Source organism: Phyllostomus discolor, chromosome 7, assembly GCF_004126475.2.
Source record: "Phyllostomus discolor isolate MPI-MPIP mPhyDis1 chromosome 7, mPhyDis1.pri.v3, whole genome shotgun sequence".
NCBI lineage: Eukaryota > Metazoa > Chordata > Mammalia > Chiroptera > Phyllostomidae > Phyllostomus > Phyllostomus discolor.
Genome location: NC_040909.2, coordinates 90,698,628 through 90,842,806, shown reverse-complemented (window position 1 = coordinate 90,842,806; position 144,179 = coordinate 90,698,628). Strand labels below are relative to the sequence as shown.

The following is a 144,179-nucleotide window of genomic DNA, read 5'->3' as shown; positions in this document are numbered from 1 at the left end:
ATTTTCTATGTAAACTTTCATGTCGTCTGCAAATAATGAGTTTTACTTCCTCCTTTCCAACTTTGATGTCTTTCATCTCTTTGTCTTGCCTGGTTGCTGTGTACAAAAATTCCAATACTAGTTGAATAGAAGTGGTGAAAGCCAAAACCCTTGCCTTGTACCCAATTTAGTAGGAAAGGTTTTCATTTTTCCCATTGAGTATGATGTTTGCTGTAGGTTTCCCATTTATGGCCTTTATTCTGTTGAGATATGGTTCCTCTGCTCCCACTTCACTGAGTGTTTTTTATCATAAATAAACAGGATGTTGTCCTGTATGAAATGCTTTTTCTCCATCTATTGGTACAATCATGTGATTTGTGTCTTTCCTTTTGTTTATGTGATATGTTTCTTGATTTCCAAATATTGTACCATCCTTGCCTTTCTGGGACCAAACGAGTTTATCAATTCAAGATTATTTAAGCACACATTGAAAACCTGTGCCTGTTCATGTTTTTGAAAGATCCTGTTGGTCCTAACTATCTTGCATCCTACTAGGAAATACAAATCTGATCAGCTGGAAAGGCAGCATCACCTGAGATTTGGAGGAGGTAGGACCCAGCTGCAGACAAAGTAGGCCAGAGTGGCTGGGCATCATGCTAACATCTCTCTTTTAAGATTATCAGGAAGCCACAGGCCAGTCTAATGTAGCATTCCCTCCTCCTTTACTGACGCCCACCATTAAATCCAGAATTCCCTAAAGATTATTCCCAATCATGAGCAAAAGGAAAGATAATTTTTAGTTATGGGTGCAATAAAGCATCCAAAAAGTGATCTCTTGGTTTCTTTAAAAGTTTATTTTCTGGCCCATTAATCAAACAGGTGTGGTGTTGCACACCTTTGATTCATAATGGTCAATAGAAAGTAAAGACCAGTTTGAATTTAATTTGAAACACATGGAAAAACGAAATTCATTGTGCAGATGAAGAGAGTGATGCTTTTTACGAAATGCCTCCAGCCTTTTGTCATGAAGGTGTAATAGTGCCTGTGCACCACAACATGGAGCACTTACTTTTCCAGTGTTTTCATTCCATTTCCTTCACTTTTTGGAAAGTGCAGTTTGGGTTTGTGCTTGGGGAGTTGAGACAGAGTAATGTGGAGACACGCTAGACCATTGTTATTGTCATTGTTATTTTGAATACTCATCAGCCCTTAGCTCTATCCTAATTAGCCTTGTATCAACATTTTCTATGAAAACACAGAAGACATGCTCAGTAGGTATGAGGGTGACACAAGGCCAGGGAGGTAATAGGTGCATTTGGATGGTACTCTGTATTCTAGGTCTCCATTTCACAAGACCACAGATTGTGTGGAAGGTTACTGACAACTCCAGGCTCGGTACCTGGCTCTGTCTTTGAAGAGCTCCAACGATGACATCCTTGACAAACTGGTACATGAGTTTCATTGCAAAATCTACTCAGCCAAAGTGCAGGTGCACCAGATGGACACATATCAAGCAATGGTCTCAGATGAGACCTGGGCCTGATATTCTCCACACCTGGGAACTCAAGGTGTCCTGAGAGAGTCAAGAATCTAGTCTCATCACACTGTGCCTCCTCACACAACCAAAACAAGGACAACAATCTAAAAAACAAAACAAAAAAACAGCCAGAACTGACAGAAAATTGAACTGCATGGAAGTCTGACAACCAAAGAGTTAAAGAAGGCACATTCATCCAGACCGGATAGAGGGGTGGATCTGGGCGAGTATGCAGCATCTGGTGGAACCAGCGAGGTGGCAGACTGTGGATTGGGGTGTGGTGTCCCAGGTGGCTGGCAGACCAGTCAGATCCACCTTGTCATGCAGATAAACCAAGCAAGACTTCAGTAGCGGGAAAGACCACTCCACACAGGGACCCAGAGCGGGGAAATAAAGCATCAGACCATTGATTGAAAACACCTGCGGGGGTTTAGGTGCTGGGAGAAACTCCCAGCCTCACTGGAGAGTTCATTGGAGAGATCCACAGGCTCCTAGAATGTACACAAGCCAACCCATACAGGAATCAGCACCAGAATGACCCAATTTGCTTGTGGGAAGTGGGGCAAGTTACTGTAATCTGGCAGAATGCTGAGCAAGCACAATTGTTCCCACTTGGACTCCTGCCCCACACATAGCATCACAAACCAGCAACATGAATTACCCAGGCTGGGTGAATACCTAAGACTCCACCCCTCATATGTAACAAGTGCATCAAGACAAAAAAAAAATGGCCCAAATGAAAGAACAGATCAAAGCTCCAGAAAAAAATACAACTAAGCAATTAAGAGGTAGCCAACCTATCAGATGCACAGTTCAAAACACTGGTAATCAGGATGCTCACAGAATTGGTTAAATTTGGCCACAAATTAGATGAAAAAATGAAAGCTATGCTAAGTGAAATAAAGGAAAAACACATAGGGACCCAACAGTGATGGGAAGAAAACTGGGACTCAAATCAACTATGTGAACCAGAAGGAAGAAAGAAACACCCAATCAGAATAGTATGAAGAAACAAGTATTCAAAAAATGAGAAGAGGCTTGGGAACCTCAAGGACATCTCTAAACATTCCAACATCCAAGTTATAAAGGTACTAGAAGGAGAAGAGGAAGAGCAACAACTGGAAAAGTTATTTGAACAAATAATGAAGAACATCCCTGATCTGGCAAAGGAAATAGACTTCCAGGAAGTCCAGGAAACTCAGAGAGTTCCAAAGAAGTTGGACCCAAGGAGGAACACACCAAGGCACATCATAATTACATTAGCCAAGATAAAAATTAAGCAGAAAATCCTAGAATCAGCAAGAGAAAAGGAGGCAGTTACCTACAAAGGAGTTCCACTCAGACTGTCAGTTGATTTCCCAAAAGAGACCTTACAGGACAAAAGGGGCTGGAAGGAAGTATTCCAAGTCATGAAAGGCAAGGACCTACATCTAACATTGCTCTATCCAGCAAAGCTTTCATTTAGAATGGAAGGGCAGATAAAGTGCTTCTCAGATAAGGTCAAGCTAAAGGAGTTCATCATTACCAAGCCATTACTATATGAAATGTTTAAGGGATTTTTCTAAGAAAAAGAAGATAAAAAATATGTACAATAAAATGACAGCAAACTCACAATTATTAACAACCACATCTAAAACAAAAACAAACTAAGCAAACTAGAACAGAAACAGAATCACAGAAATGGAGATTACATGGGGGGTTAGTAAAAGGGGAATGGGAGGAGGAGAGAGGGGGAAAAGGAATAGAGAATAAGTAGTATAGATGGTAGGTACAAAACAGACAGGGGGAGTGTCAGAATAGTATAGAAATGTAGAAGCCAAAGAACTTATATGTATGACACATGGACTTCATGTGTCATAAAGAGGGCAATGTGTGTGAGAGAGGGTGTGCAGGGCAGAGGGGAGTTAAGAGGGGAAAATGGGACAACTGTGACACCATAATTGATAAAATATATTTAAAAAAAGAAGAAAAGAATCTAGTCTCATATATGGGGATGGCTTCCTCATGGCCCTCCCAGTGCTCTTTCTAAAGTGTCCCACTATCCCATGCACATAGGAATCTGGACCTCCACTTCTCCCACCATGTATATAGGACAGGGAAAAGACATTCCTCACACATTTGTGGGAATATTAGAGAAAAAATATGTTACACTTCACAATAGAGCTCGTGAACATTAGCATTTTTCTGTTTTTGTTCATATTCGTGCCAGACCCATGTTTCTGGTGGAGTAGTCAGCTCCACTCTCCTTGCAGACCTCCTAGTCTTACCCATCATCATACTGAATCAGGGGTCATTGTACAAAATATTAGGAGAAAGTCAAATATAGGATGATTTCTCTGCACCTTTTCCCTTCGCAGACCAGGGCATACCATTGTAATCAGGCCAAATATAGGAAATGTGACCTTACTCATATCTATACTATCTCATAAAGGAAGTAGTTTCCACAGTGTTCAGCCATTCACTGATTTTGGACTTTGGCATTATTCAGTTCTGCATCTACTTCAGCAAGGTTGACACAAACATTCCCACTGTGTCAGGATAGACTGTATCATTTTGCCAGAGCAGCCTAAAGATGGAACCACAGGTTGATTGGAAGGTTCCTGATGCTTACTGTCTGGTTACTGGATTTGTCTTTGTAGAGTTTCAATGAAGGCATTCTGGAGGAGCTGGTGAATGGATTTAACTACAACTACAGTAATGTGCTAGACAAAAGGAAGGTGCTTCAGTCCACTGACACCAGAGCATGTTGCATTGAGGGGAGAGCTACCTCAGAAGAGTCTCCCACCCATGACCCTAAATTACATTCTAGTGCCCAGGAACACATTCAGATTGGGGATTCCCCCAGCAACCTCCATTTACATTTCCTACACTGTCTCACAGTGCCATATACACATGAATCTGGACCTCATTTTCTCCCTCCAGCTACAAATGACAGTAGAAAGAAAATACTCATTGTAATAGGAATATTTGGAAACATATTTTTTGCCATAGCATACCACAAGCATATTTGTATTTATCTTATTCTATTTTAATTGTTTTGTAACTACCTGACACACTTATTCTGCAGAGCAGTGAGTTCAACAGTCATTGAAGACCATCTCCAATAATGCAGGTTATTTGACACAGCTATGCAGCCTCTCAGTGCTGGTACACATGGTGTCATTCACCTCAGGTGCCATGTCAGCAGTCCTGCCAGATCACTTAAGTTTGTCCCATGGAACTGCGTATATTTTCAGCACAGCTCTGATTCTGACCACTGCAAGCAGTATGAGATAAAAATGTCACCATATCTCCCTGTGCATCAGAGAGTTCCTTGAAATGTGGAATTACAGAGGACAAACCATATAATATTCTTGCAGGGATTACTATGGGGATAATCCAGGCAGCTCTTTACTGGCATCTGGCTCTGTGGACAGGGCTGCTGGATGTGCTGTGGGAGTTCACGGCATTTATTTTATTTTTCTGTCCACTATGGAAATTCTCCTGGCTCACCCATTATGGCCTGTGGCATCTCTGAGTTTGGAAAAGCAATTGGAAAAGAACCAGTCAAGAAGTGGGGGAAAGCACTTCACTGATCTTGGTACTTGTCTTTGCATTGTCACATTAGGAATCTCTGGGGATAGCAAGGATTCCCAGGCCCAGTCAGATATCTGGGATGATTCTGGTTGGACTTCATTTATTCGACCATTTGTATGAAGCACGTACCACAAGTGGGCCCTACTTGAGGCACTCAGCATAACTCAGTGAATGAAGCAGACACAATCCCAGGGCCTCAGTACTACTCAATAAATCAGTCAGTCACAGTAGATATCATTCACAGGTCCTGTCCTCTATTCATTACATCAGAGACAATCAAGGTCTTCTCAACACCTGAAGGCCATGGACACTCAGCATGGATTCAAATAAAAAGGTGGGTGGTCTTTGGATCCCAAAGGAATACATCTTGTGTCGAGAGCACACTGAATATGGGAGGGAGGGTGTGGCACCAATGAGATCTTATAGATCTGATTCCTAAAGGAGGCCTGATCTCTGGTGGCTTCTATGTCAACAGGAAAGAATAGAGAGGACTGTGTATGGGTCCCCTGGCCTCCTACAACTGGATAGGAGATGGGCTGAAATTTGTGCTAGGGTCCCCAACCCACCACAGTCTACTCCCATTTAGCCTGCCTCTCTCCAGAGTCAGCTCTCCTCACCACCATCCCCAGGCTTCAAACAGGAGATGTTGTCACAGCCTGCTCACCAATCTAACTCAAAAATCAGTGTAGATGACCGGGTGTATGGAGGGATGGGTGGAAAGTGTACATGAGCCTGAGAAGAAACGTCATTGGGAAAAAAAAAAAAAAGACTTACTGGGTCTCCATGTTAAACCTGCTGCAATGCCAGGCCTGCTACTCACAGGTCAGCCACACAGGGGTCAGGGTTGACACTGGGCTTCCCCCTGGTTGTGCATGGGCATGGAGAGTGGCCCTGTCCCAAACACAGTTCTCTGGGAGGGCAAATAGGAGAATTTCAGACTGTGACTCTGCTGCCCAACTGCCTCTCCCCAGGGCCATTGCTTCTGGCTTATCCAGAGCCCCAGAATGCAACACCAGAAGTTGAGAGAACTTCAGCCTAGGAAGATGATCTGGGAAGAGGTTGTTCATGAGCAGGACATACCTTAAAGGTACTGGCAACATTCCTGTCTCTGGAAAGGCAAGCAAAAATCAGGTATATGTTTAAATCTGTTTCTTTCTGATACTCTAGATTTACCTAGAGAGCTCAGATGCACTGCGCAATTATAGGACGGACCTGCTCAAGGGCTAGTGCGTTTTTCATCTAGAGGCCTCACTCTGTCTAGTCCTGGCATGAAGCAGTACCAGAAACCAGGATGCAGGCATCTTTTCAAGGAGCACATCCTGAGATACCTGTTGAATGAGTTCAATTACTCTACCTCTCTCGACAAGCGGAATATGAATGAGGTCAATGACACCAGACAGGGCCATGCTGAGGTGAGAGCTAGCCCAGATGGGTCTCCACACCCGTGACCATGAGTTTATCTCCAATGTCCCAGAATAGACTCAGTCTGGGAGATCCCAGAGGGACCTACAATTCTTTTCCTTACAGTTTCCTACAGGCCCAAGTAAAAAGGTCACTGGACCTCCACTTCTTCCTACCATTTCAAATGTTGTAGAAAGAAATACTGTGTTAATAACAATATTAGGAAACCTATGTTGTTTTATTTCAAAGTACACAATGAGCATATTTGTATTTTTCTTGACCTTTTTTGTTTGTTTTTGTTTTTTAAGCTTCCTGTCCCAGATATTCTTCAGAGCAGTCAGGTGGACTGTTGTTGTAGATTTTCTCCAACAATGGAGGTTGTTCACCAGAATGATGTAGGCTCTCACTGAGGTGGACATGGTGTCATTCACATCATCTGCCATGTCAGCAGTGCTGCCAGGATCACATAAGAGTGCCTGAGTGATGTAAAAGTTTGCTGGGACTACCATAACATAGGACACCACTGGGTGGTGTATAGAACAGACACTTAATTTTTGACAATTTCAGAAGCTTGTAGTTAGAAGTAAGGATGTCAGCAGGGCTGGTTCCTTTTGAGGGGTTTCTTCCTCGTTTGTGGCCATCTTCTCAATGTATAACACTAAATCCCTTTGAGAGAGCTTTGCCTGCAGAACCTAAGCCCGCCACGTATGAAAATAAGTCTACCAAGACATGATCTGCTTGGGAAGGACAGGTGGCCAATCTCTCAAAAGAGAAGGGCCAACAGCCTATTCCTCAATGGGTTTTTATTGGGTTTATTTGCATATAGGAATACAGGGCATATATGGACAGCTCATCAATCATTGTCAGGCAGTAATAATCAAACAACAGGTAACATTCAAAGAACTATGAGGGCCCATTTTGAGTCAGGGTCAGATAGTTAAAGGGCCATAAAACTTTGGGGAAACAAACTCATTTCAGGCTTGGACCCTTATCATTTAAATTGAGGGTATTAGCTAAGCAGATTTCACAGGATTTTATGCATTCTTTCCTCGGCCTGATCACCCAGGGGATCTCATCCTTTCCTGCACAGGGTCACACCCACCTCCAGCCTTGTTTCAGGCTTAAGTTGGGTGTGGGAAGGAAGGCAGCCAAGAGACTAGGAGATTTTTTGCAAACAGAATGAACTCCGGCTTTGTCAAAGCCAAGTGTCCAAGGTCCATCACCTCCTTTTTCTATAGCCCCCCAAGTCCTTCCCTGAGGGCCCCTCGTGACTGTGCCTGTGTTAAGTTGCCCCCCAAACCCCTTGAAGAATCTTACCTATCATTGGCTAACCTGTCATGCACTGGGGCCAAGCAGGTTGAAGTAAAGGGGGCAGAAGTGGTGCCCCTGTCAGAGAGATAAGCTTTGTCTCCTTAGTGTCTTAGGGTCCTAACGTTTCTCATCCAGCCTTAGCCATGGGAGGTTACAGCTTCTGAATCCAGGCAGAGTGGTTCCCAACAAATCCCTTCTGTGATTCCATATGTCGTCCCGATCCCTTCTAAGGACACTGGTTATATGGGTGTAAGACCCACATCACTGAATTCACGTAACCATAGCTACTTAAGAACAGCCTGATGTGGGGAGCAGAATTTGTGTTAGAAATCAACCCCAATGGCAATGCCCAGACAGCCCGCCAATGACACCTAGCATGGTATTTGGCCCAGTCTTTGCAGAAGTCCAAGGAGAACTTCATACTGCAGCTGGGTTATGGGTTCACTTATGCCGTCAGCCACTACAAGGGACAAGTGTACCAGGCCAGGGACACTATCCAGTATCGGCCTCAGCTGAGAGACAGACACACCCAGAGCCCTGAGATGACTAAGGTGGAATCATAACCCAGACTCAAATCTGGGTCCTCAAGGTTTTCACATGCCTGCTCCCAAATTGATCTGTACTTCTAATCCTACTAACCAGGTTTCTGATACTGTAGAAATCCAAGCCTCACATAGGTTAGAAGGGTAAGGAAAATAATTCTTCCTTTTTCCATTTTGCTCATTTCCATTGTTTAACTACCTGTAACATGTATCCTGCTGAGCAGACAACTCAACTGGCCTTGAACCACTTCAACTCATATCACACACAGAGGGTCCTTTTTCTAACAAATAAACATGGACTAGAGTAACATACTTGACATATTTGTGTGTATCTTGGCATCTCACACAGCATACAAATCATTTTAAGCCAGAAGGTCAGCAGCTGTGGCCTTATTCATCTCCACATTCTCCTATAATATGGTAAATACCCTGAGTGATTGAGCCTTTTAATATTGTTAGACATTGACATGATGCTATTCTGCTGCATTTTAGCAGGGTGACTGGATACTTCCTCACTGTGTCCTAATAGACTGTGTAAAAGTTTCCTACGTCTCCCATGATATGGGACAACAGAATGGGTGGAAAGTTCCTCATGCCCTCTGTCTCAGTACCCAGCTGTAGTTTTGCAGACTCCTAATGGTGACATCAACCACCAGCTGGTCAAGGAGTCCCACTCCAACATTCACAGGGACAGAGTACAGGTGCGCAAGACCTACACAATAGTCCAGTGCTGGTCTAAGGTGAGAGCTGGGCTGGGGCATGCTCCACACTCAGGAACACAAGATGACCAGAAAGGGCCAAGCGTCCAGCCTCAAATATGGGTGGGGATGGGTACTTCAGTGACCTCCTAGAGATTGTTATAAAGTGTCCCACAACCCCATACTCATAGGAATCTGGACCTCCACTTCTCCTACCACCTACATTGGATAGGAAAAAGACACTCTTAACATATTTGAAAGAATACTAGTGAAAAAAATGTTATACTTCACAGTAGAACTCGTGAGCATTTACATTTTACTTTTTTGTTGTTTTTCTACCACCCCAAGTTTCTGGTGGATTAGTCAGCTCCAATTTCCTTGCAGGCCTCTGAGTCTTACACATTACCACAATGGAATGTGGAGGGGAACATTGTACACAGAAATGAAGAGAACCTAAAATGTTGGATTATTTCTGTGCAAGTTTTCAATTCACAGACCAGGGAAAGCCATTGTAACATAGCCAGGTAGGAGATGTCAACTTATTCATCTCTATATTATCTCTTAAAAGATGTAGTTTCCACAGTGTTCAACCATTCATTGAGGTTAGACCTTGAGGTTATTCAGTTCTGCTTCTACTTCACCATGGCTGCAAAGAACATCCTCATTGTGCCCCATTAGTGTACCAGTTTGCCAAGGATGCCATAAGGATGAAAAGGAGATCATTTTGAGCGTTTCTGATGCCCACTGGCCTGGTACAGGGTTTGTCTCTGTACAGTTTCAAAGAGGACATCTTGGAGGAGCTTGTCAATGGGTTGAAGTACTTACTCTACCTGACTAGACAAGGGTTAGGTGCATCAGGCCACTGACACCAGCACATGTTACACTGAGGTGAGAGATGTCTCCAAAGGGTCTCCACACCTGTGACCCAGAGTTACATTCTAGTGCCCATAACCACACTCAATCTATCATCTCCCCCAGGAATCTCCAATGGCTTTCCCTACCCTGTCCCACAGTGCCATATACAGAGGAATCTGGACCTCAAATTCTCCCTCCAGCTACAGGTGAGCATCAATAGAAAATACTTTTTCTAATAGTAATATTAGGAAACTTGGTTTTTGGTCATAGTACACACAAGCATTTTTGTATTTTTCTTGGTCTGTTTTGATAGTTTTTGATCTTTTTATTTTTATTAATTTTATTTTGATGTTCAAATACAGTTTTCTACATTTCCCAACCACCACTTTCCCTCACCCCACCCTCCCTGACTACCTACCCTCAATCCCTTCCCCCTTTCACTTTGTCCATATGTCCTTTATGCATGCTCATTTATGACCCTTTCCCTTCTTTCCCATGTAATTTTCCTCTCCTCTCCCCTCTGGTTACTGTCAATTGTTTTTAATATTGGTGCCTCTGGTTATATTTCGCTTGCATGTTGTTTTGTTAGTTAGATTCCATTTATAGGAGAGATTACATGGTATTAGTTTTTCACCACCTCACTTCCTTCACTGAGCAAAATGCCCTCTAGTTTCATCTATATTGTTGCAAAGGGTAGGAGGTACTTCGGTTTTTTTCTGCTGCATAGTGCTTCATTGTGTAAATGTACCAAAATTATTGATCTACTCATTTACTGATGGGCACCTAGGCTACTTCCAGTACTTGGCTATTGTGAAGTGTGCTGCTGTGAACATTAGGATGCATAGGTTCTTCTGATTTAGTGTTTCAGGATTCTTATGGTATAATCCCAGAAGTGCAATTGCTGCGTTAAAAGGGAATCTCATTTTCAGATTTTTGTGGAAATTCCATACTGGTTTCCACAGAGGTTTCACCAGTTTTCATTCCCACCAACAGTGCACTAGGGTTCCCTTTTCCACACAAGCCTGCCAGCACTTGTTGTTTGTTGATTTGTTTATGATGGCCATTCTGATGGGTGTGAAGTGGTGTCTCATTGTGCTTTTGATTAGCATCTCTCTGAGGGCTAGTGATGTTGAGCATCCTTTCATATGTCTTTGGGTCCTCATTATGTCCTCCTTGGGGAACTGTCTGTTCAGGTCCTTTGCCCATCTTTTAATTGGATTGTTGGTCTTTCTGGTGTGGAGTCATTTGAGTTGTTTATATATTTTGGAGATCAAAACTTTGTCTGATATATCATTTGCAAATAAATTTCCTATATTTTACCATACAGTTGGTTCCCTTTTCATTTTCCTAATGTTTTCCTTAGCCATGAAGAAGCTTTTTATTTTGATGATATCTCATTTGTTTATTCTTTCTTTTATGCCCCTTGCTTTAGGGACATAACAGTGGTGAAATTGCTCCATAGGCTATCTGAGATTTCCCTCCCTATTTATCCTCTAGGACTTTTGTGGTATCATGACCAATATGTAAGTTTTTTATCTATCTTGAGTTTATTTTTGTGTATGGTGTAAGGTGGTGGTTGAGTTATGTTTTTTGAATGGAGCTTTCCAGGCCTCCCAACACCATTTGTTGATAGGGCTATTTTTATTCCATTTATGCTTCTGCCCACTTTGTCAAATATTACTGGACCATAGAGATGTGGGTTTATTTCTGAGCTATCTATTCTTCTCCATTGATCTATGTGTCTGTTCTCAGATCAGGCCCAAAATCTATTCATTACTGTGGAGTTGTAATGTAGTCTGATGTTAGGTATGGTGATCCCATCTACTTTTTCTTCTTTCTCAAAATTTCTGCAACTCTCCTGTGTCATATATGGTTCCATATAAATTTTGAAATGTTTGTTCTATAACTGTGAAATAAATCATTGGTAATTACATATGGATTGCGTTGACTCTATAAATTGTTTTGGGTAATATGGACATTTCAATGCTGTAAATTCTTCCAATCCATGAACATTGTTTATGCTTCCATTTATTTGTGTCTTCCTTAATTTCTTTCTTCAGTGTTGTGTAGTTTCCTGAGTCCAGGTTATTTACCTCTTTGGGTAGGTTTATTCCTAGGTACTTTATTTTTCTTGTTGCCATACCAAATGTGATTTTTTTTTCCTGATTTCTGTCTGATATTTCATTGTTGGTGTGTACAAAAGTGCTTTTGAATTCTGAATATTGACTATCCCATCTTTTCACCAAATTGACATATTAGGTCAAACAGTTTTTCAGTGGAATCTGTAGGGTTTTCCATTTACATTATCACATCATCTACAAACAATGACAGTTATACTCCCTCTTTTCTGATCTGTATGCCTTTTATTTCTTCTTCTTGTCTGACTGCTGTGGCTAGGACTTCCAATACTATGTTGAATAGGAGTGGTGAAAGCAGACATACTTGTGTTGTTGCTGATCTTAGGGGGAAAGCTTTTAGTTTTCCCCCATTGAGTATGATGTTAGGTGTAGGTCTCTCATATATGGCCTTTATTATGTTCAGGAATGCTCCCTCTATTCCCACTTCCCTGAGTGTTTTTTGTATAAATGGGAGCTTCAACTTATCAAATGCTTTTCCACATCCACTGGTATGATCATGTGATTTTTGCCTTTCCTTTTGTCCATGTGATGTGACCTTTATTGACCTGTGAATGTTGTACCATCCTTGCATCTCTGGGATGAATCCCACTTCATCATGCTGTATGGCTTTTTAAGGCATTACTGGATGCAGTTTGCCAATACTGTGTTGTGGATTTTAGCATCTATGTTCATCAGCCATATTGACCCGTAGTTTTCTTTCTTTGTTGTGTCATTATCTGGTTTGGGGATTAGGAGGATGATGATTTCATAAAACAGTTTAGGAGTTTTCTAACTTCTTGGATATTTTTCAATAATCTGTAAAGGATGGAGGTTAGCTCTTCCTTAAATATTTTGGAAGATTCTCCTGTGAAACCAACTGGTCTAGGGCTTTTATGTGCTGGGAGTTTGTTGATTACTGCTCTGATTTGATCACCTGCTATTGGTCTTTTCAGTTGTTCTGCTTCTTCTTCATTCAGTTTTGGAAGATTATGTTTTTATAGAAATTTGTCCATTTCACCTAGGTTTTCAAATTTCTTTGCAGATACTTCTTCATAGTAATTTCTTATAATCCTTTATATTTCTGTGGTATGAGTTGTAATCTCTCTTCTTTCTTTTCTGATTGTGTTTCTTTGGGTCCTTTCTTTTTTTTCTTGATGAGTCTGCTGAAAGGCTTCTTGATTTTATTTATTTTTTCAAACAATCAGCTCCTAAATTTATTGATCCTTAGAATTTTTCCTTTAGTCTGTATGTTGTTTAATTTTCCTCTAATCTTCTTTATTCCCTTCCTTCTACTTACTCTGGGCTGTCTTTGTTATTGTTCCTCCTGTTCTGGTACATGTAGGATTAGGTTGTTTATTTTAAATATTTCTATCTTTTATACATAGGCCTGTATTGCTATGAACTTCTCTCTGAGGACTTCGTGTCTCTTGAATTTTGAACCATTTTGAGTCCATTTTTATTTGTTTCCAGAAATTTTTTGATTTTTTTCTCATTCTTAACCCATTCACTGTTTAATAGCATACTCTTCAATCTTCATGAGTTTGAGTGTTTTTAGTTTTTTCCTTAGGGTTGGTTTCTACTTTCAGTCCCTTGTGGTCTGAGATGATGCGTAATATGATTTCAATTTTCTTGAATTTGTTGAGGCTTGTTTTGTGTCCTTTCTCAGAGTCTATCTTTGAAAATGACCCATGTACATTTGAAAAGAATGTGCCTTTTGCTCCTTTAGGTTGAAAGATTTACTCTTTATATATATCAGTGAAGTCCATTTGACCTAGGGCATTGTTCAAAGCCTCAGTGTCCTTGTTGATATTTCATTTGGAAGATCTATTGTTGACAGTGGGGTGCTAAAATCCCATAGTAGAGCCATACTGCTGTCTATATCTCTCTTGAAATCCTCCAAAATTTTCCTTATGTGTTTCAGTGCTCCCATGTTGGATGCATGTTTATGATGTTTATGCCTTTTTGATGGATTCTTCCCTTGAGTATGATGAAGCATCCTTCTGGGTCTCTTTGTATGGCCTTTGTTTCAAAGTCTATTTTGTCACATATAAGTATTGCTACACTGGCTTTTTTTTTCCCCTATCCATTTGCACAAAATATTTTTTCCAGCCCTTCACTTTCAGACTCTGTAGGTATTTTGTTCTGAGGTTGGTCTCTTGTAAGCAGCATATGTGTGGGTCATGATTTCTTATCCATTCAGCTACCCTATGTGTTTTGATTGGAGCATTTGATCCATTTACATTTAAGGTTATTATTGATAGGTTATTATTCATTGCCATTTTACTCTCTGTGTTCCTTTGTTCCTTTGTTCCTTTCCCTTTCACTGGTTTTCTTTCTCTTCTTAAAACAGGCCCTTTGGTGTATCTTGCAATGCTGGTTTGGTGGAGGTATTCTTTTATCCTTCTTTTGTCTGGGAAGCTCCTTATTCAGCCTCACATTTTTTTTAATAATTTGGCAATTTCTTTTTCTTTTTTTTTAAGATTTTATTTATTTATTTTTAGAGAGTGAAGGGAGGGAGGGAGGGGGAGAGAGAGAGAGAGAGAGAGTGGCATCACTGTGCAGTTGCTGGGAGTTATGGCCTACAACCCAGGAATGTACCCTGGCTGGGAATCAAACCTGGGACACTTTGGTTCCCAGTCCGCGCTCAATCCACTGAGCTATGCCAGCCAGGGCTCAGCCTCACATTTTAATTGAAAGCCTTACTAGATAAAGTAGTCTCAGTTACAGGCCTTTGTTTTTCATTACTCAGGATATTTCTTGTCATTCCCTTCTGGCCTGTAATGTTTCTGTTGAGAAGTCAGCTGCTGGCCTTATCAGGGCTCCCTTGTAATTGACTTCCTGTTTTTCCCTTGCTACCTTTAAGATCCTCCCTTGTCTTTAAATTTTGCCATTTTAACTATGATATGTCTTGAAGTGGTCCTTTTTGCATTCCTTTTGATTGGGACCCCCTCTGCTTCCTGGATTTTGTGGCTTTTCCCTCACTAAATTAGGGAACTTTTCCTTCATTACTTTTTCAAACAGGTTTTCTATCCTTAGCTCTTCTTCTTTTCCTTATGGTAACCCAATTATATGGATATTGTTCCATTTCATGTTGTCCTGCATTTCCATTAACCCCTCCTCATTCACATTATTCTTTTTTCCCTCTTTTTGCTCTTTTGAAGGGTGTTTTTCTACTTTGTATTCCAGCTCACTGACTAGATCCTCTGCTTTATCAAGTCTACTTTTGAATCCTTCTACTGTGTTCTTTAATTCAGAAATTGTATTTTTCATTTTTTCTTCTCCCCTGGTGATTTTTTCTATGTCCTTTTTTATGAGGATTTGCTTTGAAGTAAGTTCCTCATAATTTCCCTGTAGTTTTTGGTAATTTGTTCTGAGTTCATTGATCTTCCTTGTAACCATTGTTCTGAACTCAGTATCTGATTTTTGACTTGCCTCCATTTCATTTAGCATTCTTCTGAGGACTCCTACTTTCCTTTTGATTGGGGGTTGTTTCTTTGTCTTCCCATTATTAGTGGGACTCTACTTTTTTGCTTCTGTTACTTAAATTGATCTGTTTTGTCTTTCTGACTTTCAAGTATAAACTTCTATGGTTTATACTATGGAGGCCTGTGAGATTCAGTGGTGCAGTCACCTTGATCAGCAGAACTTAATATTCTTGTGATACACTTTATGCCTTTCATGCTGGTTTGCTGGATGTAATTAGGTATTTATTGTCATTGGTTCATTCTTTCATGGATTGTTCCCTGCTGCTGGTTGACTGAGGGTCACTCTGCTTACCTTGTGTGCTGTTGTGCAGGTACTGCTTGAACAAAACCACAAACCCCAAGAAACAAACCTACACCTGCAAATACAGATCCTCCCAACAATCCCACTATAAGTAGCAAATGAACCAGTATAAATAGGGGCATAGCAAGATTAAGGCTCTTATATGAAAGGATAGTGGGTATAAGATGACCTACTAAAAAAGAAATCTGTTTGAGAGGGTAGAGGGAGAAGCCCTAATAAGAGTTGGGAGTTGGAGCAATGGAAGGAGACAAGGCAAAGTTTACCTCATGATTAAAGAGTGGGACTAAGGAGAGTGGAATGGAGTATGAGAAGGGAAGCATATAATATCAGGTTTAAACAGATGTTAATATAAAATAAAATAATTGAGGCAAAGAAAAAAGAAGGAAAAATATTAAATAATTAATGAAAATATAAGAGTCAAATTGGAGAGAAAGACCCACTGGAGTACTACCAATAACATACAAGCTAAAATTAATATAGGTGGTATGAGAATAAGAGGGAATAAAGAAACAAAGATAAGTCTAAGAGATATTTAAGAATATGGTAAGTGATTTTGTAATGATAGAGGGGGAGGGAATACTAAGTGTAAGGAACAAAACACAGGCTAAATAAGGGAAAATTAAAACTTGGGGATGTAAAATAAAGGAGAATAAAGAAAAATAAGGGCAGGATGAAATAGAAAGGGAAGAAATACAAAAAGAAAAAGAAAATAAAAACTGGCTAAGATGGCAGAATTAAAATTTATATAAAAAAAGTAGAAGAGGGGTCTAGTAAAATTTGTTATTTGAAATGCAGAACTAATGAAGCTCTAGAGATAACCTGGAAAAAACAGTTGAACAACAACTACCCAACTAGCAAAGATTTTTAAGGGTGTAGGAACAATGCAGGTGTTTTAAGTGTTTGGCAAAAGGATGTGAGATGACTCTTGAGAAGAGAATTCATTTTGAGTGTCTGTATGGGGAAGAAACAGTAAGAGTGTGGAATGGGAACAATTTTCAGCTAGGGAGAAAACCAAATTTGAAATGAAAATATCGCAAGGAAAGAGGAAGGTAAAATGGGGTAAGAGAAGGAAGGCACAATATATGTGAATTAAAATACACCAGAGTGTAAACAATCAAGTGGCTTTTTGTATACAAACTGGCTGGACAAGAAATAAATGTTATAAAGCTATGTAGGAAAGAAAATATTGCAAATCATGAAGAAGACCACAGTGGCTTTGTTCTCAGTAGCCTCTTGTATTTACCACTGTTTTTTCTTTATGGATCTGCCTCTGGTGATATCAAATGTTGACCTCATGTGGCCTTAGGCAGCTTGTTCAATGAATGCTTCCAGTGATCTGTTGCTGGCTATCTCCTGCAATTGTTAATCTTGACACTCTGCATTCAACAGTCCTGTTTGAGCATCTTAGGGTGAAGCCAAACTGCTTTTGGAATGACCTCTATTATTTCCCCTCAGGCTATTGTTGTTAAGTGGGGAGTGGTCTGCCTGAGCAGTATGGTTGCTATATATGAGGATTGACACAGCACTGGACCCTGGCGGCTACTTTCTCAGTTCTCTCCCCAAAGCCTCTCTCCCCAGTCTCTCCTCAAGTCTCTCCAGTCCAATCTGCCCCACTTTTGCCAGTGATCCACTGTCTCTGGCTATATACTTCAGTTGTTCATCTGGTCTCTAGGACTCAGTAGTCAGGCTTAAGCACCAAAGGACCAGGGCAGAAACCCTGCTGGGGTTGTGGCTATTGTTTCCCCTCAGACTGCTGCCTCTCAGAGAGCAGTGGTTTGCCTGAGCACAAAGGCTGCTGCCTTCTACGGCATAAGTGGCAAACACAAGGCCTGAGGGCCAAATCCGGCTGTCCACTTTGTTTTATCCTGCCTGGCACCTTGATTCTATCTGGCAGCAGCACTGAGCTTCTTGCCCCTACTTAAGGAGTGGTTACATTTATACAGTCCTAAAATTATATTCAGCCCTTTGAAGGTAACCACAAGTCTGATATAGCCTCCAGTGAAAATGAGTTTGACAGCCCTGGTCTAGGGGATGACTCAGCACTGGGATCCCTGAAGCTATTCTCTCTGTTCTCTCCCCAAAACTTCAGTCTTTTGTCTCTTCTCAGGTGTTTCTAGCACACTCTGTCTCTGCCTTTGCTGGAGCCCCTGGTAAATGGCTGCAAATGAAAATTTGTGTGTTGGCCTTTTAAACTCTCCTTGTGTCTCCAGCAGTCTGTCTCTGGCAGAGAGCAACCCTGCCACTTTTCATCATTGGTTGTTATCTCTGTACTTTTTTTTGGGCTATCCTTTTCTAGGCTGGGTATCCTAGCTTAGGGTTTAGACCCCAGTTTCTGTGGGGGATCCAATAAGCTGCCTAATTATCCCACCAGCCCTGCCACATAAGGAAGCCCAGATAGCCCTCTCGAGTCTGTATCACACTCCTTACCAAACAGGTTGTGCTGAAGTTTGTTTTGTCAAAGTTATATGCTTCTCTCTGGCTATTATTGCTCAGTAGTTTGTTGTGGTCAGTATTTCCAGAATTACGTTGTCACTCCAGACTTGTCCTGGGAGGTGGTCAGTGTGACTTCCATTCACTCCTCCACCATCACCCTTCTCAGTTTTTGTTCTTTTTAAACAACCTGCATATCTGCAGGTTTATGTTTAAGAACAACCTGCAGATATCTGCAGATATCTGGGTTTAAACAACCCAGATATCTGCAGATATCTGGGTTTAAACAACCCAGATATCTGCAGAGCAGTGAGGTCACCAATCTTGTAGACCTTCTTTAATAATGGAGGTTGTTTGTCACAGTGACACAACCTCTCAGTGCTAGTAGAAATGGTGCCATTCACTTTTGGTGTCATGTCAGGAGCACTGTGTGGATCACTTAAGTGTGTCCAAGAAACTGAATAAGTATGCAGGGGATACCGTAACATAGGGCCCCACTGGATGGCAGGTAGAGCAGACACTTAATTTTTCACAATTCCAGAGAAGAGGAGTAAGTAGTGAGAGTGTCAGCAGGTCTGGTTGCTTTTGATGGGGTTTCTGCTTTGCTCAGACATAGCATCTTCTCACTCTTTGTCACATGGAATCTCTTCTGTGCTTCCATGTGACCTCCTGTCCTCTTCTAAGTCACTGGTCATATTGTATTAAGGCCTATATCACTGAATTCACTTAACATTAATAACTTGCTTTAGAACATACTCATACAGGCACATTTTGAAGTTCTCAGATTACACAATGGAATTTGGTTGACACACAAAGATGACAATGTTTACCTGCACTATACTCAGCTGGGAGGACATGCACAGGGAAAATTTTAATAGCCCTAGCTAGATTCTAAAGGGAAAAGTCTGTAGCATGGCAGTGTCAACAGAACTTTTGTAATGATGGCTGTTGCCTTGCACACAGCATGGCCAGAAGGTGTCTCATTCATTTATATTTAGAGCAATGTGGGGAAAATAAGGACAATGCTTAATGTACAACAACATATAAAAGAGAGAAAAACCAACCAATCTGATTTCAACATGTCCAAGGCAATCCCAGTGTACCTTGATCTTCATTTCCCCCAGCATCCTTTGACTCACCTGCCAGTTTTTTCCATTTACACGTTTCGGGCCTTCCTGAATCATCTGCTCAGACTCCTGCCTAGGGACAAGCTTTATACAGTCAGGAATGACAAGGCATTTGCCCCTGTGCATTTTCTGCATCTCAAAATTACCTTTCATATCAAAGAAAGGGAAAGAAGTGTCGTTTTGGAAGTCACTGTTTTTCATAGGCTGTGTTTCTCCCTCTTGTACACACTTCCCAAGCGGAGAGGGACAATGTTCCCCAAACCATTTTTATCCATGTGAGGAGTAGGTAAGGCTCAGGTAGAAAAAATGCCATTCATCTCCAGCTTTGGGCTCTGTTCTAACCTGTGTGACCTTGAACAGTCATTAGACATGCCCAAACATGTGTGATTTCATCTCTATAAAGAGGGTGCTCTTTGAGGTCTTGTGGGTACAAAGCTCTTCATAGGCTATTAGTAAGAAAAGTCTATTATGCCTCATCTTAAATAAAATGTCTAGAAATATGCCGTGGGTGGTGTTGCTCAGTGGTTGAGTGCCAGCCTGCAAACTAAAGGGTAGCATGTTCGATTCCAAGTGTAGGACACACCCCTGGGTTGCCTGCCAGGTCTCCAATGGGGGCACATGAGGGGCAGCCAGACATTGCTGTTTCTCTTCCTCTCTTTCCCTCTCCCTTCCACTCTCTAAAAAATAAATAAAATCTTTTTTAAAAATGCCTAGAAATTAAGAATTGTATCAAGAGCCCCATCCACCAAACTTAGATGGTACTTTTAAAATCTATTGATAAAACCCTATTCAGTGTGGGCACTCCTCACCCTTCCCTTGCACAGCTGTTTGAGGGACTAGGAGTTTTGGATGAACTCCAAATCTCAGTACACTTGTTGATTCACAGTGATGCCACTGACAGGATGTCTATACTGGTCCCACCCAGGGTGCAGCTGAGTTCATGTTTAACTTACATGAATCCTTCAAAGGTCAGGCCCTCAAAGAGGGCACACTGAAGAAGATGGCAGATTCTGTGGCTCCAGCTTTCCTCAGTGGAAACATCTCCCACCTCACCACCTTCAGGTGCTTGTAGCAGGCCTTCTTCAGAGCCCAAATGTTCTTGGACAATCTGCTTTCTCAGTGAGCATGTGTCTGTCCCCTTTTCAGCACAGCTGTATTTCTGTCCTCTGCTAGCCGTATGTCATAAAAATGTTACCACATATCACTGAGCCTCAGTTCATTCCTTTGAAATGTGGGGTGATACAGGAAAAACCTCATCATGTTCTAGCAGGGACTACTGTGGGGACAATCCAGGCAGGTCTCAACTGGCACCTGGCTCTGCAGATAGGGATTCTGGACATCCAGTGGCTCTCATGGCAACTATTATATTTCTGTCCACCATGGAAATTCACCTACCTCACCCATTGTGCCAGTGGCATTTCTGAGCTTGAAAAAGCAAGTGGAAAACAATCCCTCAAGAAGTTAGGAAAAGCACTTAGGTGATCTCTGCCCTTGCCTTCAGCATTGCCACGTTTGGATACTCTGGGGACAGCAGTGTTCCCTAATTCCACTCAGATATCGAGGATCATTCTGGTTAGACTTCATTTACTTGACAATGTGTATGAATCACCTACCACCAGTAGGCCCTACTAGAGGCTCTCAGCATAACTCAGTGAATGAAACAGACATAATTCCAGGGCCTCTTTTCTACTCAATGAATCAGTCAGTCAAAATAGATATCTTTTTCATGTCAGGTCCTCTATCCATTAGATCAGAGACAATCATGGTCTCGATACCCGAAGGTCTACCTGCTTTCAATGAAAATGGATACTCACCAATGTATGATATAAAAAGTTCATTTTTTTTGGTTCCAGAAGAAAGACCTCCTGTGTTGAGAGCACACTGGCTGTGGCAGGGATGGTCTGGCACCAACAAGATCTTATAGGTGAGATTACCAGGGGAGGCCTGAGCTCTGGTGGCTTCTAAACCAAAAAGACAGAACAGAGAGAACTGGAGATAGGGCCGCTGACCTTATCAAACCAGACAGAGGCTGGGCTGTGTTTTGCCCTAGTGTCTCTAACCCACCACACTCCACTCCTGCTCAGCCTGCCCCTCTTCAGAGTCAGCTCTCCTCACCACCACCCCCAGGATTGAAACAGAAGATGTGGTCAGAGCCTACTCAGCAATATCCCTGAAACCTTAGTGTAGATGAGCTGGTAGGTGCATGAAGAGTTGGCTTAGGCAGAGTATAGACCTTGAGAAGAAATGTCATTGGAAAGAAAAGACTCACAGGGTCTCCATGTTTAACCTGCTTCACTGCCTGGCCTGCTCCTCCCAGGAAAGCCACACAGAAGTCAGGGTTGACATTAGCTGTCCTCTGGTTGGCCATGGACATGCTCAGGGACCCTGTCCCAAACATGATTGCCCTGGGAGGGCAGTGTAGAAGAAGAAGGCCAGACTCTGACTCTGCTGCCCAACTGCCTCTCCCCAGGGCCATTGCTTCTACAAGGGAACCTGGCTGGACTAGGTGCAGGGATTCAGCCAGCCCCTGTATTTCCCCTTGTTCCATGTGAAGCAGACCTTGGTGCAGGTCAACCTTCCTATTTCACAAAAGTTGTGAGAGGACAACTTCTTTGAGTCAATCTGGAATATCCAGAGCCAAAGAATGCAACACCGGAAGGTGAGGGAACTTCAGTCTGGAAAGATGATCTGGGAAGGGTTGGCTCATCATCAGGAGTTCCCTTAAATGCAGAGGCACCTTTCCTGTCTCTGAAAAGGCAAGGAAAAATCAGATGTTTGTGTGGATCTGTTTTTATCTCCTGCTCCTCTAGATCCACTTCCAGAGTTTGAGAGCAATGCACATCCACAGAAAGTACATGATCACTAGATAATGACTTGTCCAGCTAGAGTCATCCCCTGGCCTGACCTGGCCTGATGCAGTGCCTGAAATCATGATGGAGACATCTGTTGTGCTTTTTTTCTTTGCCCTCTTAGATGTTCTAAGCTTTATACTAAATTAATAAGAGGAATGTACCCCAACAATAGATTTATAATAGGTAAAATGATAATTTTCAACAATACCAGTTTGTTTATATAAAATATATTTCATGAAATAAAATAGTATAAAGGAAATAGAAATACAGTTGTTAATTTTAAGGATGTGTGGACAATATGTACTCATATAAATAGTATAATTTTTATATATATCTACATATATATAGTGGATTGTAAAATATATTCACTATACCATATATTCTTAAAATATCTTCTAAAAGATTTAAATTATATACTTCAACAAATACAAAGTGATATAATCATGAAATTGAATTGGAAATGTATGTAACAATATGTTACCAGTAGTAACTGTACCAAATGAAACTAATAGAAGTGACTGCTCCTTCTCGTTTTGCTAAGCAACTTCTCTGGTTTTTGGACAAAGATCATATATTTACAATAGCACATTTTAATACTAAATATTTTTATATATTACACTTAAATGTCTTTACTTTCAATAATATGACCATTATGAATACTATCTTTCTGAAATTTCCCTAGCATCATTTTATAGCTTGAAACAGTCATATTAGATGCTAAATTACTTAATAGGCTATATTTTACTTCACTCAACATTTAGTTGAATTTGTTATTTGAGCAGCAATAACTATTCTAGTTAGCTCTTACCATCACTGGGGAGAGAGACTGCATTTGTCTGGTTGTAACTAAACCCATTGAGAAGAAGTCACTCCATCGAACACTCATTCTCCTTCTTTTCTCAGCCTAGAATTTAACATAACAGTTCAGTTCAACTTAGGAATAGGCAATGGTTGTTTTATGGAACTGGCCTGGGAATAGAGCAAGGATGACTCAGTACAGACTGCAGTGTGTGGGTTCCTGCCTTTGTATAAAAATGATTTCACAACAAGTCCAGGTGACTTTGAGAGTGTGTTCATTAAAGCTGAGAAGAGTGAAACAAAGGAAGTACTTAGGGTAGAGGAAGCAACAGGAGAGAGCATATGCAGTGCTCTGCTTTGGTTCCCTCAAAACATTATAAAAAATGAGTGAGTCAAGGCAGGGCTGCCTTTAGCTCACTGGCAAGTCACAGACAGGATCAGGGGTAGGTCCAAGAGGAGCTGCCACTGTCAGATGCTCCCCTGGTTGCAAGTCTCATGGGGATCCTTACAGTATAGGAGGAAGTAAAACGTTCAGGCCCACTATGAGGCATGGCAACATGGCAGTGCTCAGAGCGAGTCCACAGCAGCTCTTTGTCTTGAGGATTTTTATCAGTCTTCTGCCAGTGAAAATTTTGTGGGAGGGTTTCAGCAGAATAAAGCCTTCAGGTATGTTTCTCATAATCTGATGGATGAAAATGAGCTTATAGGGGAGTTTGGGATTATTCTTTGGTCTGTTTTATGGTTTTACTATTATCTTGGGTCTGTCTGACTTTAATCAATGTTTGTTATTTGTTCCCCTGACTTTATTTTTCCTTGGGTTTAGGTGGTACAAATGACATAAATTGCATCTCTCTTCTCTCTCTCTTTGCCTAGGGTGATTTACGCTATGTATTCTATGTTTACAGAGGAGGTATAAACCATTTTCTCTCAAGCATCCTTAGTTAGGGAAGATGAGGTCTCGTGATTAAGTAGCTGGCTGTAAGTTTTTGAAATAGTTTGGCCTTGTTTAATTTTCTTCTCTCAGTTTCCCCATTCCACTTTCCCAGGAATTTTCCTAGCTTCTCACTATACTGTCTCAGTTCCCCAAAACCAATTTGTACTAAAGCAACGTATTCATTTCTCGTCCTCTGTGTAGAGCCACAGTTCACTAACACAACTGGAACAATATGTAATTAAATTGAAGCCCAACACATCAAAAATATAAGCTAATAAAATATATGGGAATGCAATCTGTACACAAATATTTGAAAACAAATTGTGCTGTGGAAAATGAAGTCACATCACATAAAAGCATAAAGTCGTGGCTGAAACACAAGGGCACTCACTCTCACATCTGTACTCTTGCTCTGAGGGGAGACTTATTTTCTATCTTCTGATTCTTATCTTCTTTGAATGAAAACCAGCTAGCTTGTGTATAAACCAAACCAATACTTCCCAGGTATCAAGATGGAAACCTAATTATCTACATGAACTTAATTTTAAATTTTACTTAATTTTTATTAGTAAAAGCAATTTTAAGTTGTATGTGGCTAATAGTTATCTTATTGGACAAAGTAGTTCCAGATATTAGCCACTAGATTTGAAATCTTCATCCCTGAATTTCAGGATATCTCTCCTAATATAGTTCCATATAGAAGAAATCACAGGGCCATCAGTGTTCACAATACCAACAGGAAGATCCTGATCCGACTCTTTCCACCTGCCATTCCCTGACCTCCACCTTGTGGGCAGAGGCATCCTCTTTCAGTGGCTGTTTCAGCTAAACAACTTCCTTTCCTTGGCAGTTAGGACAGTTCAGGCCAATGGCTCATGAAAGAGAGTCTTAAAGTAATTTCTGAGGCAATATTTTCTTCTCTCATAAAAAGAGCAGTAGTGAAGAAAAGACATTTTTCTCTTGTTATGCTGGGAATTATTGTCACCTTCTGGTTGCTGGCAGTTATCTTGTGACCATGAGGGAATAGTGAAGAAGAAAAAGCTTACCTTAACATCATTGAATAGCTGAATTTCATTCTGGAACTACCTTCCTGTGGATTTGTTATTTTGTGAGGAAACAAATGCCTATTGTTTAAGCCATGTTTCATCAGCATTCTGTTGCTTGTAATCCTCAGCACCCATGATAAATGAGATACTTAAACTTCTGAGGGTGGGCAAGGTTGTATCATTTCATAGTATTTCAAGAAATGTGTAAATGTGGGAGCAGAGATGAGGACAGAAGAAGATGCGAGTTGCTTGAAAGAAGTATCACCTCTCTTCCAACTGTTCCTGTGGGGACCTGTGGGACACAAGGCATGACATAGCTCTCAGCTGAGATGAAAGGGTAGGAAGCCAATGAGGATCTCCAAGTGTGAGCAGACAAAAGCATTGAAGGAAGGATAAGACAGGAAAAATAAGCCAGTCAGATCATGGAGGGCCTGAAGGGACATACTAAGGGTTTTGGACTTGTTTCTAAAAGCCTTAAGAAACCATTGTAAGTTTTAAGTAAATGACAGGATCATATTTACATTTTCAAAAGATCAATCAGGCTTTAAGTAGGGTAGAAAATGGTACAAAATGGGGCAAAACTAGAGGTTGAGAGATCAGAGAGACCACATCCTATCAAGAGGCCATGATGTCAACATGGCTTAGTACTCTGAGTGCTAACCTTGATCAGTTGAAATTGCATTCATTTGGTCAGGATGTGAATGTTGAATATATATGATATCAAGGCGTCTTTGTGGAACTTACCAGGCTAATTTGAGCAGTTATAAGATAGTAGCAAAATATGCCATATTTTTGCTCAGCCCATCCCCCTCCCAGGAGACCCTAGAAACCAAAAAGAACTTGTGAAATATCAAGAGTTACTAAAATGTTAAGGATAAGAGTGTGAAGTCAGCTTAGAGATAGAAAAAATAGATCAATTGCATAACAAGTACCAGAAATGAACTCACCCATATCTAGAAAGTTGGTGTATAACGTAAGGAGAAGAAAAGTGTAAATCAATAAGGGGAGTTGGCACAACCTGTAAGACATAGGAAAAAGAGTGAAATCCAATTCAAATCTCACAACAATTATGAAAATCAGTGCCCTGTGGATCAAGGATTAAATGTGTAAAGCAAATATGTTACTGTTTTGGAAGAGCCTATACCATAGTGTTCTCAAAATAATGTAGGAGTTATTTAAACAAAACCCAAAACAACTGATAAATTTTATCAATTCAAAACGTAAACTTCTCCTGTTGAAAGAACATTGTGAAGATGTGAAAGGAAGCTCTTTCTGGCACACAGATCTAGAGTAGATTTAGTATGTCACACTTTTTTTGTACGCATATTTCTTTCTTTCTGTTATATTCTTAAATGTTCTTAATTTTTTATATTTATACCATAAAAATGATCACCTAATACCTGCATGAGATAAATCCTATAACTGTCATTGGTACATATGACTGATTTTCTAATCAACATATTTCCATTGACCCTTATCATTTTCTGAAATTTTCATCAGCCTAATCTCTGTGACACATTTAAATTATGCCCTCTAAATTTATATGTGTTAAATCCAGTTTTTTTAATGTCAATGCTATTGCAGCCTTCCCAATTTTTCCCACCTTTCCCCTTCTACCCCACAACTCCCCACCTCCATAGTCATTCCCCACACTGTTGCTTAAGTTTATGGATTCTTCATATATGTTCTTTGACTAACTTTCACCTTCTTTCAAACAATTCCCACTTGCTTCCTCCTGTCTTAAAGCTGTCAATCCATTTCATGATTCTATGCCTCTGGTCCTATTTTCCTCATTAGTTTATTCTGTTCATTAGATAACACTTTTAAGTGAGATCATCTGGTATTTTTCTTTCACCAACTGGCTTATTTCACTCAGCATAATAGTCTCCATTTCCATCCACATGCTGTTGCAAAAGGTAGGGATTTTTTCTTTTTGCTTCATCATATTCCATTGTGTAAATGTACCACAATTTGTTTTAATCCACTCATCTACTGATGTGACTAAGAAGCTGTTACCACAATCTTGATGATTGTAAAGAGCACTGCTATGAGCATAAGGGTGCATAAGTTCTTTTGAATAGATGGTTCCAAATTCTTAGGGTAGATTCCCGAAAATGAAATATCTGGGTCAAAAAGCAGTTGCATCTGTAGTTTTTTGAGGAAAGACCATGCAGTTTTCCACACTGACTGCACCAGTCTGCATTCCTACCAAGAGTACACTAGGGTTCCCTTTTCTCCACATCCTCACCAGCACTTGTTGTCTGTTTATTTACTAATTATAAACATTTTGGTAGGTATAAGGTGATATCTCATTGTAGCTTTAATTTGCAACTCTCTGATTGCTGGTGATATTGGGCATTTTATCCTATTTCTATGGGTCATCAGTATGTCCCTCCCACAGTGAAAATGTCTTAGTATTTCCTTCCAAAGCAGGAAAAATCCACACTACAAGGATCTCCAATGCTTTTTACCAGGAACCAAATGAGAAAAGGGGAATGTGTCAGCAGAGATAAACTCTGATATGCTGAGGAATTTAAAACATGATTGTGAAGGGCAATTGGATTTGTTAGAACTCTCAACCCGATAGTCCATCCTGGCAAGTGGTTTAATGAGGGTTGTTAGTTCATGTCCCAAACATGTGAGAGCTTAAGTAGCTCCTTTGGGTAATGCAGGAACCCAGAAAACTTTTGTAACAATTTTGTTCTGGAAAAAATACATTCCATTTTTTATTATTTTGTTATTTTTTAAACATTGGCTCAGTCTTATCATCTACAGTAGGCAATATTGAAGTACCAATCAAACCAAGAAAGCAGGGGGTACCCAAGGGCCAATAAAGTCAATTAGGCCCCCAAATATGGCAGTGACCTTTGTAAAAATCAAGATCCTAGGAAAGAATTTACTGCCAAGGACAGCGCACCCTTGTGGCCTCAACTCCCTTTTTCAAACTAAGGCTTAGCAAAAAAGAAGGTCACATGTGCTGCATGGTCTACACTGATGTGGACAGCTGGTTGAGCAAGGAGGTGGTGGAACTCTGCAGGAGACCAGTCTTCAGCAGTTAATCAAATAACCAGGTCCCTACTAGTGACTGACAGCTGCTTAAGCAAGTTCCCGCTAGTGGGTTCAGCATCTGGTGCTGGGTACTAAAAAGTGACCTGCACATCCATGTAGGAAACAAAAACACCGTGAGGGTGAACCACAGAAATGGCTTCCGCTGGACTTTGCTGGAGGCTGGGGCTTCTTCAGCTTACACTGAGTCTACCGATGCTGCCTGGACCAGGGAATGGGGGCTCCCACAGCTGCAGTGTTCTCCCCCAAGGTGCTTTCCCTCTAACTTCCAGGTTTCAGGGGTTGTGTCATAGACCACTGTTTGATGTGGCACACCCTACCTTTCTGCTGCCCCTTGAAAACTCCACCATACTTTCTGATGACCACTGGCTGACCAGGGCTCTGCCCCAAAGCCCCAATATGTTCTTATTTCTAATCAGTACTTACTAACCTGTAGTAAGTGCACAAGCCTGTCTCTACATTCATAGCACCTTGTAACCCTTTTCCCACAGAGTATGAACCTAAAAATATTTATGAATGAACACATGATCAGAACAGTGATTTGTGTAATGCAATATTTACCAAAGTGGATTTTGTAGGGTATTGAATTTATACCCTGGTTATAACCTCACTGTTGGGACTTACTGATATCTAGTCTGTTACATGATTTTTCAAATGCTTACATATTTAATGATTTTTTTATATGTGCATCTGTTGATGAAGGTGATAGCTCTTCTGTCATTTCACCTTTGATCATTATTTTATAATATGAAGGTATTTTTAAAGTAAGCTGGTCAATCAAGTGCTGTTACATTGCTAAAATTCTGATAGAAGAAATTCAGAGTATTTAAAGACCTGCTTAGACTTATTAACATATGACAAGTGGGTGACAATAAGCATGCATCTCAGAATTGCCAGGGTGGAGGTCATGTCACTGCTCCATGCTGTCTCTCCATCTGGAAGCACCAGCTACTCATCACACCCCACCAAAAGCCCATGTGTCCCTTCCAAAGAATGAAGATCATGGTTAGGTTGCAGTAAATTGTTGAGGTACCCACACAACAAGAAGATCAAGTTCTGAAAGAAGGCATGTAACCTGCACTGAAATTGCCAAAATAAGGCCAGAACCATTTGTACACATTGAAAAATCACACACACACTCACACCCCAGGCCAATGTTTAGCCACTAAAGTTTTACCATCAAGGAATTTTCCATTAGCAGAAGCCTCACATTTGAGCAACTTAACATTTTTCCTCTGCATATCCTTGAAAGTAGTTACAACAGTAGGACCAAGCACAAGGAGCATCAGGCCCATTAGACAGTTCCATGGAGAGTTTTGAAAACAGGTGACAGAGTCATCAGCACGTTTACTCCAGCAGGAGTGGCACCCAGACCCATTCACCACTGGGCAAGTCACTGAAATTCAGCAGCTATCACAGTCTCCTTCCCAATCTCTCAACTGCTCTTTGAACCTGTGGGCAGATTCCATGCCCAAAAGACAAAAACATGGCCTGGAGGGAGCAGGGTCAGACCTGGTGTGAGCAACTCAGTGTGAAAATGGGTATGAGGAACTGGTGCCATAGAATAGAGACATGGGCAAAATTGTGTCTTACTTCTTCAAGTCAGTTATAATACTTGTCAACTTCTTTTAAAAATGTGGTTAGTATCATGATTAGGATTTTATTGAACTTACAGGTCTATTTTGGGGAAATTACGAAGGTTAGGATATTGAGTTTTCTGCCCATCAATATTATATTTTCTTGTTAACTCATCCATAATAGCTTTCAAAAATAATAATTTTGTCAATACAGATATGACACATCTTTTGTTAGATATATTTCCAGGTACCTTGTAGTTCGGTTGTACTTTGAATAAGATATTTAGGAGATAACAGTCCTTATAGGCTTTTGTAGATAAACAATGTAATTTATTATCTTTTTTCTGACTATGTTGAAGAACCTATTTGTTACAGTAGTTTGTCTATATATTCTCTTGGAGGTTTTATGAAGATAATTTATATCACCTGTTAATAAAAATAATTTTGTTTCTTCTTTGGCACCAGAATTTCTTTCCTCTCCTTGTTTTGTACTATTGGTTAGTATTTTTATCTTGTTGCCGTTATGCATGCTGTGCCCCAGAGGTTTTGGGTTCTTGTGTGTTCATTTTCATTTGTTTCCAGATAGTTTTTTTATTTCTTACTTGATCTCATTATTAACCCATTCATTATTTAATAACATTATTCAGTCTCCATGTACTTGAATGTTTTTGAGTTCTTCCCTTGAGGTTGATCCAAGAAGCTACTTGGTATGATTTCAAATTTCTAGAATTTGTTGAGGTTTATTTTATGTCCTACTGTGTGGTCTACCTTTGAAAATGTGCCACACACATTTGGAAAGAATGTACTTTTTGCTTCCTTGGGGTGAAACTTTGTATGTATATATAATCAACTAAGTCCATTTCATCTAGAGTATGGTTCAACACCACAATCTTTGTTGATTCTGTGTTTGGAAGGTCTATCCATTGTTCACAGTGGAGTGTTAAAAGCTCTATAATTACTCTATTGCTGTCTATATCTTGCTTGAACTCCTCCAAGGTTGTGTTTATATATTGAGCTGCTTCTATGTTGGGTGCATATATGTTTACAAGGATTATATCGTCTTGATATAGTAGTCCCTTAAGTGTTATATACTGACCTTGTTTCTCTCTTGTTATGGCCTTTGTTTGAAACCTACTTTTTCTGATATAAGTATTGCTGCCTCAGGTTTTTGGTGGGGGGGGTTATGTCTATTTGCTTGGAATATTTCTTCTATCCCTTCACTTTCATCCTGTGTACATCTTTTGTTTTGAGGTGGGTCTCTTGTAGATAGCACATATGTGGGTGGAGTTTTCTTATCCATTCTGTGCCCCTATGCCTTTTGAGGCAATTAATCCATTTCGCTTGGAGGATATTATACATAGGCACTTGTTTATTGCCATTTTCCCTTTGTACCTGTGTTCTTCTCTGTATGTGTGTCTGTCTCTCTCCATCTCTCTCTCTCTCTCTCTCTCTCTCTCTCTCTCTCTCTCTCTCTCTCTCTTCTCTCTCTTTCTCTTTGTCTTCTTCTTAAAGCAGACCCTTTAGCATATCTTGCAATGCTGGTTTGGTGGAGGTATACACTTTTAGCCTTTCTTTTTTGTCTGGGATGCACCTTATTTTGCCTTCCTTTTTAAGTGAGTAGTCTTTGTTGCCCATCTTTGCTTCCCATTGCTAGCAATATTTTCTGCCATTCCCTTCTGGTTTGTGGTGTCTCTCTTGAAAAATCAGCTCAGAGCCTTATCAGAGCTCCCTTGTGTGTTACTAGTTGTTTCTCCTTTGCTGCCTTGAAGATTCTCCCTTTGTCTTTAAATTTCACCATTTTGATTATGATGTGTCTGGAGGGGGCCTCTGTGGGTTCATGTTGACTGGGACCCTTTGTCCTTCCTGGACTTGTGTGGCATGTTCCATCACCAAGTTAGGGAAGTTTTCTGTTATTCCTTTTTCAAACAGGTTTTCTCTCCCTTTTCTTTTTCTTTTCCTTTTGGTATCCATATGATACAAATATGTTTCATATTGTTCTGTAGCTCTCTTAAACTACTCGCATGTTTTGTTTTGTTTTATGACTGCATGCTTGTTTCTTCCTCGTACTTCAACTCACCATTTCTATCCTCTACTTCATCTTGCCTATTTGAATTCCTTCTAGTGTATTATCCACTTCCAATATTTCATTCTTCATTTTCTCCTTGCCCATATTCATAGATTCTATGTCTTTTTATTTCATGTTGATGTAGTTTCCAGTAAATCCTTGTAGCTTCCATAGAATTCTTGTAGTTCTCACTGAGCACTTTGAGAATCTTCATAACCACTATTTTGAACTCTGTGTCTGATAGATTGCTTGCCTCAATTTCATTTAGCACTTTTTTCTGGGGACTCCTCCTTTCCTTTCAGGTTGGAGTTGTTTCTTTTACTCCCCAGTTTAGGTGACTGTTTTTGTTCTTTTCTGTGTATTAGATAAAAATTCTTTGACTCCCCATCTTCACAGGTGAATTTCTGTGGTAGGAGATGTGGGACTCAGTGGTGCTGTCCCCTTGATCTCCTGAATTGGATACTCTTGGGATAGCCTTTATGCCCTTTATGTGGGCTCTCTTGTTGTAATTCAGTTTTGGTTATTGTTAGATCACTTTTGGAGGACTCTTCCCTATGGCTGCTTGGCTGGGAGTCACATTACCCTGCATGTCTTGCATGCTGTTGTACAAATGCTGCCAGAACAAAACAAAACAACCCAGGAAACATAACCCACACTTGCAAAAATAACCCCCGCAGATAACCATACTATCAACAACAAATGAGCAACTATTAATAAAGGTGGAAATATAGTAACACTATTATAAAAAAAGAAAAGTGAATATGAGATGACTAATAGAAATAAAAATGATTATGAGAGGGTAGAAGAAGGAGATAAAAGAGTAGAGAATAGAAACAAGGTAAACAAACTAAAGAAGTTTTACACCATTTATAAAAATTGGAGGGAAGAAAGCAACATGGAATAAAAAAAGAGAAGAGTATAATGTGAGGTTAAAAAAATAGAAAATAGTGAAAAATAGGAACAAAATTAAGAAAACATCTACAATAATAGTATCAACAACAAATAAGCAAAGATTAGTCCTGGTGGAAGGGGTAAGAAGGAAAAAAGAAAGAAAAAAATGATTATGGTCTGTCTAAAGAAGGAAAATTGATTATGAGAGAAGAGAGAGAGAGGAAATATTAAGAGTGAGTAATAACCAGGCTAAAAGAGGAGAAAATTAATTTAAAATGAGGGGAAAAAAAAACAAAGGGCAGGAGCAAGGCAAAATGGAATAAGAGAGGGGAACAGCAAAATTTAAGATTTGAAATACAAAAATAGTGAACTTCTCAGAATAAAATTGAAGAAAGGCAACCACCACCACCATATCAACAAAGCATGAGCAAAGATTAATGAAGGTATAGAGAGAATAAGGATATTTTAGTCAATGAGAAAAGAATCTGAGATGAGTAATGTCATGAAAAATGGTTTTGAGGGGCTGGAGGGAGGAGAAATAGTAAGAGTGTGGAACAGAAACAAGTGATTGAAAGAGGAAAAAATAAAATTTAAAACAAGAACAAAAAAAGGAACAAAGAAGGTAAGGTGGAATACGAGAAAGGAAGAGTTAAATATGAGCTCTGAAATAAACTATAATAAAAACATAGTAAACTAAAGGAACAAACTTGAAGAAAAAGAAAAAAGTTAAAAATGATGAAGGAGAAAAAAGTAAATCAAATAATGAAGACCGTGGGGAATTTGTCTCAGCAGAGCCTAGTGTTTGCCACTGTCATGTATACTAGTCTAGCCTTAGCCACAGTTCCTTCAGCATGACTCTTTGTGATCTTCGGATGCAGCTGATGACCTCAGTGGAAGCAAACTGCACTTTCTGGTTTCTTTGTTGGCAGAATTGCTGTGTGTGCACACATGCTATATAGGGTCCCTGCCCAGTCTCACCTCAGCTCCTCTTTTAAAAGAGTCTCTGTGTTCCCCAACCTGCCCCCCGACCCCACCACAGCACCTGGGCAGGTTCTTTGCCCATTCTACCTTTCTGAACAGCACAAAATCTCTCTTGGTCAGGGCTGTCCACAAGCTGCCAGTGGCTGTGACAGTTTTAGGAAGTAGAGTTTCTCTCTGTAACTCTCCTGGTTGGCACTGCAGCTATGGACGTGCTGCTCACTGCATGTGTGTAGCCTAAATCTCCCAGACTGTGTCTGTTTTTTCAAGTGTCTCCCAGTTAGGGTAGGTGGTTTTCCTGTGTGGGACCAGAGTCCCACTCTGGGAAGGGAGAGATCCACTAAGCTGCATTTTCTGTCTGTTCTGTCCTGTGTTTCAGGTGCCTGGCATACAGCATTTCCCCCTCAACTTACAAAAATCTCTTACCAGTGGTGCAAAGCATCCTCTGTGCCCATTGGCTTCAAAAATTCATATCAGCTGAGATTCCATTGGTTGCTCAGGTCACTTGTCAGAACATCAGCTGAAAAATTCATGCTGGGGGCACAAGCAAGTAGGCTCAGCTTCTACCTAGTGAACCACCATCTTCTGAACCCCTTGAGTGTTCTCTATTTTATTTGTAATTTTGATTTGGTTGTGGGAGGAAACGAGCTGTGTTTACTTATGCTGTTATCTTGACTGGAAATATTCATGATCGTGCAACAGTAAACTCTGTTTATTAATAAATAACACTGTTATTTATTAAACAAATGAGTGTATAATTTCCAAACATAATAAGTGCTAAAGAGAAAACAGTATGATAGAATGAAGAGCAATGGGGGTAGCTACTCGTGTTATTCTTGAGAGCAGTTATTGAAGGGCCCTCTCCATAAATGATCACACAGAAGTTGTTCAGATCCCTACAGAAGTTCATACAGAGCTCCTTCAGCTAAGCGTGAGACCTGGGGTCTGGAGCCTGCATCCTGGGCTAGTGGATGTTGGCCTGTGGGAGGGAAGGTCAATGGTCTCTCTTACAGGCCTTAAACATAGGACCAATTTGGAAACACACACACACAATTTTGTATGACTGGAATGTCTTGAATTAGTCATGAGATCCCAGGAACAGATAGGGGTAAGATCCTGAAGTGATCTAATTATGAAATGACCAGTTTTTATTTTATTTTAATTACAGTTGGCAACTTTTGAAAGGTTTTAAGGACTGCAATGCCAATTTGTGTGGCATTGCCAAATTGAAGTCATATGCTTTTATTTCAAAAGACCAATTTTAATGTTTAGAGATAAAAGGAATCATGCGTGCAGCTCACTGTCAAAATTTGATGAGAAATGACATGTTTACATAGTCCTAGACTATCTCCCCACAAGAAACTTAAAATCATGGAGGGAAAAATAGTAATTTAAAATTAAGAAGCCTGATAGATGCCACTTTACACAGGTGATCGAGGTTAATCTCGTCAGTAAAGGATCATGTTTACTGATCCTCCTTTGATGCACAGAGGACACAGCAGCACTGTGTTCCTGCCAAAAATGGATATCCAGAACCTAATCATAAAGCCATCAGACAAATCCAAATGGAGGGACATGTCACAAAAGAACTGACTGGCCTGTGCTCTTTAAAAATGTTAAGGTCATGAAAAGATGAGAAAAGGCTGAGGAATGTGTCTCTGGCCTCCTCCAGACTGAAGAAAACTAGAGACACATATCTCAATGCAATTTGTTTTCTAGAAATGCAGATGTGTGTATGTGGGTGTATACACAAACACACATTTTTTGGTATGAGGAATATTATTGAGACAATTGATGAGACTTGAATGTCTGTCAATTAGGAAGTCTGAGATCAAAAGGAAGGACAGAAAGAAAAAAAAGCAGAGGGGAAAAAAGGGAGAAAAGGTGGGAGGATCATTACCACCAGGAAGAAAATACTGGTTTGGGCATTTTCTCAAAAGGATGGTGTTGCTGAGGATGAAGCTGTTTAGTCCTCAGTTTCCTCATCTCTTCCATGGGGATTATCACAGGAAACCTGAATTAAATGTAATTTCTTTGTTTACAAATATATATTGAATCACGTATTAATGTCAATGTACTTTAGAAAACATACTGAGCCCTTTTTGATGTGACTTGGTTGGGCACTGTTCCACAAAAGGAAAGGTCACTGGTTAGATCCACACAAGGCACATGCCTGGGTTGCAGGTTTGGTCCCTTTGGAGCACATGCAATTGATGTTTCTCTGTCACATAAATGATGATTTTCTCTCTCTCTTCTCCTTTCTCTAAAATTAAAATATATAAAATCTTTTTAAAAATTGATATGTACATGAAACACTTTTGTAATTATTATGATCAAGACAGCTTATTTGCTTCTGTTTTCAATTTTTCCTTACTCAACCCTTCATTTAATTTTGGGGTGAAAAAGAAGAATACTCAAAAAACTAAAATTCTCATCTTCTCCAGAAGTCATTGAAACCAGTGACTAATCTTTTTTTCTTTAGCAAAATATTCCAAATATTACAAAGCTCCCCCAAATGCAAAACATTTGTTATTATAGTGACACCTTCATACAAAAACACTTTCCAAATGGCACTCATCCAAAATCTCTACGTACACTAATCTTCAAGGCTTAAAAATGTTTTATTGGCTTGCAAACATTCAGACCTTCTGTTTACCATGAGCATGAGGCTGCTACACCTTATGATTATCTGTTACCTGCAGAAGTTTACTTACATGGAACTTCATTTTGTTAGGTCCCTTACATATTAGCCAGTTCTCAATCACAGAGCAGGTGCTCATCCCCTTTGGGTCTTTTCTCTTCCTGAGAGTTTCAGCTACAAACAGTAAAGCCACATCAGAAGAGAGACAGCGCTGGGGGCGGCACTCCCTGGATCTATGAAGGAATACAGGTGTTCAATGGAATCTATCTTTAGAGTTAAATGTAGCTTTTTGGGGCTTATCACTTTTTTTCATCCACATCTCTATTCTATTCCTGTTGGGGACCACTCTGTGTGGTTTTGGAGATTGTGGCCCTGTGAGAGCAAGCTCTGAAAAAGGCTGGTAAATCTCCCTGGAAAATCAGGTCATAACACAGATGGTAGGCATGACTCAATTCTAACACTGAGGGTCCCATGGGAATTAGGCCTAAAATGTACATTTTTGTCTTTTGAAGCTGGCTCTGCTCAGTGATAAGCCCTGTCAGTATAACCCAGATGGCTGAGTTCAAGGAATAAGGAGTGAAACTTCCTAATTCATGATATATACCTTTCCAGCCATCTGGCATCAGCATGACTCAAGACTCCAACCTGAAAAGATTTCTGTGTTTCTTCAATTGCTATCTATAGATAGTGATAGATTTTTATAAGTATAGCCTTGTTGGATATTGACTGATAAGTTATGCACTTGTGCTGTATCCCCCCTACACTTCCCAATCCTAATAAAGGCCATGTAGGAAAAGGGCTCAAAGTATTCTCCACTAGAGGGAATTGCCACCCTTTTTCCTACCAAAGCAACAAGATTGGGTCCAGGATGACTCTTTATTCTCATCTGCAGTGGCCTGGGGAACATTGCTGGCTGAAGTTCCCCTCATGCTACCTCAGCTTGGATAATGGAGATTCAGTTCCATTTTAAATTCTACCCCATCCATTCTAACCAGAATTCTACCCACATCACTTCAGTGAAACTTCTCTCAGGTGCCCAAGTCAACCGGCATTTCAGATTCTTGGAAAATGGAGATAAACAACCAGCCCCTGACCCTGAAGATCTTGTTGACCCCCAGGAAAAAGAAAGGTAAACAAATAGTGTAGCAGACATAGGAAAGGCTTCAGTGGGTGTTTTGGGGAGCACAAAGTGCACCTACTGAGCCATCTGCAGTGTTTGAGATCTTGACATTGGAGTCTGATTTGTATCCCCCATAAGTGTCTTGCATTTCTCATCCCATCAGGCTGTCTGCTTCTTAGAGGACACAGATGGTGCAGACTGACACAGGGTCATCACCCTGCTCTCTGGCATTTGCTTTTAAAAAGATTTCATAGAGGCAGTAGGTGTCGACCAAGTAAGTGAATGTCAACGAGTAGAGCTGCAAGATTGGTGTATGCCATTTGGGAGCTTTCATGTGCTATGGGACTGTTAATGGTTTCCAAGGCTGCCCAGGTCAATGCAGTTCTCTCAGCAGACGTGCTCATGTTCTACTTGGGTTAATATCTGGCAAGTGCCGCAGCAGGCTGTGGTAAGGGCCAGGGTTTTGGAGTCAGATGGATTGGGTTCAGATCCTGCATCTGCCATTTATTAGCTACGTAACCTTAGCTCCTGAATAAAGGGATAGTAAAACTCACTGAGAAGGTAAATATAAGATATGTAGCATACAGTAAGTGTCCCAAAGTTGCAGATAATAGTAGCATTATTCTTCTGCCTAAATGAAAGAACTATACCAAAGATATCTTTCAAATATACTAATATGAGAGGAGTATGAAAATACTAAGCCTTCCTTACTACAAAAAAGCCAAGATGTGAGGTTGTTGAGAGCTTGCAGCCAAGACGGGAGCATAGGTAGATACACTTCACTTCCTCACACAACCAAGAGAAAGATAACAACCAATTTAAAAACAGAAGACAACCAGGAACTTCCAGAAAAGCAAACTGTATAGAGGTCCAACAACTGAAGAGTTAGAGAAACATTCATCCATACTGGTAGGGGAGGCTGAGACAGGCAGCCAGGACAGAGAGTATGTGTGGCAAGGCTAGGAATGACATACCAGGATATTACACATTCAGGTGTGCATAAGCTGGGAGGCACCATTGGGGAGTGAGACAGATCGCACAACCCAGGGTTCCAGTGCAGGGAAATACAGCCTCAAAATCTCTGGCTTTAAAAACCTGTGAGGTTTGGAACAATGGGAAAAACCCCTAGCCTCACAGAATAGCCTGTTGGAAGGGCCCACAGAATCTTGGAATATGCACAAGCACGCCGACCCAAGAATCAGCACCTGAAAGGGTATAATCCTCTGGTGGGAACTGAGGGAAGTGACTGAAAGTGGTGCCAAGTGGAGCAAGCAGCACTGTTCCCTCCCTTACCCCTCCCTCATATACCATTCCACAATGAAGTGAAGTGCGTTGCTGCACTCTGGCAAGTAATGAAGGCCCAGCCCATTATAATATAACAAGTGTGCCAAGACAAAAAAAAAAAAAATATGGTGCAAAAAAAAGGACAGATCAGAACTCCAGAAAAAGAACTGAGTGAGGAGGAGATAGCCAACCTATCAGATGCAGAGTTCAAAACACTGGTGGTAATCTGAATTATCACACTGATGATTGAGTACAACTGCAAAATAAAAGAACAAGTGAAGACTATTTAAAGTGAAATAAAGGAAATATACAGGAAACCAACAGTGAAGGGAATGAAACAAGGACTCAAATCAATGATCTGGAATAGAAGGAAGAAATAAACATTCAACCAAAACAGAATGAAGAAAGAAATATTTTTAAAAAGAGAGATTTTAGGAACCTCTGGGACAACTTTAAATATTCCAACATCAAAATCATAGGGGAGTGAAAAGGAGGGAGAGAAAGAAATAAAAAACTTATTTGAAAAATAACAAAAGAAAACTTCCCCAGTTGGGTGAAAAAATAGACATCCAAGCCCAGGAAGCTCAAAGAGCTCCAATAAATGGACCCAAAGAGGAACACACCAAGACACATCATAATTACATTACCCAAGATGAAAGAGAAGGAGAGAACCTTAAAAGAAACAAGAGAAAAGAGAGTTGCTTACAGATTAGTTTCCATAAGACTATCAGCTGATTTCTCAAAAGAAACCTTGCAGGCAAGAAGGGGCTAGAAAGAAGTATTCAAAGTCATAAAAAGCAAGGACCTACAACCTAGATTACTCTATCCAGGAAAGCTTTCATTTTGAATGGGGATGGCAGATAAAGTGCTTCCCAGCTATGGTCAAATTATAGGAGTCCATCATCACTGAGCCCTTATTATATGAAATGTTAAAGGGACTTATCTAAGAATAAAAGAAGATCTAAACTATGAACAGTATAATTACAACAAACTCACAACTGTCAATGACTGAACCTAAAACAAAAACAAACACAAACTGGACTGCTGGCCAAGATAGAGGCATAGGTGGATGCACCGTACCTCCATGCACAACCAAGATATGGACAACAACAATTTAGAAACAGAATAACATCGAGAACTGACAGAAAATTGATCTGAATGGAAGTCGGACAACCAAGAATTTGAAATAGACCCATGCATCCAGACTGGTAGGAGGGGCAGAGATGAGCAGCCAGGTGTGGGTCGTGGAGCAGAGAGCAGAGAGAGTTGCGACTGGGCGCATAAGGTATCTAGGGGCATGTAAGGTATCCCAGGTGTGCAAGACCACAGTGGAAGGACCCTGAGTGTGCAAGCAGCGGCTGGCAGACCCCAGCCGAGGGGTGGCAACCCGCAGACCCAGTGAGGTGGTGATTGTAAAGCAAGGCAGTGCACCCAACCCAGGATCCCAGCACTGGGAAATAGAGCCTTGGGACACTGATTGAGGACACCTGAGGGAGTTGAGGCTCACAGAGAAATACCCAGCCTCACAGGAGAGGTCCTTGGAGGGTCCCACGGTGTGCACAAACCCACCCACACAGGAATTGGCACCAGAGGGGCCCAGTTTGCTTGGGGGAAGCAGCAGAAGGGACTGAGGTCCCACAGAGAATGGAGCAACTGCCATGGTCCCCTCTCGACCCCACCCCCACATACAACATCACAACCCAATGACTGGGGTGCCCCACCCTGGTGAACACCTAAGGCTCCGCCCTGTACTCTAACAGGTGCGACAAGACCAAAAAAAAAAAAAAAAAAGAGAGAAAGAGAGAGAGAGAGAGATGGCTCAAACAGAAGAACAAATCAAAGCCCCAGAACCCATCCTTTTAAGCAATCGAGAGATAGCCAACCTATCAGATGCACAGTTCAAAACACTGGTGATCAGGAAGCTCACAGAATTGGTTGATTTTGGTCACAAATTAGATGAACAAATGCAGGCTACAATAAGAGAAATGAAGGAAAATGCACAGGAACCCAATAGGGATGGGAAGGAAACTGGGACTCAAAACAACAGAGTGGACCAGAAAGAAGAAAGAAACAACTAAACAGGAAAGAATGGAGAAATAAGAATTCAAAAAAGCAAGGAGAAGCTTAGGAACCTCCAGTACTTCTTTAAACATTCCAACATCCGAAGTATAGGGGTACCAGAAGGAAAAGAGGAAGAGCAACAAGTGGAAAAGTTATTTGAACAAATAATAAAGGAGAACTTCCCCATTCTGGCAAAGGAAATTGACTTCCAGAAAGTCCAGGAAGCTCAGAGGGTCCCAAAGAAGTTGGGTGCAAGAAGGAACACACCAAGGCACATCATAATTACATTAGCCAAGGTAAAAATGAAGGAGAGAATCCTAGAAGCAGCAAGAGATAAGGCAACAGTCACCTACAAAGGAGTTCCCATCAGACTGTCAGCTGATTTCTCAAAAGAGACCTTACAGGCAAGAAGGGGCTGGAAGGAAGTATTCCAAGTCATGAAAGACAAGGACCTACATCCCAGATTGCTCTATCCAGCAAAAATTTCATTTAGAATAGAAGGACAGATAAAGTGCTTCTCAGATAAGGTCAAGTTAAAGGAGTTCGTCATCACCAAGCCCTTATTTTATGAAATGTTAAAGGGACTTATCTAATAAAAGAAGATAAAAAAACATGTATAGTAAAATGACAGCAAACTCACAATTATTAACAACCACACCTAAAACAAAACCAAAAGAAACTAAGCAAACAACTAGAACAGGAACAGAAACATAGAAATGGAGATCACATGGAGGATTAGCAACAGGGGAGTGAGAGGAGGAGAGAGGGGAAAAAGGTGTAAGTAGCATAGATGGTAGGTAGAAAATAGACAGGGGGAGGGCAAGAATAGTATGGGAAATGTAGAAGCTAAAGAACTTATGACACATGGACATGAACTAAAGGGGGGAATGTGTGTGGGAGAGGGTGTACAGGGTGGAGGGGAGTGAAGGGGGAAATGGGACAACTGTAATAGCATAATCAATAAAATATATTTTAAAAAACAAACAAACACAAACTAAGCAAACAATGAGAACAAGAATAGAATTGCACAAATCGAGATCACATGGAGGGTTATCAATGGGGAGATGGAGGAGGATAATGGGGGAAATTGTGTAGGGAATAAGAAGGATAATTGGTAGACACAGAATAGACAGGGGGAGGTTAAGAACAGTGTAAAAAATGGAGTAGCCAAAGAACTCATATGTATGATCTGTGGGCATGAAGTAATGGGTGCAGGGCCAGGGGGAATAAAAGGGAGGGAAAAATGGGACAATAGTAAGAGCATAATCCATAACATATACTTAAAAATATGTTGATTTATAGCCTTTTAGAATTCTATCTATTCAATAAAATAAAATTTTATTGTATTAAAAGTAGAGAAAGAAAGGTTATAATAAAAGCAATGTTTAAGTCCTGGCCAGGTAGCTCAGTTGGGTAGAACATCCTTCCAGTTCCCCAAGGTTGTGAGTTTGATCCTGGAGCACACACAAAAAGCAACCAATGAATGCATCCATAAATGGGACAACAAATTGATGTTTCTCTCTCTCAAAAAATCAACAAATAAAGAGTTTTTTAAAAAGCAATTTTTAAGAAACATTGACATTCAGGATAGGTTACATCAGAGGCTATTGCAATCTAGTAATAAAGAAATTGAGGAGATAAACTTGGGGAAAGTATAATTAATAATGTGATCATTTCTTATATTGGTAAGAAATTTTATTTAGGTTATTATGTCAGGCTCTTCTGTCACATATTGGTTGCTTGTTGTAAGGGTAATTTATTAGTTTTCTATTGCTCTACAATTAATGATCACAAACTTAGTGGCTGAAATAGCACACATTTATTTTTTACAGTGTCTGTGGGTGAAGAGTCTGGGCAGGTGTCAATTTAGAGTTTGTGATGTCATTGCAAGGCTCAACTGGGGAGGGAGCTGCTTCCAGCTTATGTGGTTGTTGGCAGCATTCAGCTCCTTGCAGGCTGTCAGACTGAGGACCTCAGTCTATCACTGGTTGTTAGCCAGAGACCACCCACAGTTTCTGTTGTCACGGCCCTCTCCAAAATGAAGATTGCAACATGACTACTTGCTTCTGAAATCCAGGAAAAAAAGTAAAACATCAAAAAGGCTTTCTTGCATGATGGGAATTAAAATAGTTTCATAATTCCACAAGTGCCATCCCACCACTTTGTCATATTCTATAGTTTAAAGGCAAGTCACAGTACAGTCATTCTAAATGATAATGTAGAGATTCTTCAGAAAATTAAAAACAGAACTGCCTGTTCTGAGTACTTGCCAATGAGAATAAAAATCACTATATTTTAAAATATCTATTTTTAAAATAATTTTTATTTCAGTTACAGCTGACATGCAATATTATACGAGTTTCAGGTGTACAACATAGTGATTAGATATTCACATGACTTATGAAGTGACACTCTGATTAGTCTACCAGCCATCTGATGCCATATATAGGCATATAGTTATTTGAATACTGACTGCATTTCCTATGATGTACTTTACCTCCCTCTGACTAATTTTATAACTAGCAATTTGTACTTCTTGATCCTTTCTCATTTTTTTTACCCATCTCCCCAAACCTCATCTCATGACAACCATAAATTTGTTCTCTGTATTATGAGTTTGTTTCTCTTTGGTATTTTATTGATTGATTGATTGACCGATTGATTCAATTTCACATAAAATAAAATTATATGGTACTTGTCTTTCTCCACCTGACTTATTTCATTTTGCATAATAACTTTTAGGTCCGTCCATGTTGGTGCAGATGGTTAATTCTTTCTCCTGGCTAAGTCATACTCCATTGTATATACGCACAACTTTTTCTTTTTCCATTCATCTGTCAGTTGACACTTAGGCGGTTGTTTCCATATCTTGCCCATTGTAAATAATGCTGCAAAGAACACAGGAAGTGTTTTATATGTTACAGCTTGACCACACTTTGTTCAAGAAAAAGATTAGGGTGCTTCCACTAGAACATATGATAGGACAATTTTTGCATAGGATGGGAGTAAGAAATGACACATACCAGGAATCAGTAATGTAGTGATTACGGAGATATAAAAAAAAACTATAAGTAGGTTTTTAAAAATTTATTAACACTATTTTCTAAAGAAGAAAATTTATGTTATTTTACATAATTTACAGAGATATATTAAATGCCGTAGTAAGGAAGCAGATAATTATGAAATACAAGGGAGAAATAGGAAACAAAGGAACTGAGAGCTGAATTCAGTACTTACATTATATACCATATTTACTAGAGATTCGGCTTTTCATTTCCTAGAGGCCAGAGCCAAGAGGAAAAGACAAAATTCCTATAAAAATTAGTTGCCTGAATAAAAAATTTAGCTTTTTCCTAGGTTTTAGTCATAATAATAATTGCAACCATTTATTTGCTTTTTTATTTTATTGATTTGGGAGAGAGGCAGACAGATAGCCATTGATGTGTTGTTCTACCCATTCATACATTCATTGGTTGATTCTCACATGTGCCCTTACCGGGGACCAAACCTGCAGCTTTGGCACATCAGGATGATGCTCCAGCCAAATGAGCCACCCAGCCAGGGCTGAAGGCAACCATGAAGGTGCACACTTGCTGTGCCAGACTATGTTAAGTGTGTTAAGTATAGATCTTAAGGTTACCTCCATTTCACTGGTGATAAAATAGAGATTAAATGCCTTTTGTAAGGTCACAGGTAAAGAAATTGTTGAACTTAGGCTCTCTGGTTCCCAGTCTATCATCTTTCTTCATTGTATTCTCATGACTTGAGTAAATCATGCTGGGGAAACAATATTGAGATCTATACTCCTTGATCACCTTGGCCTTTACTGCTTCTACTGCATTCTTGAGGTTTTCTCACTGCCCCTTGCCTTGTGCTGTTAACCCACAGATATGAGGTTTGGCTTCCACAGTTGTTCCTTGATGGCTTCTGTCTTTCACTCTAGATATCTTTTGAACCACTTCTTTCAGCAATCACATTCCCATACTGATCAAAGTTGTATTAGTGTGGGAATTTTTTATTTCTGTGATTTTCTTCCTATTTCATCTATTTTTTTCTGGTTACTACTGTTTCTTGTTTGTCTCCCAAGATGTTTAAAGCAATTTTCAAACCTACTTTTTCCTGGTTGGCACTGAGGTTTGTTGGTTTACATAATATTGAAAATAAGCAAAAATTGAACACTTAGTTCTTCATGTTTCACAAAATCTGACTTCCTCTCATTTATTGTAACTTACTCTTCAAAGAACAATACGTACAAAGATGATAGGATCACTAACAACTTGGCAAACATTTTTTACAAAATGTAAAGAAAATATTTATGTAGTTTGTTATTAAAATTTAAGCATGTCCTTAGAAAATGTTTACAGTTTGTAAAGTAGAAATTAATCTGGAGAATGGTTTGCCAGTTGTTAATTTTGATTTTGTGTGGGGGGTGGAGTGATAATATTTACACTTGCCATTGTCCATCACTCTGCCCTAATAAAAATAATGAATATATAGTAATAGAGGTTCATCAAGAGCCAGGGGTAATTGGGTTGGACATTTATGAAAAGTGTATACTAATGATTACTAAAACAGTATTTGTATGATTAGCCAGTGTTCAATAACAGTAAATTTAGAGAGTATATTAGAATCTTATTGCTGCACAAATAATTTTTCCAAACTCACTTGACTGAAACAGCAAACGTTTGTTATCTCATTATTCTTGAGTCAGGTCTGGGCATGTGTTAGCTGGGTTCCTCAGCCTGAAGCTCTCCAGCAGAGTGGCACCCAAAGTGTGGGCCAGGACTGCAATGTTATCTGAAAACTTGACTGGTTGGGGGAGGATCTTTTTTCAAGCCCAGTCCTATGATTGCTGACAGGATTTGTTTCTCCATGGCTGTTGAACTGAGGACCTCACTTTCTGGAAGGTTGTTGGCCAGAAGATAATCTCAGTTCCTCGTCATATGGAATTGTCTATAGGGCATCTCTCAGTATAGCAGCTGCCTTCTCTCAGAGGGATCAAAAGAGCAAGAAAGCCCTGCAGATGGAATTCAGTCTTAAAACATAATCTTAGACATGATATTTCAGTACTTGTGTTTACAAACAGGGGACCTGGTCCTGAGTGGGTCTGCCTAGGGCCAGCAGGTAGTGTGTGGGTTCTTGACTTTATGTAGGAAAGATTTCACAACAGAAGTTCAGGTGACTAAAAGGTTTATTTAAGCTGGGGACAATGAAAGAAGGAAGAAGTCAGTACAGAAGAAGCAACATGAGAGCTCAGGCTGGCTGCCTTAACTAACTGAAAAGCTAGAGAAAATGCGGCCATGCAGACAGGTTCAGGGATTACCTGGGATGAGCTGCCATGCCCATTACTCCCCAAATTGCTAGCCTTGTCAGAACCCCTAAAGTTTAGAAGATGTGTGTCTGTGGAGGCAGGAGAGAAGGAAATAGAGCAAGAAGCAAATGGAGCAGGTGGCTCCCCACAGGGAGAATGTGCTGGGTTGTTTGTCTTGAGGATTTTGTCTCCTTCTTACAGGTGAGAATTTTAGGGGAGGTTCAAGGGATTGTTTTGGCAGAATATTCATCAGTTTTCTAGGTGTGCTCTTTCAGGGTCATGGTGTCCACTGATTGGTCAGCACCGGCATAACTGAACAAAAAACAGTGGAGGTTCATCTGCCTGTTGTCACAAAGCCAAACTTGTGAGGCACATGCCGGGACAACAGGAAAGCAGTTTTATTCAGGTGTTGTGTGATCTGGGAGAATGGCATATTCTCACCTCAAAGCCTGTCTCCTCAGCAGGACAAAGACAAATGCCAGTGTGTCCAGAGTTCCTCCTCCAATTTAGAGTATGGTGCTTGGGAGCCCACAAGTGGTTGCTATGCAGTCATAGTCCCCACCTGGGTAGCTCAGTTTGTTCCTGGCTGCTGTTCATTTCAGGCTTCCTCCTGGAACCTGCATGTGGATCTTGCATGGCCATGGGCCATGTGGCTGCTAGGGCTGCAAGTTTATTACTGTCAGGAGAGTACGTGAAAGTATTGGCGAGTGCATCAGCGGGTGGGCAAGAGTGAGTGAGAGGTTCCCCTCTGGGGGCCATAGGCCATGTGGCCTTAGCAGGTGAGTGTACTGCGTGAGTTCAGGTAATGAGCAAGAGGGAATCACAAACCAGACAGCCTCTTTGTTTCTTTGGGATTGGATTAGTTTGGGTATGGGGTAGACCAGGCACTTTCTCAAAATGCCCAATCAACTTCTCACACTTTCATGGGCTTCCCGTGGGTCCACCTCCCAACCAATCCTCCTTTCACCCCAGGCCGGACCAACAGGCCTTTTTGATCCAACACTACCCCTGAGCCAATTTGACTTCTGTGATGCATTAACTTGCCTTCCCTTGGGCCCACCACCGATCTGGTATGGGGGAGAAGGGTGTTTTTTTCTATTCAATTATCTTCCTAGCTTTTCATGGGCTCAGGCCCAGCTCATTGATATTTCCAGCTTTCTGAGCACTCATTCTAAGAACCTCCCCTTCCTGCCATCTTGGCCAATGGGGGAGACCGCTCTTTGCTCCTCCTGACTGTTTTACAGCAATACCAAAGCAGGAGCTCATTTGTCATTGTGATGGGGGACTCAAGACTTGGAAAATTTTAGCTTAAGGTAAATAGCCATAAATCTAACAAGTAATGTGTATATTAAGCTTTTTGTTTCGGAAACTACAGATAAAGCCCATCTGGCACCTGAGAAAAAGCGGCTGACCTCCTGGGGTGCTGGCTAGAGATTACTGTCTGGAGACATCCCTATCGGGAAGAAGCAGGCGACTACCCCTCCCACTTGGAGACAGCTAATTGCCCAGGATAGAAGTGCTGCAGCTGTGAACTTCAAAGACTCTCACTGACTCAGGTTTGTCTTCCCCAACCCCCTTGTAAAAGATCTGGCCAGGAAAGGAAGGAGAAGATGGTTTGTTAGGGTATGAACCTGTCATCTTCTCGGATCACCAGCCATCTGAATAAAGCGCCCATGAAAGATTCAATTGTTGTCATTCCTTATTGGATTTGGTAGTGACAGGCAGCTGGAACGCTGGTGTCTTTTCCGGGTACATATTTTGGCAAATCCGCCCGGACAGACTTTGGGACTCTCTAGTAAGTCTGGGTGTTTGGCGTGGAGTCCCATTGGCTGCCTGGACTGAGGCCCCTGGGGGCTTGGAGTCAGAGAATCCTGAGCAGCTGCGAAGTAATTTCACTTGGGGATTCTCACCCCTTGCTCCCAGCACCTCTTGTTGCGCATCACACTGGATTGAATCGTTGCGCTTTCTGCTTCAGGTTGAAATCCCGGGTCACAGCTTAGGTCATCTGTTCTGTTTGGGTACCTTCTGTTGGAGCTCTGTCTGGTCTGAAAGAACATCTGTTCTGGTCTCAAAAGGGCGTCTGTTTGGAGCTCCGTCTGGTCCAAAAGGGCATCTGTCTGGTAATTTGGGGGGGGGAGGTGACCCTCTGTCTGAAAAACAGCCCACTGGGGCAGGTTCTGGCAAATTGATCGACATATGAGCGTATATCGAAAGCGTATGTTGTTTTGTTGTAGTACTGTTCTGTTTGTGTCTTGTATAACTTAGACTCAGGAGAGTGCTGGTCGCTGAATGGTTCTTTAAATTACTGTATTATACTGTAACTAGAGTTGTTTGTCAAAAACTGGGGAAGTGGGACAAATTGCCTTATCTAGAGGTTTTTGGGTTTACATGATAAAAATTCATGCAGAGTTAAAAAAAAAGGAAAAGGAAAAAGAGGAAAGTCAGTTAATGGCTCAGAGAAAAGAGAATTTACATGTGAAAGATAGAAGGTCAGAGGAGAGGGGCCAGGAAGATCTAGGTATTATGACCGCTGCAGGCTGGTCAGAGTGCCTGCAGCCCTAGGGGGTCCACTCGGATGAGTGAAATGGTAAAAGTGCGCCTGAACTGGCATCGCTGTCTTGAATTGGTCAAAGAACCAGATTCAGTGGAGGAAAAGCCCCTACTGGGGCAAGGCAGTATTCTTTTTTGGAGACTTTCAGTGGGAGTAAGGCCAGAAGGCCAGTCTGCTAGATGTTATTGGGCATACTCTGTTTTCTACATTGGAGCTGTTAAACTGGAAAAGCTCACACCCTTCTTATGGACATAACCCTGCTAAAATGACTGATTTGATTGCGTCAGTTTTTGCCACTTATCATCTCAATTGGGCAGACATAGGAGCCTTATTGAATTCTTTGCTTCAGTAAGGGGGATGAGCAGAGAGGCTGGTGTTGGATAAGGCAAATGAAAAGGCTTGGAGGTTATGCCAAGAAAATCCAGATGGGGCTCTGGGCCTTTTCAGGGCAATATCTGTAACTGAGCCCAACTGGGACCCTAAAGGGAATGGCCTTTGTCTCTTAGGGCATTATAAGAGATGCCTCCTTGAGGGAATGGGAAAGACACCCCTGAGCAGAAAAGTCTGAGTATGGAGCAGGCGTGAAACAAAAGTCCACAGAGGACCCCTCCCAACACTAGGAAACAGTTAAGGAGATTCCTGAGGATGGCAAGTGACTGCTGCATTTTGAATTCCAAGCTTTGGGCTTACTGCTAATCCACTGTATGAGGCTCTGAAGGGACTGGACTATAGCCCTTTAGAATGGAAAAAAGAGTGCACTCAGGCTTTTGAATCCCTGAAAGTGCACCTGGCTTCAGCACCAGCCTTGGGCTTTCAAAACTACTGAAGCCCTTTCAATGATGTGTATGTGAGAAACAGGGCATTGCCCTAGAATTCCTCACCCAAATGCTTAGTGACATTTGCATAATTGTCAAGGAAATTAAATCACACCGTCCAGGGGTGGCCAGCCTGCTTGAGAGTGGGAGCCACCTGCGAGCTCTTGGAGGAAGCTGAAAAAGTTTGCCTTGGGGCAGCCTATGCCAGTTATGTGTCACAGCAAGTGTTGAGCCTGCTGGAGCAAAAGGGAAACATGTGGCTGACTGCTGAAAGAATTGGCAGGTACCAAGCCCTTTCTTCTTGACAATCCCAACGTTTCCCTCAAAACTGTAAGTAAAGTAATTCCTGCCTTTCTTCTCCCAGACCCAGACTCGGCTGCACGAATACATAACTGTGCTGAAATAACTGATGAAGTGTATTCTAGTAGAATTGATTTACCGGACCATCCTTTAGAAGAAGCAGACTGGACGCTCTGTACAGACGGAAGCAGTTATATGGACAAAGGAAGCAGAGAGGTTGGATATGCAGTTGTGACTCTTCAAGGAATAGTGGAGGCCAAGGCCTTGCTGCCAGGAACCTCTGGCCAGAAGGCTGAACTGACTGCATTGACAAGGGTGCTGGAATTGTCTCACGGAAAGAGAGTGAATGTGTGTATCAACGCAAGGTAAGCTTTTTGATTTTGCATGCACATGATTCCATCTGGGAAGACAAAGGCCTGTTAACCTCCAATAAAAAGAAAATTAAGCATGCAGCCAAAATTTTAAAGTTATTAGAGGCTGTCCAGGCACCCTTACAGGTGGCAGTCATGCACTGCCCAGGGCATCAAAGAGAGGGAACTGAAGCAGCTAGAGGAAACAATATGGCTGATAAAACAGCTAAGGAAGCTGCAAAAGGAACGCCTTTAATGCCTTTGATACCCGTTCTGGACTTGTCACAATTTGACCCTGAATATTCAACTGCAGACTTAGAAAAGGCTAAGGTCTGGGGTTTTGATGAAGAAAGTCCTGACAGTCTATGGAAAAAGAATAAGAAAGGAGCTATACTGTTTTCCTGAACATTTAGTAGAGCCAGTCATAAAGCATTTTCAAGAAGCCACACACTGTGGAAAAGACTCCTTAACCACCTATGTCAAACTGTGGCTCACAGGTTCTGGAATTTCCAAAGCAATAAGAAAAGTAACTGCTAGATGTGTTGTATGCCAGAAGAACAACCCCAAAACAGAACCCCACCAAAAGAAAGAAGGAAAGCAATATTAAGGACAGTGCACATTCGAGGACTGGCAAATAGACTTTACCCAGATGCCAAAGCTCCGAGGGTGGAAATATTTGTTAACCTTTGTGGACACCTTTTCAGGATGGGTAGAAGCCTATCCCACTAGAACAGAGAAATCTTCAGAAGTAGTAAAAGCATTATTGAAGGAAATAATCCCTCACTTTGGCCTCCCTGGCAGCATTCAGAGTGATAATGGACCTGCTTTCGTTTCAGAAATCACACAGAAGGTTAGTAAAATCTTAGGAATTAAGTGGAGACTCCGCATGGCATGGAGACCCCAGGCTTCTGGGAAAATAGAGAAAATGAACCACACCTTGAAGAAAAATATAACCAAAGTGTCAAGAAGCTCAACTTCATTGGGATCAAGTTTTACTTATTGCCCTGCTCAGGATAAAGGTGCCTCCTTGAAGTGGGATTCAGTTGAGTCTCCACAAAATTGTGTACAGGTAGCCATTTCAGGTCACAACTGGGGTGAAAGATATGTACATAGACAAAAATCTGAAGGTAAAAAATATATGTGCAGCATTTAAATCAGACCTTAGCTGTGATGAATGACCTTGCCTGTATTAGATAGAGACTTTTCTCCCACAGGTTTGCTGCATTCCTTTGAGCCTGCAGAAAAAAACGCTACTCAAGATTTGGATGACAGCATCTCCAAAAACCCAACTAGGAGGAAAGTGGACTGGACCTTGGGACATATTCCTCACCACCCCACCATGGTGAAACTGACGGGGAAAACAAAAACAAAAACAAAAAACCTTGGACTCATCACACCAGAATAAAGAAAGCCCTGGAAGAAGATCTGAAAGTCATCTTTGAGAAACAATGACTTATGTTCTTCTCTTTACCTCCTGTTTAAAGCCTTGTTATAGACAACTTATTCCATTCAAACGGGATGAAAATATTTGGGTATATTTAGCAAGAATTGTTCTGAATATTTTTAACTTTTACTTTGCAGGAGGAACTTGTTGAAAAAAAGTTTCATTTCATGTCTTATAAGTGTCTGTACTCCTTTAGAAAGCCTTATAAGTTATACTGTGTTTGATGATATTGCAAAAAAAATTACCTACTCTGATATTTATAATTGGGGACCAATGGTAACTATAAAGGACAGGGAAATGTTTTCCTTAAAGGTCACTAATGTACTCCAGCTAGAGAGTGTGCAACTTGTGTCAACTGCACTAAAAACTGTCTTGTGCTCTCAGCAGGTATAAAAATGAATTGTACCACTGCCACTGATGTATCTTATGCTTATGCCCATGTTAAGCTGCCAACAGGATAGTTCCTGATTTGTGGAATGACAGTCTATTCTTATGTTCCAGAAAACAGCTCTGGGGGACCATGCTCTCTGGGAAGACTGATGGTGTTTATGCCTCAGAAGCCCCACTTAACCCGGGTTTGACGGGATGTCTCCCTGACACATGATTGCACCAGTGACTTACACCTTTTTAGCCCTGCTGAATATGTGGTCCTTAATTATATTTGTAATGCCAACCATGGTAACTCATTTAAATATAGAAATAAGCAGGTTAGCCTGTGCTATGGTGAAAGCCTTAATTGCTACCTCTCAAGCTATTAGTGCCATTAGTCAAGAATTAGGACAAGTCAGAGAAGCAGTACTGGAAAATTGTGCAGCTATAAACTGCCTTCTTGTAAGCATAATCATGGATGTAAAAAATTTATAAGGACTCTGCTGTTTTAACTAATAGTTCACAGCTCATAGAAGAAAAGGTAAAGCAAGTACATAATGTAATGTCTAATGTAAAACAGAGAGAAAGATTCTTTAGTATTGACTTGTCTAAGCTAACCTCCTGGCTTCCCAGTATACCTGGTCTTTGAGAAGCTTTTATTGTTTTTATCCTTGTCATTTTCTTCAGTGTCATAGCTTGTTGCATACAATGTGCCTCCTTATGTAAATCTGCAATTAGGTATATTCCCCTCCCCACTGGATGGTCCAGTGCTAAGTTCTGATTTCATAGAAATGAGATAGTTTAATATTAACAGTGGGGAATGATAGTGAACTCAAGACTTGGAAAATTTTAGCTTAAGGTAAATAGCCATAAATCTAACAAATAATGTGTATATTAAGCTTTTTGTTTCGGAAACTACAGATAAGGCCCATCTGGCGCCTGGGAAAAAGCGGCTGACCTCCTGGGGTGCTGGCTAGAGATTACTGTCTGGAGACATCCCTATCGGGAAGAAGCAGGCGACTACCCCTCCCACTTGGAGACAGCTAATTGCCCAGGATAGAAGTGCTGCAGCTGTGAACTTCAAAGACTCTCACTGACTCAGGTTTGTCTTCCCCAACCCCCTTATAAAAGATCTGGCCAGGAAAGGAAGGAGAAGATGGTTTGTTAGGGTATGAACCTGTCATCTTCTCGGATCGCCAGCCATCTGAATAAAGCGCCCATAAAAGATTCAATTGCTGTTATTGCCTATTGGATTTGGTAGTGACAGGCAGCCGGAACGCTGATGTCTTTTCCAGTTACAATTGCAGCTGGTCCTGGCATTGCCCACCTGATTTTGCTGCTTTCCTGGGCCTGGAGCTGAAATATAACCGCGGCCTGGATATTATGTCTAGGGAGGTGACCTTTGTATGTGGCTGTAAATTGCTCAGTCATTTTTTCATCTATCTATCTCAGTTTCCTTATTATACTTGTCCTGTCTTATTGGCCGATCTCAACTCTAATTTTAAATGCAACCGAAAATTCTATATAGGTTCAAATGTTTCACACGAAGGATGTAAAATCTTTGCATTTTGAACACATAATTCCTCCTAGTTGCTTAGAAATTTTGTTTTATATTGTTTGTAAACACTTTTCAGTCTTATGTGTGGATTTTAATTGTTTCATTAGTATGCATATATCAAAAGTAAAATAGAAATTAAATAATTTGGATTAATTCTTAGGGCCACTTGAAATTTTTGTTCAACTCTTTTGAATCATTTTTCAACGCAGAATTGTCAATGCCCATATCTTGCTTGGGCTTTTATTTTAATAATGTACCCTAATTCAACATATCAAAACTATTTTAATCTCAATACTTAATTTATATAAAACATGTTTTGTTTCCCTTTAAAATTTATTTTTTAAATTTTTATGAACTTACTGGGGTGACATTGGTTAATGAAATTACATATGGCCTTGGCCTATGTGGCTCATTTGGTTGGTGCATTGTCCCGTAACTGAAAGGTTGTGAGCTCGATTCCTAGTCAGGGCATATACCTAGGTTGAGGATTTGATCCCAGATCAGGCATCAAGGATCCCTGGTCCAAACACGTGCAAGAGGCAACCAATCAACGTTTCTCTTTCTCATTGATGAATCTCTCTCCCTCCCTCTGTCTCTTCTCCCTCTCTAAAAATCAATGCAAAAATATCCTCAGTCGAGGATAAAAAGATTAAAATTTCAAAAATAGTTACTGGTTTTATAAGTTTCAAGGGCACAGTTATATAATACATCACCTGTATATTGTATTATGTGTTCACTATCCAAAATCAAGTCTCTGTCCATCACAATTTATTTCTGCTTTATCTACTTTCCTCACCCCCCCAACCCCTTCCCTCTGGCAATCACTATACTGTTGTCTGTGTCTACAGTTTTTTTTTTTTTTTTGCTTAACCTCTTTGCCTTTTTCATCCAGCCCCCAAACTCCCCTCCCCTGTGACAGCTGTCATTCTGTTCTCTGTATGTAAGAGTCTGTTTTTATTTTGTTCATTACATTCCACATGAGTGAAATCCTATGGTATTTGCCTTTTCTCTGATTTAATGAACTAATAATGCTTCCCAGGTCCATCCATGCTGTGGTAAAATGGTAAGATTTCCTTCTTTTTTCACTTTCTTAACAAGATGTTTTATATGTACCATTATTTTGCTGTGTATAATGTGCACCCACCATTTAGGCCAAGTGTTGGGGGGGGGGATCTTTCTTTATATTTAGATACCTGTTTTTTTGTATTATAAAGGAATTTTAGCATTTATTTTTGAACATATTATGGTACAAGTAATTTTATGAGATGAGTAATACAAAACACAAGAACAAATACAAGGTATTTCAGGTACTACCCATGTATAATGCCCAGCCTTGTTTTCCCCTGAAAAACGTGGACAAAAAAGTGTGCATCATACATGGCAAAACACTGGGCACATAAAACCTTAAACCAAGAGTTTGAAAATCTGTGCACATTCTCCCTTCCAGCACTTCTCATGACAGGTTGTCATGACTTATGCAGCCCCATTACACATGGTTTTAAAAAGTATTTTTTCTTTGTCTTTGCTTTACATTATGGTGATTGACTCAGCTTTGTCTTGCAAAAAAAAACTCTTTGTTTAACGTTTTATTTTGAATTAATATCAGAATCTAGGAAAGCTGCCAACAAGGCAGCAAAGATCCGTTATCTTCTTCCCACCTAGCTAACGCACAGGCGCAGAGGGCGGGGTCTCCAGTTACGCGAGAACAGAAGCTGCGCCAAAAGGGACGTACAACGTCGCCGTGCGTGAAGACGGCTGCGTGTCCGGGTGCAGGAGAAGATGGCGGTCTCCACAGGTCGGTTCCTGGGCCGGGCTAAATGATTTCCTACTTCGACCAGGCTCTGCCCCTCCGTCTGCTGCTGGCAGCTGGGCGCTGACCATGTGGGTGAAGCCATAGTGCGCCTTCTCAGATGGCGTGGTCCTTGCGGAGAGTAGCTTGGGACTGGGGAGGGTCCAGCGCCAAGGTCCCTGGGCGGCCGTCGGTGGCGACCGGCTGTGCTTGCGCTGGGGCCGCGAGCTCGCGAACCTGGGGCGGGGTGACGCCGTCGTACGCGCAGGGTCCCGCGGTTGCCCCTGTGAATCTTAGGTGGAAGGTGGTGTGGGAAGAAAGTGGGAAGGCCGAAGGTGGGCGGGTCTGAACCTGAGGCTCTGGCGGCGGTGTCTGGTTACGGAGCATCCTTGGTCTAGTGGAGATCCATTTCCCCTGGACTCGACAGGGTTAGAGGAGGAGAGGACTAAGGAGATGATTGTTGCACTTTGTAATAATGCAAAGATGACCATTCTTACCTGATTTAATAGTTTAATTGCCTTTTTTTCATTAAGTGAAAAACTGCAGTGCAAACAAAATAAAAGCTCAGAAGAAAACGAAACTAACTGAATAAAAGTGGTTTCTTAGATAAGCTGCTCAACTCCTGTGTACAATGTTTAGTTTCTTATGAGCACGGACTTGGGGAGCAAGTTTTAACGATGAGGTTTTAGAAATGTGACCATTTAAAAATGTTAGAAATGTTTTAATCCTTAAAAATGTTAATGCGTATGACCTTTGGGAACCAGATTATAGAACAGTGTGATTTAATATTTCATGCTCTCACTGCATAATAAAAAAAATTTTCAAATTATGTGCTTAAATGAAAGGCTTCAATGTATTGTGATTGGTGTTTTCAAGGTAATACCTAAGGGTACAGTCTACATACACCATAATGAAAAATTGTTTTAAATCTCATCTTTATTATTTTACAGGTGTCAAAGGGGATAAGATTTTCAACGATGTTAACTTTGGGGAAATATTTCAGTATATTTCGGGTCAGAGCAACTAATAATGTAAGGATTATTTTAAAACGTGACATTTCATTGTTTCTTGGCTTTTTGGCTGAGATCAAGTGTAGTTATCTGTTCTTACCAGTTTACTATCTGATACGTCCTCTCTCCGAGGACATTATGTTAAATGGAATTTTGGAGCTGGGAGATGGAATAGGAGCTTGCTTGGTCCACTCTGCGCTTCCAGCAGGTATTGCAGTACTCCTGGGAAGGGTGCACCCCCTGGGGAGGGGGACAAAAAAAAGTGAGCTTTTCCTGTTACGACTTCAGTTACTGTACTTGATGTTTGAAATCGAATAGTGCTTGTGATGGAGCCATAACATTTTAAGAATTGTACTTTTACTACCTGTAGGTTCTTGAAAATTTAGTAATAAAATGGTGCCTTTTAATTTGATAGTTTTCATTTTATGGATTGCATTGTTCATTTAAACATGATTTTTGTCTAATATTAAACATACGAGAGAACGTGAAAATATTTTGAAAAGACCAAATATTAGATGATATTAATGCAGATACTTTTTGTTAACCATATTAGTCATTTTTGGACATCAAATGTAAATTCTGAGGAAGTTGCTAGATTATTACCATATTTTACATAGGAAGTTTGCATTTTCCAGTTTATATTTAGTCTTATTGTTGCAGTTTAATTCTGTCTTTGGATTTATGAAATTCAAAACTTAGAGTAATTAAAAAGAAGACATTTGGTGCAGGTAATTGAGCTTTCTTAAAGAACTTGAAACTGTTGCTAAAAATTTGCCTTGGTGAGTTGAAAATAATTACATTTGTCCATTTTCCGTGCTTTAATTCATTGACAGTGTTATTGAATTGGTAGAGAGATGAGTGCAGAAAAAACTTTAGACCATGTTTTGAGACTGTTTTTAAATTATATTTTTTATTAGCTCCATTTTGTATTGTTTGCTTTTTGATAGTAAGAGAGGTACACAGTACCTGTATATTTGTGAAGTAAATGATATAGCTTGAAATGTAAAATTAGATGAGTTAGATTTTAGGTCAAAATACTCGATAAAAATACAGTAGTTGTTTGATCATAGGCCAAAAAGAGAAAAAAACTGACAGATTTTGATCCTTATTAAAGCATTGTATTTTAATGTCATTATCTAAATCTTATAGTTTACTTTTAGTAGAAGGAACGTTTTAGGAAAAAGTTCTAGTTGGACTGAGACCTTTAAGCTGAAACATACTTGGTTGCTCTTATTTTGCAGATGAGAAAACTGAGGCTTAAAGAGATACAATGTTTTACATAGTTGGTTACTAACTTAGTATTAGAATGCAGGTTTTGTTTTACCTTCAGTCTAGTGCTCTCTCTGTTTTGAGGAACTATGAATTGGAATATTCCTCAAATCATTATTCTTACTGTCCTTTAGACTAGAGAGTGGCTTTCACACTTTCCTTCCTGGCAGATTCTACAGGGTGTAGCTTAAAGAACACTACTCTAGAGAATAGAAAATAGTACATACAGTACCTGTGATTCAAAAATTTCATTATATACCAGCACTAATAAAAAATTAGTGTTAATAACTCTTTAAAGAAATCTTTCTTCTACAGTGGTTTTAGATTTACAGGAAAGTTGTGAATTCCCTTCTACCTTGTACTCAATTTCCTGTACTCTTACATTAGTGTGGGACATTGGCACTAATAATGAACCAATAGTGTCCCATTATTAACTGAAGTCTGTAGTGTACTCACATTTTCTTAGTTTTTATCTAATGTCCATTTTGCATACCAGTATCCCATCCAGGATATGTTGAAGCATGAAATGTCTGAAAATTCTTACTAAGTTCTACTGATGTTACAAGAGAGCTCTGAATGCAGATGATTTAAAATGTCTAAGTAATGAGAGGCTCAGAAAATGTGGAATATTTTTTCTCTGCTAGTAGGTCTGTGTATTCATATGGGTGGAAAATAAAACCTAATTAACCTCTTCAGAAGTAGGCATCATTGTGTATACTGGAACCAGAACTGTGTTTCAGTGCCCCTGTTGCTCCTGATTGATTAAGTGTGCCTTGCTAGGCATGCCACTCAGTCTCATAAGCCTGATTTTCCCCAGCCCTTTTATGGAAAGGTTGGACAACATGATTTTGTTTTCCCACCTCCGAGATGAAGACACTTGGATATGGGCACAACTTTGGAGTAGCCATGGAAGAGATTTACACGTGTAGATCATAACATAGAGCCTGGGAAGTAAATAATAGAAGAGCTGAAGTGCAGCAGGCCAGAGTATGTTTGTCTTGCATCTTCGATAACAGGCCTAGTGGATTTTTCTAGGTTAGTTGGGAACTGGGGTGCTCTTGATAAACGTTTGCAGTTGGTATCATTAAATAATACCTTACTATACAGGCAGTCCTCCCTTGACACAGCAGTATGAGGTGGCAAAAATGACCACTCAAACTGAAACTTCAAATGAGTCCTACTAAGTGAGATAAATTATGATCATTCTGTGACATTTGAAAATGTTTGCTAAATGCTTAAAAACTCTTCTTGTGGTTAAAGTGTATAGGAAATAAAATAGTAAACTTACATTTGTTTAGTATACTGTACTTTAAACACTAGAGACATTAAGAATTAGGGTTTTATTTCTGTATAATTTTTCAAGTGCAATTTGAACAATGCTTGCCTTTTTCTTCTGATTATACAGCTTGTGATGCAGCACAAGTATATCTCCCATGCTTTGATGAATTCTTATACTCCTCAGTTAGAATCAGCTTCCAATGTTTATCCTTTGTGCTTTCACTGTTAGGAAATCTCTCTTGAGAGTTTATTCTGAAGCTTTCCACTTCCTCTGGAACATTGTCATCCTTTCTTCACAGTTACTGCCCTCATTTCCATACATAAACTCACTTTTACCAAGTTCTTCCAGCTGCTCCTCTGGAGTCTCAGACATTCGGGTGGAGGGGTATTTCTTCTGTAACTATTTCCATTTGATTTATATTTCACTTTCAGAATTACCAGTTTTTGTTTCTTTCCTGCACATTATCTTTGTGGACTGATTTTCCTTTTTGACTGTTTTTATAGAATGTTGCATGGCTTCACTTACCACTGTTAGACAAGGAGGCAACACTACTACACGCTTTGCTATCTAAGTGAACTGAGTGACAAACATGCAGTGACTCATCAGACAGACTTGGAAGGATGTGAAGCGATTGGTCAGTGGTAGTATGCTCAGCTCTTATTTACATAGTGATTTCTGGACTGAAGAAATAGCAGCAAAGTTGGTACTTTGTGCAGTTACTCATCATTAATATATGGTGGTACTGCAGTCTGAACTGTGTTGGGAAACTGGTGTTATTTAACGAAACCATGGTTACTGGAATCATGCACAATGAAAACTGTGGAAAGCAAGGATTGTCCAGATGTGAAAACTTCTACATAGCAATTGTTTGACACAAAACTTCAGAGAAGCAGCTTTGAGGCATGTAGATTGGAGTAAATAGAATAAAATTGTATGTTCAAAAGCTTGTTTTAGAAGGAGTTGCCTTTTTCAAGAATAAATGTATTTGTAAGGAATAATTTGAGATCTATATAAGATGGGACTTCAGGACTGGGTTTGGGAATGATTTAGTCTTGTTTTCTAAGTCTTAGTGGATTTGTGTAAAAGCAGATGCTATTTACAGTTTAAGTTGAAACGCAGAGAAGTTTCAAACCACTGAAGGAGAGAAACCCTTATGGCCTTATATTAGGTCTCTATGTATATTGAAATAAAACTTCTAATGGAAAATACATTATGGATCAGCTAAGCTATAGGCAGTTTATTTTATATATGGGCAGTGGAAATACAAATATGAAGTGACTTTCACAAGGTGTAGCTTGATGTTGAGTCCAGAGATAGTCTTCATTTTAATCTCAAAATTTTTTTTTGGCATTTTTCTGTTACCTTTTATTCCCCTTATGACCCTCTTTCTCCCATAATCACCATACTATTGTCAATTTCCTTAAGTCCTTTTTCCTTGATACCCTCACTTGCAACCCCCACCCCGTGGCTGTCATCCAGCTCTCTCATCTACAAGTCTGACTCTGTTTTGCATGCTTGTTCAGTTTGTTCATTAGATTGCACATATGAGTGAAACCATATGGTATTCTTCTCTGACTGGCTTATTTATTTCACTCAGCATAATGTTCTTCAGGTACATCTATGCTGTAGCAAAGGTAAAATTTTCTACCTTTTTGTGGCCAAAGAGTATTCCATTGGTAAATGTCCCATAGTTGTTTTATCCACTCATGTACTGGTGGACACTTGGCTGCTTCATAACTTTTTTTAATTTATTTTTTTTAATCATTGTTCAAGTACAGTTTTCTCCCTTTTACTCCCATTCCAGCCCACCCACCCAACCCTCTCCACTTCCCTCCCATTACCACCCTCCCCCTAGTTTTTGTCCATGTGTTCTTTAAATTTGTTCCTGTAAACCCTCCCCATTCTCCCCTGAAATTCCCTTTCCCCTCTGTTCACTGTCAGCCTGTCCTCTATTTCAGTGTCTTTGGTTATATTTTGCTTGTTTCTTTGTTTTGTTGTTTAGGTTCCTGTTAAAGGTGAGATCATATGGTATTTGTCTTTCACTGCCTGGCTTATTTTGCTTAGCAAAATGCTTTCCAGTTGCATCCATGCTATTGCAAAGGGTAGGAGCTCCTTCTTTCTTTCTGCTGCATAGAATTCCATTGTGTAAATGTACCATAGTTTTTTGATCCATTCATTTACTGATGGGCATCTTGGTTGCTTCCAGCATCTAGCTATTATAAATTGTGTTGCTGTGAACATTGGGGTGCAAAGGTTTTTTTGTATTGGTGTTTTAGTGTTCATATCTTGACAATTGTAAATAATGCTGCACTGAACATAGGTGTGCATATGTTCTTTCAAATTAGTGTTTTAGGTTCCTTCTGATACATTCCCAGAAGTGGGATTGCTGAGTCACAAGGCAGGTCCATTTTTAATTTTTTGAGATATCACCTTAGTGCTTTCCACCAGTCTGCATTCCTACCAACAGTGCACAAGGGTTCCCCTTTCTCCACATCCTCATCAGCACTTGTTTGATTTATTGATGATAGCCACTCAAACTGGTGTGAGATGCTATCACACAGTTTGGATTTGTATTTCTTTGATGATTAGTCTTGTTGAGCATATTTTTGTTAAGTGTTTTGGCAATCTATATGTCCTCTTTGGAGAAGTGTCTATTGTGGTCCTCTGCCCATTTTTAAATTGGATTTTTTTAGTGTTTTATAACTTTTTAAAAATAAGTTTTGAATATTAAGCTGTTATCAGATGTATCAGCATACAAGCTCTTCCATTCTGTGGGTTGTCTTTTTATTTTTTGATGGTTTTCTTCTCTTTGCAAAAACTTTTTAGTTTGATATAGTCCCATTTGTTTATTTTTTCTTTTTTTATTGCCTGAGGATGTACAGATTCCAGCAGAAGTAAAACCTGCGTGAGTATGGTTGGTAGGGTGATAATATGGATGTAATAATTTATAGTTTTAATTTGAACATTTCACCTAAAACATCATAGGATGTGCTTGAGTGTGATACTGTTATGTTACAGAATTACATGCTGATGATTTTGTAATAAAAGATTTTGTAATAACAAAGGGGTATTATTTGTGCTGGACCCTGTATATCAGGTAAAGTAATGCGATGAGCAGTGTGTAAGATTTTACTGCCTATGTTTTCTTCTAGGATTTTTGTCCATTTTGAATTTATTCTTGTGTGTGGTGTAAGGAGGTCTTGTAGCATCATCTTTCTGCACATATCTGTCCTTTTTTCCTATACCATTTGTTCAATGAGCTGTCTTTAGCCCATTGTATGTGGTTGCTTCCTCTGTCAAATATTAATAGATTACAAAGTTATAGTTTCATTTCTGGGATCTCGACTCTGTTCCATTGAACTCAGTTTCTGTTTTTTATGCCAGTACCATGCTGTTTTGATTACTATAGCCTTCCTTATATTATAGTTTGATAATAAGTAGCATGCTTCCTTCAACTTTGTTCTTCTTTCTCAGGACCACTGTTGCTACAAGTGGTCCTGAGAGAGGATCATTGGAATCTTGCCATTGGAATCTTGATAGGAATTGCGTTGAGTCTGTTGATTGCTTTGGGTAGCATGGACTTTTAACAGTGTTAATTCTTCCTATCCTTGTACATGGTATGTGCTTCCACTAAGTTGTATCTTGATCAGTTTCTTTCTTCAGTGTCTTATAATTTTCCAAGTACAGGTCTTTTACATTCTTTGTTAGATTTATTCCTAGGTATTCTATTCATTTTAAAGCAGTTGTGAAATGGGATTGTGTTCTTAATTTCCCTTTCTGATAGTTCATTTTGGGCACATAAAAATGCAACTGTTTTTTGGATGTTAAGTTTGTACCCTGCTACTTTAATGACTTCATTTATCTGTTCTAGTAGTTTCTTTGTGGAATCTTTAGGGTTCTCTATGTAGAATATGATGTCATCTGCAAATAAGACAGTTTGACTTCTTTTCTTCCTTTCAAATGTAGATGCCTTTCATTTCTCTTTGTTGTCTGATTGCTGTGGTTAGGACTTCCAGTATTGTGTTGAATGAGGGAAGTGAAAGTGGACATCCTTGTCTTGTCCAGATCTTAAGGGGAACACTGAGTTTTTGCTCACTGAGTTTGATGTTGGCATTATGTTTGTCATTTATGATCTTAGATTTAGGTATGTTCCCTCTATTCCCACTTGGCCTGGAGTTTTTAGCATAAATCAGTGCTGGATTTTATCCAATGCTTTTTCTGCAATGGTTGATGGAATCATGTGGTTTTTATCCTTCATTTTGTTTATCTGGTGTATCATGTTGATTTGTGAATATTGTACCAACCTCGCATTTCATGGAATAAATAGCACTTGATTATGGTGTATAATCTATTTGATGCATTGCTGTATTTGGTTTGCTAATATTTTGTTGAGGATTTCAACATCTATATGCATCAGGGATAATGGCCTGCAATTTTCTTTTTTTTTTTCTATTTTTTTTAATCTCATTTTGGAATTAGAGTACTACTGGCCTCATAAAATGATCTTGGCAGTCTTCTCTCTTGAATTTTTGGGAATAGTTTGAGAAGGAGAGGTGTTTAGTTCTTTTAGAATGTTTGGAAACATCCTCATGTAAAGCCATCTAGTCCAGAGCTTTTGTTTATTGGGAGTTTTTTTGATTACTTCTTCAATTATATTTGGTGTAATCTATCCAGATTCTCTGATTCTTCTGATTTTATTTGGAAAATTGTATGTTTCTGGGAATTTACTCATTTTATCCAGGTTGTCCAATTTTGGGGGATGTAGTTGTTCATAATATTTTCTTAACAATCCTTTGTATTTTTTTGGTGTCAGTTGTTATTTCTGCTCTTGCATTTCTGATTTTATTTAGTGGGTCCTTTCACTTTTTCTTTTTTTTTGTGAGACTAGTTAAAGGTTTTCTGTGACGGGGGCTCTGCCTGCAGAGCTCCCCTGACTGTCTCAGATGAGAATAAGTCCACCAAGACATGATCTGCTTGGGGAGGAAAGGCTGACCAGTCTCAGAGGAGAAAGGCCTTGAGCCTTTTTCTTAGTGAGCTTTTTATTGGGTTTAGTTTGCATAGAAGTATAAAGGCTTATTCTGAGTCAAGGTCAGATAGATAGAGTGACTGTTAAAGGACCATAAAACTTTGGGAAACAACCTCATTTTGTGCTTGCACCCTTAACATTTAAATTGAGGGCATTCTTTGCAAAGCAGGTTTCACAGGATTTTATACATTCTTTCTTAGGCCCAATTGCCCTGGGGGAACTGCCTCCAGCATTGTTCCAGGCTCAAGTAAGGCTGGAGAAGTAAGGCAGCCAAGAGATTAGGAGATTTCTTACAGATAGAATGAGGACTCGGCTATAACAAAGCTGAGGAGTGAAAGTCCATCACCCCTTTTCTCTAGCCCCCTATGTCCTCCCCTGATGGCCCCTTCATGACTGTGCCTGTTTTAGGTTGTTCCTCCCTTGAGGAATCTTACCTGTTACTGACTATCCAGCCATGCTCCAGGGGCCAAGCAGGGTGAAGTAAAGGGGGCAGAGGCTGTGCCCCTCCTGGGAGGGTACGTTTTGTGTCCTTAGTGGCTTATGGTCCCAAGGTCTTTTTATACAGCCTTAGCCATGGGCAGTTACAGCTTCTGAAACCAGGCAGGGCAGTTCCCAACAGTTACCAATCTTGTTTATCTTTTCAGAGAACCAGGTCTTGGGTTCTTTGATCTTTGGTGTAATTTTTTTAAATCTCTAGTTTGTTTATTTCTACTCTGTTCTTTATTATTTCCCTCCTTCTACTCACTTTGGGCTTTGTTTGTTTTTCTTTTTCAAGTTCCTTTAAGTGTCAAGTTAGATTGTATCTTTGAGATGTTATTTTTTGATATAGGCGGGTAATGCTATAAATTTCACTCTCAGGATTGCTTTCCCTTGTGTCCCACGTATTTTGGATTCTTGTATTCTCATGTTTATTTGTTTCATGGTATCATTTGATTCGTTCTTGATCTCAGTTGTTGACTTATTCATTGCTTAATAACATTATTTGCCTTCCATGTCTTTGCTTGTTTCTTAGTGTTCTTCTTGATTGCTTTCTAGTTTTATAGCATTGTGGTCTGAGAAGATGCTTGATATGATTTCAGTCTTCTTAAATTTATTGAGACCTGTTTTGTGTCCTGACATGTAATCTTATACTAGAAAACATTCCATGTGCACTTGAAAAGTATGTATATTCTGCTGCTATGGGTTGAAGTGCTCAGAAGATAGCAATTAAATCCATTTTTTTAGTGTGTCATTTAAGGCTGCTCTCTCCATGTTGGTTTTCTGCCTGCAAGGTCTATCCATTGAAGTAAGTGGGGTGTTAAAATCCCTGACTGACTGTATGTCTGTACCCTTTATGTACCATCAAGATTTGCCTTACAGCCCTGGTTGGCGTAGCTCAGTGGATTGAGCGCGGGCTGCGAACCAAAGTATCACAGGTTCGATTCCCAGTCAGGGCACATGCCTGGGTTGCAGGCCATGGCCTCCAGCAACCGCACATTGATGTCTCTGTCTCTGTCTCTGTCTCTCTCTCTCTCTCTCTCTCTCTCTCTTCCCTCTCTAAAAAGATAAAAATAAATAAATAAAATCTTAAAAAAAAAAGTGCCCATTGTTAGCCTCAGGCACCCTTTAAAAAAAAAGATTTGCCTTACATACTTAGGTACTCCTCTGTTGGATGTGTAAATGTTTACTAGGGCCCTGGCAGGTGTGGCTCAGAGGATTGAGTGCCAGCCTGTGTTCCAAAAGGTTGCTGGTTTGATTCCCACTCTGGGCACATGCTTGGGTTGTGGGCCAGGTCCCTAAGTGGATACCTCTGAGATGTAGATGGCAACCAATCGATGTATCTCTCTCACATTGATGTTTCCCTCCCTCTCTCCTCCCTCCCCTCTCTCTAAAAGCAAATGAATAAAATCCTTTTAAAAGTCTTTACTGGGGTTTTATTCTCTTGTTGGATTGTTCCCAATACCACTAAATAGTGTCCTATTCTGTCCCTTAGTATATATAGCCTTGGTTTTAAAGTCTGTTTTGTTGGGTATAAGTACTGCTACCCCAGCTTTATTTTGTTTTCTGTTTGGAGGAAATATTTTTTTCCATCCTTTCATTGTTAATCTGTGTGTATCTTTTGATCTGAGGTGTGTCTCTTGGAGAGAGCATATATATGGGTCTTCTTTCTTATCCTTTCAGCTACCCTGTCTTTTGGTTAGAACATTCAAGCCACTTACATTTAAGGTGATAATTGACAGGTACAGATTTGTTGCCATTTTATTTTTTAACTATTTTTCTCATTTTCCTCTTTTTATGCATGCCCTTTTTTTAAAAAAGAAATGGAATCAGTAGGGGTTTTTTTAAAGATTTTATTTATTTATTTTTAGAGAGGGAAGGGAGGAAGGGAGGGAGAGAGAGAGAGAGAGAGAGAAACATCAATGTGCGGTTGCTGGGGGTCATGGCCTGCAACCCAGGCATGTACCCTGACTGGGAATCGAACCTGCGACACTTTGGTTCACAGCCCGCGCTCAATCCACTGAGCTATGCCAGCCAGGGCCTATGCATGCCCTGCAACATTTGTTGCAGTACTGGTTTGGTGTTAACAATCTCCTTTAACTTTTTCTTGTCAGGGAAGTCCTTATTTCCCCTTGAATTTTAAATGATAGCCTTGCTGGGTAAAATAGTCTCAGTTTTAGGTCCTTACTTTTCATCACCTTGAATATTTCATGCTAGTCCCTTCTAGCCTGAAATGTTTCTGTTTAGAAATCAGGTAACAGTCTAATTGGAGCTTCCTTGTAGGTAACTATCTGCTTTTTCTCTTGCAGCTTCAGGATTCTCTCCTTGTCTATAAGCTCTGCCATTTTAATCATGATATGTCTGGGTGTAGGTCTCTTTGGGTCCAGCTTGTTCAGGACTCTGAGCTTCCTGCATTTGCATATCTTTTTTCCTTCAACAGATTAGGGAAGTTTTTTATCCTTAATTCTTCAAATAGGTTCTCAATCTGTTGCTCGCTCTCTTTGCCTTCTGGTATTCCCATGGTGCAGATGTTGTTACACTTTGTGTTGTCCAGAATAGTTCTTAAGCAGTCCTCATTTTTTAAATTTTTTTTACTTTTTGCTGCTCTGCCTGGGTGCTTTTTCTACCTACTCTTCCAAATCACTGATTTGATCCTCTGCTTCATGTAACCTACTGTTTATTCCTTCCAGTGTATTATTTATTTCAAATATTGCATTCTTTATTTCTGACTAGTCCTTTTTTATGGTTTCTATGCCTTTTGAGTAACCTTGTAATCATTACTGTAAACTGTCTATCTGATAAGTGCCTGCTTTCATTTTATGTAGCTCTTCTCTTGGAGAATCCTCTCTTTTTTTCATTTGGGATCTGTTTTTGTGTTTCCATTTTGGCTGTTTCTTCGAATTTGTTTATGTATTAAGTGGGTCTGCAAAGACTAGTGCAGACCCATGCCAGGCGCTCCCTGTCACTGGACCTGGGCTTTCTGTTTGGAGTGTCAGCGATCTGCAGTATGTGGCCCCCTCTACTGGGCCTGTGTATGTGCAGGAAGAGCCAGGCTGTGCACCAAGGTGGGATTTGAACAGCACCAGGCCTGGGAGATGGTCAGCTAAAGTCTCAGAGCTTCCACCCATCTGCCTTAGCTGCTAGACTTGATCACTGAATAGCCTCCAGCTGTAGCTTCCCAGGGTGGGGCAGTAGGGCTTCCTGTTGGTGGGTTTGTTGCTTCTCCCCAGGCTGATGCCATTTGGAAGGGTGTGTTGTGTCCTAGAGAGATGGTCTCTGCATTATGGGGAATGAGTCGGCATAGAGTTCCTGGTGGCTGACCATTTCATTCTCTCCCAGAGCCACAGACCCCAGACTCTTACATCTCTAGTCCACTCTGCCGTCCCTTTGCTGGTGTCCAGGGTATGTGGCTGTAAATGCAATTTGGTCCATTGGCCCTTTAAGAGGCTCATTGTGTCTCTAGTTATTTCTCCTTGGTGGACAGAAAACCCTCTGCTTTTCACAGTTATATCAGTTATATGTTATTTGGGTTCCTTTTCCAGTCCTGGTGCTCTAGTCTGGGGAGCCCAGCTAGGGGTTTAGACCCCACACTTCCCAGGGGGAACCTTCCTGACTGCTGGGGTATCCCTCCAGCAAGTTAGCTGCTGCTCCTGGGAGCCTAGCCAGTCCTCTAGCACCACCCCCCCCACTCCCTACCAGTCATGTTTTGGTGGGGTGGTTTCTTTCTTCCTGTCCTTGGTTGTAAGGCTTCTCTCCAGCTAGTGTTGAGGTTTCTTTTTTTTTTTTTTCTTCCCCTTTCCCTTTTCCTTTTTCTTTTTCAGGATGATTTTTCTTTAATTTAGTTGGAATTCCAGTTTGGCCCTGAGAGGAATTTAGTGTAACTTCCAATTAGTTTTCTGCCATGTTGGCTCCATCTCAGAGAAGGTTTCTTAATTTCAAGTTTTGATGTTCTTTCTGTATCTGATTGTATTCTATAAACTTTCTGGTTGCTTTCATTTAGTGGGAACCCAATAATGTTATTTCATAAATAAATGCCATTAAAAGTTAAGAGTAGACACTTGATAGAGCCTAATGGCATTATAAGTAAGTAAAACTGCATGTTCTTGTAAGGAGTGAGTTGAATAACAAATACTTTAGGAAAAGTGATTTTAGTGGCTAAATATATTTTTAAAGATTTTATTTATGGAGAGAGAGAAGGGGAGACACATCAGTGTGTGATTGTCTTATACTGGGGGCCTGTCTGGCTACCTAGGCATGTGCCCTTCCTGGGAATTTGCACTTCAGTTCACTGAGCCACATCATCTAGGGCTATTTTGCCAGCAAATATATATATAGTAATTATTTCTTTAGTGATTCTTATAAATCTGAGATTTTCTCTCTGATTTCATTTTGGGGAGCTGACGGGAGGTTATAGGGAGTGTTGTGAGGGTTTTATAGAAACTCATCACTGTAGCAGAAGTAGGAATTACAACCTAATGAGTTATCTTCACATTTCCAGGATTGCTTACCATGTAGGTCTTTCCCGTCCCCAGCGTTCATCCTTTTATCTGCTTTCTCAAATAGGGTGCCTCTGGACAAAATTGTGTTTAACAGGATAATCTGTTTTCAAGATTTGGGGGACTGGAAGGACTAGGTAACAGCTGTGTAACCTAGCCTTTTTCTCTTCTGGCATTTTGAAACTATTCCCACAATCAGGGTCCTGTGAAAAAAGCCAGTCTTTTCTGTGATGTCCTTGATTACGCTTTCTAGTGATGGGTCATAAGAAACTGGAAGCTTCCAGGAGATGGAGCTGTAAATGAATATTGAATCTGATTTCAGGGAGTTCTTTTTTCTTTTTTTTTTCATTTTAAAAAACACTTTTCTTGTGATATAGTTCACATACAGTTCACCTATTTCAAGTGTACAGTTCATTGGTTTTTTAGCCATGTTGTAGCAAATATTAATACTCATTGCCACATTTTATTTATCTGCTCATCTGTTGATTTGGGTTGTTTTCACTTTTTGGCTATTATGAATAATGCTGTTATAAACATTTGTGTACAAATTTCTGTATGGATATATATGTTTTCATTTTTCTGGGTGTATACCCAATAGTGGAATTGCTGGGTCATATGCTAACTGTATGTTTAATTGTTTGAGGAATGCCAGACACTAAAATAGTGTCCCTGCTCTCATAGGGACACTATTTTATATTCCAGCCACCAATGAACAAGAGCCCTGTGATTTCTGTACCTCCTAAAAAACATTGCATGACTTTCAGAATCTAGCTATTCTAATGGTGTGCCATAGTATTTCATTGTGGTTTTGATTTGTATTTCCTTGATGACTAATGAATGATTTTGAACATCTTTTCATGGGCTTATTGGCCTTCTGTATATCTTACTAGAAGAAAATGTCTATTCAGATCCTTTGATCATTTTTTAATTGGTCTTTTTTTATTGTTGAGCTGTAAGAGTTCTTCATATATTCTAGATGCAAGTCATCAGATATATTGTTTGTGTTTTCTCTCATTCTGTTTTCTTGGTATCCTCTGAAATGCAAAAGTTTTAAATTTTAATAAAGTCCAAGTTCGATTTATTTATTTTTCTATTTTATTAGAATGCAAAGTCTTGCTTTTGGTATGTAGTTGGATTTTTGTTTAAAAACATCATGTTGAAGACTATACTTTCAGGGATCATTTCTATAGTTTATTACTAGATAAGTTTCTCTCTGAATGTGTAGAGCATCTGAAATCTTGAGAAGGAGGCACAGTGTTCTCTCCTGAGTGTGAAGCTGGCTTTTGGTGTTGCTTTTGCAACTGCCGATAGCCATTGATGATTGTTCTTCTCTTCCTTTGGAAGAGTAAGAGGGAAAGAACACAGTCTGGTAAAAAACAAAAACATCATGTTGACATTATGTAAGTTCTGACTTATGATCTGGTTGTGATTATTTTACATGGTTACCATGACACAGAAGGGAGGAGCCTAAGCTCCACCTAGGTGTGAGGTTTAACTTTACATTAAAAAAGAAAAAGTTGTATACCTGGATATCAGACATACTCCAGGCAGATTATTCTTTTTAAGTACTGTAATTATGCCATAGATTTTTTAGTCTACTTACTGAAAAATGTTACTGACAAGCACAAACAATGCATAGTTTGGTGTACTGTGTGTTTTCATGTTAGTGCCATCTGCTATCCAAATGATCAGTTTTGGTTCACTCAACAGTATTAATGTAAGTAGTTATTTCTTAGCAGGAAATACTACTTAAGTAATTGAAAAGTCTTAAATTTCTGAAATGTTTATTTTACAAGCAATGATTTGGAGAGATACTTATTTTGCTTAGTATGCTTTTCTGACTTTGGAAGCTAACTGTAGTTTCCTAGACTCAGAGGGGAGCTCCCCTAACTCAGAGGGAAGCTGAGTTTATACTCATTTAAGTGGACCCTCTCAGATCTCATATCTCGTAGAGTTCCTAATTTTACATAGAAATTCATACTAGAGAGGAACCACAGTATATTGTGGCTTACCTAATTTTCCTTCACTCCCTAGTTTGTTCAAAGGGAATTGTTTCCTGGTTCTGAAATTATCATTGTTAGCCGTTTTTCTGGAGAATGTTAGATATCTTCTGTATTCTGGCTTAATCAGTAAGATATCTATAGTGTATCTGAGCAAATTCTTTGCAATAGTTTATTGCTTTGTATTTGAATATATCTGCTTGTGTTGTAGTTTTCACTGTAGTTGAAGAACTTGGGGAATGGATTTCTTTGTGTTTGGAATGAGCAAAACCTGCTACAGGACTGGTTCATAAATGTTGAAATATTCAAAGTAACATTTGCCATAAATTTAGCAAGTGTTTAATGAGTGCCCCTTATATCATCATGATTTTCTTTTCTTTTTAAATTTTAATTTATTTTTATGCTCACACTATTACAGATGTCCCCATTCCAACCCCCATTTGCCCACCTCCATCCAGCGCTCACTCTCCCCTTCCCTCTGGCCATTACCACACTCTTGTCTATGGGTTATGCATGTGTATGCATTGGCTAATCCCTTCACCTTTTTTCATCCAGTTCCCCCCTCATGTTTTTTATAATAGTCTTTCTATGTAAGTGGTTTATTAATGAGAAAATAAATAGCTTAAGTAAAATACAGCTTTTCCCGTTTGTATTTGGGTTGGCCAAAAACTTTATTTGGGGGGGGGGAGGTGTGTATAAGATAGCTGTGGTAGTGGTTAGTTGTCTTTAACTTCATTTGAAACAATTTGTTAGAGTGTATTGTGACAGCTGTCATAGCATGCATTTTAAAAAATCAAAATTAATGAATTTTTGTCTAGTCATTTTAATACTGAAAATGGAAGGAAATAGGCAACATTTTTGGCATATTATGCTTTATTATTTCAAAAGGTTAAAATGAAACTGAAATGCAAAAAGAAAAACCATTTGTGCAGTGTATGGAGAAGGTGCTGTGACTGATAGAACATGTCAAAAGTGGTTTGCAAAGTTATGTTACTCACTTTGATGTTGGGGTTGCATGTAAGTTAAGTGGAAAGAAACCTTAACCATATTTCCACATGTGATTCCTAAACATAAGGAAAATGTTCTGTTTTTAAAAACAAATTGTGACAGACAGTGAAAAGTAGATATATTATAATAATGTGGAACAGAAGAGATGGGGGAGGCGAGGACAATGAACCACCACCAACCACACCAAAGGCCAGTCTTCATCCAGAGAACATGATGTTGTGTATATGGTGGGATTGAAGGGGAGTCCTCTTAAGCGTTTCTTCCTGATAATCAAACGATTCATTCTAACAAGTACTGCTTCCAGTAAGACCAATTAAAAGCAGGACTTGATGAAAAGCATCCAGAATTATTCAACAAAACGTGCATAATCTTTTTTTTAAAGATTTTATTTATTTATTTTTAGAGAGGGAAGGGAGGGAGATATATATATAGAGAGAGAGAGAGAGAGAGAGAGAGAGAAACATCAATGTGCGGTTGCTGGGGGTCATGGCCTGCAACCCAGGCATGTCCCTGACTGGGATTCGAACCTGCAACACTTTGTTTCGCAGCCCTCGCACAATCCACTGAGCTACACCAGCCAGGGCTAAAATGTGCATAATCTTAATGCAAGCTGATGACCAGGCAAAAACTGTTACATCTTGGCTGGGGAGTTCTGATTCATCTGCCCTATTCATCAGACACGGTGTCTTTGGGTTTCCACTTATTTCAGTCTTTATAAAATTTTCTTAGTGGAAAATATTTCAATTCCCTGGAAGACTGAACATGGCCCCTGGAAGAGTTCTTTGCTTAAACAGGTAAAAAGTTTTGAGAAGATGGAATTAATGAAGTTGCCTGAAAGATGGCAGAAAATAGTGGAACAAAACGGTGAATACATTGTTCAATAAAGTTATTAGTGAAATTGAAAAAATGTGTCTTATTTTTACTGACAAGCCAAAAAAAATTTTTGGCCAACCCAAAATAATGTTTTACTCATAAATTTTGTTTGTTTTGAAGTGAAACAGTACCAAAATATTTTATGTTCAAATATGGTCATTAAGTAAATGCAAGCTGAGTTAGCACGAAGTATAGCACATAGACTTCTAAATGAATTATTCATAGAATTGTAGTTTTGGGGTGTAGTTGAGGGCAAAGTGGTTTTGGTTATAACTTAAAAACTCTTTTAGGTAGCATGACTCATATTCTCCTATATATAATGCAATCCCCCTATCACAGAATTGGGGTACATTGCAAATCCTCTAATCCAGAGTTTTTTTTTCCACTTATGTTTGAAGGTGTAGTACAGGTGCACAACATTTGATTTGATTTTTTTCAGATATATTTTTATCTACCATATTTCATTCATTCTAAGATATTTCAATATGAAATGTGTATATGTTATGTAGTTTACTTTGTAGTATTCTTTATTTGCTTAAAAGAATGGTCTCCCATATAGTTGATGCCATCCTAGATTTGATTAAAACAATCTTTAGAGCCCTGGCTGGTGTAGCTCAGTAGATTGAGCGCGGGCTGCGAACCAAAGTGTCGCAGGTTCGATTCCCAGTTAGGGCACATGCCTGGGTTGCAGGCCATGATCCCCAGCAACCACACATTGATGTTTCTCTCTCTCTCTCTCTCTTTCTCCCTCCCTTCCCTCTCTAAAAACTAAATAAATAAAATCTAAAAAAAAAGAATCTGTAAAAATATTTTAAAAAAACCCAAAACAGTCTTTAGAAATTTCTTAAACACTCAGTGAGGGGAATATATACCAGATTTTAAATTACTGGGTTTTACAAATGTGTTCTCCTTTAATAATTGAATTTTAATTGATTGTTATAAATTTAAATTTTAATGTATTTTGATGAAGTAATTTTTAGTCTCATGTAAGTTTTAGAGAAAAATTAAAGTTGTTTTCCCTGATGAATGTTCATTTAAGAAGAAAAATATTCTGATTTTTTTCTGTGAATTATTTAAATATAACTTAAAATATTTAATAAAATCAATATTCGTGTAATTTCACATCTGAGGGAATCATTCAATTAAAAAAATTTAAATATAAATCATATGCCTCAGTATCAGAGATATCGGTAATTATATATTCTTAACATTTTTGATGACATTCTTGCTAATGTTAGTTATAGTATGGTTATAAGTGCTGTTTTAGAAACAGCCCTGTGGGGTTATGGACCCATTTGGGATTATGGGAGAAAAGTTTCAAGTGAAGCTATGTGATAAGGATTAATGATTCAGTCAGATTTCTTTCTTTACTGACTGAGTATGCATGTGACAAGACTTCAGCTAGGAATTCTACTGTGGTGCCTAGAAGGGAGGAAGTGCATATAGTCCAGAACAGAGGGTAGTAAAGCAATCACACAGAACTTTCTTTCATTTACTTTTGGAAGACTCATGTTATTTTCTAAAATATTATGGTACTAGGAACTTTATCAGGTAAAAAAGCCTACTGAATTTAAACATCAGTTGTAGTTTATATTTGGATTCGTACTGACATACTTTTGAAAGCATTTGATAGTTGTGATCAATGCATATGTGTTGTTATTAACTGTTTTTTCCACCTATACACATTTAATATAATTCATGTACTTTAAAATGACTGTATAATGTTTTAATTTTTTACTTATTTCTAAAAGATTTTATTTGTCTATAGAGAGAGAAGGGAGGGAGAAACAGAGGGAGAAACATCAATGTGCCAGAGATACATAGATGGACTGCCTCTCACAAGCCCCCAGTCAAATGGTATATAGCCTATTACTGTAACTTTACATGCCATATTTTTATACAACCGGCAGTGCATTGTATTTATACCAGCATTACCTACAAACACATGAGTAATTCATTACACTGTTGTGTTATGATGCCACCACCTCACTATGTGTTAGGAATTTCTCAACTTCATTATCAATGGGACCACCATCATGTATGCAATCTGTCCTTAACTGAAATGTCCTAATGTGCTGTATGACTGTAAAGTTTTTATTTTTTCTTTCAACTGTGGTAAAATAAACATAACATAAAATTTACCATCTTGAATGACTTTTACTAATAAAATGTATCTACATTGTTATGCAGACAATCTTCACAACTTTTTCAATTTATGAAACTGAAACTCTACACTTGTTAAACAGCATATTCTTAAAACTTTAGCATTAATTATACTTGTAGCTCTAATTCTTTCATTTTAATTGCAACAGTACTCTGTCATTGATAATACCATGTTATGTTTAGGTTGTTTCTAAAATTTTGCTATTGGAAATAACACTTAGCGAGCATTCTTATTCTTGTTCCTGCCTCCCTGTGAACACTCACAGGAATTTCTCTAGCCTGGATCTCTGTAATTATTACCTTTTCATCATCAAAGTAATTGTACCTACCAGTTTATTCTGTTCTCAGCAGTGTGAATGAGCTTCCATTCTCTACATGCTTGTTACCAAGTATTGTCATACTTATGAGGGTGGCCCAAAATATTCCAAAATTTATTTATAAAAAATTGTGTATTCTGACATGTTTAAACTTGCCTCCCTCAAAGTACTCTCCATTTGATGCACTACACCTATCGAAATTATTTTTCCCCACTCCTGAGGACAGTTTTGGAACTTGTTGATTTTGATGCCCTTTAGTTCTTCCGTTTTTTGTTTCATCTCTCCCACAGGGGCACAATGTTTCCCTTTAAGGACTTTTTTTGTTGGGGAAAAACAGAAAGTTGCTTGGGGCTAGATTGGGTGAATAGGGAAAGTGGGGCACAGAGGCCATGCCCTTTTTGGTCAAAAACTGCTGAACATTCAGCTCACTGTGGACAGGTGCACTCATAAATCACCCTTTATGAAATGGGCAAATGGTTAAAAGTCTTCCAAAAAAAAATTCACTGAAGCCAGATATAGTCTGTCATGATGACCCCAACTGGTACACTGATACAGATGGGTTCCTGGAACACCCATCTGGTGGCAGAAGCCTGTATTACAAGGGGCCCACCCTCCAGAAGATAACTCCAGGTTTTGTTTTGCTTCCCCCTCATATTTGTCAGTCTGGTAGATAGTCATTACAGTTTTAATTCATATTTCTCTATTCATTCCTGTTTCCTTTAGTGTGAGTGTCCTTATTCATAATTGTCTTTTCTTTGTTGATACATTCTGGGTGCTAATATTTTGCCTGTTATATATTATTCTTATCATTTTTTAGTTTGAGACTCTTTTCATTTGTCTTTTGTTGAACTGGGTTGTATTTTAGTTTTGGTTTATGCTCTTTAGAATTTTATCTAAGGAATCCTTTCTTATATCCAAGGTCATAAGGATATATAATATTTTCTTAAAGTTTGTTTTGTCCTTCCTATGTAGGCATTTAATCTGCCTAGAATTGATTTTTTTTAAAGGGTTTTTTTTTTAATCCTTTAGGTTTTTTTTTTTTAAAGATTTTATTTATTTATTTTTAGAGAAGGGAGAGAGAGAGACAGACAGACAGACAGACATCAATGTGTGGTTGCTGGGGGTTATGGCCTGCAACCCAGGCATGTACCCTGGCTGGGAATCCAACCTGCGACACTGGTTCGCAGCCCGTGCTCAATCCACTGAGCTATACCAGCCAGGTAGAATTGATTTTTATGTACACTGTGAGATAGGAATTCATTTTCTTTTTCCATATGAATAAAATGTTTTATTACCATTAACTCAATAGTTCATTCTTTTCCTATTTTTTCTTTTTCTTTTGAATTAATTTTTGATGTAGAGAACAGTTCCATAAACAGTACAAAGAATTCCCATATACCTTTGCCCAGATTCATCAGATGTTAATATGTAATGTTTTTTTTATTCATTTATATATGTTTTCTTCCCCTCCTTCCACACAGATACAATATATTTTTTCTGAGCCATTTGGAAATAATTTAGAGACATAATGTCTTTTCTTTCCTAAATATTTTACTGTGTATTTATTAACTGAAAACCAGGACATTCTCTTACATTACAACAATATAGTTATCAAGATCAGGAAATTAACATTGATGCAGATTTTTATCTAGAGGGCCTATTCAAATTCTGCCAATTTTTCTGAACAATTCCTTTATTTTTAAATTTATTTTATTTTTATTATCTGAAAGATTTTATTATTTATTTTATTTTTTTTACATTTTTTATTGTTGTTCAAGAACAGTTGTCCCAATATTTCCCCTTTGCCCCCCTCCACCTAGTACCTGCATTTTCCCCCTCAGTTCATGTCTAGGGGACATGTAAGTTCTTTGGCTACTCCATTTCCTATACTGTTCATAACATCCCCTGTCTTGTTTTGTACCTACCAATTTGTAGTTCTTAATCCCTGTACCTTTCTTTTATTCTGTCCTTTCCTCCTCCTAGCTGATAACCCTCCAAATGATCTCCATAGTTATGATTCTATTCCTGTCCTGTTTGTTCAGTTTCTTTTTTAGTTCAGTTGATGATAGTTGTAAATTTATTGCCATTTTAATGTTCATAGTTTATTTTTAGTATATTTTCCTGAGTATAGTATTACAGTTGTCCCATATTCCCTTTATCCCACTCTACCCTATACCTTCTTTCCCTCCAGGATTTCCCCTGCACTGCCTTAGTTCATGTCCATGGGTCTTACATATAAGTTCTTTGGCTTCTTCATTTCCTATACTGTTCTTACCCATCCCCTGTCTATTTTGTACCTACTAATTATGCTTCCTGTTTTCTGGACCTTTCCCCCATTCTCTCCACTCCCCCTCCACACTGATAACCCTCCATGTGATCTCCATTTCTGTGATTCGTTCCTGTTTTAATTGTTTGCTTAGTCTGCTTTTGTTTGTAGGTTCAGTTGTTGATAGTTGTGAATTCGTTGTCATTTTACTTTTCATAGTTTTGATTTTCTCCTTTTTCTTAGGTAAGTCCCTTTAACATCTCATATAATAAGGGCTTGGTGATGATGAACTCCTTTAACTTGACCTTAACCTGGGAAGCACTTTATCTGCCCTTCCATTCTAAATGATAGCTTTGCTGGAAAGAGTAATCTTGGATGTAGGTCCTCACCTTTCATGACTTGGAATACTTCTTTCCCGCCCCTTCTAGCCTCTCAAAAGGTTTCTTTTGAGAAATCAGGTGATAGTCTTATGGGAACTCCTTTGTAGGTAACACTCTCCTTTCCTCTTGATGCTTTTAAGATTCTCTCCTTATCTGGGGTGGGGGGTAAATGCAGACAACTGTAATTGAACAATAAAATAATTTTTTAAAAAGGATTCTCTCCTTATCTTTAATCTTTGGTAACTTAATTATGATGTGTCTTGGTGTGTTTCACCTTGTGGGACTCTTTGAGCTTACTGGACTTCCTGGAGTTCTATTTCCTTTGCCAGATTAGGGAAGTTTTCCTTCATTATTTGTTCAAATAAGTTTTGGATTTCTTGTTCTTGCTCTTCTCCTTCCAGCACTTCCCTGATTCAGATGTTGGAATACTTGAAGTTGTAACAGAGGTTCCTAAGCCACTCCTCATTTTTTTGCATTCTTGTTTCTTCATTCTGTTCCAGATGGATGCTTATTTCTTCCTTTTGTTACAAATCATTGATTCGAGTCCTGGTTTCTTTTCCTTCACTGTTGGTTCCCTATATACTTTCCTTTATTTCACTTTGTGTAGCCTTCATTTCTTCCCTTATTTTTCGACCAAGCTCAATTCTTTGAGCGTCCTCATTACCACTGTTTTGAATTCTGCATCAGACAGGTTGTCTGTCTCCCTGTCTCCCTGTTGTTCTTTTCCTGAAGTTTTGATCTGTTCTTCCCCTTCATTTAGGGCATATTTCTTGACTCTGGGCACCTGTTAATGTGGTAAGGGGCAGAGCAGAGCCTTAGATTCACTGGGGCAAGGCAACCCTCTTTGGTGCATTATGGCATTGTTTATGAGGGGGGGTTAGATAGGGAACAGTATTGCTTACTCTGCTTTTGTCCCACTTTACTTTATTCCCACAAGCAGATTGTGCCCTTCCAGGTGTTTATTTGCAGGTGGGTGGGCTTGTTTACATTTTAGGATCTGTGGATCTCTCCAATGAATTCTCCTTTGAGGCTGGGAGTTTCTCCCACTTCCACAAACCCCAAAGTTTTTTTTTACAGTCTGGGGTTTTGAATCTTTTAGTTTCCAACACTGAAACCCTGGTTTTCATGGTCTGTCTTGCTCCCCTGGTGTTCCTCCCCACTCCTTTGGACATGGATGTGGGTTTGCTTGTGGGGTCTGCTGCCTTTCCTTGCTGCATGTACTCTCTACCCCAGCTGCCAGTCTCCACCCCTCCTGCTGTCTGAATGAATGTTCCTTTAACTCCTTGGTTGTTGGACTTACATGCAAATGTCTTTCTGGCAGTTTTGGCTGTTCTTTGTTTTTAAATTGGTTGTTATCCTTCCTTTGGTTCTGTTAGGAAGCAAAGCATTTCTGCCTATGCTTCCATCTTGGCCAGCACTCCTGATTTCTCCCTTGAAATCATTGTTAACCCATTCATTGTTTAGTAACAGTTATTTGGCCTCCATGTGTTTTTCATTTTTCCCCCTAGACATTGATTACTTGTTTCATACTGTTGTGGTCAGAGAAGATGCTCTATATGATTTCAGTGTTTTTAAATTTATTGAAACTGTTTTTGTGGTCTAATGGGTGGTCTGTCCTGGAAAATGTACTGTGTGTATGTAAGAGATTTAATTGCTTTAGGATGAAATGCTCTGAAAATATTAATAAAATGCATTTGATCCAGTGTGTCCTTTAAGGCCCCTGTGCCCTTGTTGATTTTCTTTCTAGAAGATCAATCCATTGATGTCAATGGGGCATTAAAATCTCCTGCTATGACTCTATTAATGTCAGTTTCTCCTTTTATGTCTATCAGTGTTTATATATTTAGGTGTACCTATGTTGAGTACATAAATGTTTACAAGGGTTATATTCTCTTGTTGGAATGCTACCTTCATTGCATTACTGGTTTGGTATTGATGGCCTCCTTCAGGTTTTATTTTTTGGTCTGAGAAACCCTTTATTTTTCTTTTTTCTTCAACTTTAAATGATAGCCTTACTGGGTAGGATAGGCTTGGTTTTAGGGCCTTAGCTTGTAATCACTTTAAGTACTTTGTGCCAGTGTTTTCTGGCCTGAAATGTTTCTGTTGAGAAATCAGCTGACAGTCTTACGGGAGCTCCTTTGTAGGTAGCTAACCATCTTTCTCTTGTTGCTTTTAAGATTTTTCTTTTAGTCTTTAACCTTTGTCATTTTAATTATGATGTGTTTTGGTATGGGCCTCTGGGTTTATCATGTTGGGACTGTCTGTGCTTTCTGAACTGTGTCTTTTCTTTTTCCAGGTTATGGAAGTTTTCAGTCTCTTATTTCTTCAAATAAGTTCTCAATCTCTAGCAGTCTCTCTTCTTCTGGTACTCATCTGACATGAACATTGTTATGCTTGATGTTGTCCCAGAGGTTCTTTAAACTATCCTCATTTAAAAAAAATATTTTTCTTTTTGCTGCTTTGAATGGATGTTTTCTGCTACCTTATCTTCTGAATAGGTGATTCAGTTCTCTGCTTCATCTAACCTGCTATTGGTTAAGTTCTCACTGAATTCATTCATTCTTCCCCTAAGTTTCTTAAGTATTCTTATAATTTTTGGTTTGAACTTTTTGTCTGGTAGCCTGCTTACCTTCATTTCATTTAGTTCTTTTCCTGGGGATTTCTCTGTCCATTCATTTGAAGAATGTTCTTTTGTCTCCCCATTTTTGACTACCTGTTGTATTTGTTTCTGTGTATTAGGTGGATTGTTTCCCAGTCTTGGTATTGTTGCTTTATGTAGTAGCTGCCTTGTGGGGCTCATTCATTACTACAGTCTTTCTGATCACCTGAGCAAGGTGCCCCAGGTATGTCCCTTGTATGGGTTTGTGAGCCTGATGTAGTTGAGTCTTGATTGCTGATGGCCTGTTTGTTGGTGGGATTCATCCTCAGATTGGCTATGATCCATGCTGACCACATTCTACATGCTGCTGTGCAGGGCCTGATCCTGGGAGTGGAATTCACCCCAGCAGGCTCTGATGAATCCTGAGATCTACCTTTGGGTATGCTGCTTGTGGAACCACTTAGGTCATGTTATGACATGATCTGAAGCCTGCCACCTGGGTGTGTTTCTTCTGGGGCTTTTTGAGAGGGGCCCCAATGCAGGTTAAAGTCAGGAGCTGCCTGTGACTGGCTCTGGGATACCTGTTTAGAGCTGCAATGTGATCCACAGTTTGGGGCTGCCTGTCCTTGGCCTGGGTGCCTGTGGGAGGGGCCAAGCTGCCTTCTATTAGAACTGAGCCTAGAGCTGAATCTAGAGCAAATCACCCAAAAGCTCAAGACACCCTAAGATTTGCCTCCACATACTGTCTACTTCCTAGGTTTAGTTGCTGAAAGAGCCTCCCAGGGTTCACAATTTATGTGAGGTATGTTCTCTGAGTTATCAGGCAGGGGTGAGTGGTATTCACCAGGTTGATACAGATTTAAGCTCCACAATGCTGAGTATGAGGCCTCTCAGCAAAAGTCTCAGTATACATCAAGGCTAGCTGCCACCTGCCAGGTGCCTGCCAAGTTTCATGGTGGGCTGTGGTCTGAGGGATACTTTAGGGTGGGACCACAGGGTTCCTCAGGCCAAAACAGACCAAAATTGCACTGTGAGAAGGGAGGGATCTGTACAGGAATGGTGATGTCAGTCAGGTGTGTGAGGGAAAAATGGTCCCCACCCCAGAGCCACACAGTTCAGTCTCTGACACCCCAGGCATACACCTGGACTTCAAGATTCCTTTAGGAAAGTTTACACCACTGGTGCAGGCAGCTGAAGGTTGTGAGCATGGCAGGGTGGGTGACAGGTAGGAGGGTGGGGCTAGTGAATCCTCCAAGGCTGATGTTAAGTGGAGGGGAATGCTCTGTCCAGGAATTATGGCGTCTTTGTACAGTAGGGGTGAGGGATTCAGCACAGAGATCCCCTGGAACCACACAGCCCAGTCTGTCCTCACATGACTCCAGTCTACTTTTTGTTGTCCTTGACAGAGCCTGGAATGAGTGACAGTGAATGAGATTTTGTGCAGTGGTCCTCTATGAGGGGGCCTGGGTTTCATGCAGACTTCTTTCTGTCCCTGGCAGATAGAATCCCTGATTTTCACAGCCATATGTTATGTGGGCTCCTCTTCCTGGCTCTGGTGATCGTGGCTGAGCTGAGCACGGGATTAAGGCCTCTTGTTCTTGGGGAAACCTTTGCAGCTGAGATATCCCTTCAGATTCTCAACCCCTGGCACGTGGATACAGGGAAGACTTCTGTTTACCTAGTCCTCAATTGGTTATTCAGGTTGATAGTTTCATAACTTAGTTGTAATTCCAGTTTTGTCCTGGGAGGAGGAGTGTGTAACTCCCACCAAGTGCACCACCATCTTGGATCCCTCAATAATATTTCTGTCTTAGATTGGTCAAAGTAAATCACACCAATTTTTAATAGTCTAAAGATGAGCTAAAATGTCCTAGTAAACATGGGGCTACGATAAGGACTATATGTAACTTTTGCAATCAGTTTTTGGTTTACAGAGAATATCATAGCAAGAATTTTGATATAAAAGGATAATTTCTACTCACTGTGCATTATGGCCAATTGATGTAGTGAATAGGGGTGATAAAAATTGTCTAAAATATGCATGTGACAGGATGTGTGTAGCATACACATTGTGGAGGAAATAGTATGAAAGGCATGTATTTATATTAGTTTGAAGCAAGATTTGGGCTGATAGGTAAGTTGTATGTTACCAATTTAGCTGTACTGTTTTCAACTACTACTTTAATACCTTTGCAAAATATACTTAAGAAATACCTTATAGTAATGGAAGCCTTTTAAATTTAAGTTTAAATTTAATTGAAGTTTAAGTTTAAATTTAATTGTTGTCCCCACATTCCTGATATTGCAGTACTTCAAATCACTTAGAACTTTGTAGACAGGCCTGCAATTTTCTTGAGTAATTGTTTCTTTAGCACCTTGAAGATATAAAACCACTTTTTTAATATTAAATGTCATGTATCTTTCAAATGTGTTTTGAATGTGAAATAATTTAGTTAATGTCTTTTCTCACCAGATAAGTTGTACAATTTGTTACTCTGAAATACCACTACTTCAGTATAGTCAGGGGTTTTTTTTGTTTGTTTTTTGTTTTTTTTTTTGTCATGCACAAAAATTGAGGGAAATGATGATGCAAACCAGTATTTTGCTTTGGAGGAGCACATTTCCTAAGCATAAATTTCTCTTTCTAATTATTTTTACTTAATCAAATATCCAGTTTATTTGCAATACTTGAGAATATATTTACTTGAGGACAAATGCAGTCCAGATATATATCTATATAGGCAGAATCCAGTCAATGATTTTAAAATTTCCTTGGACAATCCATAAAATCAGTAATTCAGATACAGGTAAATGATAGTTGGCAGTATATTATAATGATGAGACTGTATTTTTTAGAAAATAATTTAAAGCAAGTATCTTTTTTCTTTTTATTATAATAACCAGTTTTTGGTATTTCGTTTTTACTGAGATCCATTTTTAGAATAAATTTTTGTTCTTCACACACAAAAAAATTGGAGTTATTCTTGGGGAATGACTTCATAATGTTAAGGGTAATCAAGCTCATATAAGATTACTTTAAAAAGCAACTCAATAGCAAATAGCAGTCATCAATGTTATGTGAATAGAAATTTACAGCTTAGTGTAAAATTTCCCAGGGGTCACCCTACAGGATTGTACAAAAGGCTTTTATTTCTTGCACAGTTTATATAAAGTTAAGTAGAAGTTTTATGCAATTCTACTTAATTTATTGGAAACTAAAATGATCATAGCCATCATTTATTGTTTTCAGGTGGATTACCTTGTATAAATTTCACAGTGCTTCTGTGAGGTAGGAACTATCATTATCTCACATTTACAGATGAGAAAACTGCTGAGGTCACATGTCACATGGGCAGTCTGACTCCTAGATCTGTGTCAGGATATGTTCCCTGTGTAGCTTGTAGTGCTGTGTAACTCAAGGGTTAAAAGAGTGACTTTGAATCTGGAAACTGGCAAGTTACATAACTTCTACAGGCTGGAGTTCCCACTACTGTAGAATGAGTGCTTTTAGGATTAGATGGGATAATTTATTTAAAATAACATACAATGTATGCTAAGCAGTTATTAGTAATCATAATAATGACTACTCTTGTTTTTGTGATTTATGACAGTTCCATATTTCTGGGGCCCAAGATTTTCAAGCATTTTTTTATGAAGCACATAAAGTTACTACATAAAGTAACTAGTGTTTTTAAGTTAAGTGCTTACTGGCTTTTGATTATATGTGTAGAAGGATTACTGTGAATTAGCAAGTTAAGAGATGTTTTGGTTTCAGCAAGAGACAAAAGTTACACAAAATGATAGTTGCTTTAAAGAAGATATCACTTCTTTGGGCTTCATAATCGCTTATTTGTGTGTGTGCAAGGGAGTGAGAGAGTGTGGGAACACGTGCCTCCACCAGAGCCAAAGATAGGATTCTCAGAGCCATTACCTAATTTTTCAGGACTTGTGTAGTGGGGCTGGATAGTGTTTGATGTTAGATGCTGTTGTGAACAGAGGAAACCACAGGGTCCATGTTTTGGAGAGGCCAGGCCAGTGATCCTAGGAAAGTTTGTCATAAATTGGAAGAATCATGGTTTGATTCCACGGATTGGAGGCCAAAATGATGGCGAAGACCAGATTTAGTGAAAATGATGGAGTGGGAAACTGAAAGGCTAGAAGATTCTAGGCAGAGAGGAAGATATTTGTGTTGATTTTGGAAATACAGTAAGGAGCCATGAAGTTAAAGGGTATAGAAGTGGAGGTGTGAGACTGGTTTGTGGCTTGTGTGAAATTTGCCAGGTTCTGGACAAATAGGTGAAGGGCAGGCACTAGGAAATTTGTTTTCAAATTGAGTAACTGTCCTACTGAGTATTAATGATTACTGAATTTTTTGGATTGTAAGATGCACTGGACCATAAGATGCACCTAGGTTTTAGGGGAGGAAAATAGGAAGAAATTTTTGAAGCAAAAAATGTGGTAAATATTTAATAACATAAATAACATAAGCTACTTGCCCCCACCTCCATGAGCCAGGTAAACTACATTCAGACTATAAGGCACAGCTCCCTTTCCTCCCAAATTTGGTGGGGGGCGGGAACTACGTCTTATAGTATGAAAAATACAGTATGTACTGGTGCTGCCATGGGAGACACAGGACCCCATTGGTTAGGAATGAGAACAGGAAAGAGATTGGCTAGAGGATTGTGGGTAGGGCTGCTTTAGCATTCTAGAAAATAGTACCTTTTAGTGCCTTTTAAAAGATGGACATAATTCTATTCTTTAAAAATCATTAAAAAGTGTATGTTAATGAAATTGAACTTTCATTAACTTTCTGATTATGTCCATTTATTTGATACAGTGTTCTTAGCTAGGAACAGAAATCTCATTAAATAAATGTAACATTTTATATAAATTTACCATAAATGTTAATGAGGTTATATATATGAAAGTTTAAGATGAAAAGATGAATTTTAGTATTATATTCTCATATATAAAATACATGAAAATTGTCTATTTTAATCTTCAAAATTGGAAAGATACACTCCAGAGTCATATATTAATCATTGTTTAGCAAATAAGTTTGCTGTAGCATATAATCTATAATTTCCTCCAATCAGCTATGTCACTTCCTATTAACCTCTGTTAGTAGGAATACAAGCTAAACAAATACTAAAAAAAGTTACTACTCTGTAAGCAAATATGTTATTTTTAGATTATCTACTGTTTGGTGTTATTCATCCTGCTATATATATTAGCAAGAATAACTGAAATTTCCCTACCAGGTCAAAATAGGAACCGTTAAAAATTGCAATCAGAGAACTATATTTAAAAAAAAAGAAATCTCAACTATTTACTTTAATATGATTTCCTTATGACTAATTTATGTCAGTATAAAATTCTTTAATTAGAAATGTATATACATATTCTATACTGTTAATATTTGGTACAGTGCTTTCTTCAGCATTTTCATTTTGAGAGTTTATTAGATTCAGCATTTTCTGGGGCAGAATTTTTTGAGGCAATTTTGCCTTTTGGGGAAATTATAATTTGTAAAAAGCTGCATTTGAGTATGTGTAGTGCTTTAATTGTGAGCTTTTTGCATTTACACTGATATTCTTTTGTATAGGAGTTAAAGTTCCTCGTAATTTTCGCTTGTTGGAAGAACTTGAAGAAGGACAAAAAGGAGTAGGCGATGGTACGGTTAGCTGGGGCCTTGAAGATGATGAAGACATGACACTTACAAGGTGGACAGGCATGATTATTGGGCCACCAAGGGTCAGTGCTATAAATTACATACTTTTTCTATTAATATTTTTGTACTTTACAGTAAACATTTTATTGTATAATATTGGCATTAAAATAATCATGACGCTTCTAAGAGAAACAATTCCTCCCTTTTTATTTTGTATACATTTATTGATGCTTCCCTTGTGTAGGGTATAATACTTGATTTTCTGGAAGATTTAGGAGGAAAGATTGATATTGTTATTGCCATCAAGGTGTTTGTAGTTAAGTGGAGATGAAAAGAGATGACAGATTCTCAATATGGCAGAGAAAGTTCACTAAGGAACTTTAGAATATGTTTCTTCTAGCAGGAATAATTGAGGAATGCTGAACAGTGGAGGATGTTGCCTTTGGAATGAGTTTTAAAGAACTAACTGTTAGGATTTCAGAAGGTGGTGATGGGGATGGAGAACATTCCAGATAGACAAGAGAAAAGGTGAGGAAATGGAGGGGTTAACTGGGAAGAACAAATAGTCTATCATGATATATATTACTAACCCACTATTTATAACCAATAATTTCTAAATTGGTTTCTCTTCACTGCATGTTGCTATTTGCTTTGTGATAGTTGACTTACCATGCAAATGCTATAGGCCTCAGTTTCTTCATCTATAATATGTATTGAAACACCTATGATTATTGCATATTTTCTAGTGATGTTGGGAACATGCCCACTGTGTTTTATTCTTAGGCCTTTCTGAAGTTTGTGAAGTTTTGTTTTTACTCAGAACTTGTTCAGATTGGGAAATTTTTTTCTACATTGCATTCCTTACTCAAAGGTCCCATTTAACTACACTCCCTTCAGTGAGTCATTGAAATATGTATTGAATAATGTTTTGACTTGCTGGAAGAAACATGCATTTGAAGGTCTTTTTTACTCTGTTTTTTTAATACTGTTTTGTTACCTTGTGATGTGAACACAGGCCTACAGTGTCCACAGCATTGTGGCTGAGACAAGAAAAATTCACATGGACTACCAAGTGCTGTGGGGGAAAAGGGATGGCATGGCCACTCTTCCAAGGGGAGAACGCCCCAACCCTTGCCTTGACAAGCTTTTATTGTTTTTCTGGGCACATTACATTGAGGGTGGTCATCGCTTACTGTGAAGAGGTTTGCTTCAGATGGTTACCTTTTACAGAAAACAAAGGAGAGGATGTTGCTAATTACACCAAAAAAGAAGGGTATTTGCAAATGTAAAGGGAGAAATGAACTGGTTATACTCATCCTTGGAAGGTTTAGCATAGATTTTAGGAAGTTACTTTAAAGATATGCAGTAAATGAGACTTCTAGCCAAGATGGAGGCATAGGTAGACACACTGTGCCTCCTCGCACAACCAAAAGAAGGACAACAACAATTTAAAAACAAAAAAACAACCAGAACTGACAGAAAATTGAACTGTATGGAAGTCTGACAACCAAGGAGTTAAAGAAGAAACATCCATCCAGACTGTAAGAGGGGCAGAGATGGGCAGCCAGGTGGAGAGGACTCGCAGCAAGGCAGTGGCTAATAGACCGAGGTAGGCAAGGTGGCGGCTAGCAGACCCAGTGAGGCGGTGATTGGTGAAACAGGCAGTCCTACATTTGTGCACAGATAAACCGGGAGGAACAACTGGGGAGTAAGACAGACCTCACAACCCAGGGCCCCAGCTCGGGGAAATAAAGCCTCAAACCTCTGATTGAAAACACCTGGGGGGATTGAGGCAGCAGTGGGATAAACTCCCAGCCTCACAGGAGTGTTCATTGGAGAGACCTGCAGGGTCCTAGAATGCACACAAAACCACCCACCCAGGAGTGAGCACCACACGGGCCCAGTTTGCTTGTGGGTAGATGAGGAAGTGACTGAAATGTGGCAGAGAGCAGAGCAAGCGCCATGGTTCCCTCTTGGACCCTTCCCCCACATACAGCATCACAACACAGCAACGTGGGTTACCCCGCCCTGGTGAACACAGAAGGCTCCGCCCCTTACTACATAGCAGGTGTGTCAAAAAAAAAAAGGGGGGGGGGGCCAAATAAAAGAACAGATCAAAGCTCCAGAAAAAATACAACTGAGTGACAAAGACAAAGAGATAGCCAGACTATCATATGCACAGTTCAAAACACTGGTGATCAGGAAGCTTACAGAATTGGTTGATTTTGGTCACAAATTAGATGAACAAATGCAGGCTACAATAAGAGAAATTAAGGAAAATCCACAAGGAACCAATAGTGATGGGAAGGAAACTGGGACTCGAAACAATAGAGTGGACCAGAAGGAAGAAAGAAACAACCAAAGGTAGGTAGAAAGAATGGAGAAATAAGAATTCACAAAAAAAAAAAAAAAACAAGGAGAAGCTTAGGAACCTCCAGGACATCTTTAAACATTCCAACATCCAAATTACAGGGGTACCAGAAGGAAAAGAGGAAGAGCAAAAAATTGAAAACTTATTTGAACAAATAATGAAGGAGAACTTCCCCAATCTGGCAAAGGAAATAGACTTCCAGGAAGTCCAGGAAACTCAGAGAGTCCCTAAAAAGTTGCACCCAAGGAGGAACCCACCAAGGCACATCATAATTATATTACCTAAGAATAAAAATAAGGAGAGAATCCTAGAAGCAGCAAGAGAAAAGGAGACAATTCTCTACAAAGGAGTTCCCATCAGACTGTCAGCTGATTTCTCAAAAGAGACCTTACAGGCAAGAAGGGGCTGGAAAGAAGTATTCCAAGTCATGAAAGGCAAGGACCTACATCTAACATTGCTCTATCCAGCAAAGCTTTCATTTAGAATGGAAGGGCAGATAAAGTGCTTCTCAGATAAAGTCAAGTTAAAGGAGTTCATCATCACCAAGCCCTTATTATATGAAATGTTACAGGGATTCATATAAGGAAAAGAAGATAAAAAATATGAATGGTAAAATGTTAGCAAATTCACAGTTATTAACAGCCACACCTAAAACAAAAACAAAAAAACAAACTAAGCAATCAACTAGAACAGGAACAGAACCACAGAAATGGAGATCACATGGAGGGTTATAAACGGGAGTGGGAGGGGGAGAGAGAGGGAAAAGGTATAGAGAATAAGTAGCATAAATGGTAGTTAGAAAATAGACAGGGGGAGGGTAAGAATAGTGTAGGAAATGTAGAAGCCAAAGAACTTACATTTATGACCCATGGACATGAACTAAAGGGGCGGAATGTGGGTGGGAGGGTGTGTGCAGGGTGGAGGGCAGTGAACAGGGGAAAATGAAACAACTGTAATAGCATAATCAATAAAATATATATTTTTTAAAAATCTGATGACACTGAAATCAATTTAGAATTACTTAAAAAAAAAAAAAGACATGCACTAAATGTTTCCTGCCTCAATTCAGGGTGAAAGAGTTTTAGCAAAAAGCAAGTCTTAGAGCAGCCTAGGTACAATGCAGGCTTGATTCCCCACGGCAGAACCTATCTGTGGGCATGGGTCATGTGTACCGGACCTCTCTTTCCACTAGCCTTTCCAAGTGGGGGCTGGGCTCACACCACACAGAACAGTCTCCTATATTTCCCCCCTTGTTTTTAGTTAGGACTGCTATAGATCCCACTGTAGATCCCACAAAACTTGCTACTTGCTGGTCTCTCACATGACCCTGGGAAAATAATTTGCAAATATGTCAAAGTACACAGAGCATTATTATCATCCGTAAGCATCCAGTGACTCAAAAGACCCACATTCTCAGATTAAGCCCATTAATCATTGTCAGGCAATAATGATCAAATAATAGATAACATTCAAAGAACTATGAGGGCTTATTTAGAGTCAGGATCAGATAGCTAAAGGGCCATAAAACTTTGGGGAAACAAACTTATTTCAGGCTTGGACCCTTATCATTTAAATTGAGGGTATTAGCAAAGCAGGTTTCACAGAATTTTATGCATTCTTTTTGGGCCTGATCGCCCAGGGGAACCTGCCCTTTCCAGCACAGGGCCGCACCCACCTCCAGCATTGTTTCAGTCTTAGGTCGAGCAGGGGAAGTAAGGCAGCCAAGAAATTAGAAGACTTCTTGCAGACAGAATGAGGACTCATTCTGTCAAAGGGGGACCCGATGTCAAAGACAAGGGGCGAGGGTCCATCACCCCCTTTTTTATAGTCCCCCAAATCCTTCCCTGATGACCCCCTCATGACCATGCATGTCTTAGGTAATCCCTCCCTTGAGGAATCTTACCTGTCATTGGCTAACCTGTCATGCACTGCGGGCCAGGCAGGGTCAAGTAAGGTGGGCAGAGACGGTGCTCCTGCCAGGGAGATAACCTTTGTCTCCAGTGGCTTAGGTTCCAAAGGTTTCTCATTTAGCCTTAGCCATGGAGGGTTACAACTTCTGAAACCAGGCAGGGCGGTTCCCAACCTCGTCTCTCTCCCTTTTTTGTTTGTGAATGCAATTGTAGTTGTTAAGCTTGTGAAACCTATTTGCTGTTCCTGAATGCAATCTTGAGCAAACAACCTCCATATACATCATAAAGAACAAATAAGGATTAAGACAACGAGGCATCCATGGGCTGCCATGATGCAAACTTGTAAATTCAGTCCATTGAACCAGTTTTTAGGGTTCAGATATTGTAGATTATTGTGGAGGGTCTGGAACACATTTTGTTCAGTAAGGCCTTCAGTGTCACTGAGCTGCTGGTGGAGGTCAAGCTGGGACTCATCAATTTGTCCTTTGAGATTGGTAGAGAATGCTTCTCTTAGGTGATGTTGAATATCACTCCAGGAGTATTGGCTGGAATTCCACTGGAGTGTAGTAGCGCACAGCTTCGTGAATCCAGGATCACAGGTCAGCTATTGTTAGGTCACTAATGCATCCTGGCACTTGCCAATCCAGTTGAGTGCTGATTCAGCTGCAGAAAGACGAGTCAGGATTTCTTGATCAATCCAGGCCTGTTGAATGATTTCTAAAGTGACATTATTGGGCACTGAGAAGTTGTTGCACTCTGCAGGAGGCACTTGAGCCTCAGTCCCTGTCATTGGGGCAGGCCTCATCCTCCTCCATTGAAGGACCCAGGCCTGTGAGCGACAGTGTGCATGTACATTTTCCTTCTGGTTATTCAGGGTCACCTGGGCCATCTGGTCTGTCGGTCGATTGGTTCTGGGCTCCAGGTAGTGGAGCTTGGTGTCTGTTTCACTCATGATAAGGTTTTACTCTTTTGGCTGGTAGCCAGACAGGACCTGTAGGAATGAATGGAAACACAAGCATACCCTCTTCCCCAAGTTAAGAGATCTACAGAACCCTACCAAGAGCCATCTCCCAGCTGATCTCTATATAAAACCAGAGGATGAGATGAATTTGGCTCTTTCTTCTGAAAATGTTTCTCAGTTGGAGTACAAAGTGATTCATCACAGTTTAGAAAATTATATGTAAATATGGCTAACATAATCAATTGGCTGGATGGACTCATGACTCCCCCGTTTTCTGTTTTTTAAGAAGATTTTTAAAAGTATGATGAGCCCATTCTACAATTGCCTGACCATTTGGATTGTAAGGTATTCCTGTTTTATGTTGGATATTCCAGTGCTGAAGGAAGGCCTGAGTAGAATAGGCAGTGTATCCAGGGTCATTATCAGTTTTAATTTGTTGAGGCCGTCCTAAATGACTAAAGGCCTCCAGCCAATGGGTTTGTATATTTTTACAAGGCCTGTTAAGGCAGATGCATGTAGGACACCAGAGTAAGTATCAATAGAAATATGAACATACGTGGATTTTCCAAAAGGAACGTAATGAGTGGCATCTGTTTGCCAAAGCAATTGATAGCTTAGTCCTCAAGGATTAATTTCTGTGGATGGGGGTGCCTTGCTAAAGGCTTGGCAATCAGGACATTCTTTAATAATTTGCTTAGCTTGGAAGCCGAGGAATATTACATTGTTTTTGGAGTGCCTGGCTATTTTGATGAAAAAACTGATGAGAAGCTGCTGCTTCCTGGAACGCAATAAGGACACTGACTAAGGCATCTGCCTTATTATTACCATCTACCCGGGGGCTAGGCAACGCTGAATAGGATTGAATATGAGTAACGAAGAGGAGGTGTTCTTGCTTGTCAAGGAGGCACTGTGGAGTCAAAAATAGGTCAAGTATTGGGGTCAATAGAAGTCTTAATTAATGCCTGATTTAGATGCAGAATAGTATAAACAGTATATCCTGAGTCACAGACTATATTCAGAGGCTCTTGGGGCCATTGACACAGGGCCATGATTGCAGCATAAAGCTCGGCTCTTTGAGTAGAGGAATGTCCCGAGGATACAAAATTTCTCCAGTTTTTGCCCTCTTGCCAGGCAATAGGAGCCCGTCCGGTTTTTCCAGACCCGTCAAGAAACCCAGTTCTCGCCCCAGTTATTGGCATTGGGCTGACCTTTTCTGCTAGCCTTATTTGAAGGAATGGAATGTTTTGAAGCAATTTATCGGAGGGTAGGTTAATTTCCAGTCCTCCTACAAAGTCAGCTGTGGCAGATTGAAATTCTAAAGATTGAGCTGCCAGTTGTTGTAAATAGACTTGAGTTAAGGGGACGTGAATAAAGGCAGGATCATATCCAAGTAACTGCTGTGTTCGCTCACGCCCTTTTATAATAGGATGGCACAATGCAGTTATATAGGTGGTAATAGAGCGTTGTGGTTGATGAGACAGAAAAAGCCACTCTATCATAGCTAAGTGGGGTGATAGCTGTCCTATAAGATCTCACTGGAGTGCCTAAGGTTCAGAAACAGAAAAGCTGGACAGGAAACTGTGAATTAATTCTACTTAGTTGTTGCAGCTGAATATGTTGATTTATTATGGTTAATTCTTGTAGGGCCTCGGAGGACAGTTTTCTGGGGGAATTAAGATGCGGGTCCCCTTTAAGGGTATTAAATAAATGAATTAATTGTTGGATAAGTATTCCAAGGCTGGGTCTCACCCAGTTGATTGCTCCCAGGAGTTGTTGGAGGCGATGAAGAGTCAAATCCTTGGGTGGATTAATTTGAAGGACTTGAGGCCGAATTGTCCTATTAAAAAGGATATAGCCTACATATTTCCAAGGTTCTGAAGGCTGGATTTTTTTCTGGAGCAATTCCTAGCCCAGCAGAGGCTATACAAGTTTTAAGAAAGGAGGCAGTTTTTGCTAAAATATCTTGTGAAGGACTTGTGATCAGGATGTCATCCATATAATGATAGATAATTGAATTAGGAAACTGATCTCTTATTGGCTGAATGGCTGTATGAACAAAATGCTGACAGATTGTTGGGCTGTTAAGCATTCCCTGAGGCAGAACTCTCACATTGAAACCACTGTAAAGGCTGAGAATTGTTAATGACTGGGAGGGAAAATGCAAAATGCTCCAGATCCTTTTCTGCTAAAGGGATTGTAAAGAAACAGTCCTTTAGGTTAATAATTAAAAGCGGCCAATCCTTTGGAATGCTGGCTGGACTGGGGACTCCCAGCTGCAGAGGGCCCATAGGTTGGAGGGATTCATTGATTTTTCTTAGATCATGAACTAGCCTCCATTTGCCAGATTTCTTTGGTACAACAAAAATAGGCATATTCCAAGGGCTGTTAGAGGGTTCAATATGACCTACTTGTAATTGTTGTTTACCTAAGAGGCAGGTCTGTTCACATCTCTCTTTTTTAAGTGGCCACTGATAAACCCATACCAGCGCATTGGAGAGCCAGGTAAGAGGCAGAGGAGTAGTGGAAACGAGGCTCCAAGTGAAGGCTGAAAAATAGGGTCAGTTTTAAAAGTGCCTTTTTTTTTTTTTTCTGTTTTTGGAAAGACAGGCCCCCTGCTGTTTCTGGCGGCTGCAATGGTTTAAGCAGCAAATTAACTGCCCTATTCTCAGGACCTGGTCGCTCCTAGGTTCAGGATTTTCAAGGAAAGTGGAAAAGATGGGTGGTGCTCTGCTCAAATATGATTTAGACAAAAGTGATTACTCGCCAAGGGCCTTTTGTGACTCTGTTGACTAACTGTTCCCTCTAGGACAATAGCTAGTTCTTCCCCAAGGAAACAATCAGTGTTTACAGGTACTAAAAAATGGTACTTATTCTTCTGTGGAGAAGGGCTAATTCTCCCTGGGAGACAGTACACCTATATTTCATTTTTACAAGAAAAGGTCATGGCTCTCGCATAAACAAGAATTCTTAATATTTATTTTAACACGTCACACCCCCCATCCCACTTATAACATGCTTTGGATTGACAAATTTATGAACACATTCATAACTTTCAGAAACAGTTTTTTATCCACTTGCAAATATATTTACTTTTTTGTTGTTGTTGTTAATTCTTATGGATTACTGCATTCCTTCCATGTTGTCAAAAGTGACCTGTCTCATTATCTAGTGCCCTTGACAACTTTAGGGAGGCTGGAGAGGAGGGCGGGAGGACACTAAGTTCCGCATGGCTTATTCCTAGGACTAAAGCGGTCCCTGGGCCTCCAGAAGGAAGATTTAGGGTGGTTAAAAGACACATTTTCTCATTGTTTTTCTTTCTGAGCTTTTTACTGTCTGAGGGAAGTGAGTTCTTTTTCCTTCTTTAAACAATCAATTTAAATTCTTTCTGAGTAGAATCCTTGCAATGTAACTTTAGAGACCTTATTCTATTTAGCAGAGGTTTAGCAAAATATTTTGAGACTGAGCTGTTCTGTTCAAAACAACAAAGGAAACAAAATCCCAAGCAAACCAGTATTTTCAAATTAAATACTATAAAGGAGGTGTCACAGGTGTGCACAGGTAACCAGGTTCTTAGTGATCGAGGACAAAGAATTGAACCGAACACACAAAGTTTTAGCATAAAGAAAGAGGGAAGATTTATTAAGTGATAGTACACTCCATAGGACATGGGAGTGGGCCAACTCTGAGCAGAGAAGGAACACGTGGGCTGGGGGGATTCTATTCTTATAGGGCAGAAGCTCCCTGGCTAGTCTTTGGCAGGCCTTTTCCTGCGCAGGTACAAGGAGTTGGATTTCAAAGCTACTGTGCATGTGTGGTTTCCCATGATTTTCTTGATTGGCTACTGGAGAAGGGAGTCCCACAATGTTATTTCATTATAATGATATTATGATGAATCAGGGGTAGTGCACAGGCACATTCCATGATTCAGAGTTATCCCAGAAAACAGGAACAACCCGTCTTAGGGGGTCTTTGTCATGTATAGATGTTTTCTACCTCAGCCCTGTGGGGCCCCTGGAGTTTCCTTCCTGACTATCTCCTGCCTCAGAGGGAGTGAGACAATATTCTTAGAATCTTAGACACACCACCTGGTGTTATCTCAACTTCTGCCCAACTTTTTCCTGAAGAACTAAGTCTAAAGATCCCTTATCAGGGAGACATTCAGCAGCCCTAAAAAGATGCCTAATTAGCTTAAAACTTTGTTCATGTTCCTTAGAGAGTCCATTTCCCCGTGGCTGAGGATTTGCAGAAACCTTTACAGAAATATTTTAACAAATAGAAGAACCTTTTTCTGAAATTCCTCCTGCTACAAGCATGGCAATTATAAAAACAGTCTCAATTTTGCTTTTTTTCCACCTGCAGCTTTAAATCCTTATGCAGGTGGACATAGGGAAAAGGCAAAATTGAAGGGACTGCAACAGGCGGCTTAAAAGAAAGAATTTGTTAAGATGGCTTGTAAGTAGCTCCGTAACTAGTTGCTTCTTTTAAAACATTAAAGGGAAAGTCTTTGCTCTCTCTCCCAAGCCTAGACCTAGTTGGGGTTGTGCTGCTGAGATGGGCTTGTGAGTGTTTTTACAGTGTGCCTCTCCTTGCGTGGATTTTGCTTGTGGCTGGCTGGACACCTAGTGTTCTGTTCTGGTCCACGGCCAGCTAATCCTCTCATGGGAGTCTTTATTGCGACAAGTGCTCTTGTGACCCTTAACTGCTCAACCCGTGCCCGTGAGATTTCGGCAAATACTTGGGAGAGATAGCGAGGCTCCTGCTTACTAAAAAAGGTAGAGTTGCAAAGTGGTCACAAGAGAGGGCGACCTAGGAAGAAAACCCTTTTCCTCTGAAATCTAGCACACCCTACAACCTAACTGAAGAGCACTCAGTGTTGTCAGCCCTTACCTGGGCTGTTGCATGTGTACTCAACCAAGTTGGTGTGTTGTCCACTACAGCTCATAGCCCTTAGCTCCCTGTTTGGGCACTAGCTGATGCAGACACCAGCCCGCAGTGTCCATGGCATTGTGGCTGAGACGAGACAAATTCACATGGACTACCAAGTCCTGTGGAGGAAGAGGGATGGCACAGCCATTCTCTCAAGGGGAGAGTACCCAACCCTTGCCTTGACAAGCTTTTATTGTTTTTCTGGGCACATCACATTGAGGATGGTCATCATTTACTGTGCTCAGGTTTGCTTTGGATGTTTACCTTTTACAGAAAGCAAAGGAGAGGATGTTGCTAATTACATCAAAAAAGAAGGGTATTTGCAAATGTAAAGGGAAAAGTGATTGAACTGGTTACACTCATCCTTGGAAGGTTTAGCATAGGTATTAGGAAGTTACTTTAAAGATATGCAGTAAATGTTTGCTATCTCAATTCAGGGTGAGAGAGTTTTAGCAAAAAGCAAGTCTTAAAGTGGCCTAGGTACAATGCAGGCCTGATTCCCCCATGGGAGAACCTGTCTGTGGGCATGGGTCCTGTGTACCGGCCCTCGCTTTCCACTGGCCTGAGTGGGAGCTGGGTCCACGCCAAGCAAAACAGTCTCCTATAACCTTGTGATTGAAACATTTCACCAATTATCCTATTGGATAGTGTTTAGAATTCCTGTGGATTATTACAAAAGAAAAATGGATCAGGTAATTAGTAGGGCTAACTTTATTTTTTTAATTTTACTTATTTTTAAAGAGGAGAAGTGAAGTAGAAAGAGAGGAAGAGGAACATCAGTGTGTGGTTGCCTCTCACGTTCCCCCTACTGGGGACTAGGCCTGCAACCCAGGCATGTGCCTTGACTGGAAATCAAACTGGTGACCCTTTGGTTCACAGGCCGGCACTCAGTCCATTTAGCCACACCAGCCAGGGCAGCAGTGCTAACTTTAAAGGATAAATTAATGTTTTATATTTTCTGGTATTCCTTTGCAAAATTTGTATACACTACTAAAGTAACAAACTCTCCCATCCCTCCACTCTGATTTTTCCATGAGGCTTTTGAAGAAGGAAATATAATACTGATGATTAGAATTTTTGACATATTTTATAACTTAGTATTTATAATCTTGATTTTCACCGCCTTTGAACATTATTATCATGTCTATTATTTTTTAAAAAATGCCTTTAAATTATGAGCATCTTAATGAATAGTTTGAACATTTGACAGTCTGAACTGATGGAGTATAAAGTGGAAATTATTTAGAATATTTTTTCCCCCAGCCTACTATCTCCAGTGGACTTTAGGAGTGGTTTTGGAGCTTATATCCAAGTTCCTCAGTGATTTTTGTGGGCTGTTTCAAAGCACAATTCCTAAATGTGGAAGAGCAGCTTCTGCTCGATGTCTTGCCCAGTTGTGGTCACCAGCAAGGCTCTCCAAGCTGGCTATCTTTTCTGGTATCACAGAGGTGCAGGAAGCTTCTGTGTCCAGGCTGCACCCAGTGTTGGGGCAGTGTTCTAGCTTGTGGGGAGATTAAGGCCTTCTTGGCAAAGGGGGCACATAGACCAGAGCTGCTGGCTGCCAGGCCATGCTTCTCTTCCAGTGGGTCCCCTACTTTTTGTGGGTGGTAGTTTTGGGGCACTTTTTCACTCTTGGGTGCCAGGAAGAGGCAGGAGGGGGGAGTACCTTGCAAAGGCACAGTACACACCTCCCAAGCAAGACTGCTCACTACATAATGATTTTCTGCCTTGCATCTTTTCTCCAGTTATCTCCCTCACTGAGGCATATGGGACTAGGATAAGGTGAGTGGTCACAGAACTCATTCATTTGCCATTTAATAAAACTGCCAGGGTTTGTCTTACATTAGTTGTTTTCTATTTAGAAGGTGCCATATTTAGAGCAATTTTGTTCTTAGCTTTAGGTATCCACATTCAGCCAGGGTAATAGGAAAATTCTTATCTTAACATACTGCTATTTAGTTAGCTGGGTTTTTTTTTAATGTGCTGATTAAGAGTACTTTTTTGTTATCACAGTATCTATTTGGATTTATATGAATTAGCAATTTCTTTTTTTCCATATGTTTGTGTGTTAAATTTTATGAAGCAACATTTTTTAGCACTAGAGGTTTAGTTACTTTTCCTTATATGTATGTTTCTTTACATGCGAACGGAGGTACTAGACCCATCTTTTGAAGTTTTAAGAATTAAATGAATTAATAATTAGACATTAGGAGAATATCTGACTATAATGCATACTTATTAGTAATTATTAGTTCCTTTCACTACTCTGTTCTATTTTATTTTATTCTTTTGTTAGATAATAGAAAGACTTGACTGTTAATTTAAAATTTAGAGGCAAAAGAAAAATTAACCCAAGGTATCAAAAGGTAGTATGATGTTTAATATGAGCACTGAATTAGATGGATAGACTAGCTTATAGTTCTTCACCTTTTTTAAAAAATTGAGCTATAATGTACATATAGTGAAATGCATAGATCTTACCACGAGTTTTGACAATGTGTACCTTGTTACCCAAATACTTATTGAGATAGCATTTCCATCACTCCACAAAGTTCCCTGTACCCCTTCTCATCCCTTTCCCACCCCAGTCACTATTTTGTGCACCCTATAGTTTTGACTGTTGTAGAACTTTATATAAATGGAATCATGCAGTGTGTTCACTTACCAATTTGCTTTTTTTTTGACTAAGCTTAATGTCTTAGGTAGTCATCTGTGTTGTTCCATGTAGTAATAGTGTTTCTTTTTATTGCTGAGTAGTAGTTTACTTTATGGATATGCCATAATAGGCTCATCAGTTCTGTTCATGGATATTTGGATTTTATCTACTTTCTGGCCATTATAAACAAAGTTGCTATGAGCATTTTTTCATGAGTTTTTTTGTGAATATATGTTTGTCTCCATTTCTCCTGCTTAGGAATGGAATTTCTAATTCATAGGGTAGGGGTATGCTTAGTTAATCTTCATAAGAAAATACCAAATTGTTTACAAAATGGATATACCATTTTTTGACACCCAGCAAATACGAGAGTTCTGGTTGTTTCCACATACTTTGAGTATCTTTAGTGTTATGGAATTTCTTGGGGCTATTATTATTATCATTTTTTTTAATGCAAGTTTTCTGGAAAGGCTGATGTTCTTCCAGATGGGAGAACCACAGACTAGATGATTATCTTGCGATCATATTTTAGCCCTTTTTTGTATTAATTAAAGTGCTGATCATATTATTAATATATGTTTACCATTGAACTTCAATGAGTTTTCTTTTTAAAATATTGAAATATTTAATATATATACAAGATTGTCGCATATATTATAAACTATAGAAGTTTGATATCCCAGATCTGATCTCTACACTTAGAAGTAACTCTTAAGGGAAAGGAAGATGTGGTTCACTTTTGGTAAGTGAAATTTGTAGATGGATGGTTAGCTGCACCACCCACCCCCAGGTTATTGTAAAAACCAAAGGCATTACATTTGTCCCTTTCATTAATTTTTATTATTGTGTTTTAATTGTGTACCAGTAAATTAATCAAGTGAGGAAATGATGATAAATCAAGAAGAGTTAATTATAAGGCATGAAAATAAGCGTGAATAACCTAGAACCATTACATCTTTGGTATGGTAGTGTGAAATTTCTCAATTAAGAAAACCTGTTTTACAATGATGTGGAAACATAAAGCTTGCTGTTTTATCTCTCAATTCAGATAATGGAATTTAATGAACCACAAAATTAGTAAAGTAGTAATGGAAATATAACTAATAATGGGCATGAAATATTTTCTTGTTGTAAGATAGTATAGTGGTTTTCCTTTTACTAGAAGTTACTGATTGCCCTATGAGTGGGATAACCATATAATTTGTCTAAACAGTTTCTTTTGAGAATGAAAAGAAGCACTATTAATGTTAATACTAGGACAGTAGGAATAAACAGAATTGTTCTGGGCAAATGGGAACCTTTATTTGTGCATGACACAGTCAAGTAGTTCCTTCTCCAACAATGTAAACTTTTTGTAAAACCTGAATTTAAGTGGTGTACTTTTTTCTTTTGTTATAGGTATTGTTTGTATCACAAAAAGCAAATTCTTATAATTTTGATAGGACATATAGAATTATTTTATAAAATCTCTACTCTTATGTTTGCTGCATTTTTTTCTAACTATATAGGTCAAATAACTTTGAATGTAGAAAAGTAAATTCTTAATCACATACACAGTAATATGAAGTACATTCAAATTATACTTTTCCTCTTTATTAGCACTTGAATATTATTGTTATTTTTTTTTTGCCTTCTAGACAAATTATGAAAACAGAATATATAGCCTGAAAGTAGAATGTGGACCTAAATACCCAGAAGCTCCTCCATCAGTTAGATTTGTAACCAAAATTAATATGAATGGAATAAATAATTCCAGTGGAATGGTAAGTTAAAGTAGTCATTTTATTCCTATATAACCTATAATATATAGTCAGGAGAAAGTTAAAATAAAAGGATCTTTGTTTAGATGAAAGTCTAAAGAAGTTTCATCTTACATTGTTTTTCTTTTATAAATCAACCCATCCTTACAATCTTTATATATAGGTGTGATAGCTACACTTCTCCTGGGGTTCTGTTAATTGTTTCGGTCATAGTTCACTGAATCCTTATTTGGTTGAAAAGATGACCATTAGTTTCTTTTTTGAATGTTACTTTTCTTTGGAGTTAAGTTATTAATATATTTGGTGAGATTAAAAGGATGAATATTTATGAAAAGGGATTTTTTTTAAGGAATGGATATGTCTACATTGAAACAAATAATCGTAGTTGTACACTGTTGTTTATTTAAAGCAAATAAACCAAAATGACACAGTCCACCTGATTCACATATGAAAGCTGGTAGAAATAGCTAAATTTCCAATACTAGTAGATTATTAGATTCAGACTTAAAAGTTCAGACTCTTTGAGATGCCATGTTGAGATCACAGTTACAATGAAAATGTATGTTAGGGATCATGATAACGTAATATTAGAATGAACTTTATCCATCTTAGGAAATATTACAGAATGTTGTCAATATTCTTAACTTCTGTGTGCTCCTCCTTATCCCATTCCTATGTTTTCTTTCTCCAGCAAGGGTAATTAACATCTTGAAAAGTTTCTTTTATATTTACTTACTTTACAGTTTTACCTAATTTATCACATATGTACACCTATTGTTCCTCCCTCCCTCGTTCTTTCTGTCTATTTATGTAGCTAAAACCACACATTTATACCTATACCTCAAATTCTATCCCAATGCTACAGGGTTTATTACAGATTTCATCCTTCCCATATTTGTAATTCCCTCCTCCAACAGTGAGGGATTTTTCTGAAACACAAATTGTGTCATACCATTTATGTGCTTTGACGTTTTTAATGGCTTCAGCCACAATGTGCATGGTTCTTGCCATGACTCATCAAGCTGACAGTACATACTGCCCTGCATACCTTTCATTGGGCTCTAGGACCTTTTGCACTTTCTGTATCTTCCTGTCTGGACATCTCTACTCTGGTTAATCCTAATAGATTCTCAAAGAATCTGTTTCTTAAAGAAGTCTTTCCTGAGTCCCCAGTCTGAATTATATCTCTTGTTACTCCACTCTGTTATATATAGTCACATTGTTATTTTCTTTTGTAGCAATTACTGTAAGTTTATTGTCATTTTTCTCTTGTTTTTATTTTTGGTATTACAAAAGGAATATTTCTAACATACAGATTGGTTTTAGAGAATGAGATAACCAATATCCTCCACCTATTTTGTCATATCTTAACATTTTTATTTTATTTGTAACAGATCTTTTTAAAACACTACATTATAAATAGTTAACTCTCTGTGTGCCTTTCCCCAGTTACCCCTTTCCCTCTTTCCTCAGAGGTAATCTCATCTTGAATTTGCAGTTTATAATTTCTGTGCATGATTGTTGTGCCTTTACTATGCACCTGCGTATACCTCTATATTGTGTCATTTTTGTGTGGAATCATATGTCACTGATTTTTTTGATTTACCCATGTTGAGTCATGCAAATTAGATTTTTTTAACTGTTTAATATTCCATTTTTTACTTGCTCAGCATTTTGGTTTTTTTCAGTTTTCTCTGAAAAGATTGTACAAGTGTTCTTGTACCTTAAGGCAGTGCCTCTTAGGACCTGGTGTTTGTTTATTGGATCCATGTTGTAGATGAATACTGTTGTGAAATATAATAAAATTAAATTACTAGAAAAATGAAAACAACAAAGACAAAATACAAGTTCTGATTTTTTTTAATAAAAATGTCTCTGTCAAATTGCTTTAGCTCTGTCTGACCCCTACTCTGAATTCCTATGTTTATCTTATCATGAACTAGTAAAATTCAGTTCAAGATCAACACTGTTCTATGGAAACTACTTTGAATAACACTTGCTCCAGGGCATACAACTAGAAGTGGAATGTGTGCTGAGGGATGGGGCTTATCTTTAGCTTGATTGAATACGGCCAACTTGCTTTCCACAGGACTGTGTTTGTGTCTTATTGGCTATATGTAAAAGCACCCTGAGAATGTACATTTCCACCGGTACTTCATAATGTCAAGCTGGAATGGGGATTAGAAAATAGTAAAATAAACACTGATTTTAATTATTGGAGTGTAGGTACTTATATAGAGGATTGAGGTAGGGTGAATATATTGGGAGTGAGTTTTTCTCTTGATTGATAACTAAGATTTAAATGATTAATTTTATAACTAGTAAATAGTAGGGAATTTTACATTGAGTCTTGGTGATTGTGCCAGGATGATTTCAGATACTTGGAGGTGATTTATGGATGAATTATGGCTGTTGCTTTAGTCATTTTGGTTTATATTTATTTTATAGAACCAGTCAAAATTATTTTTTGAGGGTGGTCAACACTGTAAAGCATAAATTACAGTGTTTTATGCTTTAAGGTCTCAAGTTTTGGAAGTTACCGAATATTATAGACAGATAAGATCCAGATTTGTTCTGACATGATAATTATTTTCCCATCCTCTTTTCTTCCATCTCTCTTTATTCCCCACCCCCCAACTTTTTACATTCTATTGGTATTTTACAGGATTTGTAATCACTTATGTTTATTTAACTATCTTTTAACTTTACAGCTAAAAGTGTTGATTTCTGCTTTGGAAAAACTTGGTATTCTCTTGACTTATTTTATAAACTTGTTCACTTATGGGATCTATTTAAAATAGGCTAATGGAATCACTACTCTTCTAGGTTAAAGCATTAGAGGAAGGATTTTTAAATATGTTAACATTGTTTCAATTGTCAGATATTATAAAAATTATTTTCCTGTTCTATTTTTAAATAGTTTTATTGTTTCATAATTTACATACCATACAATTCACTCATTTAAAGTATATAATTCAGTGTATTTTAGTTTTTATAGGGTTGTGGGCCTATTACCAGTTTTAGGTTCAGTTTTAGAACATTTTTAACTGGTCAGAATCCAGTTTTAGAATATTTTTATCTTTCTCAAAGCAACTCCCTTATCCATTCATTGTCACTTTCCACTCCCCACCTCCCTCACACTAAGTAACCACTAAATTACTTTCTGTCTTTATAGATTTGCCTATTCTGGACTTTTTATATAAATGGAGTCATACAATATCTATTCTTCTGTGACTAGCTTCTTTCATTTAACCTAGTATTTTCAAGGTTCATTGATGTTGTAGCATTTATTAGTACTTTTTGTCTTTTTATTACTGAATACTATTCCATTATATAGTGATATCACATTTTGTTTCTCCTTTTATCACCTGGTAGATACAACATTTTGATTTCTCTTGAGTAAATATACCTTGAAGTGGAATTGCTGGATCATATGGTAACTCAATGTTTAACATTTTGAGGAACTGCCAAATTGTTTTTCAGTATGAACATACTATTCTACATTCCCACCAGCATATGAGAGTTCAGCTCTTCCACATCCTTGCCAAAAATTGTTACTGTTTGTTTTATTTTTTATTATAACCATCCTACAAAGTGTATAGTAGTATTTATTTCATTGTGGGTTTGACTTGCAATGCCTTGATTAGACTGATGAAGTTGAGTACATTTCCAAATGCTTATTGGCCACTTGTGAATCTTCTTTAGATAAATGTCTATTTAGATTCTTTGTCTGTTTTTTTTAAAGCAGTTGAAACAAGACTTATTATCTCACAGTTTCTGTAGGCCAGGAATGTAGGTCCAGCTTTTCTGGATCATATGGCTCAGGGCCTCATAGGCTGCAATCAAGATGTCAGCCTGTGCTGTGGTCTCACCTGAATGCTTGACTAAGGAATGATCCAATTCCAACCTCAGTCTTTTGGTTGTTGGCTGTATTCAGTATTTTGTGGGTTTTTGGACTGAGGGCATCAGTTTCTTGCACACTGCTGCCCAGAAAGCATTCTTGGTTCCTTGCCATAAAAGCTCTCTTTTTAGGGCAGTTCACAACATGGCAGCTGACTTCCACCTGTGAAGCAAGGAGTAAAAGCAAGAGTAAGAAGCTAGAATATGTTTGTAATTTAATATTAGAAATGACATCTCAGTAGTCTTTTCATTAGAAGCAAGTCACTAGGTCTAGCCCTTACTCAAAAGGAGGGGTTTCATAGAACATGAATATCAGAAGTTGAAGATCTTTGGGAGCTATTTGAACAGCTGTGTTAGTTTGGGCTGCTGTAACAAAAATACCATAGACTGGGGTGGGTTAAACAACAGAAATTTGTTTCTCACAGTTCTGGAGGCTGGGAAGATCAAGATTAGGGTGCTAGCATGGTTTGAGTTTGTGAGAATACTCATCCTTGTTGTAGATGACTGACTTCTTGTCCTCACATGGAAGTGAGAACAAGCTCTTTAGTCTCTCTTCTTAAAAGGATACAAATCCCATCATGGGTGCTCTACCTTTATGACCTCATCTAAGCCTAATTACTTCCCAAACACCTCAGCTTCTGATACCATCCCTGTAGGGCACAGGTGGCAAACACAAGGCCCACGGGCCGAATCTGATCCTCCACCTTTTTTTATCTGACCCAGCATCTTGTTTCTGTCTAGTGGCAGCATCCCTCTCACCTAACTGTTAAGGAGTAGTTACATTTATACAGTCCTAAAATTACATTCAGCCCTTTGAAGGCAGCTGCAAGGCTGATGTGCCCTCCAGCCTTCCGCCCCCAGTGAAAATGAGTTTGACACCCTTGCTGTAAGGGTTAGGGTTTTAACAAACCAGTCCATAAAAGCTGCCTACCACAGTCTGCCTTTGCCCACATTTTAATTGAGATAATTTTATTACTGAGTTGTAAGAGTTCTTTAAAGAGTGAAAAAGAGTCCCTGATCAAATGTATGATTTACAAGTGTTTTTCCTACTCCATGGGTTTTTTCTTTGCTTTCTTGATTGTGTGATTTGCAACACAAACATTTTACATTTTGTTGTAACCATTTTCTTTTGTTGTTGTTGTTGAATGCACTCTGTTATATCTCAGAAACCATTACAAAATCCAATGTCAGGAAGATTTACTCCTATTTTCTTCTGAGAGTGCTTTATTAAAAATTACTATTTTTTAAATCCTCAGCCAGGGATATCTTTCTTACTGATTTTTAGAGAGAGAAGAAGGGGGAGCAGACAGACAGACAGAGGTGTCAATGTGAGAAACATCAATTAGTTGTCTCCCATACATGCTCTGACCAGTGATTGAACCTGCTATACCTAGGTATGTGCCCTGACTGGGGATTAAACCTGCAACCTTTTGGTGTATGGGATGATGCTCCAACCAGTTGAACTACCTGACCAGGGCTCTTTGAACAGTTTTATAGCTTTTGCTCTTAATTTAGGTATGTTATCCATTTTGACTTAATTTTTGTGTATGGTGAGAGTTAAGGGTACAACTTTATTCCCTTGAATATGGATATTTAGTTGTCTGAACACCACTAATTGAAGAGACTCCTTATTGTGTATTGTCAAAGATCAGTTCATTGTGTATGTATGATGCATGGATTTATTTTGGGGCTCTCAGTTGTATTCCCTTGACAGGTACATTCATCCTTATATAAGCACCATCTCCTTGATTACTATAGCTTTGTAGTAACCTTTGAAATTAGAAGAACTTGGTTCTTCTTTTTCGTATCTTTGGCTATTCTGGGTTCCTTTCATTGTCATATGAATTTAAGGATCACTTTGTCGACTTCAAAAAAAAGTTGAAATTTTGATAGGGATTATTGTATTGAATCCATAGATCAATTTGAGGGATATTGTTGTCTTAATCAATATTAAGCTATCTGATCCATGTGGTGGAATCTTACCATTTATTTCAGTCTTTAATTTATGTCAACAATTTTTTTTATAGTTTTCAATGTACAGGTCTTAACACTTATGTTAAATTTATACCTATGTATTTTATTCTCTGTTCCCTACTGTAACTGGCATTGTTTTCTTTGATTTTTCAGATTGTTCTTTGCAGGTATATAGACATACAGCTGAATTTTGTGTGTTGATCCTGTATCTTGCAGCCTTGCTGTACTTGCTTATTAGTTCTGATTGTTTCTTTAATGGATGTCTTAGGATTTGCTTTATATAAGACCATGTCAACTGTAAATAGAGATAATTTTACTCATTTCTTTTCTACCTGGATGCCTTTTATTTCATTTTCTTGCTGATTGCCTGTTTAGAACTTCCAGTTACGTCATGAATAGCACTGATGAGACTGGAAATCCTTGCCTTGTTCCTGATATCAGGAGGAAAGTATTTGGTCTTTCACTGTAAAGTATGATGCTAGCTGTATATTTTTTATAGATGCCCTTTATTAGGTTGAGATAGTTCCCTTCTGTTTTTTGAGTGTTTTTTATCATACAAGGTTATTGGATTCTGTCAAATGTTTTTTTGTCTGAGATAATCATGATTTGTTTTCTATTTTAATATGACATATTGCATTGATTGACTTCAAAATATTGAACTAGCCTTGCATTCCTGGGATGAATCTCATATGGTTATGGTACATAATCTTTTTTTATATGTTGCTCAAAGTCAGCCACGGGTAAAGTTTATGGCTTTCTCAGGTCTTTCAGGAGCCTGTGCTCAGCCCTATACGTGTGTGGTCTTCTAGATTTAGGGCGTATTTTAGAACTTTCCAGTGTCCCTACAAACATCAGTAGATTCCTCTGAAGTATTTTGATTACCTTCCTGTGTGCCCTGTTATTGCATCTCCAGGCAGTAGGGATGTTAAACAATTTACACTGCTTTAATGTCACAGGCAAGGGTAGTGTGGGTGGGTGACAGAATAAGCAGTACCCAATGTGTGAGTTTTGAGGTCAGTTAAAGAAAAGCCTTGTGAATGGTGTTTTCCAGGGAAGTGCCAGATAGGTCAAGTGATGGCAATTACCTGGAAATGAAGCTTTGAAAGATCTCCAGTCACATTATGCCAGTCTTCCATAGTGGAAGGTTTATTTAGTGTGGTACATAGAACACATTGGAAAGAGAAATCTGAAAGCAGAGGTCAGGTTCACAGTTCTTTCCTAAATCCTATTGGAGATAATTGCCCAGATTTTTGGTAGAGGCATTGGGAATGGAAGGAACTCTCCATCCTTATTTCATCAAGAAGGAATTAGTAAATATGTTTATAATGTAGTTATTTAATATAACATTTTTAAAATTTCTGATGACCAAAGTTCACTACACGTTTATTTGTAAAATACAGAAAAGCACATGCACACAAGACACACATTTTTTGGAAATACCTGTTAAAGAAAGGAGTATTTTCCCTAAATACTATATAAACCTGTACTTATAATATTGATTTTGATGGAAAGAGAGCCAGACTATTAGTTTTTAAAAGGACTTATTAAAATGTTTTAATATATTGATGCCAGAGTGCTTTAAACTTGGTAATTAATTTTATTTCTTTATCCTTCCTTTCAGGTAGATGCACGTAGCATACCAGTATTAACAAAATGGCAAAATTCATATAGCATTAAAGTTGTACTTCAAGAACTAAGACGTCTAATGATGTCTAAAGAGAACATGAAGCTTCCACAGCCACCAGAAGGACAAACATACAACAATTAATTTTAGTGGATCTCAAACTTGTCTTAAATCAACAATCTTCTATTTGTGTTAATGTCTTGATTAAATATTACAATGCAAAATACCCGCCCATTAAGTAAAAGAATTCCAGCTGGTAAACATGACCTGGACATTTGTAAGAATATATTTAATATATGTATATGCATTATGGTTTCAGGTAACAGAAGGAAAAATGCAGCACATTTGTTTTTAAGGCACTGTCATTTAAACATAAACCTGGAGTACTCAAAATAGAATTCAGGTTTATAAGATGAAAGTATGGTGAGAAGTGTCAGATAGCTGTGGTGGAAGCATGTGTGTTTCTAAAAATCTCAAGAAGGGAAAAGAAATGGCATGCTTTATCCATCTTGCTTAGTGAAAAGAGCTTCAGTTTAAATTGTCTGAAGTAGCAGGTACAATGAGTATTGTCAGAAATTGTTTTAATTTTCAAAGTAGTGTGGATGCTGACTACTAGTATCAAAAATATGCTAAGGATTGTTTTGATAATCTGCATTTATAATAAAAAATGTCATGCGGAAAGTTGATGAATTTCTGTTAAAAAGCTATTTCTGTACATTACATGTAACAGACATGACAAATACTTGTTTACAGTCCTTGACAAACATACATTTAAGTTTAAGTGAAATCAGCAAAAAGGAAATAAGTGTATTGATATGTGATTTGGGGGATTAAAGTTAGTCTTAAAATGTAAATAAAATGTGGATTGTGTCCTCAGAAACTGTGCCATTTCTGTTATATTGATGTGGTATGTGTACAGTACCTTGCCGGGGTAGCAAAAATTTGAATTGTTGTAGCTTTCCATTCATATACACTTTTTATTATTTAACCTATTTTGTATACTTCTTGTGAATTGGAATTTACAGAGTACAAATTATTTGAAAAGTTTTAATTTCTTTGGACAAGGAAAAATCCCAAATATTATATTTTCGCTTTGATTTTACCAGAAATATATTAAAAATATGTTTGAATTCTAGCAATTTTTACAGAATTATCTATTGTAAATTATTCCTATATATATTATATTTTTTCTTTACAACTTTTTTTTTTAATTTTTCTGTGGCATTTCTTCTCCCAATGCTTTTAATACTAACTGGGATTAATTTTATCCATTCCACTGTCTTTCACGTTGGCACATATGTATTCCATACTGATGTTCTGTTTACCAAAGTGATGAGAGGTTTTAAGTTACCGGTTTTCATTTCAAAGCCCTAGGTATGTAACTGTTGAAAATACTCTTTTCATATAGAATTCACTGAACAAAATAGAAAGGCAGTCAGGTGACAAGGACAGATTTCTTAAACATGCACTGACATGTTTGTATCAAGTTCATTTAAATCTAAAGCTTTGAGCTACCTTTTCTGGGGCAATAATATATTAAAGTCAGTGACAGTTTGTCTAAACTTTCAATTTCAACATGGCTATTCTATTTTAATTGTGAAAGATTTTTAAAATGCTTTAAACTGACACATAGAGAACATATCAATACAAATTAGTGCATGTATAATTTATTAAAATAGGTTTGAAATGAACTATTACCTTAGAATACACTCTTAAAATTATTACATTGTTAAAGGAGATGGTTGGATTACACTAATGTCATACATAGTTACTGATGGTCTAAATCAATCTCTAATAATTTCCACTTTGAAAATGTGTCTTGTACGTACATAGGCGCTATGAAGCATTTGAATGCTGTTAAATTATTCATATATTGGTAGGCTGAGAATCTGGATACCTTAATCTCATCCTCTTCTGTTTCCCCATATCCAGTACTGTGAAGTTTTTTTTTAATTTCCCTGAAGTATATGTTGTCTGAGTTGACTGTGTGTTTATGGCCCTTCTTTTGTTTTTGAGACTGTATCTCTGCTGAAATCTGCATGCTCTTTAGCTAATTTCTAAAGCAGGATCCATTTTGCATGTAACCATCAATATGTACATGGCAAGCTAATATACACTGGTTGGATTATAGGAGGAGTTGATACAGAACTACTCTTAAATGTAGTAACATTTCTAAGACAGCAGTTTTGAAGCTATTTTTCCATTTGTCTGTTTTGTAAAATGGCTAAGGTTGTGGGAGTGTGTTATTAACTTAAATGAACTGTAAATTTGCCTTTGAAATTTGTTTAAAAGGTTAGGAGGTGAGACCCTAGGGGATGATTTTATATTAATAAAGATTACAAAAATAAAATTCTTGTCCTGTTAGGTCAGTGTTATGCTTTAATGGTTTTAATTACTCATTTTCAGAATTTTATTAGTATTGGCATTTGCTGTAATGGAGTTTTTAGAATTTTCAAACAAACAGTTGTAAGAATAGTCGATGGTATTTTAAGACTTTCATGTGTAAAATACCAAAATGTATAATTTTAAATCGTCTTTTCAAAACAATTTATCACACTGCAGATTTGGGTAAATGATTGGAGGGTGAATTCGTTTGAATCCCATACAATTTATTAGTCTGGATTGCTTAATATCAATGTATCGATTTAAATATTTCCCACTAAATATTATTGATAAATACATATGAAATGCATATTTTTGGGGAAAATTTAGAGGACAAAGCTATAAAATTTTAATGCATTTTCCTTGATAGATTTGGTGTGCATGGCTTTGGGTAGTGCTGGCAGGTGCTCAAGAAATTAAAGACTGGTCAAAACTAGGGTAACTATTTTTTTAAAGACTTTATTTATTCATTTTTAGAGAGGGAAGGGAGGGAGAAAGACACATCAGTGTGCAGTTGCTGGGGGCCGCGGCCTGCAACCCAGGTATGTGCCCTAACTGGGAATTGAACCTGCGATGCCTAGTTCGCAGCCCGCACCCAATCCACTGAGCTATGCCAGCCAGGGCAAAACTAGGAAACTTTTTAAAAAATAAATTTACTGGGTTGACATTGGTTAGTAACATTATATAGGTTTCAGGGGTACAGTTTATAATACATCATTTATATATTGCATGTTCACCACCCCAAGTCAAATCTGTTACCATGTTTTGTTCCCCTGTGACCCTTTTCTTCCTCTCCCTACCCCTATTTCCCATGGTAATGATCATTCTGTTGTCTGTCTATGAAGTTTTTTGTTTTTGTTCTTTTCCCCTGTTAATCCTTTCACGATATGCATTCAGCCCACTACCACCTCCCCTCAAACAGTCTTTCCTCTCTATCTATGAGTCTGTTTCTATTTTGTTAGTTTATTTTGTTCATTAGATTCCACATATAAGTGGAATCGTATATTTTTCTCTGACTGGCTTATTTCACTTAACATAATACTCTACAGGTCAATGCATGCTATTGCAAAAGGTAAGATTTCCTTTTTTTATACTAGTGAGTAGTGTTCCATTGTGTATATGTACCAAAGCTTTTTTATCCACTCATCTACTAACAGACACTTGGGCTTACAAGTCTTGGCCATTGTAATTAACATTGAAATGAACATACTGGTGCATATAGTCTTTCAAATTAGTGTCAGGTTTCTTTGGATAAATTCTCAAGTGGAATAGATGGGTCATAAAAAAGTTTCATTTTTAATTGTTTCAGGTCAATAAATCCCTACTGCTTTCCACAGTGGCTATACCAGTCTTCATTCCCACCAACAGTGGATGAGGGACCCCACATCCTCATCAACACTTGTTTGTTGACGATACCTATTCTGACAGGTGTGAGGTGTTACCTCATTGTGGTTTTAATTTGCATTTTTCTGACATCGTGTTTATTTCATATGTCTATTGCTCATCTGCATGTCTGCTCTGGAGAAGTGTCTATTCAGATTCTTTGCCCATTTTTTAATTTGACTTTTTTTTTTTTTGGTGTAGAGTTATATGAATATTAATTTGAATATTAAACCCTTATCAGATGTGTCATTGGAAAATATGTTCTCCCAGTTAGAGGTTTTGTAACAATGTGGGTCATGCCAGATTGCTGGGGAGCAGATGCGTGAACTCCAACCCAATATGAGAAGCTACCTGACCCTCTTCCCCCGGAGAAGGGAGGGGGCGGTGAGAAACTCAGTGCTGGTGGTTTGAAACTACAACCTTCGAAATAGGCTTTCTTATCCTAGGGGAGGGTAAACAACTGGTGTGTCTATGACACAGCTGGAGGGAGCGTGTACAGAACATGTGTGGGCTGAAAAGGTCACAAAACACATGCAATAAGGTGACTCCCAGCTTCAAAGGAGATGCTTGTGCCCCTGTGCAGGGCTCGGGAACTCAGCTGTTTCCTCAGAATGGCAGTGGGAAGAGGGTCAGGGACACTGGAGCTGACAAATATGGCGGACATGGATGCACATCGGTTGAAAAGCTAGATGCTCTGTTGCATGGGTTTCTGGGCCAAAACTTTAAAAGAAAATGCCAAGAAGCACATGGGTCTTTCTCTTCCCCTGCTAGTCCAGTGGGCCACAGTGGGCTTGAGTTCCTGAGGTTGGTCAGCCCTGGAGGCCATGTGGTTGGGGAATATTCCAGCACCTCTTCTATACAGAGAGTGGCAGCAGCGTTGTCAGTGGTGCACAGCCCTGCCTGGCAAGTCGCACAGACTTGAGAGACACTTGGAGCCAAGCTGACTAAAAATCTGCCAAGCAGCCTGGATTCTCCCACCTTCATTCTCGCAAGGATGGCACTTTAGGGATTCCAGGCACATCCTAGAACTTGCCTGGCCTGGCAGAGGATAGCAAAGTAACTTGATTTTAGTGTTTTAAAGGGAGCAGAGTGGTCTCTGTTGCAGAAACCTGGCCATTATCCAAAACTGTATAGCCTTTAAATAAACATCCCTTTTCCTTTTCCATGAAACTTCTGATTCCAGAGCTTTGCCTATAGCTTTGCCAATAAGCAGTAGAAACCCCCTGGCTGTTCTCCAACAGCACTGGCTATTCTGTGCCAGTTTATTTCATTTTGTTAATTATTTCCTTTACTGTGCAAGAAGTTTTTAGTGTGATGCAGTCCTGGATTTATCTTTTGTTTCCCTTGGCCCAAGGAGATATTTCAGAAAACATTACTATGAGAAATTTTCTAGATTATCCTGCTTGTGTTTTCTTCTAGAATATTTATGGTTTTGAGTCCAACATTTAATTAAGTGTTTAATCCATTTTGAGCTTATTCTTATGTATGGTGTAAGAAAGTGGTCTATTATATTTTTTGCACCTATCTGTATTTTACCAACATCTATTCCCTTCACCAGATTGGGGAAGTTTTCCTTCATTTGTTCAGGTAAGTTTTCAGTTTCTTGCTCTTCTTCTTCTGGCACTCCTATGATTGGGATGTTGGAATGTTTGAAGTTGTCCCAGAGGTTCCTAATCATCTCATTTTTTTTTTTTTTTTGCATTCTTGTTTCTTCATTGTGTTCAAGTTGGATGCTTATTTTCTCCTTTTATTCCAAATCATTGATCTGAGTCCTGGTTTCCTTCTCTTTACTGTTAGTTCCCTGTATATTTTCCTTCATTTCACTTTGTGTAGCCTTCGTTTCTTCCTTCATTTTGTGAGCAAGCTCAATCAATTCTGTGAGTATCCTGATTACCAGTGCTTTGAACTTTGCATCAGATAGGTTGGTTATCTCCTTGTCACTTAGTTCTTTTTCTGGCACCTTGATCTTTTGTTTCATTTGGGCTATTTTTTTTTTTCTTGTCTTGGTGCATCTGTTATGTCTACGGGTCATACAGAGCCTTAGGTATTCACCAGGGTGGGGCAACCCACTTTGCTGCTTTGCGGTGCTCTATGTAGGGGAAGGGTCAGAGAGGGAACAATGCTGCTTGCTGTGTTCTCATCCAACTTTTCGTCACTTCCCTTGCTTCCCAAAAGTGGTTTGTGCCCCTTAGGTGCTAATTTGAAGGTGGGCAGGTTTGTGTACGTTCTAGGACCCTGTGGGTCTCTCCAATGTACACTCCTCTGAGGCTGGGAGTTTCTCCTGCCTCCGCAGTCCCCACAGATCTTTTCCTCAGACTGTAGTTTTGAGTGCTTAGTAGCCCGTGCTGAAACTGGATTTTGAGGTCTGTCTTGCTCCCCCATTTTCCTTCAGGCTTGTGTACTCGGGAATGTGGGGTTGCCTGTGCGGTCCCCCAGCTGCAGCCTTGCCATGTCCTCTCCACCCTGCTGTCTGTCTCCTGCCCTCCTACCTCTGGTTGAATGTTTCTTCAGTTCCTTGGTTGTTGGAGTTCTATGCAAATGTTTTTCTCGAATTTTTGGTGGTTCTTTGTTTTTAAATTGGTTGCTTTCCTTCTTTTGGTTGTGCAAGGAAGTGAAGCAATTCTGCCTCTGCCTCCATCTTGGCCCCTGGGGTTCCAGCAAAGGCTGCCATTTCTTCCCATCCATGAACATGGTTTCTGCTTCCACTTATTTGTATCTTTTTTAGCTTCTTCCTTCAATTTTCGGAGTACAGGTCTTTCACATCCTATGTTAAATTTATCCCAAGGTATTTTATTTTTTTGATGCAGTCATAAAAGGGATTTGTTCTCTGTCTCTTTCTGGTAGTTCATTATTGGTGTGTGGAAATGGAACTGATTTCTGTTATTTATTTTGTGTCCTGCTATATTACTGAATTAATTTATCAGTTCTAATATTTGTTTTTTGTTGGAATCTTTAGTGTCTCTACATGCGGTATCATGCCATCTTCAAATTATGACAGTTTTACTTCTTTTTTTGCAATGTGGATACCTTTTACTTCTTGTCTGATTGCTGTGACTAGGACTTAGAGTATTATGTTGAATAAGAGTGGTAAAAGTGGACATCTCTGTCTTGTCCCTGATCAAGGGAAACACTTTTTTACTTGTTGATTATTATGGTGTCTGTGGGTCTTATATGTAGCCTTTATTCTATTGAGGTATGTTCCCTCTATTCCCACTTTGCTGAGAGTTTTTATCATAAATGTGTGCTATATTTTATTAAATGTTTTTTCTGCATTTATTGATATGCTCTTCTGATTTTTAACCTTCATTTTTATGTGGTGTATTATGTTAATTGAATTCAGTTATTGTACCAAGTTTGCTGCCAGGAAAAAATCCCACTTGATTATGGTGTATGATTTTTTTTAATGTATTGCTGGATCCAGTTTGCTAATAATTTGTTGAAGATTTTAGCATCTATGTTTATCAGGGATATTGGCCTACAATTTTTTTTTCTTTTTAGTGTCTTTATCTGATTTTGGAATTATAATAATGCTGGCCTGGTAAAATGAGCTTGGGGGTCTTTCCTCCCCTTGAATTTTTTGAATTAGTTTGAGGACAAGAGTGTATTCTTTGACTGTTTGGTAAAATTTGCCTGTGAAGCCATCTGGCCCAAGACTTGTGTTTCTTCGGAGTTTTTTGAATACTGATTCAATTTTACTAGTTTTAATCTGTCTATATAGATTCTGTGATTCTTCCTGTTTCAGTTTTGGAAGATTGTATGTTTCTAGGAATTTTTCTGTTTCATCTAGATTGTCCAATTTGTTGGCATATAGTTTGCAGTATTTCCTTACAATCTGTTGTATTTCTGTGCACTTAATTGTTACTTCTTTCATTTCTGATTTTATTTATTTGGTTTCTCTCTCTCTTTTTTTTCTTGATGTGTCTGGGCACAGATTTGTCAATCTTGTTTATGTTTTCAAACAACCAGCACTTTGTTTCATTGATATTTTGTGTTTTATAAAACACTCTTACATTTTGTTTATTTCTGCTGTCATCTTTATTATTTTCTTCCTTCTACTCACTTTGGACTTTGCTATTTTTTCTTCTTCTAGTTGCTTTAAGTATGTAGTTAAGATTGTTTGAGTTTTTTGTTTCCTGAGGTAGCCTTGTGAAGCTATGAATTTCCCTGTTAGGACTGCTTCACCATGTTCCATAGTTTTTGGATTGTTGTATTCTCATATTTATTTGTTTCAAGGTATCTTTTGAATTCTTCCTTGATCTCATAGTTGACCCATTCACTGTTTATTAACATGTTATTTGGCCTGCCTGCATATTTTAGTGTTTTTTTTTAGTTTTTTTTCTTGTCATACCATTATGCTCAGAGAGGCCTTTCATATATAATTTCAGTATTTTAAATTTATTGAGACCTCTTTTGTGTCCTGACCAGTGGTCTGTTCTAGAAAGTGTTTGCACTTGAGAATAATGTATATTCTGCTGGTTTGGGTTGAATACTCTGAAGATGTCGGTTAAATCCATCTGATCTAGTGTGTCATTTGAGGCCACTATTTCCTTGTTCTCCATTTTCAGTATCTATCCATTGGTGTCAGTGGATTTTGTTGAAGTTCCCTACTGTGACTGTATTACTGTTGAGCTCTTCCTTTATGTCCATCAAGATTTACTTTATATATCTTAGTGCTCCTATGTTGGGTGCATAAATGTTTACAGGGTTATATCCTGTTGTTGCCTTACTTTCTTTATCATTACATAGAGTCCTTGTTTGTCGCTGTTTATAGCCTTTGTTTTAAAGTCTGTTTTGTTAGATATAGGTATTACTACTACAGTTTTCTTTCCATTTGCATGAAGTATCTCTTTCCATCTCTTTACTTTTAGTCTGTGTGTGTCTTTTCTTCTGATTTGACTCTCTTATCAACAGCATATGCAATAAGATCCCCCAGAAAACTGGGTATCTTCTGGAGGGTGGGCCCCTTGTAGTACAGGTTTTCTCTGCTAGGTGAGTGTTCTAAGAACCCATCTGTAGGAGTATACCATCTGGTGTTGTTGTGAGAGGCTGTGTCTGGCATCAGGGAAATTTTTTTTGAAGATTCTCAAAACGTATACCCATTTCATTCATGATGGGTAATTTATGAGTGCACATGCTCACACCACTTGAGTTTTCAGCAGATTTTGACCAAAAACAGCATGTCCCTTGTGCTCCATCCTTCTTATTTACCTGATCTCTCCAAGTGACCTTTCTTTATATGTATATCCTGGATGAAGAAAGTCCTCAAAGGGAAATGTTTTGCCAATTTGGAAGAGATGAAACAAAAAATGGCACAAGCACTACAAGTCATCAAAATTGACGAGTTCAAAAACTTTTGAGCAATGGAGAAAAACATTTTGATAGGTGTATTGCATCAAATGGAGGGTACTTTGAAAGTGACTGAAGTTTAAACATAAGAATAAATACATAATTTTTAATAAATTAGGATATTTTTGGCTCCCCAACTTGTGTATGTGGTCTTGTTTTCTTATCCATTCAGCTAACCTGTGTGTTTTAACTAGAGAACTTAAGCCATTCACATTTAAAATCATCATTGGTTCATACGTATTTATTACCATTTTATTCCATATAACTATTAGTTCTCCTTTACCTTCCTCTTCGCTTTTCTTTGTTTTTTTTTGTTTTGTTTTGTTTTTGTTTGTTTGTTTTTTTTGTCTTAAAGAAGACCCTTTAACATTTCTATTAATAGTGGTTTGGTGGTAAAGAACCTAATTTGTTTTTTTGTTTCAGTCTGGGGTGCTCTTTATTTCTCCTTCAATTTTAAATAGTAGCCTTGCTGGGTGAAATAATTTTGGTTGTAGATTTTTCTTTTTCATCGCTTTGAGTATTTCTTGTTAATCCCTTTGGCCTGAAATATTTGTCTTGAGAAATCAGCTGATAGTCTAGTGGGTTTTTTTTTTTAGGTAACTGTCTTTCACTGCTTTTAAGACCCTCCCTTTGTTTTTTACATTATGATGTGCCTGAGTGCCTTAGGATTCATCTTGTAAGGGATTCTCTGTGCTTCCTGGACCTGTGTTTCCTATCCTTTACCAGGTTAAGGAAGTTTTCCGTCATTATTTCTTCAAATAGGTTCTCAATCCCTTGTTCTCTTTCTTCTCCTTCTGGTACCCCTATGCTGTGAATGTTACCACACTTCGAGTTGTCCCAAAGGTCCCTTAAACTATCTTCATTTTAAGAATTTCTCTATTTTTGCTGCTTTCATTGGGTGTTTTATCTATCTTGTCTAACAAATTGGTGATTTTATCCTTTGCTTTATCCAACCGCTTATTCCTTTTGTTTATTTCTTTTAATTCACACCTAAAGACATGCTCATTGATTTCAGAGAGAGGGAAAGGGAGGGAGGAAGAGAAGAAGAGAAACAATGTGAGAGAGAAACATTGATCAGTTACATATCAGATATACCCTCGGGGACCTCTAATCAGCAACCTAGAAAGGTGCCCTGACTGGGAATCAAATTCACAACCTTTGCGTTTATGGGATGATGCTCCAACCAACTGAGCCACGCTGGCCAGGTCTTCCAGTGTATTGTTCATTTTAAATACTGTATTTTTTCCTAACTGGTTCTTTGTTATGGTCTCCATGTCTGTCCTTATGCTTTCTATGTCTTTGGTTAAGTTCTCATTGATTTCATCCATTCTTCCCCTGAGTTTGTTGAGCATACTTATAACCATTGTTTTGAACTCCATATCTGGTAAACTGCTTGTCTCTATTTCATTTTGCTCTTTTTCTGGAGTTTTCTCATGTTCTTTTGTTTGGGGCATATTTCTTAATCTCCCTATTGCCTGCCTTTATGTATTTGTTTCCATGTGTTAGGTAGATCTGCTATGATTCCAAACTCTAGTAGGGAGACATGTATCCTGTGGAGCCCCATGACACAGTCTCCTTGATTACCTGACTGTGTGTTCCAATGTCCCTATGTGGGTTATGTGTGTCGTCCTGTTTTAATTGTGTTTTGATTGCTTGGCCCATTCATGGATGGGGTCAACCCTTAGGCTGGCTAATTGTGAGGATCAACTCCAACCACAGTGTATGAGCTGTTGTGCGGGTGCTAACCTCTCAAAGCAGAATTCACCTCAGCAGGATCTGTTGCCTGCCAAGATCTTAGCTGTGTTGTTTGTGAAGCTAATTGGATCTTGCCCTGATGTGTGAAGCTGGCCACTAAGTGTGCTGTTTGGGATGTCTTGGGTGGGACTTGGGTGCAGATCAATTTCAGGTGCTGCTTGTTACTGGCCCTGGGCAACCTGTTTGGAGCTGCAAGGTGATTCACAGTTTTTAGCTGTCTTTGCTGGGCTTGGGTGTGTGGAGGAAAGGTAAAGCTCCACACCAAGCCTCACTTTTACTGTTACTGGACCACAGGGCAGGTCAGCAAAAGTTCCTAGGAACCCTGAGGTCCACCCCCACCTGCCAGCTATTTTGTTTAGGCTCAGTAACTGAAAGAACCTCCTGCAGTACTTGAGTTTCATGCGTAAGTTCTTGGTCACCAGGTAGGGGTAAGAGGTGTTCTCCAGATCTCTACGAGTTCTGTCTTGGTGCCCATGTTGGGTCTCAGGATACTTAGCAAATGTTGAAGGATATCCCAATTCTAGCTGCTGCCCAGTGGGTGCTTGGATACCTTTGTGGTTGGGTGGAGTGTCAGGGAGTCATCAGGGTGAAGCCAGCAGAGTTTTTCAGGCCTCAATAGGCCAGTATTTGGCCATGTGAAGGGAAGGCTCTGGGTGACAGAAAAATTTTCCTTTATCCTAGGGCCAAGCAACTCAGTCTATTCCTCCCTGCATGGAGCCTGAGTTTAGCAGGGAGTGGCCAGTTACTGAGAGAGGGGTGCTGCTGGTCAGGTTTAGAGAAACTTGAGGGCCTCCCACCCAAGAGTTGCACAACTTAGACTGTTTCCAGTTCTGACCAGATATCAGCAGGATAGAGCCACCAGGAGTCAAGAGGGTGGGGCTAGCTAATATTGTGGAGGAAGCAGTCAGGATCACGGGAAAGTGGGGGGAATGACTCCCACCACTTAAGTCACACAACTCAGGCACTGACATACCCTGAATCTTCCCAGACCTCTACTCCCTGGCTCAGGCTTCTGACTCCTTAGCAGTGCAGAAGCTGTACAGGGTAGGGTGATGGGAAATCCAGAGGATAGGGATATCACATTCCCCCAGGCTGATGAGCTATGGAGGGGCGTGCTCCAGCCAAGAAAGATGGCATCTTTTGGTATAGCAGAATGACTCAGCACAGGGTGTCTCGGTGGTTGTCCCTTCAATTTTCTCCCTAGAGCCACAAACCCCAGTCTATCCTCACACTGCTCTAATCTGATTCACCTTTCCTCCACCTGAGCCAAGGTTGGGTGGCTGGGAAAGTGATATTGTGCGTTGGCCCTTAAAGAGGGTGCCTGTGTCTCTAGCTGTTTCCATGGGGTAACGTAACCCCACTGCTTTTCACAGCCAGGTATATGTGGTCACCTCTTACTGGCTCTGGTGCTCTAAGCTGGAGAGTCTCACTTAGGCTTGAGACCATAAGCTTATCAGGGGGAACCACTGCAGCTGAGATATTTCTTTGGAACTTCAGCCACTGCCTGTGGGTATGGACCTGCCCTTTTCATGTTTGAACATTTTCTACCAGTCTCTGTGTGGTTTCTTAAATCCCTGGTTATAATACTTCTCTGCAGCTAGTCTTCAGTTGGCTATTAAGGTTGGTTGCTCTATATTTTTGCTGTACTTTCAGTTTGGTCCTGAGGATATCAGTGTAGTTTCCACCTACTCCGCCGCCATCTTGGATCCCTCCAAAACTGTTAACAGTGGAACCTTGTTTCTCAGATTAATTCGTTTTGGAAGGCTGTTCAAGAAACATTGTTTGAGATGGGAGATGTTCAAGAAACTAGGTTTGACTGTATTAGTATGAAAGGGTTTCGGATCGAAAACTGAAGTTTTGTTTGACAACCAAGACATTTTTTTCTGTGAATCACTTTGTTGAGAACTGAATTGTTAGAGATGGGAGATGTTCAAGAACTGAGATTTGATATTAATGATAAATTGTAATATCATGAATAATTGGATTTTGGGAGGTATTTAAGGAGTTTTTTTCAAATTTCTTTTTTATAACTATCTTTTGGAGTATATGTGGAGAGTTATAGTTATTGCTGTAAGGATCTAAAAGATTTTACTTTTTTGATAAGTATCAATATAATTTTCTAGTACCAACTTTATTGACTTTTGGTTATTTTGACAAGGATTCTAACTCAAGGTTTTGGAAAGTGTATATATTTTGTTTCTAAAATAGAAACATTACAAAAAGAAATGGTGCAGTATATGATGCATTGATTATAGCATTAACAGTAATTCCCCCTTAGTACTGTGTTTACTAAAAAGCAGAAAATGCATGGGGTTAGAATATCTTTTATGCTAAAATTAATATGCTTTATAGAAGTTTTAAAGAGTAGATGAGAATCTCATAGCTCATACTGAAAATGCTGGCTATTTAAAAAGGATTGTGTGGCATTAAAAGTAAAATGCTGTCAGCATTTTCTGAGGAGAAAATCAATGGAGGTGTTTGATGATACTGAAAATAAATGACAAGTCAAAACTATCACTTTGTCAACAAGGAAGTTTTAGGAACTCATGAAGTAAGTACATGATAAAAAAAGATAATTGGATAGGAAAAAAGGTTGCTATGATATTTAAATCCTTAGGAGGGTATTCTCACAGAAAAAAATCCTAAGGTTTTGCTATATCTCATTTTTTTAAAATGTCCATAAGATCAGATTTTTTGACAAGTTCATTTATGAAATTAATGATGAAAGTCAGATCTCACCTGCTTAATTTAGAAAGATTCAGGAATCATCCTTTTGAAAGTGAATCAACTGACCAAAAATCCAGTACAGTGACTAATCCGTTTGCTGCCAAAAATAGATTTCAAATAGTAAGTTTTTTTTCTTGTCTTTGTTTAATGAGCAGTTACTTTAAATTTATCTAGAAATTTCAGCCAAAGATACACAAAAGTAAAGAGTATTCTTATCTACAAAGGAGGACTAATATAGTTGGCATCAAGAAACTAATAGTAATGAGAAATCCATGGTCAGTAAAAAAGCAAATCATTGAGCTGATTGAAATTTTAGTTGCTTGTTCAGTGCAGTAATTGAGTAACTTGAAAATATATAATTTAAAGATTATAAGGAAGCACTTAACAAATGAGTGTACAGTCTTCATCTAATATAATAGCTTTTTTAAAAAACAGGTTTTAACAATGGATAACTTTACAAAGTAATGGGACGTGAGATTTTAACAGGACTTCCTCATAATAAAATGTAGTAAAATTTGATACAATACTTAAACTCATGTTTTGGGATGAAAAGACTCATACTTTTATAGTCAACAAGCATGGTAATTGTAAATGCTTTTTTAAACAGGGCTGGGATTTTATAGCCTTTATAGTTCATAAGTGCTTATAAGTGCTAATTTGAGGAATAAAAGTAGATTTTCTTCACAGTTGATAACTGACAAAAAAGACATGTATTACCCCTGCTCAGGCCATTTTGGCCAAGTGAGTAATGATGGTCAGATGTCCAGATTATATACATTATCATAAAGTATCTTTCTATTGCTATAAATTAATTGTAATGGCTATATAACACATTTAAAGTGGATAATAGACTTTTTTCAATTATCTTAATATTCAAGTGACAATAATTCACAAGGAAGGCAAAATATCTAATTGCCTGGCTTTTAACTAAATAATTTATTTAAAGATTTAAAAAAAAATTATTTATCTTTAAGAGAGGGAAAAGTAGGGAGAAACATCAATGTAAGAGATACATTGATTGGTTGCCTCTCACCCCTGAGACTATGGACATGGCCTGCAACCTCGGCACATGCCCTGACTGGGAATTGAACCAGTGACCTTTTAGTTGGCAGGCTCACTCCACTGAGCCAAACCAGCCAGGGCTAATTCCCTAACACTCTTAATTGAGTAATATGTGAATTTCTTTAAAGAAAAAAAAATATGGGTTCAGGATTATTTGAATTATTTTTGTTAACATTATTTTGTGCATAAAACTATATTAATGCAAATGTATAAACTTATGCTGTTAGTCCTTATAAAATTAAAAAGTAGATTACACAGTGCACAGTAGTTAAAATATAAAATAATTTAATAATGAGGATGTTCCATTGAACTAACTTCTGCCTGAAATATAAATATTGTTATTGCCCCTTCTTGGTTTTTATCTTTCTTTATGGTTATTTTTTTCCATCACCATCCCTCCCCACACCCGCCCCTCCATGTAGTCACCACACAGAGCCCATGTCTGAATACTTTGTCTCTCTCTCTTTTTTTTTTTTTCTTGATCCCTCATTCCCCACTTCCCTTTCAACTTCCTCCACGAGCCGTCAGCCTGCTTTCTATCAATGAATCTGTCTCTATTTTGGCTTTGCCTATACTGTGTTGTGTGGACCTCATGATTCCAACCTTTTTTATCTTGCCAGACTACTGTGAAAGTATCTTTTTTATGATGTCTAATATTCATTTAGTAGAAATACAATTAAATTATAAGTTCACCTTATAATTTAAGGTGAACATTTTTATTAGCCAGGGATAGTACTTTCAGAGAAAAATTCCTAAATCTTTTGATTCTACTCTGTGACTGCAATCGTCTTAAACCCTTGATTGTGAAGAATTGTAATGATATTTATTGTGCTGTGGTTTTTGCCCTGTATAGGAATAAAAATGATCTGTGTTGATGATGGATAATGATATATTAATAACATTTGAAAGTAGGGTAACCTATTTAAATCAGTGATACTGTAAAGCTAAATGGTGTGATTCCCCAAGCTCATTGTGAGGGGTGCTGAATACATTTATTGTTTAAAAAATAAACTGCGTGGGTGGGTGGGCTGGAATGGGAGTAAAAGGGAGAAAACTGTACTTGAACAATGATTAAAATAAAACTTAAAAAAAAAAAGGAAAGAAACTTCAGTCAAAAGTGGCCCCTTCCACTCTGTGACTACTGAGCCATTATTTTCTGGTGAATCGCCCTTAGCTGTAATTTCATCTCCCAGCTTGTGGTCACCTCTAATCTTCTTTTGACAAATTTTATTCTGTTCCTGTTGAGGGGATCCTTCCTTTAAAATCTATTAAGTTTTTTCAGTTTCCTTTTCTCCATTATCTTGGGTGTGATCCCCTTTATTTCTTTGATATCAATCACTAACCAAGAATTCGAAGGATACTCTTGAGAGATTGCTTCATCAGCTTGAACCATTTGTTGTGCTGACTCCTTTCCACACCTGTGCCTTTTGTTTACCACCTCTGTTAATGTTTATTCCTGTTGCCTTCATTAACCTAAGATGTTAGGTACTCTCCTAACTTCTTCATCACTGATTTGCAAATCTTTTTCTTAACCTGTCACTGTTGCCCTCCTTGACAACAATGTCCTCATATGTTTATATTTTGGGCTTTACTTGACTCCTGAGAGTTGATGTCTAAGCATCTAGCTACGAGTGATAGTGACCATCACTGTAATAAAGTTGTAAAATTGTTTATAAGTGTATTTCAAAATTTAATTATATTCTTTGAAATTAAAAAATGCACATCTCCAAAGTATATTTTTAAAACTGAAACCAGAACTTGGATGGTTTCTGATTTGAGATTATTAAAAAAGCCACTTTTTGAAAGTATATTCAGCTACAAAGAAATGTTAAAATCATTTATTTGAATTAAAAGTTATTGAAATCACTACTGCCAGAAATTGGGTAACTTTTTATGAGATGAAAATTCTACCTTACCAAACAGGTTTGGATGCTCGTTTTGAAGCCCTCCCTGTATTCAGTCCATGTGACATGCTACTTACTTAGTGTATGAATGTAGATGATAACATTAAAGATTATAGGTAATTATAAATTATGGGTAACTCTTGGTTATTGAATGGATGATCAAGTCTGTGGGTGTCTCATCTGGTACTACTCCTTACTGATAAAGCTGATGTGCGCATTAGCACTAAAGTTCTAAGCCAAACTGGATAGTAGTGATAAATGAAGAGCATCAGAAAGCTAGTGCAAATCCTGGGACAAATACCATTTTGTCCCATGCCCTATGACTTTGGACCAGTTAACCTCTGTACCTTCAATTTCTTCTATAAAGGCCATGCTTACCCCACCAGCGTTGTGGTTTTGTGAAATAATATGAATGGTTTTAATAACAGTATGATGCAGACTAATTAATAAATAGTAGTATTTAAAAATCTTAATCTAAGAATAGTCTTCAATTATGTTAAAATATTTGCATTGTCTGAACTACTGTGTAAAGTATAGGCTGATTTTTCTTTAAATTTTATTTTAATCATTGTTCAAGTACAGTTTTCTCCCTTTTCCTCCCAATTCAGCCCACCCTCCCAACCCTCCCCACTTCCCTCCCATTACCACCCTCCCCCTAGTTTTTGTCCATGTGTCCTTTAAATTTGTTCCCGTAAACCCTTCCCATTCTCCCCTGAAATTCCCTCTTCTCTCCCCTCTGGTCACTGTTAGCCTGTCCTCTATTTCAGTGTCTTTGGTTATATTTTGCTTGTTTCTTTGTTTTGTTGTTTAAGTTCCTGTTAAAGGTGAGATCATATGGTATTTGTCTTTCACTGCCTGGCTTATTTCACTTAGCATAATGCTTTCCAGCTCCATCCACGCTGTTGCAAAGGGTAGGAGCTCCTCCTTGTTTTCTGCTGCATAGAATTCCATTGTGTAAATGTACCATTGTTTTTTGATCCATTCGTTTACTGATGGGCATCTAGGTTGCTTCCAGCATCTAGCTATTGTAAATTGTGCTGCTATGAACATTGGGATGCATAGGTTCTTTTGGATTGGTGTTTTAGTATTCTTAGGATAGAGTCCCAGCAGTGGAATTAGGCTGATTTTTAAAGAGGTTAAATGGTGGTTCATTTAAGTCCTGAGTGCTCTGAATGAAGTCATTTTCTACTCTTGGTTGAAGATAGATGGGCTTCTGGATGTTATTGAGTGCTGGCATGCCTGGGACCCTGCCCTTGCCCAGAGGATTCCTTCTCCCTCTCCTCACCTTGGTGCAGTGGTCTTTAGATGAATGCTAATTATTTTGGCACCAGAAGCAGATCTTTAGGATGAAAACCACTGGAAAGAGGTAACTTACTTGTCATGCAAAAGAAGCTCACAGAGCCTCACCTGGAAAGCCTACACTGTTTTCACCACATTCCAATGGAAAACATATATGCAATCTTCATAAAATAAATGTATATGCTAAGAAAACATACATGACTAGTTAGGGAAGGGAGACTACATTTTAAGTTTGCCTCTGCCACTAATCATTGCCACTTTTTAATGTAATCACATTGAAGTAAGTTGAGGAACACCCAACTCCCCCTTCCCCGCAAAGTCTATATAGAGTTTCTACTTTTAGTAAATGTCTATATGTGGTGTGTACTAGCAAATATCAAAAGCAGGACTTTTGTTTTACTCACTCTTGCCTTCTAGAAGTTGTATGTAACCTAGTTCCTTGAACAGCCTAGGATTTCAGTAAATGTTTATTCAATTGGTTTATATCTAGACAAGGTTAAAATGTTGATTAAGTTAAGATTTGCTAATTTCCTTGCCACCTGTTAAAGGACTTGCTTTTAATCCTGGTTTCCTCAACAACAGTTGTGTGATTTTGATCAGTTAATTTCATTTGGTTGGTTGCATTAATTCATTAATTTAACAAGAAATGTATTAAGTTTCTATAGTCCACCAGACATGTGTAGTGGTGTCACACAACCTCCTCTTATGCATGATAATCTAGTGGGGTTTACTAATAGGCACTTTACCCAGTGACAAAACCCAGGAGGGTTGAAGTATTGGTATTTGGGGAGCATTCAGAAGGAACACCTACTCTCTTGGGACAAAATTTCTAAGGTTCTTGAACAACTACAAGTGTTAGAATTCACAGGATATATTTTTAAGTGAATACAAACAATACTGATTTGCTCATCATTCCTGTTGTTTGGTAACCTGTAATTATTAAAGAGTTATATTGTCATTAAAGAAGAAACTATTAGACTTTGGACAGCCCACATATTCTCTGAAATAGTTTTCTCATCCACGAAAAGGAAATTGGAGTAGACAAGTTTTGAGGCACCTTCAGTTCTAAGTTCTTTGATTTTTCAGTCACAGTGTGTATTTTAAGCAGCTTGAAATCCTTTACTGTATATCAAGTAGTGCTGGCCCTATAGGATCACACAGAATAATAGTTTTATTTGCATATAGTGTACAATTTGTCTTTTAAAAGGATTTAATTCAGTGGCATAATCAGTACTTCTCAGATTTTAACAGCATTCCATGGGGGTGGTTAAAAGATTTTAATTCAGTATGTCTGGGGTGGGATCTGAGTTTCTATATTTCTAAATCCTGGTGGTATCCTCACTAGCCTGGAATGTGCTGCTCACTGTCATTGCCAGCTTCACCCAATGGTGTTGGCATAACCATTGAATGAAAAGGTCTGGTAAGCAAACTACTAGACAGTGTCACAGAAATGCCAGCTTACTGTGGAAGAGGGAAAAATGAGCAGTGGAGCCTCCTTATTACTGCTAGAACTGTTGAGGTTTTATTTTTAAAACTCAATATATGTTTCTCAAATATTTTTAAATGACCAGGACAAATTAATACATGATAGATGTAAATAGACACATAATAGATATTTGTCAATTTAATAACTTACTATGTAGTTGAGTATGATTTTAAGGTTCTTTAACGTTTATTGAATCATCTTTATTTTTTTCTAGTTCTTAACTTCAGCCACGTATGTTGTGAGATTAGGTAGAAAGCCTCTTAATGCATTCCAAGCACAACAGACATTTATCTTTCTGAGCTTATACTACTATTTTGTTTAAAGCCTCCCTGTTAGCATTTTAAGTGAATATGACTATTCTCTAATTTTGAGACATTTTTTTGAAAAAAATTTCCCATGTAAAAATGATGGCTTTAAATATTTGATTACCACTGAGTTTGATGATGTGTTCCCTGCCAAGAGTCAGCTATGTTAAAGGTGAATCATGCTAAAATCAAAGCTGTGATAGCATGAACCCTCTTTGCATAAGAAAATATTTTCATCACTGAAAATTATGTCTGTTAGCAAGTATACTTAAAAAAAATTTTCTAAGCAAGGAGTAAAGGGGTCAATAAAAAACTTTATGATATCTTCCAGAACTTTTCATCAGCTCAGTTTCTAAATAGTTATGTTCTAGCATGGATTGAAATGTCAATGAGTAATATATAACTTTAAACAAATTTGGAAAGCAGTGTGGTAGACAACTATTATTTGCCTCTTTCCTCTTTTTGTTTTTGAAGAGTGGACATTGGCCATTTTCCCCTCTGGGGACAGATGTGTGTGATACAAGGAAGAGGAGTTGTTGTGTACCATACTTCTCACTGTGAGGGTGAAACCAGTCTGAGAACACAAGCCATCCCAAGACACAGATGTAAGCAATGGACACACAGGATAGTGGTCATTTTCAAGTCTGGCTCCTGTTTCCTCCGAATTCCAGGTTTATTCCTGCCTTTTCCATTGTATGTGAGCTATTAATATTTTTATGATTGCTTACATAATTTTTGTTTTAAGACAAGTTAAAATTGTTGATTAATTGATTTATGCATCCATTCAATGTAGTTATTGGCACACACCTCACTCTGGCCCACCAGAAATACAGACTTTCACAACTTTTATTTTTAAAAAATTGATTTTAGAGAGAGAGGAAGGGAGAGAGAGAGAAACAATTTGTTGTTCAATTTATTTATGCATTCATTGGCTTATTCTTGTATGTGCCCCAAAAGGGAATTGAGTCTGCAACCTTAGTTATTGGGATAACACTCTAACCAATTGAGCTATCTGGCCAGGGCCTAGCCATTTGACATAAGTCAAAAAGTAACCATGTGGAGATTGGACAGTTCCTCTTTGGACATGTTGTACCAACATTGGACATGTGGAGGAAACTAGTTTACCTTTGAGATAACTTGGTATGAAATGCTGCCAAATAGGGCTCTTTAGCAGAGGATGGTGACCAACAGCTTGCCCGGATCCTCTCTCCTAAGCATGAATGATGTGTGTACCCTGGGACTCCCTAGAGTTGAAACTGTGTTGGACAGTGCTGCAGTGTTGCTCTGCTGCTGTAGGAAGCCCACTTTGTTCCAATCCTGGGAGTGCTGGGCCCAAGCCCAGGATAGCTGGGAAATCAGGTTCTGTTATACCTACATTTCCATGAGCTTTTAATTTTTATTCTTTTCTAGAGACTAGATTCTAATCTAATTGAGATTTAAATTACATACCATTTTAAAGTGTGCATTCAGTAGTTTGGAGAATATCCACAAGATTTTCCAACCATCACCACTATCTAATTTCAGATCATTCAAGAATGATGGACATTTGGACTGTTTCCATCTTTTGCCTATTATAAATAATACTATTTTAAAATTCTTGTACATGTTTTTGTGTGGATACATTTTTTAAAAATTGGATTTATTGGGGTGACATTGGTTGATAAAATCATATAGGCTTCAAGTATATAATTCTATATTACATCAATTACATATTGTATTGTGTGTTCACCGCCCCAAGTCAAGTCTCCTTCCATCACAATTTATCTCTTCCATACTCTCTTTTACCTCCCCCTACCCCCTTCCCCTCTGGTAATCACCTTGCTGTTTGTGACTATGAGGTGTTTTATTTTTCCTTGATTTCTTCACCTTTTACACTTGGTGCCACAACCCCCTACCCCTCAGAGAGCTGACAGTCTTTTCTCTATTAGTCCTTTTCTATTTCTGTTTTTTTTTTTGTTAGTTATTTTGTTCATTAGATTCCACATATGAGTGAAATCATATGGTATTTGTCTTTCTCTGACCACTTAGAATAATGCTCTCCAGGTCCATCCATGCTGTTGCAAAGGGTTAGATCTCTTCTTTTTTCTTTTCTTTTCTTCTTTTCTTTTCTTTTCTTTTCTTTTCTTTTCTTTTCTTTTCCTTCCCCTCTCCTCCCCTCCCCCCTCCCCTCCCCTGTCTGCCCTGCCTGGTCTAGCTGTAACCCCCCATGATTTAGGTTGAGTGAGAGACCTCTAAACCAGGAGCCACTAAGGAGACAAAACTTATTTCCTTGGCATGAACGATGCCTGTTCTGTGCCTGGCCTCCTATGCTTGATCAGTTAGCCAATGAGGGGTAAGATTTCCCATGGAGGGAATCGCCTAAGACAGGCATGATCATTAGGAGGCCTCAGGGAAGAGACTCAGCGCTGTGGAAATGAAGGGTGATGAACATCAACCCCTGCCCCCTCGGCTTTGTGAAAGCCTGAGTCCTTGTTCTTAGAAGTGAGAAATCCAAGTCTCCTGGCTGCCTTTGTCTCCTCTGTTGACTCAGGCCTACAGAAATAACAAGGGCGATGCAGCCCAGACCAGAGACGGCAGACCCCCAGGGTAATCAGGCCTAGGTCAGAATATGCAAGATCCTGTGAGATCTGCTTGCTGGAGGATGTTATTAAGTTAGAATTTGAAGGCGCAGGCAGGAAACCAAAACTGGCCCTTTGGGTCCTGTAGTCCTTTCAAATGATAAAACTCCAAACTTGGCCCAGAATCACAGCAGGAGTTCTGTCAGCACCTTTGAAAGTTACCTATTTCTTTTGATCTTTTCTGCCAGACTGTGAATCCACAAACTGAGTCTGTATTCTTAATAAAAAGCCTTCTCAGGCAGGGGCTCAGGGCGCTCTCCACTAGAGAGAGTGGCCATTTTGTCCCTATTTCCCCACAGGATCCGGTTGTCTCTGTGTATGGTTTTTCTCGTGTTTCGGCAAGCATCCATAGCAGGGATGGATACTGCTGGCTGGTATCCTCCCCTCCCCTCCCCTCCCCTCCCCTCCCCTCCCCTCCCCTTTCCTCTTCTCTTTTCTCTCATCTTGTTTCTTTTTTCTTTTCCTTTCTCTTTTCTCTTTTTTCTTCCTTTCTTTCTTTCCTTCTCTCTTTCTCTCTTTCTTTCTTCCATTGTATAAATACAACAACTTTTGTATCCACTCATCTCATGGGCATTTGTGCTTCTTCCAAATCTTGATTATTGTAAATAATGCTACAGTGAACATAGGAGTGCATATAGTCTTTCAAATTAGTATTTTGGCTTTCTTTGGATCTATTCCCAGAGGTGGAATCACTGGGTCATAAGGCAGTTCCATTTTTACTCCATAAAAATAAATATAAACTCCATACTGTTTTCCACAGTGGCTGCATCAATCCACACTCCTACCAATAGTGTACTAGGGCTCCATTTTCTCCATACTCGCTAACACTTGTTGGTTGATTTGTTGATGATAGCCATTCTGACAGGTGTGAGGCAATATCTCATTGTGGTTTTAATTTGCATTTCTCTGATGGTTAGTGATATTGAGTGTCTTTTCATACGCCTTTTGGCTACCTGCGGACATAAAGTGTTTTCATTTCTCCTGGGTGAATACATAGGAGTAGAATTTCTGAGTCATGGTAACTCTATGTTTAAATTGTTTGAGGAATGTATGATGGTTCCAATTGCTCCATGCTCTCATCAACACGTATTGTCTCTCTCTGATCGTAGCCATCCTACTATAAAGTGGTACTTTGTTGTGGATTTTCCTAGTCACTACTGATGCTGTACATCTTTATATATGATCACTGGCTATCTGTGATTTTTTTGCTTTTTGGTTTTTTGTTTTTTGTTTTTTTTAAAGAAGTGCCAATTCATATTCTTTGCCCACTTTAAAAATTGGGTTATTATGTTATTGTTTAGTTGTAAGAGTACTATACTTTTATATGTATGGTTTGCAAATATTTTCTTGCAATTCTTTGGATAGTTTTTCACTTTCTTGGTAGGACTCTTTGATGCACCAAAGCTTAAATTTTGATGCCGTTTAACTTTTTTTTTTTGGTTAGTTGTACTTTTTTATATCTAAGAAATCATTGCTTGGTCTATGGTCTTTGTGGTGGTTAGTTTTATGTGTCAGCATGGCTAGGCTATAGTAACCAGTTATTACAGTGTGTGTGTGTGTGTGTGTGAGGGAGGAGTCCAAATTTATTCTTTTGCATGTGGATATCCAATTATCGCAGGTCCATTTGTTGGCATCCTTGTGAAATATATACATATATGAGGCCAGGGAACAAAGTCTCCCACTCACACATCCCGAGTCAGGTACTGTGACACAGGAATGGATGGCGTGCCCCCAGGTGAGCCGTGGGGGAGGTGGCCCACTCCCTCCACTTGGAGGGTAGGCTGGGGAGGGATTTGACTACATACAGCCAAGCGAGCTTGTCTGAGTAGGAGAGACAAGAGTTCAGGCAGACCTGTGGGTGTCCTGCAGACATTCAGCTCACATACTTGGTTTGCAAATGAGCATGTGCTGTCAATGTGTCCCGAGGAAGATGCCCCAAGCTCAGCCCATGCCATGCGCTTTATGCTTCCTATGTCCCTGCATCCTGTTCATCTTTAAATAAAAGTAGTAAGGTTTTAAAACTTCATGAGAGGGGGAGAGGCTGGGCAGGGCCCGGGGGCCTCAATGCAAGTCCCATATCATGACGGAGTCATTAGAAACCAAGTGAGGCCCCTCTTTCCTTGTGGACCCAAGGCTCACACTTCTCGCCAAATCCAACTTTTCTAACTCATCAGGGACTGAACAGCAGGGTGGGGAGGGACTCTCCCAAACAACGTTCAGGCATTTATCAGTAGTAAGCTGGATTGTGCATCCAAATTCTGATGCAAAATTTTCTGGAATGTGTCTAGGACAAATCTTAGAAAGCCAGTCTCCAAATCAGGCAATTGTCAAAGGACCTGGCTCTTCCCAGGGCCATGCCAGATTCACCAAGTTGTCAGCCCACATCCTCATTGGCAGCTTTGGAAAATGTAGTCGCCAAAACTGCATGGAAACTAAGGTGGCAAAAGACGTGGTAACCTGGCTGGTGTGGCTCAGTGGACTGAGTGCCAGCCTGCCAACCAAAGGGCTGCAGGTTCAACTCCCAGTCAGGGCACATGCTTGGGTTGTGGGCCAGGTCCTCATTAGAGAGCGTTTGAGAGGCAACCACACATTGATGTTTCTCTCCCTTTCTTTCTCCCTCCCTTCTTCTCTCTCTCAAAATAAATAAATAAAATCTTAAAAAAAGACATGGGTGACCTGCAAACACTTCTAACTGGCTGTGATGTGACCTATACTTCTGACCCTTTTGATCTTCCAGCACTTGGGTCTTTGACTAGATGACTTGTTAAAAATTGGTTTAAACAAAGTCAGTGCTACCTGTCCAAAGTCAGGTAGCCTTTTAAACACAGCCAAAAACAGAAGTCACAATGAGGGGATGCTGTTGCTTTGATTGTGTTTACTGTTAAGCAGCTCTCCTGCTCACTGACTAGGAGACAAGTCCCAGTGAGCCCTGGGACCCTGTACAGTCTGCTTTGCACCTGCTCTACCAAAGAAGGAAGTGGGGCATCCTGAATACACTGGCAGGGGGAGCAGAAGACTGGTCTGCCCTGCTTCACAGGGGACCACAGACCTTTCTGTAGGTCCTAACAAGTAGGTTGAGGGCCGCCGATGGCCCGGCTGCCTATCCCCCCTTCTGAATCATCCATCAGTGGTTTATGCTGTGACCCAGGGCATGGAGCGGCCTGGGGACCCCACAGATACTGATGTTTGCATATGGAGGCTGCACTATGGTGATTCCAGCCCATGCCCAGGTGTGTCTCAGAATAAAGGGTGGGGGGTCCTGCACATCAAGCAACATAGATGGGGCATGGCAGGATGCAGGTGGAGCACCAGAAAACCAGGTTATTACTACTTACTCCCATGTAGCACCCGATGGCAGATGACCCCGGGTCTCTTTGTAGCAGGAGCTGGATCCACTCTCTAGACTGCTGTAGGGGTTCAGTAGCCATACAGGGGACAGACAGCCTAACATGGCTGAGACAAAAAGGGGTGTTCTTATTTGGGACATGCACCCTGATGGCCGGGCCTAAGGTCACTTTGAGACCCTTGTGGAGGGCAGCTCTTCCTTCACTCACATAAGCTTTTTGAGATCTCTGGCCCCATGACATGGAGTCAACCACAAAAATAAATGTTTTTACTGTTTTTTCTAGGAGACCTCTGGGTTCCGCAGTCACACTGAAGCCAGCAAGTACAGCCATAAAGATGAAAGACTCTGAAAGAGACCCAAGCAGGAGAAAACATTCTACACCTTAGACGAAAAATGCAGGTTGTTCCCAGAGGGTCCTCCTGCGACCTGAGTCAGGGCAACTCCCAGGCCCAACCCCCTCTCCATTTGTTTCCTAATGTGGAGATGCCAGGGAGTGCCCTTGAACCTGGCCTGAGATTCGTGGCTTTTCGCACCTGCTCTTTGAGGGAGATCAATTTTCTTCCCAACTGAGTCTGGGCAGTCGGCTGGCCAGAGCCCAAGGCCTGGATGCCTGGAGTGTTTCTCTCTCGATGCCACAGCTTCCAGGCCAGGACCATACCCTGCCATAAGACCAGAACCACTTTGGGAATGAAGACACTCTCATTTGCCAAAAACAGTCATCTCCAGCATACTTCTGTTTTAAGGCAATGTTACCCTTCCATCCGTTAGACGGAACAACCCTGGGTCATTTACAGGAAAAATTAAATTAAGTCCTCTTCAAAAACAGCACATAGCCACTTTCCCTCTCCCACCCTGCCTCTAAAATAAACCTGCTCCTCTTTTATTCCAAGGTGACTGGGTTTAGAGTCCTTTCCCCTTCCTAAGTGTCGATGGATGGGTGAGAAGTCCTCCCTCCCAAAGCCAAGGCAGAACACAAAGAGATGCCTAGCTCCTCCAGGGCACAGCACCAGGGGCTGCCCCCGCTTTGGGGACCCGTGGATGATAAGCGCACCAAAGGACATTGGAATAAATTTCCTGAGCCTGGAATGTGAGTTCCGGAAACATGAAATGTATTCAGAGTGTGGCTTTCTCAGCCTCACACAGAAACAACTTCGGGAGGGACGTCCAGGGCCCTATAGGGCTTCATTTTGGAACTGGGCATGAAGACATTTCACCCCAGGCACTGGGCTGCTCTTGTGCCCAGGCCCCCACACAGAGTCCACTCTCCTGGATCCATTGCCAGTGGAACTGCCGCATAACCCAAACAAAGCCCAGTGGCCAGGGCAGCTCCCACTGCACCCCAACCAGGGCGGGGGTGATCCCCACTGCCCCACCCATAGCAAGTATGCTGCTGCCTGGCTTGGTACCTATCATGCTACTCAGAGGCTACCACCATACCACCAGCCAATCCCAGCTGATGCACAGTAGCTAGGTATGGGTGCCCAGGCTGCTGCAGATGGCAGGCTGCCACCCTCGTCATTGCTGTGGACAGAGGGTGCCCATCTCCTCTGGAGCTGGCCAGAAGCAGTGGCCGGGGGCTATGAACACCAGCCAGGCCTGGGTTGTTAGGATTCTCTGTGCTGCACTTCACACCCAGACAGAGGGTTGGGTGGAGGCTGGGTGGCCATAGCCAAGACACTCTGGGCCCAGGAAGCCCATCTTCAGCCCTCTGAGGTCCCAAGGGTCATTCTTCCTCATCAAAATGGGCAGAGGTCTCTGTAACCTACCAAGTCCACCCCATACCAACATCCCTTGCCCAACACAAGTGTGCACGCACACACACCTTTCTGGGGCTTGTATTTTCATGTCCTGAGTCTGCACAGCCATGCTGCAGACTGGCTCTCTGCAGACAGGTGCAGACCCCAGTCTCTCTGATGCACCTAGGTTCGCACCCCAAGTCAGCCCAGTCCAGAGGTCTGAGAAAAACGGCCCGTTTCTCTGCTGTTCCTCTTCAGCAGGAGCAGGCTGGCAGGATGTGGGTCGGGGCCTCCCAGGCAGGATGGGAGAAGCAGAAGGGGACAGGATGAGTCCAGGGGACGCAGAACTCCAGATAAGGTGGAGTTTCACTCATTCTGAGGTGGGGACACCAACGAAAGTGGTCCAGCAACTTTCTGGTTGCAGTCCCCTGGGATTGAAGCAATGCACAGTCCCCATCAGCATGTCCCGTGGCACCCGCTTCACCACTCTTGGAAAGTCCCAGGTCAGAACTTTCCAGTGTCCTGTTGTAGATCAGCCTCTATGAGGTACCGAACCACACAAACAGAGCCTCAAGCAAGGCAGCCAGAGAGCTTCACCCACCAGTTCAAACAAAGGTGTCCCAATAGCAGAAACAGGGCCCCTCAGGAGAGCAGGGATCTACATGCACCAATGACCCTTTAGGACATTTCTGTAGAACATCGGGATTCCTAGGTCCCCAACACCTTTTGCAGGGGCACTGAGGAGCGGGCAGGGCACATCCCTGAGGCGGGCTGAGAGCAGGGCAGACCCGGCAATGTTGTGTTGGACATCAAAGGTGCAGTGATCTCCCAACCAGGGCCTACACCTCTGTTCCGAGGGCCCCAGAGAGAGGCCAGGAACAAGGAAATGGTCCCTGAGGGTGCTGTGCTCCTTTGCCAGCTCAGCTTAAGGCATCCCTCTGACCTGTTTAAGTCCTGAGCCCAGCTGGCCTTTGGGGCAGAGGCTGGAGGCTGGGTGGTGGCAGCTAGAGGGGCACTCCGGCCCCCTCTTGGGCTCCTGTCCTGGAAGCACAGTGTCAATGACCACATCTGCTCCCAAGTAGCCAATGGACAGACTTGCAGATGGACGCTGAGCTCCAGGGGTACGGCTTCCCCTGCTGTGTCCCCAGAATGTCCCCCAAGGGAGCCCCAGAAAGCTCCAGAGTGCAAATCTATATACAGTAAGGCGGTAGAAAGGGGTGTCCTCACCGAGCTCATGGATTGTGTCAATCCCTGAGAATGAATGGGTTTCACCCCGCTAACTCTCACCTTTGCAGATATGTCCATTGTGCAACTTGTGGATGGTATTTTTTGTTTTGTTTTTTAAATTATTGTCTTTTTACAAATTCAGTGTGACATCTGAGGTGAAAAAAATCGGGGAGGGGGTGTGGTTGACTTCATCGAATTCTGTCTTTTTTCTGACTACAAAAGGATAAAACAGGCATCACAGTGGAAATGATAGCATCTGTTCATGGCTGTGGTGGGGGAGGGGCCCACTGGCAGACAGTAAGTTGGGGGCAAGGATGACTTTCTACTTATCTACATCTTTAATTTTTTTCAGCTTTACTTTGTGGTTTGCAGTGTATATGTCCTGTACTTCTTTTTAATTTATACCAATGTATGTTACTTATTTTGATGCTGTTTTAAATGGAATTGTTTTATTAATTTTATTTTCAGATGATCTGTTGATGGAACTGGTGTTTGTATACTGATCTTATACCTGAAATTTCTTTTTCCTGAAGACAAAAAAGTGTCTTCCATCCTAGAATCACATACTTCAGTCTGTTGTCCTAAAGTCTGCCAGGGGATGGATTTCAGCAGGGTGAGCTGCTGGGAAATGGGAGAGGGCAAGGTCCACTCAGGCTTTGGAAAGGTGAGGGGTGTGACCCCCACTCCAGAGCCACACAGTATGTGCCAGGTTCTTCCCAGACCTTGGCAGGGAAAAGTCACCAAAATTTGAGTGTGTGGGGCTGCCAGGAGTGCAGAGGATGGGGCTAAGGATCTCCTCTGAGTGTGAGGTCCCAGTTTCAAGAGAAAGTGGAGGAAATAGCCCCCACCCCAAAACCACACAGTTAAGTCACTGACACCCCCCTGAGTCTGCCCAAACACCTACACCCCTGTCTAGGCAGATGATTCCTCAGCAAGGCTTGAGCTCCACAGGGTTGGGGTGATAGGAAGTCCAGACAGAGAGTTTATTGCTTTTCCCCAGGCTGATGCGTGTAAGAAGGGGTGAGCTACGCCTAAGAAAGATGGTGTCTGTGGTACAGAAGAGTGACTCAGAACAGGGACCCTTGAAGCCTTCCCTCAGTTCTCTCCCAATGATCCACCAACCCCAGACCTCCATAGGAGAAGTCCTATGACTGTAGTCTGAACCACCCTACCTCCACCAGAGCCTAGGGTGAAGGGCTGCAAATGAGATTTTGTGCATTTTTCCTTTAACAGGATGTCTGTGTCCCTATCAAACTCCTGTCTCCCTGGTAGGCAGAATCCCAACTGCTTTTCATAGCCAGATGTGGGGCTGAAGCCCCACAGTCCTCAGGGGGTATCCCTTGCAGCTGAGACCACACTCCAAAATCTCAGCTGCTGACCATGGGAGTGCGTCCAGCCCTTTTTGTGTGTCTATACTTCCTACCTGTCTGTATATGGCTTCTTCTGTAAATCCTTGGCTGTAAGACTTCTTTCCAACTGGTCTTCAGTTGGTCATTCAGGTGGATTGCTCTAAAATTTAATTGTAATTTCAGTTTTGTTTTGGGAGGAGGTGAATGTAGCTTCCACCTACTTTGTTGTCATCTTGTAATCCCTTGACATTCTCTTGTTTCCTAAGGGAAGCCTATAATGCTATAACCTTCCCTGTTTGTATTATTTTTATGTTATCCCCCCAATTTTTGTATGTTGTAGTTTTTTGTCTCTATGTACCTTTTGATCTTTTACAAATTTCTTCTTTGATCCAATTGTTGTTTAGTAGCATATTGTTTTATCTCCCCATACTTGTGTTTTTTTAGCTTTCTTATAGTTGATTTCCATTTTTATACCATTGTGGTAGGAAGAAAAATATGCTTGGTATGATTTCACTCTTAAATTTATTGAGAGTAGTTTTGTGTCCTAAATTATGGTCTATTTCTGAGAACGTTTCATGTATGCTCCTCAAAAATGTGTACTCTGTCATTTTGGGATGGAAATTTCTATAAATGTCAATGAAGTCCATTTGGTCTAATTTATCACTTCAGGCTGATAGTGCTTTATTGACTTTGTGTAGATAATCTTGCTCATGTCATAAGGAGATATTCAAGTGTCTGACTATAATTGTATTTTTGTCTTTTTCTTTCTTTAAGTAATTGTTTTATATATTTTTGTGCTTCCAGGTTTGGTACATATATATTAGGTATCATGTGTCCTTGGTGAACTGTTCACTTTGTCATAATAAAATGTCCATCTTTGTATCTTGGTACCTTTCTTTTTGTCTTGAAATCATTTTATCCAATATGAGTATGGGCCTACACCCACTTCTCTTTTGATGACATTTGCTTTGAGTAGCATCTTCCATCTCTTCACTTGGAGCCTCTGTCTTTGGAGCTGAGTTGGCTTTCTTGAAGATAACATATATATAGTTGAATCTTGTTTTTTAATTTATCCTGCTACTCTGTCACTTCTGATTGGTGAGTTTGGTCCGTTTGCATCTAGGCTTATAATTGATATATGAGGACTTACTACTGTCATTTTATCTTTTGTATTCTGGTAACTTTGCATACCCATTGTTTATTTTCCCTTGTGTTTCTGTCTACTGTTTTAGTTTGGTGGTTGTCTGTGATTTTTTTTTGTTTCCTCTTTTTTTTGTGTGTTGTGTCTGCTCTGTGATTTTTTGTTTTGTGGTTACCTTTAGGTTAGTGTAAAATGTCTCATACCTACAATAGTCCATTTTCTTTTCATTGCATCTTATTTTCATTCACCTGTAGTTCAGTCCTTTACCTCCTCTCCTTTTATATTTTTGTTTTCCTGAAATACCCCTTTTATGCTGTGCATTTGTATCATATGAAGTTATAGTTATTTTTAATGCTTTATTCCCTTAATCTTTATATTATGATTAAATGTCTAATACCCTATTCTGAAGTAGAGTTCATTTTAGCTTCTGCCTGTCATCTTATTTGAAGTTTGTATATTTTTGTCATTTTGTTTCAGTTTTAAGAGTTTTTTTCAACATTTCTTATGTGTAGTTCTTGTGTTAGTAAATTCCTCAGCATGTCTCTCAGGAAGCCTTTATTTTTCCTTCGTATATAAAAAATAACTTTGCTGGGTGTACAATTCTCCATTGCTGGTTTCTCTCAATATATTGTATATTTTATTCCATTCTCTCCCAGCTTTTAAGGTTTCTACTGAACAAATCTGGTTATAATTTAATGGGATTTCTTTTGTAAGTTGCAGTCTCCCCCCTGCCTATCGTTTTAAGAATTCTTTCTCTGTCATTCACTTTTGACAGTTTTAATATAATGTGTCTTGGAAAATATCTTTTTCCATAGAGATAATTAGTTCTGTTAGTTTCTTGTATTTAAATGTGCAATTCTTTCTATAGGTTTGGGAAGTCCTCATCAATTATTTTGAGTAGGCTTTCTAGTCTCTTCTCCTTCTGGCATACTCATTATCTTTATGTTGCTCTTTTTAATGGAGTTATACAGTTCCCTGAAGCTATGTTCTTTTTTAGACTTTTGGTTCTCTCTCTTTGTCCACCTAGTGATTTTAGGTTATTATCTTCAAGCTTGTTAATTCTTTCATTTGGTATGCTCTACTTTTAATGGCCTCTAATGCATTCTTCCTTTCATTTGTTGAGTTCTTCAGCTCCAGAATTTCCATTGCTTTTTGTTTTTGTTTTTAGTGGTATAATCTCTTTGGTAAAGTATTCCTTTTATTTGTTAATTTTATTCCTGAGCTCATGTAAATGACTTTCTGGATTTTCTTGTATTTCATTGAGGTTTTTCATAACTGCAATTCTGAATTCTTTGTCATTTAAATCACTGTCTTTATGTCTTTGAGGTTGGTTTCTGAAGACTTTAATTTCTTATTATGCTACAATGTTACCTTGGTTATTTATGGTATTTGATGTATTGTTTCTCTGCCTAATTGCCTAATTCTTTAAGTACCCTTTTGCTCTTTTTTTGTTTTCCAGTAGATGGTGATATAGCACAAGTTTTTGTTTTCTTTGTAATACTTGACCCTCTGGGAAATTGGTGGGGCTGTGTCCCTGGAAAATGTTTTTCCTGGGGTGTGGTCTTCTTCTCTGCTTCAGAAGACCACCCCCATGTAGAATGGGGTGGGAAATGATGCTCTGGGCATTTGAGCCCTGGGTATTGCCTCTTTATTACCAATAAATGCCATCCATGCTATGCTAGCTGGGGTGTCTTGCTGCCTCTTCCAAGTTCCACTGCTATGGTGGATAAGGAAAAGCAGGTTTGTGATTCTGTGGGTTTGCCTCTTTGTCAGTAATGGATGCCATAAGTCCAAAGCTTTGTCTCTTTATCAGTGATGTTTACCAAGAGTCTGAGGATTTGCCTGTTTGGTGGTAATGGTCACCTTGAAATAGTGGCTGCCAGACCACTGTGCTGTGTCTTTGCTACTGCCACTGTGTTTTGCTACAACAGGAAAAACCTACTTCTCAAGCAGGGATGTTGCTTCTTCCCCTCCTACTGTCTGGGCCATAGTGTAAATCCTACAGGATGACTCCTCCACTACTGCCATGCCAGCTGAGATCATGGAGGGTGTTAAACTGAATTGCATTTGTGGCCTCCATCTTTGCCACTCCATGTCATGCCTCCCCTACTCATTCCAATATACTCACTTTCAGATGTACTAGTATATGGATGGATCTCATGTTTTTGTGGAATTCTAGTAGTTCAACTTGTAACTTTAAGGGGAGATAGAAAAGGGCTCTCTCACTCCACCATGACACTCCCATTATTTTTGCAGATATATGCATATATTTTAATAAATTTTTGAGTATGCTATTACAATTACCCAATTTCCCCTTTGCACCCTCCACCTGGTACCTTCCATTCCCTCCAAAAATTCCTGCCCTCCACCCCCCACCCTTAGTTCATGTCCTGGGTCATGCCTATAGGCTCTTTGGCTCCTCCATTTCCTATACTGTTCTTAACATTTTGCTGTCTATTCTATACCTGCCAATTTGTGCTTCTTAATTACTGCACTTTCCCCCCCATTTTCACTCTTCCCACTCCTAACTGATAACCATTCAAATGATCTCCATAGCTATGATTCTGTTTCTGTTCTGCTTGTTTGCTTAGTATGTTTTTTAGATTCAATTGTTGATAGTTGTGAATTTACAACATACAATTGACATTTGTATGTTTATAGTTTTGATCTTCCTTTTCTTAAATAAGACCTTTTACATTTGATAGAATAATGTCTTGATGATGATGAACTTTAGCTTTACCTTGTCTGTGAAGCATTCTATCTGCCCTCCCATTCTAAATGATAGCTTTGCTGGATAGGGCAATCTTGGTTGTAGGTCCTTGCTTTTCATCACTTTGAATACTTCTTGCCAGTCTCTTTTAGCCTGCAAAGTTTTTTTTGAGAAATCAGCTGACAGTCTTAGGAAACTCCTTTGTAGGTAAGTATTGGCTTTTCTCTTGCTGCTTTTAAGATTCTCCCTTTATCTTTAACCTTTTGCATTTCAATTGGCTTGGTGTGGTCCTCTTTGTGTCCATCTTGTTTGGGACTCTCTGTGCTTCCTTTACTTGCATGTCTATTTCCTTCACCAAATTAGGGAAGTTTTCTTTCTTTATCTTTTCAAGTAAGTTTTCAATTTCTTGCTCATTTTCTTTGTCTTTCAGAAACCCTATGATTTGAATGTTGGTATGTTTGAAGTTGTCCTAGAGGCCCCTTGGACTATTCTTATTTTTTTGGATTCTTTTTTCTTCTTGCTGTTTTGGTTGAATGCTTTTTTTCTTCCTTATGTTTTGAATCACTGATTTGATTCTTGGCTTCATCCACTCCACTCTTGGTTCTCTATAAATTTTTATTTATTTTACTTAGTGTAACCTTTGTTTCTGCCTGGGTCTTTTTTTATGCTGTTGAAGTACCCAGTGAATTCCTTGAGCATCCTAATAACCAGTGTTTTAAACTCTGCATGTGATAGATCTCCTATCACCATTTTGTTTGGTTCTTTTCTGGAGTTTTGTTCTGGTTTTTCATTTGGACCATATTTCTTTGTCTTTTCAATTTGGAAACCTCCCTGTATTTGTTTCTGTATATTAGATAAAGCTGCTTTGACTCCTTGACTTAGTGATATGGCCTAATGTAGAAAAGTGAACCTGTAAATTGGATGGGTCAGAGCCTTAGGTAATCCATAGGGCAGGGCACCCCGTGTGAACCAGGTTGATGGAGTCTCTGATATGGTGCCCCTGTTCTTGGCTCTGTGTGAGGGAGGGCTCAGAAAGAGGACAATGCCACTGCCTGACCTCTGGAATTTTGTCCAGGAGGAAGCTGTCCCCAGCACTCACTCTAATGCCAGACACTTAAATTCCTCCCCATATGGCACAGGCACCCTTTCAGCTGCTGCCCTGGTGCTGAAGTCTAGAGGGAGTGAATCTACATAAACCCTAAGTCAGTTGTGGGCCTTTTGGAGAGAGACTCCTGGACTTCTGGCCAAGATGGAGGTACAGGTAGACACACTGTGCCTCCTCACACAACCAAATGAAAGACAATGACAATTTAAAAACAAACAAACAAACAAAAAACCAAGAACTGACAGAAAATAAAACTGTATAGGAGTCTGACAACCAAGAAGTTAAAGAAGAAAAATTCATTCAGACCAGTAGGAGGGGTGGAGCTGGACAGCCAGGCAGAGAGGACTCCCGGCAAGGTGATGGCTGGAGGACCGTGGTGAGTGAGGCGGCAGCTGGCAGACACAGTGAGGTGGTGGCTGGTGGAGCAGATGGTCCCACAAAACTCCAGAAAACCAGGAGGAACAACTGGGAAGTAAGACAGACCACGCAAACCAGGGTTCCAGCGTGGGGAAATAAAACCTCAAACCTCTGATTGAGAACACTGGTGGGGGTTGGAGTCACAGCAGGGGGAACTCCCAGCCTCACAGGAAAGATGGAGAGACCCAAAGGGTCCTAGAACATACACAAACCCACTCACCTGGGAATCAGCACCAGAAGGGCCCAATTTGATTGTGGGCAGTAGGGGAAGTGACTGAAAACCAGCAGAGTGGAGCAAGCACCATTGTTACCTCTCAGACTCCTCCCCCACATACAGCATCACAACACAGTAATGTGGGTTGCCCCGACCTGGTGAATACCTAAGGCTCTACCCCTTACTACTGAACAGGCATGGTGAGAGCAAAAAACAAAAACAAAAACAAAAAACAAAAAAACCCTGAATAGAAAAACAGATCAGAGCTCCAGAAAAAATGCAACTAAGTGACGAAGAGTAGCCAACCTATCAGATGTGTTCAAAACACTGGTAATCAGGAAGCTCACAGAATTGGTTGAGTATGGTTACAAATTAGATGAAAAAATGAAGGCTATGCTAAGTGAAATAAAGGAAAACGTACAGGGAACCAACAGTGACAGAAAAGAAACCAGGACTCAAACCAATGGTGTGGACCAGAAGGAAGAAATATTCAATGAGAAGAGAATGAAGAAACAAGAATTCATAAAAATGAGGAGAGGCTTAGTAACCTCCAGGAACCCTTTAAACATTTCAACATCCGAATCATAGG

At 39.4% G+C, this 144,179-nt stretch overlaps 1 protein-coding gene and 2 non-coding genes across 5 annotated transcripts; all 3 read left to right on the top strand.

Annotated features, from left to right (window-relative positions):
• Nucleotides 1-55,086: 55,086 nt before the first annotated feature.
• UBE2V2 (ubiquitin conjugating enzyme E2 V2) lies at nt 55,087-110,417 on the top strand. Of its 3 annotated transcripts, none has more exons than XM_028533862.2 (4): nt 55,087-55,165; nt 85,931-86,079; nt 100,458-100,583; nt 108,076-110,417. In XM_028533862.2, exons 1-4 carry the CDS (start codon nt 55,150-55,152, stop codon nt 108,220-108,222), a joined length of 438 nt encoding a protein of 145 aa, XP_028389663.1. In that variant the 5' UTR covers nt 55,087-55,149; the 3' UTR covers nt 108,223-110,417. The 3 variants fall into 3 exon arrangements, with proteins under 3 accessions (XP_028389663.1, XP_035887007.1, XP_028389664.1); XM_028533863.2 differs by having other exon boundaries at nt 55,122-55,251; nt 108,076-108,958; XM_036031114.1 differs by lacking the exon at nt 100,458-100,583 and having other exon boundaries at nt 108,076-108,958.
• LOC114514915 lies at nt 56,220-56,411 on the top strand. The gene has a single exon (XR_003686143.1). It is a non-coding gene; the product is annotated as a U2 spliceosomal RNA (small nuclear RNA).
• Nucleotides 69,876-70,086, top strand: LOC114514921. Its single transcript, XR_003686145.1, has one exon. It is a non-coding gene; the product is annotated as a small nucleolar RNA U3 (small nucleolar RNA).
• Nucleotides 110,418-144,179: the final 33,762 nt, after the last annotated feature.

Coding starts and splice junctions, on each gene's coding strand:
- UBE2V2 (XM_028533862.2), top strand. Junction 86,080..100,457: donor TGATTATTGGGCCACCAAGG/GTCAGTGCTATA, acceptor TTTGCCTTCTAG/ACAAATTATGAAAACAGAAT. Junction 100,584..108,075: donor TAAATAATTCCAGTGGAATG/GTAAGTTAAAGT, acceptor CCTTCCTTTCAG/GTAGATGCACGTAGCATACC.